Source organism: Peromyscus eremicus, chromosome 8a (assembly GCF_949786415.1).
Source record: "Peromyscus eremicus chromosome 8a, PerEre_H2_v1, whole genome shotgun sequence".
NCBI lineage: Eukaryota > Metazoa > Chordata > Mammalia > Rodentia > Cricetidae > Peromyscus > Peromyscus eremicus.
In genome coordinates this window covers 85,065,766-85,204,914 of record NC_081423.1, presented here as the reverse complement: position 1 = coordinate 85,204,914, position 139,149 = coordinate 85,065,766, and the positions used below count along the sequence as shown (strand labels likewise).

Genomic DNA, 139,149 nt, shown 5'->3' with positions numbered 1-139,149 from the left:
ATATAGTTTACAGTGTTGGGGATCAGATACATGGCCTGCTAAGGAAGCACTCTACCATTCAGCTACATGTTCAACCCTAAGCCTTAAAACCCTTGTGTTGTGTTTTGTTTCTTGAGACAGGGTGTATGTTATCCTGGCTATCTTGAAGCTCAATATGGAGACCAGGTTGGCCTCAAACGTATAGTGATCCTCCTGCCTCCTGAGTGCTGGGATTAAAATCATGTACCACTAGCCGGGCAGTGGTGGCGCATGCCTTTAATCCCAGCACTCGGGAGGCAGAGCCAGGTGGATCTCTGTGAGTTCGAGGCCAGCCTGGGCTGCCAAGTGAGTTCCAGGAAAAAGGCGCAAAGCTACACAGAGAAACCCTGTCTTGAAAAACCAAAAAAAAAAAAAAAAAAAAAAAATCATGTACCACCATGCCCAGTTAAAATTCTTTTTTTTTTTGGATGGGGTGTGGTTTGAGAGAGGGTTTCTCTGTGTAGTCCTGACTGTCCTGGAACTAGCTCTGTAGACTAGGCTGCCCTCAAACTCACAGAGAGAGATCCACCTGCCTCTCTGCCTTCCTGAGTGCTGGGATTAAAGGTATGCCCCACCATGCCCAACTGAAATTCTTTTTTTAAGGATTTTTTAAAAAATTATGTGTACATGTATTTGTCTGTGAGTGGGTATGTGCATGCATATGTAGATGATGCTTGCAGAGCCCAGAAGAGGGTGTCAGAGCCCCTGGAGCTGGAGTTAGAGGCAGTGGTGAGCCCTGCAAAATGAGTGCTCTGAACCCAACTCAGGTCCTCTAGAGGAGCAGGAAGTGTTCTTAACCACTGAACCATCTCTTCAGCCCCTAGGCCTTGAAATTCTTATTGGGCTAATTGTAGGTCAACTGATCTTCTTACCAAAAAAATTCTCTTATCTTGGCTTCTGAGATCCAAAGAAACAGACACTTTGCCAGACTATCCCCTCACCTCTCTTTGTACCTCAGCTAACATAGCCACCATTGCCCAGTATGTTTTTTTTTTTTTTTTTTTTTTTTTTCTCTGTGTAGCCTTTGCTGTCCTCATGTAGATCTCGCTCTGTAGACCAGGCTGGCCTCAAACTCACAGAGATCCACCTGGCTCTGCCTCCCGAGTGCTGGGATTAAAGGCGTGTACCACCACTGTCTGGCTGCCCAGCATGTTCTTTTTTTTTTTTTTTTTTTTTTTTAAAGATTTATTTATTTATTTATTTATTATGTATACAGTGTTCTGTCTGCATATACACCTGCAGGCCAGAAGAGGGCACCAGATTTCATTATAGATGGTTGTGAGCCACCATGTGGTTGCTGGGAATTGAACTCAGGACCTCTGGAAGAACAGCCAGTGCTCTTAACCGCTGAGCCATCCCTCAAGCCCATGTTCTTACTATAGCCTATATCATCCTACATTATTGTTAGCGCTTAATTCTCCTCTTCCCCACCTCTTTCTTCTTCTTCTTTCCCACCCCTTTCCAGGGGCTCACTCTATAGTTCAGGCTGGCCTAGCACTATGTATATGAAGCTGGCTTTGAACTTGTAACATTCCGCCTCTTCTGCCTTAGCATGGACCACAATCCCCACCCCTGATAAATATCTAATTTCCGCCTACAGATTGTGAGCTCCATGTTATCACTTATCTCTGTATTCTCTGAGCCTGGCTGTCATAACAAATCATTGAACGAATTTGAGAACACCTAGCACCATTTCACTGAACGTCTACAAGGTATGTTGCTCACATTATGTTTTTTTTAATTTTTTACTTATGGGGTTGGGGATTTAGCTCAGTGGTAGAGCAAAGGCCCTGAATTTGGTCCTCAGCTCCGGGGGTGGGAGGAATGAGGGGGAGTAAAAAAAAAAAAAAAAAATGCCAGACTTGGTGCTTGTTCTCTTAATGGCCTTGAAGGTCCTAAACCCTCCATGATACCCTCACACCTCTGTACAGACAAATCTGGTTAAGGGAGGACAATCCTTAACCAGAAAAAACTATCCTTAAACAACCTGCTCTTTTTTTTTTTGGTTTTTCGAGACAGGGTTTCTCTGTAGCTTTGGAGCCTGTCCTGGACTAGCTCTGTAGACAAGGCTGGCCTCCAACTCACAGAGATCCACCTGGCTCTGCCTCCCGAGTGCTGGGATTACAGGCACGGGCCACCACCGCCCGGCTACAACCGATTCCTTAGTGTTTGTGTTGCTGTGTAGTAATGGCACCTTCACTCGATTTTCTTGTTTTGTCCTCACTGAATTAAGTGCTGTTCTATCGTTTTGGGTCCAGTTAGGGGAATAAAGAGTTTGAGTCACGTCAACCAGTTATTAAATACTGATTCTACTAACCTGTGGACAGCTGTGGTGGAGGAAACTTTACCTTCCTTATATGTCCCAGACCTACACAAATGCCACAGGGAGGACAGACCAAGATTACTGAAAATAGAGAGCAAGTAGAGGTCTCATTTTTTAGCCCTGGCTGGCCTGGAACTTGCTATGTAGACCGGGCTGGCTTCGAACTCACACAGATCCTCCTACCTTTGCCCAGAAGTGATTAAAGGAACCGCCACTACAGATAGGAGGAAGCCCATTTAGGCCACAGCAGCAGATTAGAAATCCTGTCGAATCGCTGTAACCGATGCTGAGCTCGGCACACAGATGACAGAGACAGGGTCCCTCGTATTACAGCTAGGGACTGGTTTCTGGCGGTAACTCTGGTCAGTCCAGTCTCTGCCAAACAGCCTCCAGCAAGCAAGAGAACAAGTGCGCAGGCGCACCTCGGGCTGTCTTTGTTTCTTAGGAAACAGCCAATCAGCGAGCTCGGCGGTGACCAATGGGAAGCGCGGATGAGCGGACCGCCTAATTTGAACGCGCCGGAAGGAGGTTGGTTTGGTTGAAGAGGGTGCGGGGAAGCTCAATCCGTGGTCCGAGGGCTCCGGTCTGTGGCGGAGGGACGCATGAGGGACACCAGCGGCGGGAACCGACGAAAGGTAAGCTTTGACCCGCGGTGGGGACGGCCCCGTGGGCTCGGTGCGGAGGTCTCGGACGCGCGGGCCGGGCTGCCGCCGGCTGAACCGGCGCTGGTTTGGGAAGGTCAGGGACGAGTCGGAGGGCCCTTCCTGTACATCGGATGTACAGCAGATCGCGACCCCTGCGTCCACGACCTGGGACCCATACTGGGCCTGCTCATGTACACGGGTCCTTTGAAAGATGCACTCGGTTCTGTAGCAGCTACCCCTCCTCGAGCGCGAGGTGGGATTGGGTTTTCTGCCAGAACTGGGGAGCTCGGACGCCCTGCGGAAGAGAATGGGGTAGCCACGCTCCTCTCCACACGTCTTGTCAGAGTGAATTACACAGCCGTGTGCGCCGGGGGTGGGGGTGGGGTTGGGGGGGGGCGTGGAGCGGGAGTGGGGGTTTGCTGCAACTTGATTACGAGGCAACCAGTAAATACTGTTGTGAACCAGACAGGAAAGGAATGAAGGAAAACCAGGTCTGTGTTATACCAGGAAGATCGATTTTTTTTTTTTTTAAGCGTTAAACTACTGACGTGACATTTAAAAGGTAGAGAGCCTGGTCTGTGCCAAAGAACTTAAACTAGTTTATTGAACTTATTGGTTCTGTGCGTCATGGGGAGATGCTGTATCATATAATTTTACTAGCAATGCCTAATATTTGTTGGGCACGTAAATGAACTCAATTTCAGGTTGAAACGAACTCATTCAAGCCTAAGGATAACCTGGTGAGACAGATAATCTTACTTAACAATTTGCATATTGAGAAACCGAGGCATAGAGTAGTTAAGCCTGACTCGGAGAAGATCTATCATTTTTCTGAATGAGCTTTTCGGTGTTAACACCACTTCCTTCAATCAGTCTCCCATGCCATTTCTTCTCTGCCTATTTCATTATTGAACTCCACACTCCCCCCCACCCAATCACCCCAGACAGGTTTTTAAAGTGTCTCATTCTCAATTAGTTGGTTTTTTATATTATCTAATTTATCCATTTGTACTTTTTCTTTTCTCGGTCTAGGGATCAAACCCAAGACCACAAGCACTCTACCAAGGAGCTTCATTCCCAGCCCTAGTATAAATAAAGTATAGCATATTGTTAGAGACGTTTGTAAAGCTTTTCTCGATCTGGTGGCACAGCAACTGTGGATAATTATCATAATATTGTGTAAACTACATTCTCTCTCCACAATCGGTGAAATTATAAATACAAACTAGGCATAGTAAGACACTTCTGTAACCCCGGCACCTGTAATCCCAGCCCCTGAGATGCATAAGAGGAGGATCTCTTGAGTGTAAGGCCAGTTATAGTGAAACTCTTTCAAAACAACCCCCCCACCAAACACAAACAAATAAACACAAATTAAAAAAAAAGTAAGGGGCTGGAGAGATGGCTCAGAGGTTAAGAGCAGTGACTGTTCTTCCAGAGGTCCTGAGTTCAATTCCCAGCAACCACATGGTGGCTCACAACCACCTTTAATGAGATCTGGTGCCCTCTTCTGGCCTGCAGTCATACATGCTGTATACATAATAAATAAATAAATCTTTAAAAAAAAAAAAAAAAAAAAAAGTAAATTCACATTTGGGAATTTAAAAAATACACTGAACTCTAGAACATCACAATTATAATGAAAGGATATCTCGCATGTTGTCAGGGATGTGATTTAGTGGCAACTGCTTGCCTAGTGTGTCCTAAGGCCTGAGTTTAGTTCTCAGCACCCCCACCCCATTGCCTCCCAAATAGAAGTTGTAAAACTTCTTAATTGATCTAAGGCCAATGAGGAGATTGTATTAGTTTAAAATTCACCTTCACACAAATGAAAACCCCCACTGAATTCCCAGATATTTACAGTCAGTTAGAAAAGCAAACATTTTCATTCTGTCTTAAGATTCTGGACTTTATGTTGAACATGATTAAAATTACCAGTACATAAAAATAAGTGTAGTTGTTAAAACTTCAAATAAAACATCGGGAACCAGAAACCAGCATATTCAAGGTCCTAAGTTCAGTCCTCAGCACCGTCCACATCCAGTGTCTGTGTGTGTATGTGGAGGTAAACTGGAAATGGAGACAAATGCCTTTAAACTAACAAAGTATGAAATAATAAGAGCATTCCTTGTAAAACGAGGAAAGATGGAGAATGCTCACTATTGCTGCTTCCGTTCAATACTGTAATAGAGTTCCTAGCCAGAACTGTAAGACAAGAAGACTAAATCACAATTTGTAAGACAGGAAAGAACAAGCAAAGAGGCATGGTGGCATGCGCTTATAGTCCCAGCGCTTGGGAGGCTGAGGCAGGAGGATCTTAAGTTCCAGGCCAAACTGAGCAGAGTCTCTAGCCAGACCACAGAAAATGACAAGCTAAGAGAACAGATGGAACTATTAAACAGCTCAGCGCTAGAATGCTTGCTTGGTGTGTGCAACACCCGGCCCTGGATAGAAAAAGTATAGTCTATGATTTTCTATTTAAAAATCAAGCCATGCATAGGAAGAGTCCATTATTGTAGCACACTGTTCTATCGATACCAAGGTGAGGGACATACAAAGCCCAGAAGTGGGACAGAAAAACGTACTAAACTGATGGAAGGGCAGAAGTAGTGTGTAAAGATGGAGTAGTGCCTCTGAGTGAGCTTAGACTCTGGCCTTGCTTACCATCTGTTTAATGGGTTGTTTTCCTTCCATGTCACATGGAACAATCCTATTCACAGAATGAGATTGTTGAGAAAGCTAAAAGAAGCCATTTGTAAAGCATTTAGCCTAGAGTACTTAGCATACAGACACACTCAGCAAAGCACTCCGTAAATGTATCGACGATACTTATTTCTAGGCTTTTGGGTTCAGACTGGGTTCTCTGGCCCTTATTCATTCATAGGACGAGTATTATTCAGCATCTGCTGCATGCTGGGACAGGTCCCCAAATACCTGGGGTGTGTGGATGAGTTAACATAAGTGTGTGAGGAATGATAAAAATCAGTGAAGGGGCTGTAGCTGCGCCTGTAACAGTCATGTCTGAAGGATGTACCCCTTCATTCCCCTCCTTCTCAGCTCCCATTGTCTGCAGGGGGATCCCCTCAAGTCCTCAGAAATTCTCCTCCAGGGCCTTCAGAAGTTGATCTCATCTCTACAAGGGTGGGCAAAAGAAGCCACCCCTAAAACATCTGAATCCTGGTTTCCCAGCCCCAGATCAGCAGCAGCACACTCGCCTCTGGGTTTTAATGAGCTGCCTAGGGTTAGAAATAGGACTTGAGTGTGCCTGCCTGAGAACCCTGAAGATCTTATTAAAGAATCATCTCCCTTGTACTTTGGGCTGAAATGCTCTTTCCAAGCGAGGATCAAAGCAAACTTGACAAACGGTCTCTCATTAATCTCCCCATCCCCCTGGGGTGGGAGCAGATTGGTAGCTGTTCTCACTGGCTCTCAAAGCGGGCAGCTGATGTAACATTGACGGGTGGTGTGGCTCTTAGAAAGACCACCCCACCAGTCAGATGCAGCACACAGACCAGGACCCAGGTGTCCTTGGGGCACCCATGCCAAGTGTTACCCTACATTCTGCACCTGGTGCCCCCAGCACTGTCTTGGGAAGAAAGAAAACATCTCATTAGGCAAACAGACTGGCCCCTCTGGCCCTCAGGAGGCGGGAGGAGTGAGCTGTAAAGGTTATGCGCACTCTTTGCCAGTGCCCTTTTTAATTTCCTGCTTAGAATGTTAGGCTGCTCTGCGCCTCCTCCTCAGCCAGCACCCTCCCCATGGGCCTCTGAAACTGCCAGGGAGGCCGCCAGTGTAGACCTAGGCTTGCTCTGCCTTTACTTCTCCCACAGAGAAGCAGGTCTCCTGAGGGTGTGAATGTAAAAACAAGAAAAAGGAACTCTGGTGTTGAAAATTAGGTGTAGTCCATACATCTGCAAGTGCTTTCAGAGCACATAATCTAGTCCCAGAAAAGGGATTATAATTATTATACAAACATAAGGGACTATTAAAACCCTCTGATCATCAGAGCATAATATATAATATCATTATCAGACAGGATAGCAGGCTCTGTGGTCAGACTGCCTGGGTTGGAGCTAAGGGCTCCATCACTCACTCGTATTGGAACCTTGGGCAAGTAGCTTAACCCTCTCTGTCTCAATTCCTCACTGAAAAATGAGTGTAATAACACTATCCATCTTGTGGGATTGCAGTAGAGATAAAAGGAGATGATGTGTGCGGTGCTTTGAACAGACCTTGATAGAGTGTGCACTTTGCTAATATGTTTATTATGACAATCGGATTGCTGGGACGAAAACTGGATTATACACACATAAAAGGATTATTGTTGGTTGATATCTTTCCCTTGTTTGGTGCTGGGAAGAAGTTAAGTTTAGGGGTGAAGGAACAGGAGTTTCAAATCAGCTCACTTCTGCCTCATTCCCCAAGAAAACCCCGCGCTGTTGGCCAGAATACTCAGCAGAAGCCCTACTTTGCTGAATGGCCTTCATTATGACTGATCAGCAGATATAACCTTTATTGGGAAAGCATTCATCTGTTCATATCCCTCAGGAACAACCCCGTTACTTCCCCGTGTTAATACGTCCCGAGAGCTGGGCTAAACTGACTGGCTCCGGCCTGCATCGTCAAAACTCAAAGGCGAAATGAAGAGGCAGGCACAGAGGTGTGAAGGAACACCAAATGACTACAGGCTGGAAACCTCGGGAATTATTACCAGATGAACACTGGGGAATCTGTTGTATTACCGTCCACATCAACAGATTCAGAGAGAGACACCGTGAAATCATCTCACCAAGTACCCATCCCTACATCCCTACTGGGCAGTGGAGGGTAGGCAACCAAATAAAGACAGCTAAAAATAGAAAGCAACTGTCTTTATTTGCAAACTATATTATCATTTAATTGAAAGGCCTAAGAGAATCAATGGCAGTCTATTAGAACTAATAAGAACATTTGGTATTCTAGGCAGCTGCATGGTATGCATCCAGATATTCAAAACTTTCCTATATTCTGGCAAAATATGGTTTTGAAAATGCAATTTTAAAAGGCGTCTATTCACCATATAACAAAGACTGTGTAATAACTAGTAATAAACTGAATCAAGAATGTACGATACTCACGAGAGGAAAATTATGGAATTTTACTGAAGATTATAAAGTTGTGAACGCATGGAAAGAGACAGCAGTTCTAGGTGGGAAGCTTCCGTATCGTCAAGACACCAAGTCTTCTCATATTAACCTATAAATTAAAAATAACCCAAATTAAAATCTTAGCAGGATTTTCTTCATGGAGCTTCACAAGATAATTCTAAAATCATATGCAAGGCAAGACGTCCAAGAATAACCAAGAAAAAGTGCAAGAGGTGGTCCATTACAGGGGACTCCAACAGCGGTGTGCCAGGATGAAGAGTGAAACTCACAAATAAGCGCATGTCTCTATAAAAAATTAGTTGTGTGCCGGGCGGTGGTGGCGCATGCCTTTAATCCCAGCACTCGGGAGGCAAAGGCAGAAGGATCTCTATGAGTTTGAGGCCAGCCTGGTCTACAAAGAGAGTTCTAGGAAAGGTGCAAAGTTACACAGAGAAACCGTCTTGAAAAAAACAAAAACAAAAATAGTTGTATTAAACTTTGCATTTGAAATAGGTGGGAAAGAAATCTTCAATAAATGATCTTCAGATAATTGCTTGCCAGCTGGAAAAAAGAATATAAGGAAGGAAGATATTGGACAGGAGTGTAAAAAAAAAAACATTTGTTGCTTTGGAGAAGAAATGTCTTTTTTTGTTATTGCTGTTGTTGTTTTTTGTTTTGCGTTTTGTTTTTTTGAGACAGGGTCTCACGATGTAGCCCTGGCTGCCCTGGAACTCACTGTGTAGACCAAGCTGGCCTCCAACACACAGAGATTGACTCTCCTGCCTCTGCCTCCCCAGCCCAGCAAAAAAAGTCTTCTTAAACATGACATAGAAGTCATAAAAAAAAAAGAAAAGCCTGGGCATGGTGGTCCGCACCTGCAATTCCAGCATTGGGAAGTAGAGACAGGAGGATCAGAGTTCGGGATCATCCTGAACAAACTGAGTTCAGGGTCAGCATGGGTGACATGAGATACTCCTTCCCCCCCCTCAAAAAAAAAAGCCATAAAAGGAAAGAATAGACATATTTGACCATTCATTTAAATGTTGAAACTCTATCTCAAAAAAATAAAAGTAAGCCAGGAGTGGTGGCACATTCCTATAATCAATCCCAGCACTTGGGAAGTAGAGGCAGAAAGATCAAGAGTTCAAGGCTAGCCTCAGCTACATAGTTTAAAAAGTAAAAAATAACCAGCATGGGCTACATGGGACCCTACTCAAAAAAACATAATAAGTAAAAATCATTGCATAAATGAACAAAAAGCCACCTGAGAATTGCTGACTGCAGTTGTCGGCCCTTGTGAGTATAGGGGCACACAGCTGTAATCATAGCACTCGGGAGATACCTAGCAAGTTCAAAGCTACCCTGAGTACATGGGCCCCTGTCTCAACACAAACAAAAACGTTGCAAGTTTACTACATTTAAGGCAGGTTTTCCCCTAAGAATATGTGGTTGCTTTGATATCAGTAATAGCCAATGATGTACCCCAGGGAGAGAAGACACATAAACATTATCAGAAGGTGCTGAACTTCTATATCTTTCTAATAGCAACTCTTTAAAATAATAGAATGGGCTGGAGAGATGGCTTAGCCGGTAAAGGTACTTGCTGTACGAGTGGAGGCAATGTGTTCTCTGACCTCTACGCACATGCCTGTACTCACACATGTGAACACACACAAGCGCGCACTACACTACAGCCCAACTTCCAGTTTATTTCTTTTCTTTGCCGTTTGGTTCTAGGATGGAAGCCAGAGCTTCACGAACACTTGACTCCACCCTTCTCATTTACTTGTTATCTGAGACAGGACCTCGCTCTGCAGCCCAGGCAGGCCCCGACGCGGGGTCTAGCACCTCCTTCTTTCCTGTAGCTAGGGTTATAGTCGTGCATAACCAGGGCTAGTGCCAATAAAATTTCTTAGAAAGTCACAAATAGCATAACAAATGCCTAGGAATACTAAGATGTTACGAAAAAGTCCAGTGAGGGAGTCTTGCTACTAGATTTAAAGTGTGTTCTAACAGTAGGAAAAGTATGGTGGTGGTATGAGTATAGACAAATTGTTTATTACATTTTATTTATCAAAAGGGGCCATGCTACAAAGCATGTGTTGGAGTCAGAGGACAACTTGCAGGAGTCCTGGGGATTGAACTTACGTCATTAGGCTTAGCAGCAAGCACCTTTACCTGCTGAGCCATCTCACTGCCTCTGAAGCCAAAAGGCTTAGTGGAAAATATAGTAAGTCCATAGAAGACCTTTGGAAACATAGCCATTTGAGTATGACAAGTGTGGTATTTCACGTGAGAAAAATGTGTACTAATAATTGATGCTGTTGACAGGCAGTGGTGGGCACACCTTTAATCCCAGCACTGGGGAGGCAGTGCCAAGTGGATCTCTGTGAGTTTGAGGCCAGCCTAGTCCACAGAAAGAGTTCCAGGACAGCCAAGGCTACACAGAAAAACCCTGTCTTAAAAATAATAATGATAATAATAATAATAATAATAATTGATACTGCTGTCTTGCTCCCTTGGGGACTAAGTAAGTGGAGGTCAGCCACTTGGAAGTGGGGGAAGCCCTTCAATACTGACGCATACTCTTGAGTTGGCTTGGTCTTCATCTCAGTCATGTCTCTGCACAGGTGTTGCCATGGTGATGGCTGTGGAAGACAGCGTGGTTCGGGTGGTCGTGCGGGTGAGGCCTCCCACCCCGAGGGAGCTAGAGAGTCAGCGGCGGCCTGTGATTCAGGTGGTAGATGAGCGGGTGCTGGTGTTTGACCCTGAGGAGTATGATGGGGGATTTCCTGGCCTAAAATGGACTGGCTCCCACAATGGCCCCAAGAAGAAGGGCAAAGACCTGACATTTGTCTTTGACCGGGTCTTTGGCGAGGCGGCCACTCAACAGGATGTGTTCCAGCACACTACACACAGCATCCTTGACAGCTTCCTCCAGGGCTACAACTGCTCAGGTGAGAACTGCCTGCTGGGTAGTGGGCTTACCTATCTGTTTCTGTCTGAGAGGAGTTCCATGCATCTTCTGATCTCTCTGCTTGGGGTTCCATTCATTCACTTGACCATGCAATGCTTTCCTCTGGGTCCTAGTTTTGAACTCTTGATGTGTACAACACTCTAGAGGGAAGGGGTGTGTGTGTGTGTGTGTGTGTGTGTGTGTGTGTGTGTGTGTGTGTGTGTATGCACTATAAACCCAGGAGTGTGATGGCAAGAAAAAAAAAAAAAAACCGTGGACTTCCATCAGAAAGCATCCCCAGCCTGGAGAGGAAGGGAAAGTCCTCAACTCCAGTGCAGATCAAGATCCTATTGCTGCTGGGCGGTGGTGGCGCACGCCTTTAATCCCAGCACTCGGGAGGCAGAGGCAGGCAGATCTCTCTGAGTTCGAGGCCAGCCTGGGCTACAGAGTGAGTTCAATAAAGGCGCAAAGCTACACAGAGAAACCCAGTCTCAAAAAAAAAAAACAAAAAGGAAAAAAAGAAAAGAAAAAGATCCTATTGCCCTGGACTCCACAGACTATAGGGAGCCAGGACAGGTCCAGAGAGAACACCGGCTGGACTTGAGTACTGAGGGAATACCCGTGGTAGAAGCCTTGGGACTGTGGTCATGGACAGCAGGGGAAAGGGCCTTGAGAAGGCTGAGCCTGGTGGCAATATGCTGGGACAGCCCTAGGAGAGGTTTGGCCCAGCTGCCACCCTCTTCCCCATCTTGTCCCTTATAGTGTTTGCCTATGGAGCTACTGGGGCCGGGAAGACACACACCATGCTGGGAAGGGAGGGAGACCCTGGCATCATGTACCTCACCACCATGGAACTATACAGGCGTCTTGAAGCCCGTCAGGAAGAAAAACAATTCGAGGTCCTCATCAGTTACCTGGAGGTAGGGCTGCCACCTCTCTGGCCCACGTCATACTTCATTCTCGGAACACCTGAAGAGGTGGTGGAGTGGTACCTGGGGAAGAGGGTCCAGGGCACACAGATAGAGCCCAGTGAGAGACCACGTGAGGGAAACCTGTCCTCCCTGCCCTTGTCACCTGAAATAACCTGCAAAGTGCTGCTCTCAGGGCCACTGTCTCAGCACCTGTTCTAAGTCTGTCCCCTCCGAGTCCCCCAGTCTGTGCCCTGTTGCTATCCCGGGGCGATGCTCTTCCTCAGGTCTCTTCCTCTTCTTCTTTTTCCTAAGGTATATAATGAGCAGATCCATGACCTCCTGGAGCCCAAAGGACCCCTCACCATCCGTGAGGACCCTGATAAGGGAGTGGTGGTACCGGGGCTTTCTTTCCACCAGGTATGCACTGGGCCTCAGGTGTGGCCAGTCACTCACTGGTGCTCTGGGGTTCCCTCAAATGGCAGTTTGGGAGTCTCCTGGATGCTCTAGTGGTTGTGGTGGTGGTTATGGTGATGGCGGTGGTGGCGGAGTAGCAATAGAGGGTGACAGGTTCTGAAGAACAGTCTTTCCTGCCAGGAGAAAAGCCCTGGTGGTAAGACCACAGCCCCTCCCTGGGTATCTCCTCTGAGCCAGCCTCAGCTGCACAGCCCTAGAGATGCTGACCACAGCCCCTCCCTGGGTATCTCCTCTGTAGCCAGCCTCAGCTGCACAGCTGTTAGAGATGCTGACCAGGGGCAACTGCAGCCGCACACAGCACCCCACGGATGCCAACGCCACGTCTTCCCGCTCTCATGCCATCTTCCAGGTGAGCAGCAGCATGTGCTCAGCCTAAGACTGGGGGTCCTGATGTCTACACCCCTCACTTCTACCCTCTGCCCCCAGATCTTTGTGAAGCAGCGGGACCGGGTTCCAGGACTGACCCAGGCCCTTCAAGTAGCCAAGATGAGCCTGATTGACCTGGCTGGCTCAGAGCGGGCATCTAGCACCCATGCCAAAGGAGAGCGGCTACGGGAGGGTGCCAACATCAACCGCTCTCTGCTAGCCCTCATCAATGTCCTCAATGCCCTGGCCGATGCAAAGGTAATGCACAGCAGGCTCAGCACCTCCAGAACAGAGAATGAGCACCTGAACCAGTGGTCCCTTTCCCAGCTATCCACTTCCTTCCCCAGGGCCGCAAGTCTCATGTGCCCTACCGAGACAGCAAACTGACCCGCCTGCTCAAGGACTCCATTGGGGGCAACTGCCGCACTGTGATGATTGCTGCCGTCAGCCCTTCCAGCCTGACCTACGAGGATACTTACAACACCCTCAAATATGCTGACCGTGCCAAGGAGATCAGACTCACGGTACATGCCAGCAGGGATGTCCTGCATGTGGAGGGAGCCCCGACCTGAGAGGAGGTGGGGACAAGCCCTAGACAGCCCTTAGATTCCATTGTTCCCGGGCACAGGAAAGTTCCCTGGATTCCTGAATGGTCTTTGTGATAGAAGCAGTAATATTCTGTCCTGAGGAAGACCTCAGCTATACTGAGGCAGGATATCCAGACTTGCTACAGGCAACAGAACCCTATTTCCAATAAAGTAGTATCAATACTCATATACACTGACTCAGACAAAAGCAGAGGAATTCTGGTCTCCCCTGCCTGTCTCTGCAGTGAACCATGCTTATGTGGAGCTGCTACAGAGCAGGCCACTGCCTAGCTAATGTGAAGGTCAGAGTCAGGGTTCAGGCCCCATACAATCCTCTGCCCTTTGCTGTGGTCCCAGGCAGTACGTTACAGTAGACCTCTGGTCCGTTACCTGAGTTGAGAGAGTTAGTCACGGTAACATGAGTGAGGCTTCCCACACAGCCTGTGGTCATGGTGATCATTGTCATTTGTTTAAATAAACAAACAAATCTCTTCTGTGCGCCCCCACCTCAGCTGAAGAGCAACGTGATCAGCCTGGACCATCACATCAGCCAATATGCCACCATCTGCCAGCAGCTCCAGGCCGAGGTGAGGAGCAGTTCTGGAGGCAGACTTGGGGAGGGGACAAGACCCAGAAGCTTGGGGTCCTGCTGGCTTCTGTGCCCACCCCTGGTGCTTGTGGTCACCCGGGGCTCTGAGGACTGGGATGCTCTTGTTTCAGGTGGCTGCCCTGAGGGAGAAGCTCCAGGTGTATGAGGCAGGAGCCCAGGCCCAGCAACAGCACTCCCCACGGTCCCCCAAGTTGAGCATACCACAACAGTGAGTGTGGCTGCCCTTTCCTGCCTTACCCTTCAAATCAACTGCAGAGAGAATGAGCCCCATTCTTTTCTTGCCACTTGGTGGGCTACAAATCTTTGCCTGCGTTCTAGCACCTAAAACGAGGGGTTCCTAGCCAGGGCCAGCAACTAACAACTAAGAGTTACCTAGATGAAGCACTAACACCCAGCCATATAATCAAAGAGTGTCCCCTCATCAGGAGAAGGTCCACAGGGATTGGGTGTCCTTGTCTCTTGAACCAGAAAAGTCGCTGACACCTCCCACTTCCCCCAACGGCTACCATTGGTCACTCCAGAGTTGCAGATGGACTCTGCCACCACATACCACAACATTCCGCTCCCCCTACTTATTCTCCCTCTTAAACCTCTCAAAATTCACTTCCTCCTTAGCCTTCCGAGCTCCCCATTACAGCCTGGGAACTGCAGCCAGTCCTACACCCCAGGACTCCATGCAGAGTGTGGAACCCTTCAAGAGGAGAACCTGGAGACAGAGGCCCAGGAACAGAGGGTTGTGGAAGAAAATGCTTCAGAGCAGGAGCAGTCCCTACAGGACAAGCAGGTAGCACTTGTGAATGTGAAGCCTGGGCCTTGAGAAGACTTGGGCTGGTGGAATATCATTAAGGCAACTCCCCTTTCTCCGCCCACGTCTTGAATCTTCCAGGTGCTTTGTGTTTGAAAGTGGCTGTGAGAAGGGACAGAGGATTCTATTTCTTTATTTGTGAACATTTATTTATTTTTTTGTGTGTGTGTATCCATGCCACAGTGCATGTGTATAAGTCAGAGGACAATTTGTGACAGTTTAGTCTCCTTCTATCATGTGGATCCCAGGGATTGAACCCAGGTTTTCAGGCTTAGTGGCAAGCCCCCGTGTCTGCTGAGCCATGTCAGCAGCCCAGGGGAAGGATTTTAGGAGATCATCCTGGCTACACTACTAATGCCTCCTTCTCTAGTTTCCAACCCAGATGCCAGAGCCGGAGCTGCCAGGGTCGCCTAGTGTGACTTTGCAGCCGAAGCCGGTCATGAGCCGACGCTCGCCACAGAAACTGGACGGGGACCATTTTAAGCAGTAGGTGTCTTGTCGACAATTGAGTCCACGGTGGGGAGTGACAGGTTAGCCTCCTCGGATAGGAGCTGATGTTCAGAATGTCATGCCAGTCGGTTCTGAGCTGACAGTTAAGTCTCATTTTCTTTCTAATTTTGGTTTTTTGAGACACAGTTTCTCTGTATAGCCCTGGCTATCCTGAAACTCACTCTGTAGACCAGGCTGGCCTTGAACTCGGAGATCTACCTGCCTCTGCCTACCTAGTTCTGAGATTAAAGGCCTAAGGCACCATGCCTAGCTTCAAGTCCCCGTTCATCACCCTCACCCCGTGGCTCTGTTTTCCAGTCCTTGCTGTGATCCTGGACTCTGTCTTCTTACTGTCGTCACTCTTTATTCTGCCACTGTTGGCAACCTAACAGGCAAGGAAAGCAAAACAGTCACGTGTGCACGCACATGCATGCACATCCACCCTGACAGACAGCAAGAACTGAGCTAGGTCGGGCAGGCTGCTGGGGGTGCTGGCAGGCAGCTTCCCAGTGTCTTTGCAGAGCGGCTGTCCCTGTACAGCCAGGAGGAGCCAGGCCCCAGGCGGAAGGGGGGTGAACCATGAGTCAGGTTTTCCAGTGCATTCTCAACAACAGATTGTGGCTATTTCTTCTCCAGAAGTAAATAAGATCCTCCACCCTTAAGCCAAAGAGGGAAAGATTTGGACCATCTCTTCTGGGCCACACAGAGGGGCTTTTCTCTCGTTTTCCCATGGCCCCCAGTGCACCAATCCCCTGCCACTTAGCGTTGCCACTGTCAGCCCCACTCTCCCCTCCCCTGCACGGTTCACACTAGGCAGTGTATTTAAAGCTTCCGGACAGAAGGGCCTGCTTAATTTTATTTCTTGTCGGGGAGTGTCTGTTCCCGACTCAGCAAAAATGCTGCGGCCTGAATAATCAAAGGCTCATTATCTGTCTCCTGCTGCCAACTCCCTGGACCCTGAGTGAGGAGGCAGGGATATGTGGGTGGGGTGTCCCATTGGCCTCCCAATTACTGGCTCCCATGGATGACGCAGTGTCTTTCTGTTTGGTGTCCCCCATTATAAAGAGAGGCCACTTGGTCGTCACTTTTGCTCTGCCTGTGGTTTTGTGGCCTCTGACAAGTTACTTTATCTTGTGATTTGAAAATCATAATTCACCGGGCGGTGGTGGCGCATGCTTTTAATCCCAGCACTCGGGAGGCAGAGCCAGGTGGATCTTTGTGAGTTCGAGGCTAGCCTGAGCTACTGAGTGAGTTCCAGGAAAGGCACAAAGCTACATAGAGAGACCCTGTCTCGAAAAACTAAAAAAAAAAAAAAAAGAAAATCATAATTCTTTTTTTTTTTTTTTTTTTTTTTTTGGTTTTTTGAGACAGGGTTTCTCTGTGTAGCTTTTGTGTCTGTCCTGGATCTTGCTCTGTAGACCAGGCTGGCCTCGAACTCAGAGATCTGCCTGGCTCTGCCTCCCTAGTGCTGGGATCAAAGGCTTGTGCCACCACCACCCAGCTGAAAATCACAATTCTTACGCTAAGTTCCTTGAGATGAAATACTAATAAAATATGACAAAGGATCCCAAGTCTCAGTTGCTGCAGAGCATCGTGGTGTCCTGTGCATTTGGAAAAGCTCTGACAACCAGATAATAGTGATTTCCCTTGAACTTCATTAGAGCTCAGAGTCTTAGGCCACCAGGGCATGGACCAGATTGGAGAGTTTTTTCCAGTTCAGTTTTTCAAGACTTTTTTTTTTCCCCCTGTGGTAAAATCTTTCTTTTTTATTTTATTTATTTGTTTATTGGTTGGTTGGTTGGTGTTTTGAGGTTGGGTTTCTCTATATAACCCTGGCTGTGCTGGAACTTACTATGTAGACTAGACTGATTTCAACTCAGAGATCACCTGCTTCTACCTTCCACGCTGGAATTAAAGGCAGGCACCACCACCCCAGATGTAAAAGCCTTTTTTCACGTGAGGTCCGATGCCAAGGTCCTACACACAGGCCAGACAAAACAATTATTCTGTCTTACACGTGCTGGAAACCTCATTTGAAAGCCCAGCTGTCCATGTGTCAACTGGGGAGCTGTAGTCTTTGTTCAGGGCACAGAGCAAGGACAAGCCCAACCCAAGTCGTCTGACACCCAGGCCCATGTATTTCTCCCAATGCCCACTCTTTTTAAGAGTTCACATTGGTCTGGAGAGATGGCTCAGAGGTTAAGAGCACTGACTGTTCTTCTAGAGGTCCTGAGTTCAATTCCCAGCAACCATATGGCAGCTTACAACCGTCTATAATGAGCTCTGATGCCCTCTTCTGGCCTGCAGGCATGTGTGCAGACGGAATACTGTATACATAATAAATAAACATCTTAAAAAGAAATAAAAAAGAGTTCAGATCTTAGCCAGGCATGGTGGCACATGCTTTTAATCCCAGCACTTGGGAGGCAGAGGCAGGTGGATCTCTGAGTTTGAGGCCAGCCTGGTCCACAGAGCGAGTTGCAGGACAGCCAGAGATACACGGAGAAATCCTGTCTTGAAAAACAAAACAAATTCAGATCTTCCTCATAATAGAGGCTCAAAAAGATACCGAGTTTTCGCTGTGTCCTTGTTAATTAATGTCCTACCTGCTTTCACAAAGAAAGGCCTTGAGGCTGCTTTGGCAAATGAGTTTGTGTTTCCTGAGCACACACTGACTGCGGCCAGTGAAGAGGTTCAGAGTCCAGACAGGTGGTTACCTGGGGATAAATCATTTGCCATGAATAATCCTTACCAAGGTAATTGTGTTTATTTCTTTTATCACAGGCGTGCCTTAGAGGAAGAAATTTTGCTTTATGAGAATCTAAATTTACAATATCAATAATCACATTACCCTCAGAATTTCCTCTAAATAGTCCCCTGGTGCATGTGAAATGTGTGTTGATTTTCACACACTTTTTCAGGATCCCAACCATTAGCTAGAAAACACATCTCCAAATGCATTTCCAGGGTCTTCTCAAAGCCACAATCAACATAGCCTCTTATTTAGTCTCCCCTTATTCCAACAAGGTAGACACCATTTCACACAAGTAATAGTTTACCGTGTGCCAGGCATCCTTTAAATATTCTGCATGTAAAATGAGTCACTTAGGCCAGGTATGATGGCTCACACCTTTAGTCCTAGAATTAGGGAGTCTAGACAGGTGGATCTCTGAGTTCCAGGCCAACCAGAGTTATGCGTGAGATCCAGTCTCAAACCATAGTAACAAAGCTGGGCGTGGTGGTTTACCCCTTTAATTCCCTCCATTTGGAAGCAGACGTAGGTGAATCTTGGATTTCTAGGCCAGTCTGGTCCTAACAGGGCAAGTTCCAGGATAGCCAGGACTACACACAGAAACCCTGCCTTGAAGAACCAATAAATAAATCCGTAAATCAATACCTCAGTTAACGTTGCCAGCAGCCCTGTGATGTAGTGGTACTTGTTACCACCCCATCTTAAAGCTATTGAGACTGAAGTTGACAGGTGCAGTGAAGACCCTGCAGACGGGACGTGTGGAGCTGGGATTTGAACAGGACTAATTGGATCTGGGTTCTTTTAACTATTGTCTTACCCTGAGGGGAGAGATGATAGTTCTGTAATCCTAGCACTTGGGAGGTGGAGACTGGAGGGAAGATCAGGAGTTCAAGGACATCCTCAGCTATGTAGCGTGTTCAAGGCCACTCTAGGCTACATGAGACCAAAAAGACCACAGCACTATTAAGTGGCAGAGCTGAGGAGGAACTCAGCTCCCAAGTTCAAGGCCACTTGGCACCTTTTCTCTATTTCCCAGGTGACTGTCTTTGTCATAGGGCATGAATAATAGGTGACACTTCCCACCATTACCTGTGGAGGTGTTGGCCTTTGGTAAGGGTATGCCAAAACAGGATTCATGGCCAGGAGGAGGGTGAAGCAGGTAAACTGGTCTGGAGCAAGGCAGGAGGGAGCTGGCAGACTAGCCAGGTGTAGAGTAATGGACAGTGTATAACACAGACCTGCTCAACCTGGCTCTCAATAAGTTACATGCAGATTCTCTACCCTCTGTCCCAGGTTGGCCCTCCGGGTGTTGTGCCTGGCCCAGCAACAATACTCCCTGCTGCAGGCAGCCAACCTCCTGACTCCTGACGTGATCTCAGAATTTGAGACCCTGCAGCAGTTGGTGCATGAGGAGAACACTGAACTTGGGGCTCAGAGCCCCAGGGCTCCTGGTCGGGCGAGGGGGCACCCCCTAGCTCAGGAGTGTTCAGAGTCCAGTGAGTATCCTTTTGCCTGTCTCGCCTGCTGTTGAATCTCTAAGGCTCACCTATAGCCACGGGGTGGGCTGGGGCCTCAGCTGCTGGGGCATGCTGTGTGGGGGACTGGAACCTCAGACTGGCTTTCTATGCACAAACAGGCCAGAGAGAACTGAGGAGTTAAGGGCTCTCTCTGCCTCTGGGGTCCGCTCCCATGTCCTATATACTCCTCTCTGGCCAGCCCCAGGTCCCTTCTCAGCATGTTCCTTCCCTGTCCAGAATCTTCAGGGTACTGTGGTCCTGTCACCCGGACCATGGCAAAGCAACTGAATGGCCTCATGCACACCCTGGGAGTCCCACTCGGACCTGACTGCACCTCAGACAAGACATTCCAAAAGCCCGCCGAGGAGAGAAAGAAGAAGAGGAAACTGAGCCCCACAGAGCCGGGCAGTCCACCAGCCCCGACTCAGGAGACGAAGCGCCAGCGCCAGTCCTTCCTCCCCTGCCTGAGGAGGGGCTCTCTACCTAAGGCCCAGCCTGCCTCCGAGCCCAGAACCCCCAGAGGAGAAAGGGCCTCCTCCCCCTCCTCCCGGGTCTGCCCAGCTACAGTCATTAAAAGCCGGGTGCCCCTGGGCCCTTCTGCCTTACAGAACTGCTCCACTCCTCTCGCCCTACCCACTCGTGACCTCAACACCACCTTCACGGTCTCTGAGGAGTCCCCCTTCAAACCCAGCTTCCATGATCCTGTTGGCTGGGAGGAAGTCCCCCAGGAGCTGAACTGCACAGACCAGCCCTTCATTCCCAGGTGAGTCCCAGAAGGTGGAAGGCAGCTGGCTCTTGGAGCAGAGACATTTGCCACCTGCCTCCCCTTGGTCACTCGTCAGCCTGTGCCCAGGCCCAGGAAAGCAAAGCATGCAGTTGTGTGGCACCATGGCTGATCGTAGAGTACCCGGTGCCCGTGCCTCGTCCCGCCAACTCTGTGCTGGTTCATGGCATGCTCCCGAGTAGCTAATGGGATGCCAGCTTAGGAAGGGTCATCAGGGAAGCAGGAATTAACAAGCCCAGCTCTGTCTGTTCCTAGGCTTTGTTTTGGTTCCGGAACCCACAGACAGATACCTATTTCATCTACATGTATTCCAGATGTTTCTCTCTATCCCAGCATCTGGAATAGGGAAGGAAGGCTGAGTGTGGTATTGCACACCTTTAGTCCCAGTACTCAGGAGGCAGAAGCCGGCGGATCTCTGTCAGTTTGAGGCCAACCTAGTCTACGTAGTGAGTTCCAGGATAGTCAGGGCTCTGTAGAGAGACCCTGTCTCAAAAGACCAAAAAGAGATGTGGCACACTAAGAAAGGAAAACTTTTCTTCAGTATTTGCTAGTGCAAAGTTGAAGCCGTTACCTTTGCCCTTGAACTGCATGATAGGGGAAGGGAATGGCAACAGCTCAGGACTGAGCAAGCGGCAGGGCTATGAGGCCGAGGCCGGCAGACTGCCCACCCACAGCCCCACCCACACCTCCCATGCCCTCTGAGCCAGCTCGGTAACAAGCTCAGAGCTGGGCAGGTGGAAGGGTGAGATTGCTTGAACTCCAGCTCCCAGGACACACCAGAAACTGACATCTGGATGTTCTCCCAGAACGGGGCTGTCACTCAGCTGTCAGCCCAGGCTAGAGAGGCAGGGAGAGAGGCTACTTCTGAGCAGGAAGAAGCCTCAGGTCATTTGGTCCAACCTCCCTCCCTGCAAGCTCAGGGCTGGAGAGGAGACTGGTCAGTGGCATTTCTGGCTCCCTCCTGATCTGCCTCTCCCACCCCCACAGTGCACCTGTGCTCACGTTCACCATGAAGGGCCCCAAATCTTCTCTACCTACAACCACTGCCGGCAAGAAGAGGCGTACTGTGAGGTGAGGCTGGAGGTGGGAGAGAGAAGCCCTAACCAGATCAGTGGGCACCAACTAAGCCCAGACCCCCCGCCTGGTTTTCTCTAGACTCCTTGGAAAAAGCAGCCGAGGTCCTGTAAGCAGGCCCAGCATTTAGTTCTCTGGCTGGAATCATCTCTGGTTTTCCCAGAGAGGATATGGGCCTTAGACCCCTAGCCATGAGGGAGATAGGCATCGTTCATTGGCTGATGCACTGGTCGGACTGTTTCTCTGACCAAAGCTTCCTTGCATGCCCCTCATTCCACAAGCCTCTCCTCATTGCGTCTGCCATTCTCAGGTGGTTTTGAAAACTGCTGTTCAGCTTCTGCCCTTGAGGTTTAGTGTCCAGCTGCCTCCCTTCCATGTACACCCACAGTCCAGAACATGCCTGTGACCTTCCCACCTTCCTGCCTTCCCGCCTTCCCTTCTTCAGGTCTTCAGTTTCCCGAGGCCGCAGCTGCATTGCCCGCCTCCCCAGTAGCACTTTGAAGAAGCCAGACGGACCCTTCACAGTCCCAGGTAACTGGAACTAGGGACAAGTAGAGCTGAGCAGTGGTGGCGGACGAAAATGGAATGTAGGACAGGGTGAATGGAGACCCAGGTGGAAGAAGGACCTGAGATACTTCCAAGCATTTCAGGGACCCTGATGAGGGAGGAGGAGGATGGGATGAGAGGAAGGGGGTCTGGGACAGCCTCACTTTGTCCTTCTGTACCTCTCTGTGTCTCACTGGCCTGCAGAACCACCCTTGAGTCCCCACTGCCTTGGTGACCAGAGGACTCATAAGGGACTGATTGGTGTGACAGAGTGCTGTTAACTGGGTATCCTGACCACGAGGCCTCCAAGCTCATCCTGATCCGCCAACACCTCTAGGCTGACAGCATTCTCTGGTCTGGAGCTGCCAATACCATGAGCCCTGATCTGCCCTCCTGCCCTTGGAACAATTAACACCAACATGCCTTGCCTGTATTAACACCCCTCCCCAACCATCCATCTGCTCTTTGTCTTCTTTATTAATCTGTTACACTCAGCTTCTTGATATATATTCGTTTGTGAGTATTAAACACGTGGCTATATTAAAGGATCCTGTCATGCTTTCTCATTCCCAAAGCCTTCCACGCAAGCAAGGAACTCTTGTGCTCTGTTCTCTCCCCCAAACCTCATGCCTGACAACAGACTCCACAGTGAAGGTGGATGAGGACAAGTCCTGCTCAACTCTTCTGGTGTTTGAGATGGGCATCTTCAGCCCTGTGCCCACAGCCTGGGGTGGGAACGCCTCACCCCTTGATGATATAGCTCATGACAGGTGCTTTGGTTTATATTATTTTCACTCACTAAACACGGGCCATACACCCAGTGTATAAGAAGAGAGGGGAATGTAGCATTAATGTTACCACTTAGATATAAATGCTAGCTAGTTACATTGGTATTTAAGTGTCCTTGACTTTTCCATATATGTGTATTTATATGTAAATATTTATATGTATATACACACAGGTGTATGCCTATAGATCTATAGATTTTCCTCCTGTAATGATTATTAAATCATCTGCACCTCTGGAGTGTGTTCTTCCTTCTATACTCTCAGAGGTTAGTGCCACTTTCCTTTCGTAAGATCCTTTAAGATCTCAAGCTGAGCGTGGTGACACACGCCTGTAATCCCAGCACTTGGGAAGCTGAAGCAGGAGGATCGTGAGTTAGAGGGTAACTGTTCCTACATAATGTGAAAAAAATCAACAGGAAACTTCTAGGGCTGTGGCTCAGTGGTAGGCGCTTACTTGCCTGGCATGCTTGCAGTCTTGGGTTCAAGGAACTTAGGAGTCCAGGAAACAATACCTTCCTGGCCACCTGCAGCCTTCTGTTCTGGGGCCTGAACCTGGCTCCTCGGTACAGTGCGGATCCTCTCCGTGGGCCTGGGTGATGTCTCAGCAGGTAAAAGCACTTGTTTTGCAGGTCTGCACGACAGCCTCAGTCCAATCCCAGAACCCACTCCATAGCTGTCCTCTGACCACACACATGCTGTGACATACATGTTACCCACCCTCACACATGCACACACATGATATTTTCTTCCTTGCAGGATACTCGCTCCCAGTGTGCTTCAAAGGAATCTCACTTGGATGTCTATCACACCTTAGGGTGGGTCACTCTGCTGTCAGGAAGGCCTTTTTGGTCGGACCCAGGTCTGAGCTGAGGCTCCAAGTGAGTCCCAGCTAGAGTCCAGTGCAGCCTGCTCCTCTCCCCAGCCCTCCACCAGCTCTTGGGGGCCTTCCTTTCCACTCGCTGGATTGTATAGCAGTTCAACATGGTTATCTCTGTTCTCCCCATGAAGACATGGTTGGCTGAGTGAATTAATAGTGTAAACAAAATTACAGGAGCTTGTGTTGAACTTGCTCCTGAAAACAAACATTTTTAAGGGTATTTAGCACATTGTGAATAGTGTGTAAATAATGCTGCCAGGTTCAAAGAATGCCTGGACCCCTCCTGCTCATTTCTGTCCCTTATCAGGAGAGTGAGGAAAAGCAGGTGGATGAGCTTCCCTGTGCTGCCAGGCTGTGCCTCAGCTTACGCTGGCCCTATGAGATGGATGAGAGAAACAGAATCAAACACCTCTGGCCCAACTTGCACACAGTTGGACAGCAAGTATTTGGGACCCAGCCTACATCCTGGTTTTTTTTTTTGTTTGTTTGTTTGTTTTTTTGTTTTTTTGTTTTTTTTTGGTTTTTCGAGACAAGGTTTCTCTGTGTAGCTTTGCGCCTTTCCTGGAACTCACTTGGTAGCCCAGGCTGGCCTCGAACTCACAGAGATCCGCCTGGCTCTGCCTCCCAAGTGCTGGGATTAAAGGCGTGCGCCACCACCGCCCGGCTCATCCTGGTTTTTACATAACTCAGGACTGCTTCCTTTTTGAAGTGAACAGACATCATTTCTCTTCCCAGACATGGGGTTCCCGCCTCTCCAATTAGTCTTAATGAGTTTGTTCCCCTGTGTCCCGTGGCTCCCTCGAAGCCGTCACAGATTCATATCTGTATCCCCTGGCAGTTGGCACGGTACTTTCACTTGAGGAGGCCTCGCTGAGTGATGACTGGATTCAGATGGAATAACTTCTCCATTTCCTGGGGTCTTCACATATATTACCTCTTCTGATCATCACTATGGCCCTTCAAGGGCAGAGGCAGTCTGCGCATGGCAAGGCAGCCAGTAACGAGGGCCAGGAGGGCATGCTCTGCACAACGGGGTCCTTGCATGAGGCAGAGTTTGTCAGGCTGGGGGCAGCCTGACCATGGAAGAGGTCACTCTTGACAAGGATGTTCAGCAGCCAGCCATTCACTCCGCAAACATTTGCGGCTCTGTGGTACAAAGTGTGCTCTCGGGTGACCCATAAAATGTACAGAGACTCTGGGCTGATGGAGCTAAGCACGTGTGGCTCCTGCCCTCAATCACAGGAGGTCGGCCCGAGAGCTTGCTGTGTGGTGTCCTGCATGCCATAGGCAGTCGGGCTGGCGGGGGCTGCAGGGGGGCAGCCAGCTGAGACGCAGCTTCCATCTGACTTGCATGGGCGATGAGACTGAAATTGGATTGTTCTCTCATAGAGTTATCCACGAGACATGGTAATCAATGCCTCTCCATCCGCCACAGACCCAGCCTGGCCTAACACCCCCTCTTCCTGCATCATCCCAGCCCTGCTTCTGTGAATTTAGAAATCCTGTCACCCCACACCCCTCATAGGCACCCCCTTGCTCACACTGAAGCTTAGGTCTGAACCTGACGTTGGGGTACCCAGTTTGCAAAACCAGGCTTGTGGAAAAGAGCTGGAAACCTTTGTGATGGGAGAAGGGGTGGTACCCACCTAGCCCTGTAACTGAATACACAGCAAAATCTACCATCAGTGCTGAAACTGTCAAGGGGAGCGGCTAGTCTTTCTGTGTTCCCCTATATGCAGTCTTCCGCTTAACCCCTCTGGGGAGGCGGGCATCATCCCAACCTGGGGAATCTCCTTGGCAGCTAATTCATGAGATCTATCTGAGAGCCCCACTCACCTGTCTCCAGATTCTCCCTGGAATGACCCCGTGGCTCTCTCCTGTGCTTGAGGGATCCTGGTTCCAGGTAGCATGGCTGTCTTCTCTTCCATAGTTCTTTTGTGTTTGTTTGTTTGAGACAGGGTCTCTATGTAGTGTTGTCTGTCCTGGAACTCGCTATGTAGACCAGGCTACCCTGGAACTCACAGAGTGCCACCATGCCTGGCTTTCCATAGTTCTGTGAAGAGGCGACCAGGACAGTTGGGGATGAATGTTGCTGGAAGAGGAAGGGAACAGATTCACACCCAGAAGTCTGGGAACTGTTTCAACTAAGCCTCATGGCTCTCCTCTGCTCAACACAGCCCCGTCCATTGGCCCATCCTATCCACTTGGAGAGCTCCTAAGCTGGAAATAGTGGGTGATTGTCAGCCCTCTTCTCCCACCAGGGCCACATCTGGTCCCGCCTCACACCCTGAGGGGTCCAATCATGCAGGAACGGGAGGGGGAGTGCAGGGAGAAGGCGCAAAGCAGACTGGGAAAGCAATTAAAAAGCAGATCTCAGGGTTGGAGACTGGGAGGTAAAGGACAAACTGAAGTGGATCTGGCTGGGGCCAGGAGAGGCGAGGGAGAAAGGCCCAAGCTTATTAACCCTGCCACAGCAGCCTGGCCCCAGGACCCGTGAAAGAGAATGAGCTGCTGACTCCAACAGTAGGAAGAGGCGGGGCCCAAGGAGGAAGAAGGGACTCTGGGGTCCAGTCTGGGGTCATTCTGCAGCCACAGGGGCTGATTTCTGACCAGCAGAACCTGGCTGGGCATAGGCTAAAGGTGGGAGAATGAATGGCCCCTGGTCTAAGGCAGGTCCTCTCCAACTGAAGCCCCCACCTACAGAAGCTTCAATTGGTTTAGCTAGCCCTGTCCTGTGGCACCTTAATAGGGGAGGTGTAGACCTTGGTCTCAGGGGGAAGACAGATTCTAGCATCGGGAAATCTCCGCCTGCAGGGGAAGACATGGCTCCCCAGGAGGACTCAGGCAGAGGTGCACAGGAGACCCAGGCATGAAAGGTCAACACACCCGAAGTTTCTGGAACCTGTAGGAGTCATGAGCCTTAAGTCTAGGGATGGAGGAAGGCAAGTGAGAACAGAGCCCAGGAAGGGGATAAGGGAGGCAAGAATGTGGGTTAGAGGGTAACATCTACTTCAGTTGCCACACAGTTTCAAAAAAGTTACATGTTGGGCTGGACTGTGGTGTAGAGAAAGTGCTTGCCTAACATGTGTGATGCCCTGGGTTTGAACATCAAATAAACCAGGCGCGTTGGTGCACACATATAATCCCAGCACTCGGGAGGTGGAGGCAGGAGAATCAAGTTCAAGGTCATCCGTAGCTACATACATAGCAAGTTTGAGGCCAACCTGAGATATAATGAAACTGTTATCACAAAACAGTAAAAACAAAAACAAAGAAACAAGGAAAAACTAATTAGGTCCCCTTGTAGGACCTGAAGCCACCAACAGCTAGAGGTCTAGGAGAAAATGACATTGACTCCTACCCTCTTTACTCACTGCGGTTCCTTGGTCCTAGCCACACTGCCACATGACCTCCCCTAGAAAGTTCTCACATACTCCCAGTAGGTGCTGTTGGACGGACTTGGCAGCCCTTACTCAAGTTCCTGCCCGTCCTAGCTGAGCCATCACAGAAGCACGGGCATGCGGTAAGTGGCGCACACGGCAGGCATTATGAGATGGACGCTATGGTTTGACAACAATGCCTGCTGTGGATGTCTCTCACTGACAATGTTCTTGGAAGGTAAGTCCTCATTTCACCGATCTGGATTCGGTGACGGTTCCTGGGTCACCCAAGACTTCACAGCCACAGAGGAGCCAAAGTATTGCTTTCTTCTCAAGAGGGCACCGTCACAGCAGAGGTGAGTCTAGAAGAAAAAAACAAACAAAACAGAACGGCCAGCTGATGGATACAGAGGTGGACTGCAGAAAAACCACCAATCTCTAGGAAACCCTATTTCCCTCCACTGGTTTGATGGCCAGACCTGCCTGGGCAGCTGAGCACTGCCATCTAGTGGTCCTGGGGCTCACTTCCCTTCCTCCGGGCAGCACCATGGGATGGGGTCAGCCAGCCAGTCTTGATCTCTACTGGGCAGGGGCAGGTGTGCAAGCAAAGCCGGCAGATGACACTCGAATCGCATGACCACTTGAATTAGAGTCTGGCATCGGTAGGAAACACCAGGCACTGTGTATATGAGTTGAGACCAGAAGTGGGATTGTCCCGGAAGCCATTGAGGTTTTGCCCTGTAAGCAAAAGATCATCTGTCAGATTTTAATACAGGGAGAGGGACACAAGGACGCCATCTTATCCCCACTTTGGCTTGAAGCAGGGCTCAGTTTGGCTGTGGACTCTGTGGTGAGGTATCCAAGCATCTGTCTCCATGGTTGGCAGCACCCTGTGGTGGAGTCTGAAAGTCGGCTGGAGTTTGGCCTGAGTCTTTTGTTGTTGGAGACTTCTGCTTGGGAAAGTTGAAAAGGAGTAACCCACAGGATGAGGCATGCGCCAGGCTAGGAGGATGGGAATCCCTGTAGCAACTGGGAGGGCAGGGGGCCTGCCTATTTTCCTACCAAGTGCTTGTCTGGGGCAGGTATGTATGAATTTGGTGGGAAGTGGGCTGAGAAGCTGGCTAGTTAAACGAATGCATAAAATGGAAAACGATGCAGCTGTTAAAACGACGATGTAGGTAAATGTTTATTGATTCAGAAAGATGTTCACAGCATATTGTTGAAGGAAAAGCAAATTACAAAATAATTGGTACAGTCTGGGCCTGTTTTGAAAAAAAATGTATTCATATGTGAGGAAAAATCTGGCAGTGTTTATCTGCATGTGGCAAAATTACGGCTAATTAAATATTTATATTGCTTATGTGTCTTTTCTGATTTCTCTGCAGTGAGTGTATAATAAAAACACTAATAATGAAAGTTTATACATCAAGTGCAACCAAGAATGTCTTTCTTTTGTCTCTTTGTCTCTACGCACAAATACCCCTTGAGAGAGGGGCAAGGATCCGAAAGCGCCGTGGGGTGGAAATGGAACTTGGGCCTGCATCAGGGGCCCAGGGAGGGGCCTGAGGGGCAGATGCTGGGGGACTCCTTGGTTGGCATGGAAGCAAACTCACGTGGACAGGAGGAATTCTCCAGTTTTGCTGATGAACACCCTTGTCAAATCTGTCCCTCCGGAACCACTTTGTTTATACTAAGAAGGTAGGCCACTCCTACCCTGTGAGCTGTGTCCTGAGTTCAAGGCTGGTCTCTAGTAACGCTCTTCTTAAAGTCCCCTGTTTTTTAGCTTCCCAACTTATGAGCATCAAAAGTCACCAGGGCAGGAAGGAGTCCCGCCAGCCTTTAATCCCATAGGGACAATGGGACCACTGTGAGTTCCAGACCAGCCTGATCTATATAGTGAGTTCCAGGAGACATGATGAGATCCTGTCTGAAGTCACTGCAAACTTCTCTCAGGATCTACTTTACTATGCCATTGTCCAGGACGGGGGACGGTATGGCTAGATCCTAAGGGTGTCCTTCCTCCCCGTGCTGAGACTCGCCAGGGGAACCTTAGCAAGCAGGCCATCGCATGCTCAGATGAACACCATGTCCCTTGGAGTAAGGGATGTTGCTGTGACAGGCGCCCAGGCGTCTGAACCGGCTTGAGCGGGGGAGGGGGCAAGCAGCCAGGCGTTGTCTGTAAGCTGGAGACCTGGCAGTGCTGAGCTGGCCACCCCCCAGGACCTCCGTGTGCCCACTGAATGACTCACCTTGGCATAGACACAATGATCAGGGGTGGGCACACAGCCTGCTTCCCGCTGTACTCCAGGCCCCCTTCGACGCTTTCCGAGAAGTCCATTGAGCTGGGAGCTTGTACAGCACCCGGGGCTGACATCCTGGCATCTTGGGATAAAAGCAGCCCAGTCCCCTTGGGGCTGCCCTTGCCGTATGGCTCCCTCACTGGCGGCAGAGAACAAGGCTCTATTCAGCAAGTGCCCTGGAGTAGAGATCAGAAGCTCAAGCATGGACAGAGGAAGGCAGGGGTGGAGGGAGCTGAGCTGTCTGTTTTCCAGAAGCCCAAGGGCACAGATGGCTAAGGCGCCTGGGAGGGACCAGAGTGGAGGGGATGGATAGGCCTGAAGTCTCGTGGCAACAGCCTCCTCCCCACCATTGATGATGGTGAATTCTGGTTTCCCAGACCTACATATCCCCCAGAGGCCTGATGTGTGGGAACTTGAAGAAGATAAATCTCCTGGGAGAATGTGGGGTGGCCAGGGAGACCGGGTGTTACAGAAATAAAGATTCCGGCATGTACCGCCAACCCATTCATTACTACTCTGTGGAGCCCTCAGGGGCCAGGCTCTGGGAGGAGCAAAGGGAAGCTGGACCAGGAAGAAATGACCCAGCAGACCAGAGAAGATGCCAAAGAGGGGCTCAGGAAAGAGGCCTGCTGTCTTACCCTATGAGGATCCTCATCATTCCTCTGTCATCCCCCAGACACACGGCCAGAGGCCCAAGTCACAGAGTCAAAGGAAGGGTCCCAACCCCGGCCCTTCCCTCCTGAACTCCAGGAATGAGAAGACAGTGATGGTGGGTTCCAGGGAAGCACTCTGGACATCTGTTGGGAATGGGAGTCATCAGGAAACTAGTATAGGCTGATCCTGGAGTCAGGGCGCAGATTCTTCACGTTCCTAGCATTTCCCAGGCCCATAGAGAAGCGAGAGCATGCGGAGTGAGGACAGCCCTGGCTTATAGGCTCTAGGAGCTAGAGGCAGCTCACCCAACCCAGCTCGTGCATATTCTCTCTCTCTCTCCTCTCTCTCTCTCTCTCTCTCTCTCTCTCTCTCTCTCTCTCTCTCTCTGTGTGTGTGTGTGTGTGTATGTGTGTGTGTGTGTATGCATGTGCACCCACGCACAAGTGTTCGTTTACTGCATAGATGTTCATGTGTGTGCACATATGTGCTGAGGTCAGATGTCAACCTCAGGTGTTGTTCCTCGGGCACTGTTGCCTTGGGTTTTTGAGACAGCGTTTCTCCCTGGGACCTGGAACTCACTATTTAGTCAGTGAGACCCAAGGATCCTCCTGATTTTCATTCTCCAGCACTGGAGTTACAAGTATGCATTGTCAAACCTGGCCTTTTGTATTCATCCTGTGGCTAGAACTTGGATCTTCATGCTTGACAGGCAAGCAATTTATGGACTAAGCTGTTTTCTCAGCCGCTAGAGCCCTCTCTTGACCCATCTTACCAGAAAGGGGGGTTTTCTTGATCACTGGTGAAGCCAAGCTGGTGTACCCAGGGAAGCCTTGACTCTGATACAAAGACCTCAGTGGGGTGAGAGGCGCGCTCCCCATAGCTGGGCTAGGGCCCAGCTCCACCCCCTCAGGCTATTCAAGGGGGTGCTGCCAGGAAGTCAGGGTAGAGCCAGTCCAGCCCATTACCCCATAAAGCCCTTGACATCCCAGGAGCCAGCAGAGGCTGGGCAGGATGGAGCGAAGACGCATCACCTCCGCTCGTCGCTCCTATGCTGCCTCCGAGACGATGGTCAGGGGCCTGGGTCCCAGCCGCCACCTGAGTACCGTCCCGCGCTTCTCTCTGTCTCGCATGTCTCCTCCACTCCCTGCCAGGGTGGACTTCTCCCTGGCGGGGGCTCTCAATGCTGGCTTCAAGGAGACTCGGGCCAGTGAGCGCGCGGAGATGATGGAGCTCAATGACCGCTTTGCTAGCTACATCGAGAAGGTCCGCTTCCTGGAACAGCAAAACAAAGCGCTGGCAGCTGAGCTGAACCAGCTTCGTGCCAAGGAGCCCACCAAACTGGCTGACGTCTACCAGGCAGAGCTGCGGGAGCTGCGCCTGCGGCTGGACCAGCTTACGGCCAACAGTGCCCGGCTGGAGGTGGAGAGAGACAATCTGGCACAGGACCTCGGCACCCTGAGGCAGAAGTGAGGAGGGGGACAGGGAAAACGGCTAGTGAGCAGTGAGACTGAACCAACAGGGGTGCCTGTAAGGAAGGGCACCGACTGAGGGCCCGGCCTCTCAGCTGCTGCGTTTCCCCACGCCTGGGAAAGGGAGGGCTATCTTTGCTCCCTCATACGATGGGGATCTGATTCCCAAAGGTCAGCTGCCAGGGAGTTGGTCACTCTGGGCGCCTCCACACTGGGGAGGGCTGTGAGGGTAGCGAGGGCACCAGCCAGTATGTGCTCTGCTTTTCCATTCATTTGGCACTGTGAAGGGTCAGAGAGGAGGTTTGTGTCCACAAGGAAGCTCTGATCTCTGAAATATAGGAAATGCAAGAAAGAGCAGGCAGGCCTGAGTGTAGAACCCAGATGACTGTCTGCTACCGGCTTTTTTGTTTGTTTGTTTGTTTGAGACAGGGTTTCTCCGTGTAGCTTTGGAGCCTATCCTGGATCTTGCTCTGTAGACCAGGCTGGCCTCGAACTCACAGAGATCCGCCTGGCTCTGCCTCCCGAGTGCTGGGATTAAAGGCGTGCGCCACCACCGCCCGGCTTGCCACCAGCTTTTTTGACTGTGCTCAAGTCCTTTTGATTGTCATCGCTACGAAGCAGCGGTTATGATATAATCTGTCCTAAAAGATAGTGACCAGGGGGTCGAACTCTGGGGCATGGTGCTTTGCTGAGAGGCAGACAGACATCCGTGTGTCCCTCTGGTGCAGGAGGTACACTGGTGTCTGTACAGTGAGCGCATGGCGGTGGATGCGCCTCTGCAAGCCTTAGCAGGTGCACCAACCCCGATAAGGCACCTCAGTAATGAGTCAAAGCAGAAGCCCTTATCTGCTGCTTATTCTCTCAGCCAGGGCCTCTGTCTAGGAATCCTCTGCCGCTCTCTTCTCCTGCCACTCTATGGTCCTTGGGAGTGTTTTATGACAGTCACCTCCAAAGAGGTTGGGACAGGGATCCAAGAGTCCTCAGGAAAACCTAAAGTCCATACTGTGTCCCCTATCCCAGGCTCCAAGATGAAACCAACCTGAGGCTGGAGGCCGAGAACAACCTGGCTGCCTATAGACAGGTCAGAGAGATGGGCAGGGAGGTTGGTGGCAGTCCACCCAGACACAGCCCCTGAACTTAGCCCTCCACGGCAACTGCCTGCTTCCCAGATCCCCACAAGGAGGGGGGAGACAGAACTGGAGACTGTTGTGGGGAGGGACTCTGGGGTCCGAAAGGTCCTCTCCCTACTCCAGGAGGCAGATGAAGCTACCATGGCCCGTCTGGATCTGGAGAGGAAGATTGAATCACTGGAGGAGGAGATCCAGTTCTTGAGGAAGATCCACGAGGAGGTGAGGCCGGGCAGAAGGAGGGAGGCTCAGGAAACTGCAAGTGAGAGAGAAAGACAGACAGACAGACAGACAGACAGACAGAGAGATACTCAGAGAGGGAAACAGAGAAACCAACTGTCAGGATGAAGGAAAATGGAAGAATGAAGACAGAGAGACAAGGGAGGTGTTTTCCAGTATCTACTACCCCTGGAAAATGACCACAGATCCTCCCCTCCACCGTGTTCTGAGAAGCACGAGGCAGGTCTTTGATTTCTCCTCCACATCAGCTTGTGAGTCTCTCACAGTCTCCTTTCATAACGGGGAGGACGTTGAAACCCAGAGAAGTTTAAACACACACACACACACACACACACACACACACACACAGTCACACAGCCTCTCTGGTTTCACCGTCCCCCCCACCTGTCTCCAGTAAGATATGAAACAGTCACGAACCCCTCTGAAGACATGCCACGGTGGTGTACTCTCAGCACTTGGGAGGCAGTGATAGGAGGCTCAGTGTGTTTAAGACCAATTTCAACTACACAGAAAATCTGAGACTAGCCTGATCTACATGAGACTCTGTCTCAAACACACACACACACACACACACACACACACACGCACACGCACACGCACACGCACACGCACACGCACACGCACACACCTCTGTTCTCTGACCTCAGAGCCTGGATGAAAGGTATATTCATGCCTGGTTCCTGACTATGCAGCCCTGGGAGAAAGATGCTCTCAGACTCTCATCCCATACCCTTTAGGGTTTTTACTTTTTGACGGGGTCTCACTGTGTAGACTTGACTGGCCTGGAACATGCTATGTAGACTAGTCTGGCCTCAAAATCATAGAGACCTGCCTGCTTCAGCCTCCCACATCCTGGGGTTAAAGGTGTGTGCCAGTGAGCCTGGCACATGCCATTAGCTTAGGTCATGCACTTCTTCCAGTAAAGGCTGCCCCATTTCCCTGAGCCAATGCCACATCTGGGCAGGCAGAAGTGTGGTGCTGGGAGAGCCCCAGCTGTAGCCTGGGCCTGAGATTTGAGCCTCAATCCCACTTCTTTTACCCTATTAGGAAGTTCGAGAACTCCGGGAGCAGCTGGCCCAGCAGCAGGTCCATGTGGAGATGGATGTGGCCAAGCCAGACCTCACAGCGGCCCTCAGAGAGATTCGAACTCAATATGAGGCAGTGGCCACCAGTAACATGCAAGAGGCAGAGGAGTGGTATCGGTCCAAGGTACTTGTGGGCCAGCCCGCCTCTTCCAGGCAGCCCTTCCTGATCCATACTGGAGAATAAGGGAAGGAAGCTTGGAAAATAACCTATCGAGGTGACCAGCCTTGCTCAGAGAAGTGAGATGACTTGCCCAGGACCACACAGGCACCACTACTTCCCAAACTACTCATTGTTATCGTTACTACTACTTTTAACTAGCAAGTTAAAAGGTTAACTAGCTCGCCCAATGTCACATAGCTCCTAAGTGACAGAGGGGTAAAGCTTCCAGTCCTAACCTATCTCATTTGAGAGCCTGCCTTTTTGACGCCTCTGCCAGTCTGTGCCCCGTGCTCCTGAACATCTGCTGTGTGCCGGACACTCCCGAGATACAGGGAAACATTTGGTCAAGGTGATGTCAGAGTTTATATAGACTGTGGGAACAGGGAAGATGATAGGGTGGGGCTTGTGCTAGACAGGCAGCCTAGAGACTCAAAAGAAAAGGGAAGGGCATCTCAGGTAGAGAACAGGCGTCGTGAGGAGGCCCGAAAAAGCACAAACTGGAGATGCAGTCGGCCCAGGGCACCAAGTCCAGTGTGAGTTGCCGAAGCCAGTGACAGCCTGAGCAGGATGAAGGCATGATAAATCCTTCGGTTACAGTTGCGGCTCCTGGGGGGAGACCTGAGGTCGACTCCACTTTCCTGATTTTCCAGAGACCGTGTCTATCTCCCATCCCAGGCAGCTCCCGGGTCTGTGCACTGTGCCATAGGGAGACTCGAGTCCTCCCTTCAACTTCAGGTTCTCTCTCGGTTTAGTTTGCAGACCTCACAGACGCCGCCTCCCGCAACGCAGAGCTGCTCCGCCAGGCTAAGCACGAGGCTAATGACTATCGCCGCCAACTGCAGGCCTTGACCTGCGACCTGGAGTCCTTGCGCGGCACGGTGAGCGCGAGCAGGGACCACTGGTCGGATCGGGAGCAGCCGCCACCCAAGATGTTGCTGGAAGGGGACGGGGGTGGGGGGTGGGGGGCTGGGGATGAGGGATGGACGAAGGGAGGAAGGGTTCTGAAAAGTTGGAGGCGGGGTAGGGGGCCGGGGCCCGGCCCTCGAAGCCTCTTGGGATCGCCGGGTAAGCGATCAGTAGATCAGTGGCTCCATTCGGCAGAACGAGTCCCTGGAGAGGCAAATGCGTGAACAAGATGAGCGCCACGCGCGGGAGTCGGCGAGTTACCAGGAGGCGCTCGCCCGGCTGGAGGAGGACGGCCAAAGCCTCAAGGAGGAGATGGCCCGCCACCTGCAGGAGTACCAGGATCTACTCAACGTCAAGCTAGCCCTGGACATGGAGATTGCCACCTATAGGAAACTGCTGGAGGGCGAGGAAAACCGGTGAGCTCACCTCAGCGCTGGGGAACTGCTGCTGCTGTCTCTCCTCAGTAATTCCTGCTCTCTTCAGTCCTCCCGCTAGCCTTGTATCCCCTTCCGCCCCCAGAGTCCAGCCTAAGCACCATAGACGTTCAAGAAATCGATTCTGAAGAACAGATAGATGGATCCAACCAGTATTAAGTCCCAGGGCCGAGCACTTGAGTTATCCCCCAAACAAAGTGGCTGACCAGCAAGGCTGGCCAACCAAGACGGGACTTCCCATGGCCCCACTGATTTGTTCTGCTTCCTTGGACTTATTGTGACCATTATTTTTTTTTAATTCCTCTCATCTCCCAAACCTCCATTCTCCTTTCTGGAGGTATTCTGTGGGGGCAGATAACATACAAGCTCCCTGCAGACTTTTCCAGCTCCGGGAGAGTACTGGCTTCTGGGTTGAAAGTTAAGTGGTGGAGGCTGGAGAGGTCGCTCTGTAGTTAGAGGTTAGGTTCCCAGTAGCCATATGATGGCTTGCAATGTCCTGTAGTAACACTCCAGTTCCGGGGGATCCAACACCCACTTCTGCCCTCATATACACAGGCATGACAACTCACGGCTTTAATCCTGGCGCTTGAGAGGAAGAGGCAGGCAGATCTCTGAGTTTGAGGCCAGCCTGGTCTATATATTGAATTTTAGGCCAGCCAAGGCTGCATAGAGAGACCTTGTCTGAAAGAGCTGGAAGGAGAGAAAGAAAGAGGAGAGGGAGGGGAGAGGGAGGGGAGAGGGAGAGGGAGAGAGAGAGAGAGAGACAGAGAGAGACAGAGAGAGACAGAGAGGGAGAGGGAGAGGGAGAGAGAGGAGAGAGAGGGATAGGGAGTTAGGGGATTAGGGGATGTTGGCAATGCAGTCAGGCTGGCCTGGCAAAGGACTCTGAGATTTTCATGCTGTTCCTGGACCAGGACCTGGGGGTGTCCTCGGGTGGCCTCATCATCCCTACCCTATCCTCTGTCTTTCAGCATCACCATCCCTGTACAAACTTTCTCCAACCTGCAGATCCGAGGTCAGTATAATGGGGTCTTGTGGGAAAGGGTAGTGAGTTCCCACCCCTCCCCCCAGGACTGTGGCCTGCTCTTGGGGACTGGGGGCAAAGGGATCCAGGCTCTCCTTGGGAGCCTTTATGACCCTCTGCTGAGATCCTAGACAGAGCACAGCATCCTAGGGCCTGTCGCTGTCCCTGTCTCACTGCCCTGTGTCGACATCCCCTAGTCACACCCCTGCAGCACCGGTGAGGTCACCACTGATGCCAGGTCTGCTAGCCACGAACAAGTTCTGCCCTTCTGAATGTTTTACGTTTTGTTTTGTTTTGAACTGCTTGTCACTACAGGGGGCAAAGGCACCAAAGAAGGGGAAGGCCACAAAGTCACCAGACATCTCAAAAGGCTCACAATACAAGTTATACCCATACAGGCTCACCAGACTGTAAATGGAGCCCCGCCAGCGCTCGATTAGATAGATCTCTGCGTTTCAGTTATGCGTTTTCCCCAGCTTGACAGGCAGCGAGCCTCACCAAGCCTGTGTCCCCGTCCTCTCGGCCTCCCCTGGGACCTTCCCCCAGAAGCTTCCGGCCCCAGCCCAGGTCCTAGCGCGGTATAATTAGGTTATGCCAACAGAGCGAGCCTATGTTAAAGGGGGTTTGTCCCTGGGAGCTGAATGAGAAGTTCTGAAGCCTCTGAGCAAATGCCAGCCTCTGCCTCACCTCTTTCCTGTCACTAGGCGGCCCCCTTGGGTCTTGCAGCGCTCTCTGGGCAGGCTCTGTTTGATTCATGGGTCCCCAAGGCTCTGTTGCTTCTCTCAGTGCTGATTCAGCCCAGAGGATTAGTTCCCTCTGGACTGCTGCTCTTGTAGTGAATAAAGTTTTATGTTCCCTGCTCTTCATTTTAAATATTAGTGAGTGTGACATGTTATATTTTTCTCTCTAAGGGGGGTGGACCAAATTACTTTTTACTGGCATGTGGTCCTGAAATGATCCTTAGATACAGGGGAAAATTCCATTTAGGAATAGTGGCCATACATATTTCAGAATGTAATTCAGCCTTAGAAAGTTAATTATGCTGACCAGGTAGAGGTGCCAAATGCTAGACAGTCAAGGGTCACTAGAGTCCAGAAAAGTGACAGAAAAAGGCAGGGATGGGGAAGGCCCACACATATTAATCACTAACGTGTGCCACATGTTAACGTATATTAGTTACTCGCCCCCTCACTATCTCCTGGGGAAGTAGGTACTGTGAGCACTTTTTATAAAAGAGGAAACTGAAGTTCCTTTCTGGGTGCAGCCCTTGGTTGCCAGGAAACCAGGTGCCTGAACAGAAGGTCAAGCAGGCTACGGGACAGCGGCAGGATGTGCCCCCCCCCGGGGGGGGCCAGTTGGGAGTCCCTAGCCACTTTGGACAAGGCGAGGTTCTCTCTGCCTACTTAGATAGCCCTGTATTCATGACCCTGGGTACATGATGGGCAAGTCGGGAACAGGACAGGATGTTTAGTATCCCAAGAGCCCACGGAGGCCTCCTCTCCTCACACCTGCAGAAACCAGCTTGGACACCAAGTCCATATCAGAAGGACACCTCAAGAGGAACATCGTGGTAAGGACAGTGGAGACGCGGGATGGCGAGGTGAGGAGAGGGTCTGGCTGCCCTCAGGGGTTCTTGAAGCTAGACTGGAGAAAGCCTGGGACTAGCTCACGGAAGGTCCTTAGTAATAACTCCCGGGGGCTCCCAATGGAGCTCTGGAAGAAGGGACTGACCTTGAATGTGATTCTCCTTCTCCAGCCCTTCCACAGGGAGTGTGTTCAGGGCAACCTGTGTATCAAGGCCACCTGATGGTCCAGCTCTGACTGGGACAGTTAGGGAAAGAAAGGGCCTTCAAATTTACTCAGAGGAGCTTTCTGGAGAAGAATGGGAATAGGAGATAAATACAGCACAGCCTTCTCTACACGGGGTGGTGGCAGCAGCTATGGTTACTCCTACGCCGTAGTGTCAGGCACGCTGCTGAATGCTTTACTGGTGGCATTTCACCCTCCAGTTTGAGCTCAGCGTGATGTAATTCAACGACAGTCAAGGGAAGACAGATCCAGGAAAGTTGGGGACTTGCCTCAGGATGCACGGCCTAGCACGGTGGGTCTGGGAGTTGTGTCGGTCCCTAACTGTGCACTGTACACCTTCCCTGTCCCCTGCAGGTCATTAAGGAGTCCAAGCAGGAACACAAGGATGTGATGTGAGGTGTGCCCACCTGGTGGCCCCTGCCACACAGTGTCAAGGGCCCAAAGCTCCTCCTCAGATAGCCCTGTTCCCATCCACACCAGCACTTCCCTTCAGTTTTTATGCCTGTCTGCTGCCTGAGGCTCAGTCCTTACTGAGCCTGACAGAGGGCACATACTCTGCGCCTCCAACTAACAGGATACTCACCCCAAAGGGGCAGTCGGGAGGGGAGGGGCCAGCAGCTGAGGTAGAATTGCAAGGAAGGAGGAAAGTTGGGCAGAGCAGGGAGCCTTAACGGATCGTTTCCTTCATCCTTGTTGGTATGGAAACTGTTGCCAGAGCTGAGGTCTCTGGGAACTGGACTTTGAGTTTCCATAGGCTGCTGGAGGAAGACAGAAAGTCAGAGAGAAAGGGGAGGTCCCACGGCAAAGTAGCTCTAGCCAGAGACTTATGCTTCCAGAATAGCCCTGACGGATCTAGGAGTGGGTAGGGCAGACTCGCTACCTGGAATGGCCACTAAGGCAGTCCTAAGGGCCCTCCACAGTGATGACTCGTGTCTCAGCCCCTCTGAGTTGCCACACAGCTTAGCAGCCTGTGAGCGTGTGGAGACTTGGTTCTCAGCACTTGGAGGGATCTATAGCATAAGTGGAGAGGGAAGTAGTATTGGGAGGGAGTAGAGGTGGGGTACCCGGCCCCTAAGTGTGGATGCTGAGAGGTCAAGCCCAGGAAGGCTCCCCTACTCAGGCTGGAGGAGCGCCAGTGGTGGCAGCACCGGTGGAGATGATTTAGACACTGGAGTTGGAAGTTGTAGGCAACCAGTTACACTTGGCTCTGAATCCTGGGAATCAAGGAAATGCCCCATTCTCCTGAAGACCGTGAAACAGGAGAGAGGGACTTCTGTCCGTTGTCTCGGTTGTGAAGGTCTATTCCTGGCTGCATAGTCCCCATCCACTCAGCTCTTTGCACCCTGTGACTGCTGCTTCTCAACCCTGATGAAACCACAACCATCCTTTTGAGGTTCTCCATTCCGTAATTACTAGCTCTTCTTCTCCAAGCCGAGGGCCCATCTCCTTTCTTATGCATATAGATAATAATACCTACATTTTCGGCATCATCCTGTTTGACAATTTGGGAAACTGAGGCATGAACCTAGTAGACTGGTTTGTGTTCAAGCCACCTGGAGGCAACGTGGGACTGCCCTTCCACACCAGAGCACCCTCTCTCGGGCTGGTTGGTGGGCAGCTGATGGGGAACTGTGCCCAGAAATGGGGCTGGAAGTGTCCACTCCATTATCCTTTCCTCCCCTCTAAGGTCAAAAAAGGAAAGTGGGGCCCCTCCCTCTTCCCAGGACATTGTACCCTCCCCCACCCACTCCTTACCACTCTGCTAACCTTCAGAACAGTGCTGCTGCCTTTACTCACTAAGAAGAAATAAAGACGTGCCATAGCCTTCCACAGAGTGGGTCTGATTTGTTCAGAAGGCGGGGTAAAGACCAAGACAGGACTCAACTTGCTCATGACCACAGATAGTCTTGAGATCCTGAACTGCCATTGCGGCAGCTGCCTGTCAAATCCCACCTCTTACAGAGCCCTGGTGCCGTGGCCTTTGCTCCAGACCCTCTTCTCATCCCCAATCCCTAGCCTAGGTGCCACCATTCAAGAAAGTCCTGTGTTGGATGTCACTCTCTTCACCCATTCCTGGTCCCCGTCTTTACCTTCGTCTTCACACCTGCTGCTCTGCTATTCCCAGGACAATTGGAGGCCGAGGAAGACACAGCAGTTCCCTCTACTTTTCTTTCTTCTCCATCCCACCCAATCCAGGTCAACTAGGGCCCAGCAGCAGAGCTCAAGGGCAAAGCACCTCCAGGTCAACAACACTGATAGGTGACCTGATGGGTATCCGTTCACTTCCTCCAGCAATCTGAGTGTGAAGTGAGAAGACATGTGTGCCTGTCCGTGTACCCTCCTGACCAGTCTCTGACCTCTGACCTCCCCTCAGGCTTCTCCACTTTCCAGATTAGACCCAGGCCCCTCCCGTGAAACTGGGGAGCGTGTTGTAAACAATAGGCTTGTACATCACCGTGTCACATGTCCCAGCCCAAGGTGCCCATCAGAAGCATCTGGTATCACTCAACAAACATATTAGAACACAACTGGCTTTCACAGCTGGAGAAGGGTATGGGTGGAGAAGTTGGGACAACAGCGAAATGAGTAGCAGCAGCAATAACAGAAGTGAATGTTGATGAAGACCGCCGTGATGAGCAGATAGCCCAGCAGGGTGAGTTCCACAGCGGTGCGAGTCTCAGGATCTGAGAGCGAGGCTGGGTAGCGTCCTCGAGATGTTACTCCCAACCGGAAGCCAGCGATTCTCAGCCCTTGCCGCCAGCAGTAATAGATGCCTCGGTCACTCAACCGGGTGAAGCGGATGTGGAGATGGTTGCCATGGTCGATGAACACTCTCATGGATCTGTTGACACCTTTTAGGTACTGTGTGCGGTAGAGGGGCTGATGGTCTTTGTCCCAGGCCACAGCATGCTCTGGCCTGGCCCCGGGACAGGAGATGATGAGGCCGTGGCCTAGTCTTTGCTGATGGAATTGAATGGGTACCTGAGGCAGCCAGGGTCGGCTGCCCACTTTGGACACATAGTTGTAGATTGTCAGCATACCCTTCCGGATCTGATGCCTCTTCTCACAGGACACTAGGCAGCTCTGAATCAGTAGCTCAGGTGTGTGGTCCCTGGTCTTGATGTGCAGTTTCCTGGGCACAGCCCGAGAGCCACAGGACACTACATCGGGCATTGTCTTAAGGTACCGAGGGGAGAGGTCAGGGTTCTGCAGGTAGCAGAGTCCAAGGCGCCACTGTTCCCCACGCACCCCACAGCGGTCACAGGGGGTCCACTCCCAGAAGGTAGTAAAGACATGGAGGCTCCCATAGTATTCATCCGGCAACGGCTCCTGGCCCCTGTCCTTGAAGGTGGCTACCATTCCCTCATTGCTTTGGATGTCCACATCATAGGCATAAAAATAGTCCCCCTTACGGCTGCCACAAAAATATAGGCCTGAGTCTTCTGGCTGGGCCCGGAAAACCAACAGGCTGAACATGCGGATGCTGAAGCGGACCAGCATGCTGCTGCCTACTCGAACATGAGCCGCCTCTGTGAGCAAGCGCCCACCGAAGTCTGTCAGCACTGTGGTGTGGCTGCTTCCCAGGTGCTTTTGGTAATACCAGACCACAGCCGAAACATCCTCAGGTTTGCAGTGGCAGGGGAGCTCGAAGCTCATGTCAGCCAGATAGGCCGCGTTATCAAACATCAGGAAAGCCGGGCAGGGCGTCCTCTGAAAGATGTTCTCCTTCTCCACGATCTCAAAGGCCTGGAGACTACCCCAGGCCCACAAGAGCACGGTAGTGTGGGCCAGCCTCATGCTTGTAGGAAGGAGGATCTTGAGGGGGCAGGGCAAAACCCAAGGCACCAAAGACCTATGGCTTTTTCGAAACGACTGCCGAGAGGGGGCTGCTATATAAAGAGAGGTTCAAACATCCAGTGAACGAGGCCCGAAACTGCAGAGGAAAGAGCCGTGGCAAGGCATTTATTCCCAGCTGATGCACAAGATGCTGTTCTAATGCACCAGGGCCGATCTCCAGGGAAAATCATTCTAGAACCTGGCACTCTCTCACCTTTCTAGAACACTGGCATGCGCCCAAGAATGGGTCAAGGGAAACCAGAGTGAGCTGTAAGCGCCCTCCGCCCCGCCTGCCCGGGACAGCATCCTTTCCTCAACCTGAGGGATAACACAAACCCTCTCTTGCACAGCTGGTCATCTGGGATGCTGGCCAGACCTGAGCCAATAGATTGGGAATTTCCCAGGCTCAACCTGTGGAAAGAACTAGGTCTCTGGGGGAAAACTCTGCATCTCAAATGAAGGAGTCTTTGCTTGTTATTGATTGGCTGTTCATTCACTGGCTTTGGGTTATAAATATTCTGGTTAAGAGTTATGATCAGTGCTTATCTTTCATTAGTGGTCAGTGAGTTTACTTTTTTTTTTTTTGTTTTTTTGTTTTTCTAGACAGGGTTTCTCTGTCTAGCTTTCGTGCCTGTCCTGGATCTCACTCTGTAGACCAGGCTGGCCTCAAACTCACAGAGATCCGCCTGGCTCTGCCTCCCGAGTGCTGGGATTAAAGGCGTGCGCCACCACCGCCTGGCTGAGTTTACTTTTTTTTTTTTTTCCTCTAGGAGGAAGCTCTGTGTGGCCAGAATTTAGATGAAAACACACCCACCTCTCAAGGATAGGGACATAGCAAACTCAAAAGGTAGGTAGCAAAACACCCTCAACCGATTGGGTCCTTGGTATCCTGGGGATCCACATAGATAAGATTATGACTTGGAGAAGTGGGCAAGCCCACTACCTGAAAAGGGAAGTGGGTGTGGGTTTCTCCCAACACTTCTTTCAATACTTCTATGAAACCCCAAGACAACCACCACAAAATGCGTTCCTAGGGGGCTGGTGAGATGGCTCAGTGGTGAAGAGAACTGGTTTCTCTTCCCGAGGACTGGGGTTGGTTTGATTCTGGCACTCATACGGCAGCTTACAACCATCTGTAACTGCACCCTCTCTGACCTCCTCAGGCACTGGGCACGCACACGGTGGACAGACATACAGGTAGGCAAAACACTCATACACGTAAAATGAAACCAGTCTTTTTTAAAAACGCTTTCTGAGACCCCGGGGGAACGCTGAGGGCAGCCAGTCCCATCAGTGGACCCCATACAGCCCTAACAGCCTCTGTAGGAGCTCCTCCTCTCCCGGTAGGCCAGCAGATGGCTCCTCCACGCTGAGCGCCCCCTGCGTGGGCCCGGTGGTGCCCATGGCCTGCAACTTCTCAAACAAGCGCTGGCAGCCCTCTCGCTCGGCAGGGCTCAGCAGGCTCAGGTTCAAGGTGAACCGTCCAGTGCTGGCCAAGCTGTGCAGAATCCCTAGCACTGCCGCCCGGTCACTTAGCTTCACATGCTCAGCCAGTGCCACCAGCAGCTCCCCGAGAAGTCCAAAGCCCACATCATTCTGGAAGAGGTGGCCCAGCTCGGGACCACCAAGCTGAAGCAGGGCTTGGTAGCGCTCTGGCCCACTTCTTAAGTGTCGCCGCCAATCACGGTAAAACTCGGCAGAGGTTGCAGGCTGGAAGGGTGATTTCTCCTGCATTACAAAGGGAAGCAGGTCCAGAGCTCATCTGGCCGCTCTGCAACTGTGATGGGAGGGGGGTTATGGGTTTTCATCTTAGTGCTGCAACTATTCTCTGAGCTCTGGGAAGGCTGGCCTCTGCGGCCTCATTTTCAGATGAGGGAGCTGGGGATGAAAGGAGGGAGGGCGGGCCCAAGGAATCCAGGCTATGATTTGAAGGTCTCATTTGTACTTGGATTTTCCTCCTGAGACAGGAAACATAGTTCTTGGCCTTTTACAGTTAAGTCAGAGATTGCTCTGAGAAAATTGGGGAGTTTACTGTAAATCTCTGGCAGAGAAAAAGGAACTCAAAGTAAGAGTCAAGGGTCTGACAGGCTGGGTCCCTCTCTAATAACGCCACAGGGTCATTCTACTATTTACCACTGACCTGAGACGGAATGTTAAAGGACTGCTGAGCCCAATTCAACTCAGTCCCACCATCTGATTGCTGTTCTGGGATTAGAGGGGAAAAGTCTGTTTCTGTTGGCTTCCATGAGACATAAGGAAGTGATATGTGTTGTAAGCAGACAAGGTCAAAGCTTTAGCACAGAGAAATCCTGCTGGGCTAGAGAGGCTGGCCCACACCTACCTGGGGTATTTCAGTGGCCACATCCTGAAAAGTCCTTTCCCTAGTACTGTGACAGTTCCACGGCACAGTTCTTTTTCCTCTCACCTTGTCCTTCTGTTCCAGAGGTTTCAGGTGTGATGCAAGGACAATACCTCTGGGCCAAAGATAGAGATTGAAACTTAATGTTTCTCTGAGTGTGAGGAAGCTACTCGGCCAGGCTTGTTGACAGGAAATAGGGCGGCCACTACAACAACAACGGTAGCCTGGATAACTAAAAGTCCTCATACACCTCGAACGGGCTAGATATTGTGCTCGGAGTCTTACATGCAATCACTCCCAGAGTTGTAACAGCCATTTCTCTCTTTTACAGACAGAACTGGGTCTCAGCTAGGGTAAGGAGCTTGGGTGAGATCACCGAGTAGTAGAGGGTGGGGGCAGGACAGAAGCCCAGAATGATCTGAATCTAGACTGCTTGCTTTTAACTTCTGTAGCCCACCATGACAGAAGGGCCTGCTGAAAACCGCTGCAAGCCAACCTGAACTCCTCGTAGGAAGGCACTCTTTGTTCGACGGCCCGTAACTTGGCAGCATTCTCTCTTTTATACTTCTCGTCAGCAGCAAGTGCAGCCTGCAGCTCTTTCTCCAAAGTCTTGAAGTTGATTGCATCATTCTTTTCCATGGCTAAGGCCTGGGAAGGCAAGAGGAATGAGCATCAGCAGAGGTTCAGTATCAGGGTAAACACGATGCCTTGGGATTCTTAGCCAGAAAGGTGAAACAACCCAAAGCAATCCGATACGTATCCTGGAGTGCTACAAAAGCCTAGTTTCCTCCTTTACAGATCAAATGGAATTGCATGATGAAGACGTATTCAAGGCTTCTCACGGAAAACAGAACAGAAAGCTTCCAGTTTGAAGTCTTCATTTTGTTCTCTCCTTCTAACAGTATTTTAGACGCTAAGGGCTAGCACAGCGGTAGAAGTTTGCCTAGTGAATGCAAGACCTTGGGTTTGATGTCCAGCACCACCACAAAGCAATTAATTGGGGGGGGGTGTTTCAGCTGAGAAAGCATTTAGATCTCAGAATTCTGAACCTTCATTCTTTCACATAGGATTTCTCTATGGCAGGTTGGTGCCACAAAGGAAAACAGAGAGAGAGAGAGAGAGAGAGAGAGAGAGAGAGAGAGAGAGAGAGACTCTTATTAGTTACTCTTGAGCTCAAGGGCAAAATTTCACACTTCACTAAGTATTTTTAATGGAGGAAAAAAATACTTTCACCTAAACCAAAATCAATGACTAAGCAGGGGGTCGAGGAAATGCGGCAGAAGAGAAAAAGCTCAGTAGCTTCCATCCTCAGGGGGGAAAAGGTCAATGCTCTACATTCCCAAATCCCTGACCAATGGAGGGCTGCAGGCACTGGTTGTGTGGTGTGTGGGCATTATCTCCAGCTCCACCACTGAAGCCTCCCGGTATGAGTCTGACCCGCTATTTTCAAGGGAATCTATGTGCTCCAGTCTGGGCTCTGACATTTACTTATGAGATTCCTCTCCACCTCAGAAGCCTGGTGAGCCCGAACTAGATATCGTAGTTCACTCATGATCAGCCCCAAGGCAGGAAATGAGCTGGTCCGCAAGCAACTCCACAACCACCCCCGCCGACCCCAACGATGGGAAGTGGAGTGCGGAGTGGGCTGTTAGCAGCCCAGCAACTGGACTCAAGTGTCTCAGATCCTAGCCAATCATTTTTTTGGAGGGTGGTGGTGGTGTCTAGCTATGTAGTCCAGACTGTTCTCTCCAAAACATCTGAGCTCATGATCTTTCCTCTAGGCTCAGCTTCAGGAGCAGCTGAGACTCCCACCACCCGTCCACCTCCCTGACGAGTTCTAAGCCTTCTCCAATCATAAAATGACTAGAATTATCCCCTTTACACTGTCCCTAGACCCTCACCCAGCAGCCCTTGTTTTCTTTGGGAGGAAAATTCCCGATCTGTTAGAACGCCTGTGTATCGCCCTCCCAACAGCGGTTGTCGCCTAGCAACAGCTCCACTAGCCTGCCCACGTGGCCCGCCCGAAGGCCCTTCCCTTTCAGGGTGTCCCAAGGCGCCTGATCAGAATCGTGAATCCTCCGGCCTTGCTTTTCTTTGGAGCAGTTTACGCTTTGTTTTGAGGAGCAACAAGTCGGTCTGTCCCGTTTCTCTCTCCGAAGCCAGCATTTCTCGAAGCTGTTTTTCAGGCAGAGGGCTGTCCTCCGAGGAGCAGCGGGCCGGCGACGCGCTCGGGGTCCTTCCTGGCGCCGGGCGCCGGCGTTGTCGCGGCGTGCAGCGGAAGCGCGGGCTCAGGCGGCGGACTCGGAGCGCTCGAATGAGCAGGCGGCGGGTGAGCTGGCCGGGGAAGGGTGCTGTGGGAGGTTGGGAGAACATGAGCTTGGGAAGAGGCGATTTATATAGTATTTATCCCTTTCGCTTCATACAGGGGTAAATTGGAGCCTGGAGTGGGAAAGGGAGTGAAAGACACCCCCCCCCCCCCAACCACACGCGCTCACTGATGATTCCGGGGTTTCCTCGTTACCCTGCACGGTTTAAATCCTGTCCATGGGTAGGGGCGGCGCTCTAACGACCCAGACCCCTGCCATTCCCCCTCCCATCGGTGTCTCCGTCACCGCCAAGTTTTCCCGACCTTCAAAATAATAGGCATCCGAGCTGACTGTGATGGCTAACGCCTGTTTCTCCTGCTCTGGAGATCGAGGCAGTAAGATTGTTGCAGGTTCAAGGCCAGCCTAGGCTAAGCAATGAGTCTGGTTCAAAAAACCCAAACAGAAAAGATTCAGTATTCCTTTGAGAATCTGCGTTGTAGCGGGAAAATGCAGGTTTAGTACTTAGAGACTAGCCTTGCTTAACTATGTCATTAATTCCCATTAACCACCCCCCCACCCCACCCCCAAATAACCCCAACAAATCTTGTTGAGGGCCCATTAGGGGTCTGTTTTGTGCTTTGCACTGATTTTGGGTTTTGGCTCCGATTTTATTATTAACGTCTATCAGTAGCAAATATACACACCTGTTCCCCAAGTACTATTCAAGCAAAGGCTTTATTTGCTTAGGCTGGGGATATAACCCAGTGGTGGAATGTTTAGTAGAGTGTGAGGCCCAGGATTTGATCCTAAGCACCCTAACACACACATACATTAGTGTAAGGGGGAATTTTTAGAGTGACAAGCAGGTGATATTAAAGGAGAAATGAGTTAACAAGGTATAAATAGCCGGAGGATGATGGGAATGACAGGTACAGTGGTTCTGAGGCAGAAATGAGCCTGGCTTGTTTAGTAAACAACTTTCTGTAAAAGTTTGTGCCATCGCTTGATGGGAGTTTTGGGAGAATGAAATGAATATAAATATGGTAGCATCTTAGAAATAAAAACAATACATATGTCAGAGTTTCTATTAATGATTTACATTTAATTACCAGATTACTAGATTAGCACTCTAAATTTGTATTTTATTTACAGTCAGTACTCAGCATATTTCCTTAAGGTATTCATTCCACTACAAGAAATATCAGAATTTCAAACTTAAAAATTCCATTCAGTTGACATTATTAAATTACTGTTTGCGCATGGTGCTGTCTGGGGTGTTGGCAGGTGAGCACAAAGAAGCACAGGGATTCTCATACTCAGGAATGGTCACATTGTATGCTCACCAACATTTTGTTTGTTGGGTTGGGTTTTGTTTTTTTTTTTTTTTTTTTTTTTTTTTTTGGTTTGGTTTGGTTTGTTTGTTTGTTTGTTTGTTTTGGCTTTTGGAGACAGGGTTTCTCTATGTAGCCATGGTCATCCTGGAACTTGCTCTGTAGACCAGATTGGCCTTGAACTTAGAATTTAGAGATCCGTCTGCCTCTGCCTCAACCTGCCTCTGCCTCCCAAGTGCTGAGATTAAAGTCCTGCACCACCACTGCCTGCCTGGCTGTTGTGTTTTGAGACAGGGTCTCTCATATATCTCAGGGTGGCCTCTAGCTCACTATGTAGGATTACAGGTGTAAGGCTCCATGCCCAACTAATCATACTGTGTGTGTGTGTGTGTGTGCGCGCGCGCGCACGCACATATTTTTGTGTAGTGAGTAAGGGTGCAAGTGTGCTGTAGTATACAGGTGGAGGTCCGAGGCCAGCCATTGGAATTTGGTGCTCATCTTTTGACCTATTTTGAGATAGGGTCTCCTTATCACTGCCAGAACCAGGCTAGCTGGCTCTTGAGCTTCAGAAGAATCTCTGCTTCCCATTTCCTGTAGGCCTTCTATAATTACAGATACTTGTGCAACTGCATCTGGCTTTGTGAACTTTTACCCACTGACATCTCCTTGGCGCCTTTAAAAGTTTTTTTTTTTTTTTTTTTTTTTTTTTTTTTTTTTTTTTAAAATATGGAACGCTTCACGAATTTGCGTGTCATCCTTGCGCAGGGGCCATGTTAATCTTCTCTGTATCGTTCCAATTTTAGTATATGTGCTGCCGAAGCGAGCACTTAAAAGTTTTTATGCCTTGACTATTCACTCCATTTTTCTACTTGAAGAAATATAGAGAGAGGTAAAGTGACTGCTCTGAGCTATGTCATTGTTAGAGATGAGGTTAAGATGTGACGAATCAGTCTTTAACCCCCAGGCTGATGCTTTGCGAACTGTAGAGTTGTTGGTGAGAGTAAGAAATAGTTAACTAGCATTTGGGATAGAAAATACTGATGAAAGTGCAAAAGGTTAGAGCATCACAGAGAAATGAGACACTGGAGGTCTGGGAAAACTTGAAGGAAATGAGATTTAAACTGTTCCTTTGAACAGAATTTCAGTAATTGAAGTGAGAAAAAAATCCACAATTCTTATTCATTACATAGGAAAATGAGTAATTTTATAATGAAAAGCCTGTCAGCTGCCACCTTAATTGAGGGATCAAAGTTAGCATCAATAAGGACAAGTTGGAATTGTGTACCGAAAAGAGCACAGCATCCCTCTGTGATATCCCAGCTCCGGATGCGCAACCTGAGTGTAATATAGGCAAGCAAATGCACATGAAGGGATATTCTACAAAATCATTGGTTTGTAATCTCCAAAAGTGGCATAAAAATCAAGACTAAAAAACTGTTGTAGATTAAAAGAATGTAGTACCTCAGTGCAAGCATATGATCCTGGTTTGCATCCTTGACTGTGTAGTTCATTTTTGAAACAGTTTGTCAGACCTGTGTATTAGGTAGAATAGTCTGCCAGTATTAATTTTCTGATTTTGATGATTGTATTGTGATGTTTTGAGAATGTTAGTATTAAAAAAAGAAGTGATCAGCACGGGAGTTTTGACCTGCTCTGTTTCCAACCTGGGCCGGTTCACCCCTCCTTAGGCAACCTGGTGGTCCCCTGCTCCCGGTAGGTCACGATATTGATGCCAAACTTAGTGCGGACACCCGATCGGCATAGCGCCTTTAATCCCAGCACTTGGGAGGCAGAGGCAGGTGGATCTTTGTGAGTTCGAGGCCAGCCTGGTCTACAGAACGAGATCCAGGAAAGGTGCAAAGCTACACAGAGAAACCTTGTCTCGAAAAACCAAAATAAATAAATAATAAAAAAAGAAGTGAGAGGCTAGAGAAATGGCTCAGCAGTTAAGAGCACTTGCTAGGCAGTCATGAAGACTGGCGATCAGATCCTAGTACCCATGTGACAATCCTTGTGTTCCCCAAAGGATCCAATGCTGTCTTTGATACATGTGCATACAGTCACACATAGACACACACAGACATGTACACACATACAAATAAATTTAATTGAGTAAATACATTTAGAAAAGGGGAGGGTGGACTGGGCACAAGTTACCTGTTATGTCAGCTTGGGAGGCAGAGGGAGAAGATCTAGAGTTCAAGGCCAGTTTGGGTAGCAGTGACCCTGTCTTTAAAATTAAAAATAAAGCCAGGTGGGAATGGGGAGATGGCTCAGTGGTTAAGAGTACTAGCTACTCTTTCAAAGGACCCAGGTTCGATTCTCACTACCTACATGTTAGCTTACACCTGGTGTAGAATTTCAATTCAGGGCATCTGACTTCCTCTCCTGGTTTTGTGGGCATCATGTCTAGGAACATGGTACACAGACATATATGCAGGCAAAACACCTATACACAGAAAATAAAAATAAATAAAAAATTGTAAATAAATAAAGCCAGGCACGGGGCATATGTTTGTTATCCCAGCACTTAAAGAGACTAAGGCAGGAGGATCAGGAGTTCAAGACCAGTGTGGGCTACATAGAGTTTGAGACCAGCTTGGGCAACAAGAAGCCCTGTCCCTAAATAAAGTCAAGAAGGTGAGGGGTATGTAAATAGGTAAAATTAGAGGACAGAGAAGTGGAGAAAGTCCTGGGCTCTGGGGAGAGTCTTCAGTAGATTGGTCAGTCACAAGTTAACTCCTGAGGGAAAGGTGTGTAAAGGAGACAGGGTGTGATACAGGCTTTCAGGACTTGCCAGATCCTGACTCTTCTCTTCTTGACTTGTAGCATCATGGATACTGACTTGTATGATGAATTTGGGAATTACATTGGACCAGAGCTTGATTCTGATGAAGATGATGATGAACTGGGAAGAGAGACAAAAGATCTTGATGAGGTAAAACATTGTTTTTTCTTTTTGGGGGTTGGGTTTTTGTTTTCTTTTGTTTTTTTCCAGGTAAGGTTTCTCAGTGTAACAGTTCTGGCTGTCCTGGAACTCACTCTGTAGACCAGGCTGGCCTGAAACTCAGAGAGAACTGCCTGCCTCTGCCTCCCGAGTGCTAGAATTAAAGGTGTGAGCCACCACTGCCCAGCTAAACATTGTTTTCGTTATCCCCCTCCCCTTTTAAACAATACTCCTGTAATAACCTACATGTATTTCTAATGTTGCCTTTTTTATAACATGCCTTTTATTGGAATTTTATATTGGCCCCTAAAAGTTCAGAAGGGAATATAAGAGTTTCGTTCATGAGGTAGTTTTAGAATCTGAGCTCTAGTAGTAGTTCTGGAATAAGTCTTCTAGCTCCCTGCAGTATCTTTTGACAATCAGGAGTAATCCCAGTTTAGGAGCCGGCAGTCATCTGTGCCAGTACATCTGCACGTGGAACTCCCTTGTAAGCCCAGATTTTAAAAGAGGCATACAAAGCCCGGTGGTGTGGTGGCACACAGATGTAATCCCAGCACTCGGGAGGCAGAGGCAGGAGGATCTCTGTGAATTCGAGGCCAGCCTGGTCTATAGAGTTCCAGGGCATCCAGGGCTACACAGAGAAACGCAATCTCAGAAAAAAAAGAGGCATACAAAAGGAGGGTGCAGATTTCTATTACTCCAGTTTAGGAATGGGAGACCAAGTTCAAAATAGTTTGAGGCTTGCAAAAGGCACTTTATTATAAAGCCAGGAATGTTATGTAGTCCCAGCACTTGGAAATGGAGGCAGGAAATAAGGAGTTCAAAGTTAGCTTTAGTTTCATAATGAGTTTGAGGTAAGCCTGGACTATGATCCTGTCTCCAAAATATAGCTCTAAAGAAATAGTAAAAACTAGAGTTACAGGCAGTTGTGAGCTGCCATGTGGGTGCTGGGGACCAAACCCAGGTTCTCTGCAAGGGCAGCAAATGCTCAACATTGAGCCATTTCTCCTTTATGAACCTTTTAAATTATTTTATATGCATGTGTAGAGTGTTCATGTGTGTGCAATTGCACCTATGTGCTTGTGTGGAGGCCTGGGGACAACCTCTGGTGTCATTTTTCAGGAATGTTGTCCAACCTCCTTTGAGACAAGATTTCTCATTGGAGCTCATCACTTCGTCTAGACTCGCTGGCCAGTTAGCCCCGGAGAGCCTCCTGTTGCCACACAAAAACATCTCTGCTTTGTTCTGTCCTTTCTAATTGGAGCTGTTAAACTTGCACAGCACATTAAAGCTAACATATTAGATAACAGAATCAAAATTCAAAATGATCCCAGCAAATCTGGAGTCCAGACTAAGTAAAGCCAATATTTCATTCGGTCAGTGTTTGTAGAGCTCTTTACTCTGCAAAGATTCATGATGCCAAGAGAGCAGGGCATAGCTTTGCCTTCCTGGAGGAGATGAAGTACAGAAATATTTATAGTAGGAGACAAGTGCTAGTTAGGTGATAAAGTTCAGTCCCATAGTGAAAGTCTGTGAGGAGCGTTCCTGATCCGTGTCACCAAGAGCCGCATCTAAGGAAGCAGCCTTCGATGTGGACCCAGAGAACGGGTGGGCAGCTGTAGAGACACAGCAGCTGACCAGAGGGTGCCCAGGTTGGAAGGCGAGAACTCCAGACAGAGTTCCTTCGGGGGATAAAGGTGTCCAGAGTTGATTGTGCAGTTGTGCAGGTGGACTGAAAACACTGACTGCTGACTGCGTTTAAGGTGGTGAGTTACAGCCCTTTAAATCTGCTGACACACACACAGAAAAATGAATGGGGAGGGCCATATGAGTGATGCTCACACCTGAGCTGCTCAGTGTCCGCTGTCTAAGTCTCTGCTCTTGTTTAATTTATTAGTTAGTCTTATTCCCATACTGCCACCTTAGTAGTCATTCTAATGACGTATGTATGTTTTGTTGGTGTGAGTTGCTAAATATGTAGAGTCTATACTTGGTGCATAAATCTTTTTTTTTTTTTTCTTGGTTTTTCGAGACAGGGTTTCTCTGTGTAGCTTTTGCGCCTTTCCTGGAACTCACTTGGTAGCCCAGGCTGGCCTCAAACTCACAGAGATCCGCCTGGCTCTGCTTCCCGAGTGCTGGGATTAAAGGCGTGTGCCACCACCGCCCGGCAGGTGCATAAATCTTAAACTTAAGTGCATGGTGGTATGTTATCGCTCCATTCTCTTTCATGCTGTCTCCCTCTGCTGTGTGATGAGTGGAACGTTTGTGATTCTTCCAGTTGCTGATCAGCATCTGATGGCTGCTGCTCACTTCTCCCCTTTTTTTTTTTTGGTGCTGGGATTTCAACCCAAGGCCTTGCATTTGGTATGTGAGTGCTCTTCTACTGAGGTTTACACCAGCTATTTTAAAATACTTTTAAAAAATACTTTACTTTAAAAAGGGGGGGGGCAGAGACTAGCTATATAGGCAAGAGTGCCCTGGAATTCACTATGCAGCCAAGCTGGCCTTGAACTAATGATCCCTCTGCCTCAGTCTCCCAGGTGCTGATATTATAGGAGTATATACCGTGCCTGGACAACAAGGCTTTTGTGATTTTTTTTTTTTTTTAAAGTTAGAAACAGGGTCTCTCATTGTCCTCCAAACTGGCTTACAAGTCATTAAGTAGCCCAGGATGGCAGTGAACTCATGATTTTTGTGTCTTGGGATTATAGGATGACTCTTTCAATTCTGTATTGAAGTGTCTAGCAGTAAAGAGATGCATGTGATTTTGCTAATGAAGATGTGCGTAGGATTTGGGAGCTTGTTGCCCATGGTAGTACATGCCTGTAATCCTAGCAGTTGAAAAGTGGAAGCAGGAAGATCACAAGTTCAAGGCCAGCTTGAACTGCAGAGTGAAACCCTGTCTTAAAAAAACAAAAAGAAGCTGGGTGCACACCTTTAATCCCAGCATGCGGAGGCAGAGACAGGCAGATCTCTGAGTTCGAGGGCAGCCTGGTCTACAGAGTGGGTTCCAGGACAGCCAAGGCTACGTAGAGAAATCCTGTCTCAGAAAACCAGAAACCAAACCCAAACAAGCTATTTGAGCTCAAATGCATGAAAGTTTGCAAGAAGGGTGCTTATTCTGAGGGAAGGAGTACAGCGAGAAGGGTCCACAGGTAGCAGGAACCAGTAAACCATTCTTCTCCAGATCACCAGAGTCTAGTCCTTAGAGGACTGCTGTGGGTGTGAAGCACAGGAGGTGGCTAGAGAGTTGAAAGCCTTGCATGGAAAACTGGGAGTAAGAGCCAGATGAGGTGGTGCACACTTTTAACTCCAGCAGAGGCCAAAGCTGGCAGATTTCTATGGGTTCATAGCCAGTCTGGTCCATATAGCGAGTTCCAAGACAGCCAGGGCTGCACAGTGAGACCCTGTTTCAGAAGTAAAAGAAAACTGAGAGCAAGGGATGACACAGTCAGAGCAAAATGCTGGAGTCCTTCCTTCAGTGAGGGGAGGGCTGGAGGCCTGACAACCAGCCAGGGGTCCATCCCAGAGCTACCAGCATTCATGTGAAGATGTGGGGTCGGGCCACTGCTTGAGTATGAGCGAAGCGAGCGAGGTACCTAGAGGGGTGCTCCTTGTCAACAGACAGAGGGAGTGCTGGAAGGCTGCTTGTTTGCTCTTTTTGAGGCTAGTTTGAGCTACTGCATGATGCTCAGGTGGAGACGTGATTGAGAGTCGAAGTTGTTACAGAAAGCCCACAGTTCCATTCCTAACACATCAGCCGTGTGGGCAGAGGACGGGCTTGGTGGCTGTTGGGAGCCACCGTCAGTAGGCTATGTCTGGCTGCCGAAAGAACTGATGTAATCTCAGGCCGCGTTATCAGAAGTAGAACATACAGATGCAGGAGGTAGCCAGGCAGCCCACTCACCACTGGAGGGATTTGCATTCTTTTTTTTTTTTTTTTTTTTCGAGACAGGGTTTCTCTGTGTAGCTTTCCGCCTTTCCTGGATCTCACTTGGTAGCCCAGGCTGGCCTCGAACTCACAGAGATCCACCTGGCTCTGCCTCCCGAGTGCTGGGATTAAAGGCGTGCGCCACCACCGCCCGGCTCTGCATTTAAAAAAAAAAAAAAAAAAAAAAAACCAAACTGGTTGACATTTTGGAGTTTATGTGAAGGAAAGCAAACGCCCACCACTGTATCTACCCACCTTTCTGCACACGATGCCTTCCGCTCTGTTCTGGTGGATGAATTGTTTGTTTTCAGTCAACTAGCCCCCACCCCCACCCCCACCCTGTCCTTCCCCCCACTCAAGCACTTCTCTCCTCCCTCTCCTGCACCATCAGTTTTCCCTCACTAGTGGGGAGACTTGGTACTCCACCTTAAAACCTTCTCGGTGTACACCTTTAATCCCAGCACGCAGAGGCACAGGCCAGAACTACGTAATAGAATCTGTACTGGTCATCTTATCCAGTCTCAGGTGACTTCTGTGTCCAGAGACTCTGGGGTTTCTGTCTTCAAAAGCCTTTTTTCTCTTGAGCCTCAGCTTTATGTGTCCTGCATCTGACTTGGCTTCTCTCCTCGATGCCTGATGGAGAGGCGCAGATGTAGCGTATCTGCCAAATTCTGAGTGCCTCCCCATACTGCTCTTAAAGTCTTCCTCACCCCTGTAGACCAGTGCCCTGCTCCAGTTGCTCATGTCAGAGGCCTCCTCCCCCTCTCCTTAAGCGTACTTTCATTTACTAGAAAACACTTGATTCTGCGAAGTGTTTCTAGGCTTCAGCCTCTTCTCATCACCTTCACAGCCACCATGGTGCAAGTCACTGTCTCTACTAAATTCCTGCAGTAGGCTCCTAACCAACCTCCTTTCAGGATGTTCTCAGGCTGGGAAACACAATGGGTCGTCCCCATCCTCCCCCAGCACACACAGTGCTGAGGTTTGAGTCCAAGGCACTGAGCTATAACTGCTGCTGCGGATTACCCTAGTTCAAACTAGTATTCTAGAAAAGAGTGAAGTCAGGACCGAGGATACTGGCTCAGTTGCCGTACAAGCATAAGGGCCTAAGTTCGGTCCCTAGAACCCATAAAGATACCAGGTGTGGTAGTGTGCTCTCGCTGGGGAGGTAGACGCGGCTGGGGCTGGGGCAGGGGGGCCAACCTGTTTCAGCTAATCCACAAGCCCCGGGTCACAGTGAGAGACCGTCTCAAAAGACAGCACCTTGCCAGCATACATATGTGTACACACACACACACACACACACACACACACACACACACACACACAAAACCACTGGAGGTGGGAGGGGGTGGGGAGTCAGATTACTTAATGATCTGGAAGGTCCTCTGTGGTTCCTCCTGTGTTACTTCAGTTTACTCTTCCATTGTTCCCTCTACTCCTAAACATGTTGGCTTCCTGGCTAACCCTCACGGTCTCCACATTTGCTTGGATGGAGTCTTTTCATTTGCTGTTTCAACTAAATAGAATGTACTCCCCGCCCCCACCCCAAGACTCTTTTAGCTGATGAGGAATAGTTTTTGCTCAGGGTTGCTCATAACCAGGAGTTGATATGTAAGGACTTAACATTTGGGGCCAATTAATTGTCAGGCACTTAATCCAGTTGTTTTTAGGATATTCACAAAGTCATAGCACCATCACCGTTACCAGCTTTAGAATGTTTTCATCATCCCAGGAAGACTCTATACCTGCTAACCTTCGCCTTTCCTCCGCCCTGTTTTCTTTCCCTTTGTATTTGCATGTAAATGAGATGATACACCATGGAGCCTTTATGTCTGGCTACCTTCACTGTGCATCATGTTTTAGAGTTGCACCTGTGTGTATCTGTGTTGTAGCAGTATGCACACAGATGATATGTGCATTTCATTTCCTTTTATTGCCAAATATTGTTTTGTATGAAAGCAGTATATTTCACTACCCAGTCATAAGTTGGTCTATTTTTGGGTTTCTAGTTTTGTTTTTGCTATTATGAATAACACTACCAAGAATAATTATTTACGACAGGCTGTGATGGTGCACACCTTTAATCCCAGCACTCAGGAGGCAGAGGCAAGCAGATCTCTGTGAGTTTAAGGCCAGCCTGGTCTACAGAGTGAGTTCCAAGACAGACTCAGAAATCCTGTCTTGAAAAAGCCAAATAATAATCATAATAATAATAATAGTTATTATTATTATTATGATTATTATTTACAAGTCTTTGTGCATTCGTAATTTTGTATATTTGAGGTTTATACTTGTACCAGCTAGTTTTTTGTCAACTTGACACAAGCTAGAGTCCTCTTAAAAGAGAAAACCACCTGTGAGTTCTAGGTCAACCTGGACTACAGAGTGAGTTCCAGGAAAGGCGCAAAGCTACACAAAGAAACCCTGTCTCAAAAAACAGAGGGGGGAGGAACCTCAATTGAGAAAAATGCCCCCACCAGACTGGCCTGTGGGTAAGCCTGTCAGAAGGTGTAGTCAGTAGTCAAGCAGGAAGAGGAACCCCTTCTGTCCTCCCTCTCCCTCTTGCCTTTAGATGGATGAGGATGAGGATGAGGATGACGTGGGAGAGCACGATGATGACCACCCTGGCATGGAGGTGGTGCTGCACGAGGACAAGAAGTACTACCCCACAGCTGAGGAGGTGTATGGCCCTGAGGTGGAGACCATAGTTCAGGAGGAAGACACTCAACCTCTCACAGGTATGGCTGGAGGAAACCTTGCCTAGCTGTCTATCTTCAAAGTTCAGTCAATAAATTGGGTGATTTTTTTCCCTTTAATTTCCAGTGTTATTGATGGATTAACATTCAGTTAACTTTGTTTTTTAATATTCAACAAAACTCAGCTTGTTAGTAAACGAAGAGTTAGTACTTTTGACCTGTAGCAATGGCTTAGCAGTTAAGAGGCTGTTCTTGCAGAGGACCAGGGATCAATTCCAAGTACCCACATGACAGCTCACACAGCTCACAACCATCTGTAACTCAGCCATCTGTCACAAAAGAAGATCCAGTGCCCTCTTCTGACTCCTGAGAGCATCGGGCATATACATGGTATACAAACATACACACAGGCAAAACACCCATAACGATGAAATAAAATAATTAAATATATACATATGTTTTAAAAGGAGATAATGCTTTATCTACTTCTCAGTGCTTAAAAACTGCTAAGTTCTCTCTTTGGTCTGATATTTTTCCATGCAAATTCCAGCCCTTCTTAGCAGTCCTTGTGTTTATTGTCCAGCTCTTTAATAGTGGTTCTGGAAAGCAATTCCATTTTAAAATGTAAAGAGACTTGGGGATTTTTGTATCCATTATTTCACCATATCACACCAAATAAGCTTCATGCTCTTCAGTGCGCAGTTCAAGTCTCTTTGCTGTCTCATGCTGAAATAGCATTCCCCCACTGTCAACCTGACTGACAGATTCTTGAGAATAAAACAAATTGATGTTATATATCATGTGCTCTGAGGCCCAATCCAGTGGAATCGAGCTCTGTATTTTTGGTTTATACTTAACTACATGTCACTACTTTTCTTTTTCCCCCCTAGAGCCCATTATAAAGCCAGTGAAAACCAAGAAATTCACTCTGATGGAGCAGACATTACCTGTCACGGTGTATGAGATGGAGTAAGTTATAAGGCCTCTCTCAGTTCTCTGAAGAAATAGTGCAGCCATCTTTTCTTAAGGCAGGAAAATGGGGTTTATGATTGAAGGAGCCAGAGAATTATGACAGCGATTTTTTTATGATCCACCAGAACTATGGCTGCTGGAATGTTTCAGTTCAGTCTTTTCTGCCATCTCTCATCCGGATGTCAGCTGTTTCCTCTTCCTCTGTCCTAGCACCGCCTCCAACCCCAGGTAGTCCTGGGAGCCAGCCTTTGAGATGACTAGGGTGTTACAATTATCAGTGTTGAGGTCACCACAGCTGTGATTAGCAGCTGAAAAATGGCTCCAGGAAGCCCCTGCTGATAACCTTTTATTGTTGACTGTCTGTCTGTCTCTGTCTCTCTCTATATATATTTTGATGGTGGTGGGGTTTTTTGTTTTTGTTTTTGCACAGGGGGTGGGTGGGTTGTTGTTTTGGTTTTTTGAGACAAGGTTTCTTGGAGTATCCCTGGCTGCCTTGGAACTCACTCTGTAGACCAGGCTGGCCTCGAATTCAGAGATCCATCTGCTTCTGCCTCCTGAGTCTGGGATCAATGGGGTGTGCCACCACCGCCCAGCCTGATTTTTGTTCCTTTGTTTTTAAGACAAAAATTCCCTAGATAGCCAAGGATGAAATTAAATTCCTGCTCCCCTGCCTCACCTACTAGGTATTGAGATTATAAACCTGTACCACTATGTCCAGCTGTTCTGTGCATCCGTCTTGTCTCTCCCCTGTCTAGGGTCTCATGCATCCCTGGCTGGTCTTCATTCTGTTGCCCTTACCACCTAAGCAGTGAGATTACAGGCGTGATCCACCATGCCTGCCTTTTCTTCATTCAGCCTTTCTTTTTCAATCATTTTACTGTTGAAATCTCTGTAAGGGTGAGCATGATGGCCCAGTGGAATAGATAGGTCTCCCAACCGAAGTTTATTCCTGAGACTCACATGGCAGGAGAGAACCAGTTCCCAAAAGTTGTCCTCCAATCTCCCCACCGCACCCTGTGACCCATGCACGCACCCTTTCATCTGAAGGGCACTGGTCCATTTCCAGCTTGTGTTGTCTCATGGGCACCCCCAGCCAGGGCCACGTAGATCCAGATACTCTTCTCTGGGTATTCTGCAGTTGGACTAACAGTTGTCCTGGCTGAAAAATAGCTGAAACACCTTTGTGCCACCCTGTTGGGGTGGGGCGGCTTCTGTTATAGTTCCTTTTCTCTTTGCCTTTCTCCTTCCAGTTTCTTAGCAGATCTGATGGACAACTCAGAGCTCATCCGAAATGTGACCCTTTGTGGCCATCTCCACCACGGCAAGGTGAGACTGTTCTGCTTCTTGGAACAGGATTTCTCTTTGTACCTGCTCATCTTCTGAGCCCGTAGGGTCATAGTGATGGAAGTTTGAAGTCCTAAGGCAGAGTGGGTGGTTTGGGGACATAAGACAACACTCCCTGCATGCTCTTTTGGAACTGTTGTGAAATTCCAGCATTTCTGGAGCCTGTTCCTAAGCCAATAACATGCCTGAGCGGTGTGTTTACATCTGGACAGAAAGTGGAAATTGAGCCTTACTTTGATTTTTATAACTTTTTATTTCCTGAGGGAGGTCTTTCCAAGAAAGCTTTCATCTTTCATTGAAAAATAATCTTATGGCTTCTGTGTTAATCCTTTGCTGTCCCATAATCCTCTTTGTTTTCCTCTTCCTCCCTTCATGCCTGAATTACGTGGTGGATTGGGAGCTTGAGGAAAGGGGCACAGATTTTCCTCTATAATTGGCAAGTCTTACCCGTCTCTTCCCTTTCAGACGTGTTTTGTAGATTGCTTAATAGAGCAGACGCATCCGGAAATCAGAAAACGCTATGACCAAGATGTGAGTAGAACTTGGGCCGAGCTGTTTGGAATGGAGAGGGATGCCTCGCTCCTTCCCTTCCTTCTCCCTGCACTCATAATCAGTGGTGTCTACAGACTGCTGCTGTGTGATTGTACTTTATTAATAGGTGTAAGCAAATAATTTCAGCTTTCTCAGGAGCATGGATGGAGAATATTAACCTGTAGTAATTTTAGATGATCTGTTCTGCATTTTGGGATCTCTCCTCAGTGATGTATCCTGACTTTTATAGTCTCCTCTTTCCTGTCATTTTATTAATAGTCTGTTCTATAAATATCATACAGTTGGACCTTGTTGTTTTCACGGTAAATTTAAATGCCTGAACAAGGCCAACAGTGGCAGCTAGTCTCAGTGCAATAAATGTTCAGACTCTGCCAGATTGACTGTTGTGACATGTGAGACTTAAAAGGCTGGCTCGTGTCCCCCTCTACCACTCTTTAAGATCCAGTGCCGTGTGTACAGCTTAGCTCTCCAGCCATGGTATGGTCTTTAAGGACTGCTCACCCCCACCACCACCCCCACCACCACCACCCCCACCACCCCCACCCTGCACACTCAGCCTTTTCCACACTTGCAGGACATTCTCCATGTCGGGGGAGGGGGGGAGATGGGGGATGGTCTCATTGTCTGGAATTGCTGTGGGAACAGCCCGCTTTCTTGGGTGTAGTTTCCTCCTGGGGGAAGCCCCTTGAGATGGGAGGAGGTGAGGGAGGATGATTGATGGTGTGCATACGGGAGAGAAGTCTGAATTCAGGTGGTAACATCACTGAATTTTTTCCAGCTGTGCTATACCGACATCCTCTTCACAGAGCAAGAGGTAAGTGTGTCTTGGGAAATTAGAATTTGCTCACACAGGCCCACCAGCCATAGTTTTGTAGAGAGCCTTTGCCATAGCACTTCCATTTAGCCTTGCCCTACGCTCTGCTCTCTCAGTCATCCCATAATGAGAGCTGAGAAGGCAAGCTGGAGCACGGTGTGGAGCCTTCCAGTCCTTGAGTAGATTTAATGCTACCCAATAAGACAGATACTGAGAGGTGATGTTCAGATTTGTAAAACTCTACGTCTTTACAAGATCCTGACAATCCCTAAGATGCCTGCTGTGTGCATCTCCTTCTAGGAGGGGCTTCTCTGTGGATGGCTTGTTGGACCATTATGATTCTTTTATCGTTCCATCTAGATCTTTCTTCTTCCCCTATCACCTCTTCTCTTCGCTACTTTATTATCTGTCCCCTTTTCTCTCAAGAACTACATGGAAGGCTCACATCCATACACAGGGTTAACTAAAGTAATTTAGGACAGTGCTCACAGGATAAGCCATCATAGCAACATTATTGCTATGCTGAGGCATGCCCATCAGAAGTTCAAAGCCAGCTGAGTGTAGTGGCCCATGTTTAATCCCAGCACTTGGGAGACAGAGGCAGGTAGATGGATCTCTTGAGTTCGAGGCCAGCCTGAGAGCAACATAGTGAGACCCTGTCTCAAAAAACCAAAAAAGAAGTTCAAAGCATACTGGGGTGACAGAGTGAGGATGAGGCCAGCCTGAATAACTTAGTGAGATTCTGTCTCAAAATAAAAACTTAGAGCTGAGCATATTGCTCAGCCAGCGTGTAAGAGACCTCTGTGTTTGATTTCTAATACTCTCTGAGACAAAAAGGAAATTGTCTTTGGAGCTGGAGATGTAATTCTATGGTAGAATTCTTGCTTAGCGTGCATAAGGCTCTGAGTTTATCCCCAGCACCGTTGGAAAAAAAAAAAAAAGAGTGTGTGTGTGTGTGTGTGTGTGTGTGTGTGTGTGTGTGTTTCATCTACAAGATCATGCCACACAGAGGCCTAGATAAAAAGAATTACATCTGCTACAAGGAGAGACATCAGTGTAATTAAGCCAGCAACTGACAAACCTCAAGAGCTAGGTGAGTTCCCCTGACACGGGAAGAAGTCTTGATCACTGTGTCTGAATTTCAGAGAGGTGTTGGCATCAAGAGCACTCCGGTGACAGTGGTGCTGCCGGACACCAAAGGGAAGTCGTACCTCTTCAACATCATGGACACACCAGGTGGGACAGCCCTCACACTGTACTGTCACAGCCTGTCTCTTCTCCGTTGGTGTCCATTCCCCAAAGCAGTACGGAGCGGCGCATCCTGGAGTTTACTCCCTTCTCCTTGGTCGAGTGTTCTTTTTCAAGAGCTCCCTTTACTTTGACGAACTATCCGACACGGTCTCCTGGCCTTTGATTTTACTTCCATTCTTACTTTCCTATGGAATTTTAAATTTTGGGGACCCTCTGTGTTTACTGATTTCAGTTTATGTCAGGCCACATGTGTAGCCACTGCTGAAATCACAGTGAGTCGGACATGCCCCCAGGCCTCCAGCATGCTCAGTCTTCTCCAGAAGTGGACAGGGGTGCAGTGAGTATTGCTGTCAGCTCGCTCTTTTATGGAAAGGGCTGAATTAACACAGAATTGTTTTTGTTCAATGTCTGGGGGTTTGGCAAATTTGCCCTCAGTGCACCATCAAGTCCCAGGGCCTGACTCCTAAGCCCATCTCGTCCCCCAGCAGCGCCTTGTCTGTGACTTGTTTTCTTGGGGCAGCTAATCGTGCTCTGGGTCACCTTTGCCTTTTCCCTGCCTCCAGATAGTCATGGCTCTTACAGAACTCTGTTGATTGCCGATCACACTAAGCTGGAATGTCAGCTGCTTTACCTTCTCTGTGTGGAGACCTTCTGTGTGAAACCTTCATCCCAGGGTGGGACTCTAGTGGGAGGAATTTATACACTGCCAGGTGCTGTGGGAAGGAAGAGGAATATTTGGGGTTCTCAGACTTTGCAATGCTCCTCAGGTCATTCTGCAAGGTAACTGCCACATCCACCAAAGGATGACTTGGGGTTCTCAGACTTTGCAATGCTCCTCAGGTCATTCTGCAAGGTAACTGCCTCATCCACCAAGGGATGACTGATGACTGGGTATTTACTTTTCAGGACATGTAAATTTTTCTGATGAGGTCACAGCTGGCTTGCGCATCTCGGATGGAGTGGTCCTTTTCATTGATGCTGCTGAGGGGGTAAGTTAGTCTGGTCTCTTAGAAGCTAGTCCCCTGTTACTGTGCCCCTACACATTACTCAAAATGGCATGTGAGCTAGGAGCCAGGGAACATGAAAGTCTGTGTGATTAAGGCTTGGGGTTGCTCTAAATTTAGGGAAGCAAGTGATGTTCAAAGTTAGAGACTGGAGCTGAAATTCTTTTATATTTCTAAACTGAAAAATGGGGTAATGCTACTAACTTTATTCATATGATCACTAGTGTAATACCAGCAGGGGGAGCCAGAGGTACCTTATTTAAAAGTTCAAACTCTGTCAAGCATTGTAGAAGGAGCTTAGTCTCATCTCTTTATGATTTCTCTGTACCCAGAGACACACTCTCTCATGTGTCCTCTCCCACGAGTTACATAAAACTATTTACAAATCATTGTTTGTCTTTGTCTTGTGTAATGAGATGGGTATTGTCTTTTAAAAATGGCAGGAAGGAGTCACCATACAACAGGGCCCACATAGGTTTATTAAGGGGAGAGAGAAGGGGCAGAGAAGGGGGCAGGGACCGGTCCCTGGGGATGAGGAAGGGAAAGAGAAAGGAGGGAGGGAGGAAGAGAGAAAGAGAGACAGACAGACGGACAGGAGGTATACAGGGCCCGCCTTTTATACAAAATGTAGCGAATATGCACAGGGGTGCTCTTAGTGGCTGCAGCTGAGGTACATCCTGTCAGGACCCTAAGGGCCGGCCAGTACAGATGCCTAATGCTAACAATGAGATCTTACTCAGGCGGGCTCAGTTTGTTAAGGCATTTGCTGCCAAGCCTGGTGACATGAGGTCAGTCTTTAACCTACACGTGGTAGAAGCTGAGAACTGGCTCCTGAAAGTTGTCCTCTGACCTCCACGCCACGCCATTACATGAAAACATCCCCATACATAAAAATAAATAACTAGTTTTAAAAGTTAAAAAGAGCCAGGCAGGGGTGGCGCATGCCTCTAATCCCAGCTGAGGCAGGCGATTCTCTGAGTTCAAAGCCAGCCTGGTCTACAGAGCGAGTTCCAGGACAGTAGGAAGTACACATAGAAACCCTGTCTCAAGAAGAAAATAAGAGGAAAAGGAAATCTCACTTCATAGCCCAGGTTGGTCTGGAGCTCACTGTCTAGCCTAGGCTGGCCATGAATTCACAGAGATCTGCCTGCTTCTGCCTCCCAAATACTGGGGTTAAAGGTGTACATCACCACACCCAGCATATCCTCATACATCTTGATGGTCTCGTTGACTCATCTTTGACTAGCCAGAGTTCCTTGTAACAGGCTCTTTCATCCTTTTGACCTACCTCATCGTGTTTTGAGCACTTGCTTCTTTTCTTACACTTGTCCCTGCCCCAGTCCTAAAACCAGCCATTGCTCCAACGGGCTCTGGCTCCCTGTGTAGTGGAGACCACTCTTTAGAAACAAAGATCTGGGGTGCTCATTGCTACTATGAGCACAGCTAAGAAATACCCACCCACACATCTGTCACTCATCTGCACACAGGTGTAGCTTTGTGTGTCTGTGATCACAGCACATGGGAAGTAAGAGGGTTGCTACAAGTTTGAGACAGGCGTGGCTACAGAGTAAGACCTTGCCTCAAAGAAATAAATAATAGTAACAGCAAACAAAGTGGCTTGTTCAGCCAGGCATGGTGGCACATACCTGTCATCCTAACTACTCTGGAGGCCCAGGTAGGAAGACAGCAAATTTTAGACTAGCTTGAGCAACTTAGTGACACCCTGTCTCAGAATAGACTAAAACAGAGTTGGGGATGTAGCTCAGAGGCAACATTTCTCAAATATACCAGACTCCGGGTTTAATCCTTAGGATCACTGAAAAAGATGGAGCCAGGGGCAGAAAGTATATCATTCATCCTAGTACTTCTGAATCCATTAAGTTCTTCCTAGCATTCTAAGTGCTGAGGAGCCTGGGTCTCAGCATTGTCATTGTGTTTACTTACTTCTTAGTCGTGCTGGGTAGGTACCCTTTTACGTTTCCATACCTGCCTTGAGGATGATGCTTCCAGCTGACATCCCCGCCCCAGGCGATTTCCCCCTTGTGCTAAATGCGTTGAGAGTGTCCTCTTTGGCTCTGCTGTAGATGTGCCCTCTGCTCTTGGTTCCGCCTTCAGAGCCCTGTGTTTCTCAGGTGATGCTGAACACAGAACGACTGATCAAGCACGCAGTGCAGGAACGGTTAGCAGTCACCGTGTGCATCAACAAAATCGACCGGCTGATCTTGGAGCTGAAGCTGCCTCCAACAGATGCTTATTACAAACTTCGACACATTGTGGATGAGGTCAATGGATTAATAAGGTATAAGACACCTGGGAGTGGATTTCCTGTTATTAGGAGAGTCTGGCTTATATAAATCTTAATTTTACCCTTGAAGACTTCTGGCATGTGTTGGTGAGTCTGTCACATCTAACAGCACGTGTCAGGTCTCTACAGGACTGCCTCCAAGCCTAACCTCATCAGCTGAGTGTCTTAACCAGCCGTGCAGTAACAACATCTCTGGTTTTGTGATCAATAGACTCTAAGCAGTCTCCCCTTTACCACACACCAACCATGTAAAGTTGGGCAGGTTATGAAAGCTCATTATTTATTTGTTTATTTAGGTATCTAAGTGTTTTGCGTGATGCCTACAGAGGTTTTTTTTTGTTTGTTTGTTTTGTTTTTGTTTTTTTTTTAAAGCTTTAGATTCCTTAAGCTAAAGTTACGGAGAGTTGTGGGTCTCCATTTGAGTGCAGGGAACAACCTAGGTCCTGTGCAAGAGCAATATGCTAGTCTACCTGCTGAGCCATCTCTTCAGCCCCCAAAAGCTCATTTTTGCTTCTATTAAAAAAAGAAGAAACTAGATGCAGTGTGGTAGCATATGCCGATGGTCCCAGCACTTGAGAGGCCAAAGGCAGGAGGATTAGGAGTTGAAGCTAGCTTGGAGTACACAGCAAGTTCTAGGTCGGCCTGTGTAACATGGAGGATGGACCCTATCTCAGAAACTCAAATTAGGGCTGGGGAGATGGCTCAGTGAGTAAAGTGCTTGCTTCATGAAGACCTGAGTTCAGATCCTTAACATCTGTGGAACGAGCTAGGGTGGTACCTCACACCTGGGACCCAGCATGGTGAGGTGGAGACCAGGAAACCCCGTGGCTAGCCAGTAAGGCCAGTTAATGAGCCCCGGGTTCAGTGAGAGACCCTGGCTTCAAAATCAAAGTGGAGAATAATAGAGAATGACACTCAATGGCAACCTCTGGTCTCTGGGTGTACACACCCACATACACAAAATAAATTAATTTAATTTAAAAAATAGGGTTGGGGATTTAGCTCAGTGGTAGAGCACTTGCCTAGCAAGCACAAGGCCCTGAGTTTGATCCTCAACTAAAAAAAAAAAAAAAAAAAAAAGAGAGAGAGAGAGAGGGGCATAATGGTCTCCATCTATAATTCTGGCACTTGGGAGGCTGAGGCAGGGGAATTGCTATGAGTTTGAGGTCCACCTGGGCTACAGAATGAGATACTATCTCAAAAAACAAAAAGAAGGCCAACAAGATGGCTGAGCAGATAAAGGACTTGCACAAGCCTAACTACCTATATTCAATCCCCAGAACCCACGTAAAGATGGACGGAGGAACAGATACCACAAAAGTGTTCTCTGACCTCTACACACATGCCATACACCCACACGGTGAAATTAAATGAGTCGGTAAATTTATAACTAAGTAAATGAAGAATCACCTATGGGGATGTTTAAAGAAATTAAGTAGCTAGTTGGTGTAGCTCCCTTGCCATATGGCACCTTCTGCTGAGTGATGTGGCCTGCACTGTCTTACTGTTAACACAGGCCGTGTAAATGAAGAAATTGCTGTGCGTTCTGCATGAATTAGCTTCTTAAGAAGGTGGAAGGTTTAGGCTCACATCGATAAATATGGGAGATGGCATAGAATTATACATCTAAGTTACTTGGAGGCCCATGTTAGCACAGTCTGGCTGTAGGATACGGTACTGGGTGCATCAGGAGAACACAGCCCATCTTACTCCTTGAGCCCCTGAGCCTCCTGCCGCAGCCTCCCAAATGCTGGGATTACAGGCCTGCATCCTGGCTTCCTGAATGGCTGGCTCTCAAGTTGTTTGAAAAGTTTAGGGGTGGAGTTTAGCTCCATCCTAGAACACTTGCCTACTGTGTGCGGTGCCAGGCTCTACATTCTACAGAATAGTGAGATGAAAGTTTCAGCATGAATTTGTGAAACGAGGCCAAAAAGAATAAGGAGAGTGACGTGGAGAGGAGCAACACTGCTGTTTCTCTCTTTTTTCCTGGTGGTGCTTGTCTGTCCTGTCTTGTCCCTGCCTGGAACTTCCTATAGAGCCAAGGATGACCTTGAACTTCTGATCTCCCCCTCCACACCCCGAGTGCTGGGATAAAAGGCTAAGCTGTCACAACTAGTTTAATGGGTACTGGGGCTCAAACCCAGGGCCTTGAGAGTGCTAGGCAAGCATGGCCCATCCCTTTATGTGACCATTTGTATTGGAATTGAGATGTCTCCTAAATGTATCCCTCTCTGATCACATTAGCTTCATTTGTTCCGAGGTTTTTATCTGTCCTACAGGTTTCCCCCAGTCTGTCCTGTGTGGTTAGCTTTTTCAAGACTGCAGGACGTCCCAGCTCTGGGACATCAGTTTGTTACTGGGAATAAGGGAACAGCTTCATCACGTCATGTTCTTGACCAGGCTTTGGCAGTTTTAAGAATCTTACGCAGCACCTCCTGAGACTGGAGAATGACGACTGTGATGGGGAGCTACCACCCTTCCTTTTGGCAGCACGTTAATGATGCAGCAGAGTCTGGCATGGGGCTCCCTCGAGGCCTGACCCTGGCTCACAGCAGTGTCTGTTTCAGCATGTATTCCACCGATGAGAACCTGATCCTGTCCCCACTCCTGGGCAACGTCTGCTTCTCCAGCTCCCAGTACAGCATCTGCTTCACACTGGGCTCCTTTGCCAAGATCTATGCTGACACCTTTGGTAAGCTCTGCCTGCTGCCGTCTCGCCAGCTCCCCACTCATGTGTCCCCTGTCCTGCAGAATGGCTCAGAAATTGGCTTCCTGTCATACCCTGTGCTTGGGGTGGGGGGAATACTTCATCACTTGTTACTGTCACATTTGGGGCTTCTTTTGGCCTCAAATCCTTTCTTCAGGCTAAGTTGTTTCTAGACAATATTTTTTTTTAAGATAAAAAAATTTATTTTTGGTGTGTGTTTGTGTGTGTGTGTGTGTGTGTGTGTGTGTGTGTGTGTGTGTGCACGCGCGCGCACTCTCACAACATGTATATGCTGTGCCCACAGAGGCCAGAAGAGAGTGTTGGGATCCCGTGTGGAACTGGAGTTACAGATGGTTGTGAGCTGCCATGTGGGTGCTGGGAACCAGCTTGGTTCCAGAGGTGAAAGATCAAGTATTTTCAACTTCTGGATCATCTTTCCAGCCTCCTTTTAAGATGAGAGAGAGAGAGAGAGAATGTTTAGGTTAGAAGCTATAACAGGACGTGGATTCCTTGCAACCAGAAGATGGGTGGGTGTGAGCCGTCTTATATGGGTGCTGGTAACTCACCCCAGGTCCTCTACAAGACCAGTGAGCTCTGTGCAACTGAGCCATCTTTCTACCCTCTATATAACAACAATTTTTGAATAATTAGGAAGAAAATAGGTGTGATGGTGCCAGCCTTTAATCCCAGCACTCAGAAGGAGAGGCAGACAGATCTCTGAGTTTATGGCCAGCCAGGGCTACACAGGAATACCCTGTCTGAAAAAGAGAGCTCATTTTAGAAATAAACATCCCTCCTAGAGTAAGACCTCCTAGAGATTTGTAGAGGAGGAATTCCCTGTGCCCACAAAGCACTGTCAGTTCTTCTCCAGGGTGGACTGACTTTCACTGCTGGTGCTTCTTGCTAGCTTTCCAGCCACCTCTAGGCACATAGAAATGGGATAGGCCTCATTGAGAACGCATATTGGATTTGCAGTTAGCCTTTACAAGCCTCCCTGGCAGGCACTAGTAAATGAATTTATGGATTCCTAGAGCCTCAACACCATATCCCTGGGACCAGTTTCCCTACCCAGTGGACTCTCTGGCTTCCATCTCTGCCTCGCTGATTAACTCTCATTCTCATAGGAGCTGTGAGAGTCCTGTGTGTCAATGTGAGATTTCTATAGAGGGTTGTTGTTACCCTGACGTTAGAGCTGGGGAGATGAGCCATGTCAGAGGTCTCAAAACTGATAGATGGGTCTAGAGAGATGACTCAGTGGTTAAGAGCACTGGCCACTCTTTCAGAGGTCCTGAGTTCAATTCCCAGCAACCACATGGTGCCTCACAACCATCTGTAATGAGATCTGGTGCCGTCTTCTGGCATAAAGGCATACATGCAGATAGAGCACTCATACATAAAGTAAATAAATATTTTTTAAAAATTTAAAGAAAAAAAAACACAAAAACGAGATTAAAAAAAAAGAAGAAGAAAAAAAAAAAAAAACAACCTGGTGGACAGTAGTCCACCACAGCTCTTCTCGCCTGCCTGTTTCGGGGCGCTGCTTTTGTTATCTTGTACTGTTTGGGTTTGTTTTTTTGTTTTGTTTTCTTTTTGCAGTGCCTAGAATTGAATTCAAAAGCTAGGCAAACATTCTATTGTACCCTAAGGATAGATTAGATAGACTAGATAGATTATAGATTAGATAGACAGATTTGCCTTTGGCTTTTTTTTTTCTTTTTTTTTTTCTTTTTGGTTTTTTTCAAGACAGAGTTTCTCTGTGAAACAGTACTGGCTGTCCTGGAACTCATTCTGTAGTCCAGGCTGGCCTTGAACTCACCAAGATCCACCTGCTTCTGCCTCCCAAGTGCTGGGATTAAAGATGTGCACCACCACCGCCCGGTTTTGCCTATGACTTTTTTGCCATAACCATTGTTACAGTTTTGTTATGGTCCCTGCTTTGCTGTTTACTATTATTCATGAAGGAGATACTGGCTGGGTCCTGGGTCCAGTTCATAGTGCCCACTTGACAACTGTCTGTAACTCTAGTTACAGGGAATATGATGCCCTCTTCTGGCCTCCATGGACATTGCATATACATGGTGCACATACATACTTGCAGACAAACACTCATACACATACAATAAAAATAAATCTGTTTTTAAAACAGTATTACATACTTCTGCTTTTCAACTCATCATTGGAACCGTGAGCACATTATTGCTGTTAGACAGTGCTGTTGGTTATTTTTCAGCTGTAAACAAACCATGGGTGGATGGAACTAAGCGTGGAGTCTGAGGTAGCATGTACTAAATGCGCAAGAGGCTCTGGGCTTTATCTCTAGCACCTAAATAAATAAATGGATGGATGGCTGAATGAGTAGAGGGACAATGGATAAAACTGAAATGAGCAGAATTCCAAGAGAAGTTTGTGTGTTTCAATGTCCTTTGTATCAGCATGAAAAACAAAATCAAAGGTTTCTTGAATCATAAGGTAGACATGCTTCAGTTTCTTTATGTTTTTGTGGGTTTTTTTTTTCTTTAGTTTCACTTTGTATTCCAGGTTGACCTAGAACTCAGCATGTTTCCCAGCCTGGCCTCAAACTTGTACCTCACCATAGCTGGCTGAGATGGCATAATTTCTTATTTGCAGAAGGCCCTGAGCCTTGTGAGAAATGGTTACTTGTGTGATGTGATGTCTTAATCCCATTCTAACAAAGTTTGCTTTGAGTCAGAGGGCAGAGCTAGCCACTAGATGACCAAAATTAGCCATAGAGGTCTTTAAGGACTGAGGACAGATAGGAGACAGGACGTAGTAAGGCGAGGCTGAGAGAAGATCTCGGCCCCTTTGGATTGAGGAATGGAAGAGAAAGGAGGTCACTGGTAGCTTCTCTGCTTCCGTGATCATTCAGGTTCTTACCCTGATACCTGACTCCCAACTTTTTATTGATAAATAATAGATAAATGCTTCACCTGGCACCCAACTTGGAGCTCGAATTCACGACCCTGAGATGAAGGGTCTTATACTCTACTGACAGTATCCTTGAATCTAATCTCCTTTGTTCAGCTTTTTTCTGACCATTACCAATAACAGCTTGTAACCAACCCCCCTTAAATGGTAACAAATATCCATAACCAATATTTTGGGAATGTGGGCGTTGTTCTCTAGACTACTTTTTGTTGTCTGGGGGTGCTGGTATCTTTGGGAGAACCTTGAGAAAATTAGAATAAAAATGAAGTCCCAGCTGGAGTAGTCCGGGAGGTTGGACCATCTCAGCCAGCTGCCTTGAAGCTGTTTTGGATGTAGAATTTTGAAAAGACTGTAACAGGCATTTTGAAACATTGGATCACCTGGGCCATCTGTTTTTATTGGTATTTGATCGATCCCCTTGTTCTGAAAATACATAAACTTTTAAAGGTAATGTCTATAGCCAGGATTTCAGGGGGTCTTTTCTGATCAAACCTGATTTTTTTAAAAAACCTGGAATGAATCCACGGCTTCTCATTTCCTGTGGAAATAAAAGCGTAACCTCTCCCCCAAAGTGATATACCTTTTGACTTAAATTTTGAAGTCAAGATATTTTTAAAATATATAGGTTGGTTTAATCTTGCAGCTTTTACAATCCAGTGTCTCTTAGCAGTCAAAAAATTTAAAGACAGTACAATAACATATAGGATCTAGACTGTATTTCCCATATTTATGTAGTTTTTTTATATTACTTTACTCTCTTTTTAAGGACTTTATTATTTAAAACTTTATCTTTTTCATCTATGACTGTATATACTCTTTCATTCTTCTCCCACTCCTATGTGTATTTTTAAACACACTATAACCCGTTTAGAGGCTTTTTTCTGTCTGGATCTGTTTTTACCAAGCATCTGTATTGTTTTTTGATGGTATGAGACAAATCTTAAATCTGGTATGTCAGCTACTGCCAGGTGTGGCTTAGCTTAGTGTATGCTGGTAGTGTATGGCAGCTGGATCTTCCTGCAGGCAGCTTCCAGGAGACGCCTCTGTACCACGGCCTGTGTGAGAGACTGGGAACCCACCAAGGGGCCTAGCTTATGGCTGAGTGTTGTCAGGGCTCAGGCTGGCGGCTCAAGTCCCAAGGCAACAGCTGGGAGAAGTGTCTCTGCATTGAGGCTGGATTAAGAGACATGAGACTAGGAAGTTGTGCCTGGCTCTGTTTCTGTGTGTCTAGAACCGTTTTCTAAGCTCTCTCAGGTTTTATGTGGATGTAGGTGCCCCACGTTGGGCACCATTTGTAGCCAGAGTTTTTCGTCAGGACAGCCGATCAGCTCTGTCCTGCCAGCCGCTCCCAAATCAGAGGCTTAATATTATTTATGAATATTCAGCCGATAGTTTAGGCTTGTTACTAATTAGTTCTTACAACTTAAATTAACCCATATTTCTTATATAATTTCTACCACATGACTCAACTCATGGATATCTCATTTCATACACATCCTGCTTTCCTCTGTGTCTGGCTGGTGACTCCCAAGTCCCAGCATCCTCCTAGTCTGGCTCTCCTACCCAATCTCTTCCTGCCCAGCTGTAGGCCAGTCAGCTCTTTATTAGCAAATGAGAGTAATACGTATTTACAGTGTACAAAGACTGTTCCATAGCAGTTACTCATCCTCTGGCCCCTCCATCAGTGTATGGAGCACTAGCCCTGGGCTCTCGTGTAATCCCAACAGTGTTAGGAAAAGCCACATAGGAACATGTGGAAAGGCTGCACTAAAGGGAATATTCAAGATCATGGGCTCCTGGGCCCTCACTTTTCATATGTGATGTGTAATTATTTTACATAATTACTTACATGTATCACAGAACTTTCTGCTGGAGTTGGGACCCTGGAATCCCACCATGGTGAACAACACCATAAGGTTGTAGTGGAAGCTGGATGCTGAGTAGCTGTTACTGTTAGGTGTAGCTGAAGGAAGGAGGGGAGGGCAGTACCTGTGACCTTCAGCAGGACAGGCTACAGGAAAAAAAGGGCTGACAGGTAGATAGTAGAGAGCCAAGCACATCGGGCTTACAGGATTGGAAGAGGGCCAGTGGAGGCAGGTGTCGTTGTTCCTGGCCTGTGCAGACAACGGTGCACTGTGCCACCAAGGGGAAAAGGTCTATTGGAAACTACTGGAAGACCATTTTCAGGGTGGTGCTCTACACCTGCCATCCCAGCAACCAAGGAAGGCAAGAGGATTGTGAGTTCAAGGTCAGTCTGAGCGACACGAGACCCTTTCTCAAAAAAACACAGAAGTTGAGTGTATATGTCGTTGGCAGGGTGCTTACAAACCTGACAGATAATGTCGGGGCCTGATGGAGGAGGGCTTGAGATCCAGGTACTTGCTTCTGTTGGCATTTAGGAGCTGCTATTAAAGATTGTGTGGTTTTGCCGAGCTGATGAAAGAAGGCCTTCAGGAAGCAACGCCTGTTTGGTATTTTGTCAGTATTCAGAAGCAGGATGATGAATATGGATTATTGTTCTCTGAGATTGGAAAGGAGAGGGATAGGAAGGGTATCTGCTCACTCTTTGATTAAGCACGTATTGAACTTTGAAATGGTAGGTCCTTTATTACAGGTGTTGAGAATTTGTCCCATTTGGGAGATAGTCTTTTTAGGTTTCCTGCCCTGACCTTGACCTTGGAATCCTCCTGCCTCAGTCTGCTGAAGAAGATTACAAACCTGCATCACATTGCGTAGTCGTCTTACAAGTATTTAAGAAGCCGTTGAAGCTGAGAGGGTAGTTTAGTGGTGGACCACTTGCCTGGCAAGTGTGAGGCCCTGGATTTAGTCTCCTGCACTCCCAAGTTCAGTCCAGTGGTGATTGTACCACACTGTAAGAGCAGCTCTAAAGGGCATGGCCAGGTGGGACAATTCATGGGGGAAGGAAAGTTTGGGTATTGGTAAAGTAGGAAAGAAGGAGCAGGGATGGGACTCAGTTGGCAGAGTATATAGCATGCAAGAGGCCTGGATTTGATCCTCAGTAAAACCGGACATGGTGGTACACACATAGTCTCTTGAGAGGAGAGGCAGGAGGATCCAAAATTCAAGGTCATCGTTGGCTACCCAGTGAGTTCAAGCCAGCTTGAGCTACATGAGACTCTTTAAAAAGTTAAAATGAAAAATACAATGTCTGAAGAGTCGGAAGGAGAACTTCATAACTGGCAGGAGGGAAGAAGTAGGTTTGGCCTCATTTGAAATGCAGCAATAGCTGCAATGAGAAAGAAAAGTCTGGAGGAAATGTGGCCTTTGGGAAAGGAGAGTGCCTTTCCTTTGCTGTCCGAGGTAAGGGGACAGCCTGACATAAGAACAGAACAATCTAGGAGTTGGTGTTCTCAGTTCTCTAACTGAATGCTTCAGGAGCTCTGTGCTCAGAGGAGTTTGTTGTTTTGTAAAACTAGGGATGAACCCTAATTAGGGGCTCATACATGCTGGGCAAGCACTCTGTCACTGCGTTATATTCCCCACCCCAGACTCAGAAGTGCATGAATTTTAAAAGTCACGGCTGCTTGCTTCAGTCTGATCGATTTTCACATTGCAGTTAAACTGAAAATACTAATTGGTAAAAGATGAGGCGGGTAGTTGTGTTGCATGCCAGTAAGGTATGCTGAAGAGGTAAGGGTAGGCAGATCTCTGAGTTTGGGGACAGCCTGGTCTACCTGTGAGTTTCAGGCCAGACAGGGTTACACAGTGAGACTTTTCCTTAAAAAAAAAAAAAAAAAAAAAAGGCTGGGCGGTGGTGGCGCACGCCTTTAATCCCAGCACTCGGGAGGCAGAGCCAGGCGGATCTCTGTGAGTTCGAGGCCAGCCTGGGCTACCAAGTGAGTTCCAGGAGAGGCGCAAAGCTACACAGAGAAACCCTGTCTCGAAAAACCAAAAAAAAAAAATAATAATAATAATAATAATAATAATAATACTTTTTTTAAAAGAGTGGCTCCAGTGTTTCCTCTCCAGGACTGGAGACTCCCGGGGATTAGGGCTCCATTCAGTGGCACCTCATGTTGACACTGCAGCTAGATGGCACATGGGTTGCAAAAAGGATGGGTGTCACTGCAGACAGGGCTGTAGATGTCCCTCAGGAGGACACAGGCCATGCTCCTAGGCCCAGGACCTTGCACTTGGGAAGATGCCTCTGCTGCAGCCTTGTCCTCTGTGGACCAGTCCTGTCCCCCTCTGTGCCTCAGTGTCTGGCTGCCTGATTAGGAGTGTCTGGACCTTGGGAGGAGGGAGCTTTAACAACATGCAGCACCTAAAACAGAATTTTGCACTACACTGTTCCAGGAAAATTGTAATTGTGTGCCTTCTCCTATAGGTGACATTAATTACCAGGAATTTGCTAAAAGACTCTGGGGTGACATCTACTTCAATCCCAAGACGTAAGTGTCATGTGGGGCATTACCCTTGTGGACTGGTGATTTGTTTTCCTGATAATGACAAGAGTTTCTGAGACTAAAATCTACTTTTATCTTATGCATGAACCGCCATCTCTCTGCAACTCTGAATGCTTGGCATCATGAGCTGTAGTGGAGGAAGACACCTCCCACCCTAGCCCCCTAGGTCTTCAAGGTCAGGTCAGACGTTCAGGACAGCCATAGCCATAAATCCTCTCAGGAATCCCTTTGGAAACTGTGATCACACAGTGTCCTCCGTCTGCTTGGCTTCTACTCAGATGCAGAATTTAGGCAATGTACCCTTGGGATAAGTCACATTCTCCCTCCTTGGTCACTCACACTTCTTTTTCTCTTTAGGAGAAAGTTCACAAAAAAGGCTCCAACCAGCAGCTCCCAGAGGAGCTTTGTGGAGTTTATCTTGGAGCCTCTTTATAAGATCCTTGCTCAGGTGAGTGTTGGGCCACCTGCTTTAAATCTGCTAGGTCATCATTTGTTTGTTTGTAGTTTGTGTTGACAGGTCCCAGGGGTCTCTGTGTGGTGTGCGTGTTCATGGGCAGCTGCTGATGCTTGTGCATGCATGTGCTTAGGCCAAAGTTTGGTGTCCGGTGTCTTCCTCTTTAGCAGCTGACCTAGTTTTTTTGAAGCAGGGTCATTCACTAAATCTGGAGCTCACCAGTTGATGAACTGCTTGGCCAGTGAGCCTCTACAATCCCTGTCTCCACCTCTCAATGCTGGGATTAGACTTGTATGCAGGCATGCCCAGTTCTTTATGTGGGTATTGATCCCAGCTCAGGTCCTCGTGCCTGTACAGCTTGCATTTTACCCATTCCCCAGCTCCATCATCAACTGTTTATTAAAAATCTTTGAGCCATGCAGTGGTGGCACACACCTTTAATTCCAGCACTCAGGAAGCAGAGGCAAGTGGATCTCTGGTCTAGAAAGTGAGTTCCAGGATAGCCAGAACTATTACACAGAGAAACTGTGTCTCAAAAACAAACAAACAAACAAAAAACTGTCTTCCAAGACTAATAAAATATGGAGGTGTTTAATCAGTGCTGTATCCAGTGGACACACGTATGATAACATGCACACAATGTGTGTGGCCGTTTCCACCCACAAAAGAGAAAAACAGCAATAGAATAAAATAATGACTAAAATTTATCAGTGCTAAAAAAACACTTAGTATCTTGTGTCAGGCTGGAATGGATTAATAAAAGAAATTTACAGAATCTGCCTCTGGAGAGAGACCTTGAGTCTGCAGAGGATGATTTAGTTTGGCCCTGTCCTGACAGGTGGCCTTTTTTGGTTTCTTCCAGTATGAGCCTCTAAATCTGGGCAGTCTTTAAGTAGGAGGAGTAAGAGATTCTTGAGTGGGCTCGATGCTGCTTGTCAGACACCAGGGGGCAGCACTGACGGTAATCAAGTTGAATGCTTAGTTTGTGGGGGATGTGGACTTCGCCGGGTCAGCTTCAGTCCTGAAGGCTAGGTAGCATAGACTCATCCTCCCAATCACACTGTTCTTACCAGGCGCCCTCCCTGTAGAAGACTGCTCGTAAGATTTCTCTTGGGCCTTCCCTCTCGCTCTCGGTGTAATGCCTCACTAGGGCTGTCATTACAGAGCTGACCCAGTGCCTTCTATCTCACAGGTGGTGGGTGATGTGGACACTAGCCTGCCAAGGACCCTGGACGAACTTGGCATCCACCTTACCAAGGAGGAGCTAAAGCTGAACATCCGCCCTCTGCTCAGGCTGGTCTGTAAAAAGTTCTTTGGCGAGTTCACAGGTAATAAATAGCTCAAGGCCCTTAACATTACTCTCCTCATCTGGCAGTCATGGTTCACACCTGCAGTCCTACAACTTGGCAGTTAGATCAGGAGTTCACAGGACACTCTGTGCCACATGATGCCTCAGAAAACATACAACAACAACAGCAGCCTCTTGTGTTCTCCCACAGCTTGCCTTGGAAGCTCCCCTGCAGACAGCGGAGTTGTGAGGGCGTGTGAACTAGCTACAGCAGCCTTTCCCAGCTGTTTTCTGTAGTTGTTTCTGATGTTGGAAAAAGGGATTAGACTTCCCCTATCAAGAGGGTCCTGCAGGTGAAGGAGATGGGTGGCAGGCCCTGGGCTCTGGTGGGTTTACCGAGTCAAGCAGGGAAGACACAGGTGAGGCCTCAGGAGATGTTTGCTTTTCTCCCTCACAGTGACAGATACCTGACAGGAACAGCTGGTTTGGGCTTGTGCTTTAATAGGGTGCAGTATCGTGGAGGGGAAGGCATGGTGGGGTTCGTGTGATGAGAGTGGGAGCCAGACCTTCTTACATCTTCACAGACCAGGAAACGGAGCCAGGCTGTAACTCAAAAACCTGTTTCCCACTTAGCTACTTCTTCCAGCTAGGCCCACCTCCTCAAGATTCTGCAGCCCCCCCCCCCCCCAAACAGAACCCCTACCTGGAGACCAAGAGTTCAAACGGGAGCCTGTGGGAGCATTTCATAGTGTCCTAACAGGGGCTTGGATTCACCCCCTTCCGTCTGCTGAGCTGCTTTCCTCTCTGGTCCGTGGAAGCCGATACCAGCGCAGCAGGAGCACTGAGCTAGCTGAGGAGAGACCTGAGCTTATTTCTGTGTGTTTGAAGCCAGGACCTCGCTATCCAGGCCTGGCTGTCCTGGAACTCACTCTGTAGACCAGGCTGGCCTCAAACCCACATATCCTCCTGCCTCTGCCTCCCAAGTACTGCGATCAAAGATGTGCACCTCCACACATGCCAAGACCTGAGTTTTGATTCTATGACCTGCAGCTTTCAGGGGGACCAGGGGAGACTTCCTGTTTCTTCTGTGACTGATTTTTGTCTATAAATAATGCCAGAAATGGTGGCTCAGCACCTGGTAGACTAATGCAAGATTGTCATGGGTTTGAGACCAGCATGGGCTACATAGCACTTCCAGGTAGGCTGAGTTTCAGAGCAAAGTGCTGTCTTTAAAAATAGCTGTGAAACGGCATGATGGTGCATGTCTAAGCCCAGTGCTCGGGAGGCAGAGGCAGGCAGCTCTCAGCCAAGTCTGCACAGGGACTTCCAGTCCAGCGGGGTTATAGAGTGAGAACTGATCTCAAAGTATGAGTAATAGAGGGCCAAGGCAGAGGGCCTCAGCAACCGTTGATTCTAAGTCTGATGGGAGTTAGGTGTCTGCATCTTTAAAGGTGATAATAGCTCTGGACTGGCCATCAGTCCGAAGATACTGGACACCCATCAAAAGCAGATACACTTGAAGTTAGGACTGTGGCTCATGGGTAGACATCTGGGTTTGATTTTCAGACTGAAGAAGGAAAAAGATTTTACCAATCCCGGTGTCTGAATGAGCAGTCTGTTTCGTGGTTTACTAATCTGTTAGGGAAACAGTAACTTACTGAGTAGAAACATGCAGTTTCTCAAAGGGCGGGCTAATCAGCTGAGGCCTGTCCTAAGTAAACATAGGCTCAGTGTCAGCACTCAGTAAATACTTGGGTTCAGTAAAAGCCTGGATCTCTGTGGCCATGGATTGTTTGAGTCTCTAAACTTTTGTCAGCTGGGTTTTAAGGAATTATGTCCCACTGAAATCTTCTTAAATTTCTGTGACATCAGTGTGACTCCAAAAGTGTGTAGTTTCTTCTCCTAGGAAACTGACTTCCCTAGAAGTGTTAGCTTCCATGTTGAGTTCATACTTCCGTCCACTTCCTCTGTAAGAATGTGGCAGTAATGGCTTCCTCTTTTCCCTCCATAGGCTTTGTGGACATGTGTGTACAGCACATTCCATCTCCAAAAGTGGGTGCCAAACCCAAGATTGAGCATACCTACACTGGCGGCGTGGACTCCGACCTTGGCGAGGCCATGAGTGACTGTGACCCAGATGTAAGGGAACATATTTTTTTTTCTTTTTCCTCCGCCTCCTGGCCGGGAGCATGTTTTATGGCATAGGTTTTCACTCTACCTGAGACTGGCATTACACTCTTGGGAGCCCTCATGCCTCAGCCTCCCTTCTGCTGGGATTGCCAGCCTGTACCACCTGTCTGGCTTGGTTGTCTCATTTGTATTTTTGTTGTGTCCGAATCTCCTGTAGGCCCTTCACAGAGGGAGGGGTAACACACAGTTTGGAGTTTTTCCAGGAGTCCATTTCCTCCTTCGTCCGGCCTTTCTCCTCACAGCTGCTGTCGGGAGGTGCACTACCTTCAGGCTGTGTGTGGTTAGAGCTGTCCTCTGTCCCTCCGCCAGGGTCCCCTGATGTGCCACACTACTAAGATGTACAGCACGGACGATGGAGTTCAATTCCATGCCTTTGGCCGGGTGCTGAGCGGCACCATCCATGCTGGACAGCCTGTGAAGGTGCTGGGGGAGAACTACACTCTGGAAGATGAGGAAGACTCCCAGATATGTACTGTGGGCCGCCTTTGGATCTCCGTCGCCAGGTACTGCACTCTTGACCACAGCCTACAAGGACATATGTAGGCTTCTATCCTGGGACTGTCGCAAGGTGTTAAAAGGAATCCTAGGAAACTCAGCTCCCTGGTTGGTAAAGTGCAGAGTAAGATGTCCCTCCTTGCAATCCTGAGACTGCCCTTCTTCTCCCAGCATTCTATTAGTGTGGTTCACCCGCCTAACCTTACCTGCCTAGCCATAGAACAGTCAGCTTCTTTATTAAACCAGTCATAATGACATATATTCACACAGTGTAAAGGAATATTCCACAATCCCCCTCCTGGCAGATCTGTGGACATCTAGTTCTTAAGGTTGCCAGAGCTGAAGGGCAACTCCTGTTGGAATGTTGGAATCTTTCCTTTTGAGTTTTGAGTGTCTGGATTGAAGCTTTTTTGAGTAGGATTTCTATTTTTACTTTCTTTCCTTTTTAATGTGTGTGAGTGTTTTGCCTGCATGTATGTCTGTGCACCATCCGCATGCTTGGTGCCCAAGGAGGCCATAAGAGGCCTTTGGATCCCCTATAACAGGAGTTATAGACAGTTGTGAGCCTCCATGTAGGTGCTGGGAATCAAACTGAGGTCCTGTGGAAAAGCAGCCAAATGCTCTCAGCTGCTGGGTCATCTCTCCTCTTACCCACTTTTCATCTCTTCTCTGTCCCTTAACTTACTGCTTCAGCTTTCTTCCCAAAAGCAGTTGTTTCTGTACGTCCACCGTCTGTTCTTTGGCTGAGTCCCTGGGACATCCCTGTCTGTTGAATCAGACTTAGCTTGGGCCTCTGGGCGATTTGTCTTCAGGTAACAAGCAGAACCAGAGCAATCCTGCTGGTAATAATGTGGCTGCTATGCCTCAGCGATGGCCCCTTTCCGTTCTCCAAATCCACCCTTCTCTCTAGAAGGCAGAAGAAAATTGAAGAGCTCAGAAATGAAAGGATCTATGTTTTGGCAGTCCCTTACATTGGATAAATCTTAGGCCATAGCTATTTTTATTTTTTTATTTTTTGTTTTGTGATACAGGGTCTCACTAATGTAGCCCTGGCTTTCCTGGAACTCACTGTGTAGACCAGGCTAGCCTCTAATGCACAGAGGTCCACCAGGCAGTGGCATTTTGCCAGGAGTCTCTACTGGGAATTAAGCTTTCCCATTACATCCTCATACACTACACGCTGCATAGCACTTGTCCTGTGAGCTTATGTGATTGTTCATCACATCTCTCCCCGCTAGAGTGGATCTGTGTTACTCACCTCTGCTCCTGGATCTGCGCCTGGCGTGTAGCAGATGCTTGGTACATTTTTATGGAGTGAATGCTCTGATTAAGTTCTATGCCCGTTTATTGGATGTTCCTCCAGGTACCACATTGAGGTGAATCGTGTTCCTGCTGGCAACTGGGTTCTGATTGAAGGTGTCGATCAGCCGATTGTGAAGACAGCGACTATAACTGAACCCCGAGGCAATGAGGAGGTAGTGTTTCTGAAAGGGAGCACATTGAGCTAGAAGGGCACAGGGAGCCGTAGCCACGTGAGCCAACAAGCTTTGAAACACAAAAGGTCCTAATCCACAGTCACTGCTACTTCTTGGCTAGGCCCTAGCATGCGTCCTCACCCTGCCACATTCTAGGAATTAGGAGACATGCTTCTTGTTCTTCCCAGTGCTGTGCCAAAATGCCTGGAGCAAATGGCCCTTTAAATTGGGCCCCAGCTGTACCATGGTTCTCGGTTGAGGAATCAAGACTTCAGCTTCTCCCTTAGGCCTGGGCCTTCTTGCCTACCCCTGAGGCCTCACTCTTCTGTATTTTGGTTCTCAGGCTCAGATTTTCCGGCCCTTGAAATTCAATACCACATCTGTTATCAAGATTGCTGTGGAGCCGGTCAACCCCTCAGAGCTACCCAAAATGCTTGACGGCCTGCGCAAGGTCAACAAGAGCTATCCATCACTCACCACCAAGGTATGTGCAAGGCCTGCAGTAGCTGCCAAGCCATACCCGCCCCAGCTAACTGCTGTGTGGCACTGTGTGGCACTCAGAAGGTGTTCCTGATCTGTTGTTTCCCACAGCCTGGTTCGTGGACAGTGCTCACCTGTTGCCATTTAAGGGCTAGACAAAACTGGAGTGTGTGTGTTTCCTCAGGCGACTTTAGATAGACTATTCCTTAAGAGGCACCCAGTTTGAATTGGTTTTCTAGAAAAATGAGAACCAGGTGTGGTGGTAGACCCCTGCAATCCCAGCATGTACAAGGTGGAGTCAGGAGGGTGCAGAAAGCTCAGGGTCAACCTCAGCTACATAGGGAGTCGGATGCCACTGTGGGCTACAGACAGGGCTGGAGAGATGGTTCAGCGGTTGAGAGCATTGGCTGCTTATCACCGTCCGTAACTCCATTTCCAAGGGATCTGAAGCTCTTTCCGGCCACCCAGGTGCCAGGCATGCATGTGGTGCACACATACAAATGCAGGCAAAACACCCCCACGCATCATAACAGAAAATTAAAACAAACAAAAGTGGCTGATCTTGTACACTCTTGAACCTGCCACCATACTATTTCTGAGAGGCAGGAAGGGAGAGTTAAAGGGCTAGCTTATATTTTTGGATATAAGGTTGGGGTTTAACCTGGATGGCCAAGGTAGGAATCAAGTCAGTGACAACATACTCAGCAGCACTATGCTAAATGTTCCCAGTGTCTTAGGGACGGTATTGTCCTCTGCATTCTTATTTTGGGGACAGACTTTGGTTTTTCGAGACAGGGTTTCTCTGTGAAGCTTTGCGCCTTTCCTGGAACTCACTCTTTAGACCAGGCTGGCCTCAAACTCACAGAGATCCGCCTGCCTCTGCCTCTCGAGTGCTCGGATTAAAGATGTGTACCACCACCACCTGGCGGGGACAGACTCTTACTGTGCAGTATAGGTTGACCTAGAACTAGCTATACAAATCAAATTGACCTCAGGGTAAATCTCCTGCCTCTGCCACCTGAATACTGGGGTTACAGGCATACCACCACACCCAGCTTTTTTTCTTCCCTTTTTTGGGGGAATGTGGGGTGGGATGTAGATGGTGCTAAGGATTGAATCTAAGGTCTCAGTCATGCAGAAAAAATGCTTGACCACTGAACTAGCCCTAGCTGTCCACTGATTTGTTGTTGTTTCAAGACAGGGTTTCTTTGTGTAGATTTTTTTTTAAAATAATTATTTTTTTAAGTTTATTTCATGTGCATTGTGTGAAGGTGTCAGGTCCCTGGAACTGAAGTTATAGAGAGTCATGTGCTGCCATGTGGGTGCTGGGAATTGAACCCCAGTCCTCTGGAAGAGCAGTCAGTGCTCTTAACCACTGAGCCATCTCTCCAGCCCCTTCTTTGTCTAGCTTTTGGAACCTATCCTGGAGCTCACTCTATAGACCATACTGGTCTTGAACTCACAGAGATCCACCTGCTTCTGCCTCCCAAGTGCTATGGTTAAAGGTATGCGCCACCACTGCCCAGCTACAGTGAACTTGTTAAGGAGCTGAAACAGGCTGGGCAGTGGTGGTGCACACCTTTAATCCCAGCACTTGGGAAGCAGAAGCAGGCAGATCTCTGTGAGCTCGAGGCCAGCCTGGTCTACAGAGCAAGTTCCAGGACAGCCAGAGCAACACAGAGAAACCCTGTCTCGAAAACAAAAAAAATCTGAAACGGTCACTGCTTCTGGTAACGAGTTATAGTATCTTCATCTCTCGTGCCTCGGTTTTTGTTTACATCTGCTGTGTCCAAGACAGGAGGGTGAGGGCCATGACTGCTGCGGCCACTGTGTTTCAGGTAGAAGAGTCTGGTGAGCATGTGATCCTGGGCACTGGGGAGCTCTACCTGGACTGTGTGATGCACGATCTGCGGAAGATGTACTCAGAGATCGACATCAAGGTGCCCCTTCCCTTAGCCTGGCTTCTAGTTCCAGAGGGATGGCCTAAGTAGCCAGACCCTCAGCCCCTGGATGCCCACTGGACCCTTTTGTAGAAAGCACTTCCTGCTGCTCTTTGTCAGGAAGATTCTAGAGAATGGGTTTACCCTGTTTACTAAGTCATTTTCAATGTCATGTGTTTAAAGTCAAGGCTCCCAAGCCAGAGTTATTCTTGTCCCTTCATTAGGAAAAGAACTACCTAATGATTGACTCAGAGTGGGTAGTGTCATGGAAAGGGGGAGCTGACTCTCAGGGCTTATCACCAAGTCTTGACCTAGCATCTTGAACCACACATGGCATGGCACTGTCTCCCAGTCAAGACATACTCTCTCCGAGGTCCTGTCCCTCTAAGACACTTTTACTCCTAGGGCTGTGGCTTGAGGATGGAGCAGGTACTCAAGGGTCTCTAGCACTGTTTCTGTCATACCCCCAGGGGTTATTCAGTGACTAGCAGGTATCAGGAACTTCCTTGGACCATAATTATAGCCCTAGTTTTAGAGCTTAGTTTGAGCCCCCATTTACTCCTGACTTGGAAGTAGTTTCTCTACTCCCTAGCTCTTTGGTAGTAGTGTGGTAGTTTAGCCTACTGTTTGCAGAGCCGCTTAGGGGTTTTATGCAGAGGAAGAGCAAGGGTGCTTCAGAATTCCCTAGGTAGAACTCTGTCCTTCCAACAAAACTCAATTTTACCTCGATTTTTTTTTTCTCATTGCCTAGGTGGCTGACCCAGTTGTGACATTCTGTGAGACAGTGGTAGAAACATCCTCCCTCAAATGCTTTGCTGAAACACCCAATAAGAAGTAAGCAGGAGGTGGAGGCAAGGGGGAGCACTAGGAAACAGACATGAACAGATACAACGATGTGTGTATGGAAAAAAGGCCACGAAAAAACCCATTACTCTGTACACTTTTCTTGTCTTTTTAAGACAGAGGCTCACACTGCAGCTCAGGCTGACCTGGAACTCATTGTGTTTATCTCAAGAAAAAAAAAAAAAGGTGGAGAGTATGTGGAAAGGAAGACACCCAACAACATCAGCCTGTACACACATACATGTAAACACACACACACAAATCCTCAAAGGAAGAGGCTAGGTGTGGTGGCAAATGCCTGCAAATCCCATCACTTGGGAGGTAGCGGTGGGAGGATCAGGAGTTCTAGGCCAGCCTCAACCATATAACAAATTTGAGGGCAGCCTGGGCCATGTGAGATTCTTTATATAAAAGGGGGAGGGGCATGGTGGTATACACACCTTTAAACAGATGTGGTAAGATCTCTCCATACAGAACTCCAGGGTCAGAGCTACATAGTGAGGCTCTGTCTCAAAACAAACAACACCAACAAAAACCCAGGCATGGTGGTTTAAATCTAGGAGAATTGCTGCAAGTTCAAGGCCAGCTCCATCTATATAGTAAGTTCGAAGCCATCTGGGGCTAAACGTATGACCTTGTCTTGGGGAGAAGAAAAAAAAGAAAGAAAATGATGGGAACTGGGAACGCTGTACTTGGTACTTGGAACTAACAATCTCATCCTCTCCCACACTCACTTCACCCTACCCCAACCACAGCTTTTGTAGCAGTAGAGACTTCTGAGATGGGTGGGGGCTGCTTAGATACACAACTTTATTCCAGACTGCATCCCTTTCTGCTCTGACATTCCTTCCTGAGAATTTCCTAGGTGCCACGTCAGCTTTGGGAAATCTGCCCTACGTATTAACTGTTTTTGCTTGTTTGTTTATATTTTGGGTGTTTGTTTTGTTTTGTTTTTTGAGACAGAGTTTCTCTGTGTAGTTTTGGAGCCTGTCCTGGATCTCACTCTGTAGACCAGGCTGGCCTCAAACTCACAGAGATCCACCTGCCTCTGCCTCCGAGTGCTGGGATTAAAGGCATGTGCCACCGCCACCTGGCTGCTTTTTCTTTTTTAGTGGGTCTGGAAGTGGAGCCTAGCTCCTCATACATGCTAAAAACATGCTGTCCTGCCAGGCTACACTCTCCGTCCCCAGCCTTACTTTTCAAGAAAGAGCAGACAGAGGGGCTGGTGACACGGCTCAGTGGTTAAGTACTTGTTGCTCTTGCAGAGGCACCAAAGTGTTCTTTCCAGCACACACATGGTGGCTCACAGTCCCAGGCCAGGGCATCTAGCACCCTGTCTGGCTCCTTTGAACACTGCACACATGTGGTGCCTGTGCATAAATGCAAGCAAAACTTCTCATACACATTTAAACACAAAACAAATGAAAGAAGACAGGGCACCCTTTGCTGCCCCCTGCCTCTAAGTCTCCCATTTCTGGAACTCTCAGAGGGCTGTGTTGTCGCCCTGCTCATCCTATGACCCCTTCTCACTGCTCCTGTCCTTTCTGACCAGGAACAAGATCACCATGATTGCTGAGCCTCTTGAGAAGGGCCTGGCTGAGGACATAGAGAACGAAGTGGTCCAGATCACCTGGAACAGGTTAGACAGGGCGCCACTTCCAGGGCTCACACTACGGCTTCCTTGCCTGGTCCCTTGACGCCATCCATCCTTCTTTGCTGTTCTGGATATGATGGGCAGAGTGGGTTACTATATTCCAGAAAGGAAGGATCTATGGCCTCAGGAGCCACTTTCTCCTCTTTCCTCCAGGAAAAAGCTGGGAGAGTTCTTCCAAACAAAGTATGACTGGGATTTGCTGGCTGCCCGTTCCATCTGGGCCTTTGGTCCTGATGCTACAGGACCAAACATCCTAGTGGACGACACATTGCCCTCAGAGGTAGAGTAAACTGGTGGAAGGCTGGGAGGCCTGCAAAGTGTTCATCCTTGATTGAAGAAACTGTAGTGTCCTCTTCCCTGTTCAAAGAGTGGCTTCTCACAGCCATACTTTTCTCCTCCTTCTGAACTCGGTGCCTGTTGTCAGTGGACTGCTAAGGAGGCCTGATATTTCTGTGCAGGTGGACAAGGCACTCCTCGGCTCAGTGAAGGACAGCATTGTTCAAGGTTTCCAGTGGGGAACTAGGGAGGGACCGCTCTGCGATGAACGTAAGTCCTCCGGCGACCTCCTGACTCCATTCCCAGGACACTTGCTCTAGCCAAATGAGGTGATGAGCTAGGGATGGGCTTCCCATCTTTGGGACCCAGTAGGAAGAGCAATTTTGCTCTTAATTCCTGAGTAGAACCTGTCTTTGGTATGTTGAGAAGAGATACACGAGGGTAATCAGGTTGGAGTGGTTTGTGATGCTAGACTGCGTGGGACCAAATACAATTTCTAGAACATAGTCTGTGTGCAGGAAACAGCTGTTCAGAACCAGCACATAAACTTGTAAGGAAGCTCCATTGTCATAGCGCGGCCTAAATCAAATGCTAAGTCCGTGTTCAACTGCTGACCTGTTTGCTGCTGGCCTTGCCAATGTGATGTGATATTTGTATCATATCTTTGGGCAGCTGCACTGTGGCCTCAGTATAGCAAGTTACCCTGCTGTTCTGCCATGTCCCTGTGACTAGCCCCAGCTCTCCCATCTCCTTTCAGTGATTCGGAATGTCAAGTTTAAGATCCTGGATGCAGTGGTTGCCCAGGAACCCCTCCATCGGGGTGGAGGCCAGATCATCCCTACAGCCAGGCGGGTAGTCTACTCTGCCTTCCTCATGGTGAGTGGAGCTGTAGGGAACTGGACAGAAAATTAAGTGGAGGTCCAGGCAGAGGCCACAGAAGGATCCAGAAGGTCTGGAGACCCTTTATGTCCTCACTCTGTCTTCCTCAGACTGAGCCCTGTCTTGCTCTGTTGCAGGCCACTCCTCGTCTGATGGAGCCTTACTACTTTGTAGAGGTCCAGGCCCCTGCAGACTGTGTGTCCGCTGTTTACACAGTCCTGGCCAGGCGCAGGTGAGCAGCCTGTTGTTAGGGAGGGTATTTGAGAGCAAGAAGTCCCTTGGCTGCTGAGGGCGGGGAAGGAGGAGATGGCCCCAGCCATTGCTCTCCTCACCTTTCCACTCCAGAAGACCACGAGCTTGTTTTCCACAAGGAAGTAGGAGAACCGAGGCAGGCCCTAGCTTTACCATAGGCAGTGCCTGGGATTTCTTCTTCCCCTCCCCCACTCCTGTGAGAGTTCTAAAATGAAGAAGTGATGGGGTTGTCCATAGGATCCCATCTCTTCAGTATCCTTTCCCTTTCCTCCTCTCCAGAGGTAGCTGCTCCTGTGGCTTCTGCTAAGAGCCCCAAGCCAGTCCCCTCTGCAGAGCATGTTTTATCCATCTTTGATGGTGCTGGGCTAAGATACGCAGAGGGGCGAGAAGACCCATTGCCCCTTGCCTTGTTGGCTGTGTACAACTAAGGCCTTATCTTTTGTCTTTCTCTCTCAGGGGGCATGTGACTCAGGACGCACCCATCCCAGGCTCCCCTCTCTACACGATCAAAGCTTTCATCCCAGCCATCGACTCTTTCGGCTTTGAGACTGATCTCCGCACTCATACCCAGGGGCAGGCCTTTTCCCTGTCTGTCTTCCACCATTGGCAGGTGAGGAAACCTGGCCAACTTGGGCTCCCAGGTCAGCAGACTGCCCTCCTTGCCAGTTCCTCTTCTGTCCTTTCTCAGCCCTGGAGAAGATTTCTGCTTCTGGGTCTGAATCCTCTGGGAAGCTGCCTTGACTACCTGAATCTCTTTGCGTCCTAGATTGTGCCTGGTGATCCTCTGGACAAGAGCATTGTCATCCGCCCTCTGGAGCCCCAGCCAGCTCCTCACCTGGCCCGGGAGTTCATGATCAAAACCCGTCGTAGGAAGGTATGTGTTCTTTAAACCATTGCCATCCCTCACCCCCCAGGGCCTCCATGGGAGTTATGTGTGGTCTTTCTTCCTCTTGGAGGGTAGTGTACTGCTGTTTGGAAAGGTCAGTCCCTCGGGGAAGCAGACCTAGGACCCAAAGGAAACAGGAGCTGTCACAGTACCTTAAAGGCACAAGTTCTCAGACAGTCTTGACCAGCCTTCTTCCCCGTCAAGCACGGGTCTGGATGCCCCTATGCTCGGTTACCCCTCCTGAGGAGCTCACCCTAGTGTCTGACTCCATTCTCCACAGGGCCTGAGTGAAGATGTGAGCATCAGCAAGTTCTTCGACGATCCTATGTTGCTAGAGCTCGCCAAACAAGACGTTGTACTCAATTACCCCATGTGAGTGCCGGGGCTGGCGCTCCTGCTCCCTGCAATGCCTACGGCTCTGGACTCAAGCTGAGACCTGTGTAATTGGGCCTTCATGCTGTGAGCATCTGGGAACTGCTATGGGCCCCTCTGAACAACCCAGAAACCTCCATGCCAGTGTCCCAGGGAGGAAGGGGCATCTGGCCTCCTGGATCCTTCTATGGCCTCTGCCTGGCTCCATTCCCAAGGAACAGAGGAGCTTGGGCCCAGAGAAGAAGAACGAGAACAGGATGAAAGTGTTTAACCCCAGGGGCCTGTCTTCAGGATTTACATGGAATTTTTATTTCTTACAAGTCCATCCTTAGCCATGGTTTGTAAATGAACAGAACATTCTGACCTCTGCCTTGGTTGCTGCTTTCGTTCACCCTTACCCCAGCCTCTGCCTGTCTAATCTGAGCACTTACATTCTGGGTATGTGATTTCCCATGGGCATCACTGCCTCTGCTCCCAGCTGCAGCTGCCTTCCCGACTGGGTCCCTAGGGAAGCAGCCCGTGGTGGAAGGAATGCCTGTGTCTGATTCAGTGTTCCCATGAGCCTCGGGGCCCCCTTCCCAGCCCCCACTTTCCCATTCCCGTTCCAGCCTGCTTCTGACTGGACATGAGGTGGTACAGGAATGGCTGGGACCCTGGGAACTGAGGGCTGTCCTCCTAGGAGACTGCTGCACCTTGAGTCTCTCCCCCTTGAGTTGGGGCCAGAGCCCTTTGGTCCCCACCCTTTGTACTGGCCATCCTCCAGCCTCCACAGTTCTTGCTCTGCTCTGCTCTACTCACGAGTAAGACACTTCACTTTCTTCACCATGGCTTTATTAGGCACATACAGAGACCGCTGGGGAATTGGGCCATCCTGCCATCTCAGGAGTCCTACTTGTCAGGATCCTCTGACACCCTCTTGATATAATCTCTGTACATTGTGTACATGGCACCTGTGTGGGGAAGGAAGAGAAGAAGTACATTAAATTCTCCCCACTCTTCCAGCTCAGTGGCTCTACTTTAGCTTTGCCCTTGAGACTCAGCTTCCCTGCTCATCTGTGTGCCACAGGCCCCAACAGCTGCCAGACATCCAGGCACTTGATGTCTGTTCTGCACAAAGCACTGCTGAGTGGACTAGCCAGAGGTGGTTCTTATGCATGGGGAAACTGAGGCCCAGTGAAAGGGAGTAGCCCACAGTCATAGTTCACAAGTAGCTGTTGCTTCTTCCTGGTTCTCACCTCTGGGAAATTTCTCATGAAGCAGGCTGTCTTCGTACCGTCCCATTGCCCAGCAACAGTGACCAATGGGGAACCCTGAAAAGGCCTCAGCATAGGGATTCATCAAGGATTTTAGTGTGGGCAGCAGGGACTTGAACTTTGAACGAGCTGACTGAGGACACTCTGTCCCTCTTCTCCCTCTGACCCCCACCACGCTGCTTACCGAGCATGATCGCACCCACAGCACATGCCTGCGCTGCCACTCGGGTGTGAATCAGATGTATGGACAGCTTGGTGGAACCTCGAGCCTTCAGCCGGTAAATCCTGTACGCTGCTACCACCAGGCAGCCTCCTAGGCCTGTGGGCAGACAGTGGAATCACGGGGCCTGTGTCCAAGTCCAGGGTCCCTTAGCCCCTTCTGGGCCTGCAGGTTGAGAGCTAAGTAGACTTTTTTTTTCCTTTTTTCTTTTTTTTTTTTTTTCTTTTTCTTTTTTTTTTTTGGTTTAAGGTTTTCAAGACAGGGTTTCTCTTTGTAGCCCTGGCTGTCCTGAAACTTGCTCTGTAGACCAGGCTGACCTCGAACTCACAGAGATTCTCCTGCCTCTGCCTTCCAAGTGCTAGGATCAAAGGTGTGCGCCACCACCACCCAGCAGCAGATTATTTCGTGCATCTGAGTTTGGAATATTGAGTTTCCTCTCTGGCATTTTTTTAAGTGCCTGTGACCCTCATGATGCCCCTTCTCCATATGCAGACAGTTTGTTGTCATGACTACACCCCCGCCTGAGCTGCTCCACCCACTCCTGGGTCGAACCTCTTTGTACAGGTTCTCATATTCTAGAGCCTGGAAGGGAAACCTTGGGACAATCCCAGATCCCAGTACAGACCCCTATCCTGCTGTTAGCACCCTGTGTACTTTGCATTCAGTCAGCTGCCACCTCCACCTGTCAGACACATTCATTGTATTATAAGAGTTTGTTCCTTGTGCAGTGGGTGGGCCTCTTGAGTTTCTGACCATTGCCTCGTTCTTTAAAGGGACGGAGAGACATGAAGTCCCACAGAGGAGACATCCACCCCAACCCTGTTCTTCCCCAACTCACCTATTGGCACCAGTGGAGACTCCCTGGTCTTCCTTAGAAACTTCTCAGACAGGTTGTCCTCACCCTCAGGTGGCACCCACCAGCCCTTGTTGGCAGACATGATCCCAGGTCCAGATGTTAGCCGCTGTGTGCCTAGGCTTCAGCCCAGCCCTAGAAGGAGGTAGTCCACAATAAGGATTCTGATTGTTAGTCTCCAGGGGAAAGGAGGATTACCTGCTAGGACCTTACCATGCCCAGCACAGCCTGCACTTGAAAAGATGCCCCTCTGGGTGTTCTCTGTCCGGTGTTTGGGCTGCTGGTGGCTGTTTTCATGTCCTCCTTAACATCTGATCTGCCTCCTCTCCACTTCATCTGACTTCACTGTTCTGCTTCCTGCTCCCTGCTCCCTATCTGCATCCCAATGGGTGTAATCCTCTGGCCAAGAAAAACAGCTGGAAACCCCAGAGTAGACTGGAGCAGTCCTTGAGTCTTGGGGCCCCTTTAGTCTCGGATCTGTTGACAGTTGCTCCTGAGGGAGCTACAGTGCAAGAGCTGACTCTGGGGAGCCCGAGCTCTTCCCAACAGACGAACACTGGTTAACTAAGCCACTGGACCAGATGTCAAGGATGGGACACTGATGTATTTTACACCTCAAAACTAAAGGAACAAATTCTGGTCCTCAAACTGTTCACCAACCTATTGCTACCTCATCCTGATCTCCTTGTAAACTCCTAAAAAATGTCTGCTCTGATCATAGCTGAAGTCCCAGTCCTCAGAGGAGGGGTTCAACCAGTAGGCTGCCCTCTGAATCCAACCACAAGACAGACTGCCTGAGCTAGCTCTTCCTGGTAGCCCCCGAGTCTCCAGCATGCCCGTGCTTACCCTAAGAGATAGATGGCTAGAATGTGGAGAACGAACAGCCAGACCAGCGCTCAGTATCTGCTGCTTTGAATCAGCCCAAAGCCGATGCCAGAGTTGTCACTATGGGGTCAGGGAAGCAGTGTCTTTGAAGTCATGAAAGCGGGGAGGAGAGAACAGGGCATCAGTCTTACACACACACACCATCTATCTGCTGAGCTCCAGATGCAGCAAAGTGAGGTTAGACCTGATGTGAGCCCGTTTGCACACGTGTGAACGCTGCTGTGGAGAACTGGGGAATCAACAGTGGACGAGGCTCCTGGGTCCTGCCCCAGGGTGGATTATTTCAAATATTCGTACAAGCAATGTGAAGTAAGAGACCAGTTGTAGGATTTTTCTAGTCCTGGCCTTGGTCTCCTTTTGAACCAAGCCTGTAACCTCAGCTGGTTAGGAGACTGAGGATTGCACACTCAAAGCCAGCCTGGGCTACAGAGGTGAGTTCATGACTAGCCTGGACAACTTAGTGAGACTTTGTCTCAAGACAAATAAGTGTGTTGGTGCACACCTTAATACCTGCTCTCAGGAGGCAGAAGCAAGTGAACTGCTGTGAGTTCTATGCCAGCCAGGGCAACATAGACCCTGTATCAAAAAAGTAAAACAGAAGGGCAGTGGTAGCTAGCACACATCTTTAATCCCAGCACTCAGGAAGCAGAGGCAAGCTGATCTCTGAGTTCGGGGCCAGCCTGGTCTACAGAGCGAGATCCAGGACAGGCACCAAAAACTACACACAGAAACCCTGTCTCGAAAAACCAAAAAAAAAAAAAAATGAGTAGAACTTAAGAGTATAGCTCAGCAGTAAACACTTGTTTACCAAGTGGGAAGCCCTAGGTTCAGTCAGCTCCAGTTGTGAGGGGCTGGGGGATCAAGGAGTCTTTTTGTTGTTGTCCAAGACAGGGTCTCACTATATAGCCTTGGCTGGCGTGGGACTGATAATGTATACCGGGGTGGTCTCCAACTCAGATTCACCTGCCTCTGCCTCCCAAGTGCTGGGATCAAAGACAAGTGCCACCACACCTAGCCAGAGTCAAGGACTTTTCTCAGGAGTGTGGAACAGCTGGAGCGATGCTCACTCTGGTCTCATGGCAGTCACCTGACTTGACATGAGTATGACTCTGTCTATACAAGGTGTTTGTGTTTCAGGCCTGTCACAGAGGAAGGAACTCAGCTTCTGAGACATCAAATTCCTTGTCCAAAGATACACAGCTAATAAATAGTGGTGTCGTGGTCTGTCGTCCCATGGCTGGCTGCCTCCAGGGGGCTGGCTAATCTGAAACCCTTTCTTGATGGTCCATCCTGGCATCCCTGACTACGAAGAAGCAGCTGTTTTTAAGCCCAGTGGGGACAAGTCAGGATGCACTGTGGAGGGTCCCCCTCCCTCCCAGGCCTTCCTTCCTTCCGTACATCACTCTCGGCCTCTGTGCCTGCAAGCTTTTGTGTGTTCCCCAGAGGAGTCTTTCCAGCACTGGAAATGTGTCCAGCAGCTGATGTCCCTCTTTTCTCTCCCTGACACTCACTGCTCTATGAACAGGCTCAAGGTCACAGCAAATCCCCAGGGTCTTCACATATCCCCCGTGTCCATGAGAACGTTCCTCGCAGTCATTCACACACTTCTTGCTGCCTCTCCATGTCCCCATGCTGGCCTGAGTTCTCAAGAGATGCGTGGTATACTCTTCCCCTCATGTAGGAAATGCCTGGATAAGACAAGACAGGGATCGTCATCAAATTCTAATCTTTTTAAAAATGGGAACAAAGGGCTAGAGACATGGCTCATTGGTTAAGATAACTTGCTTTTGCAGAAAACCCACATGGCGGTTCACAACTGCCTGTAACTCCAGTTTCAGGGGCCCCTGTACCTCCTGACCTCCACAGACACAAGGTTTATATGTGATGCACAGACAAACACGTAGCCCCTCACATACACATGTACCTAAAAATAAATTATTTTGCTGGAGAATGGTCAAGATTTTGAGTTTGGATCTCAGCAACCATGTCTGGTAGCTGAAGACTGCCTGAAACTCCAACTCTGGGAGATCCAATGCCATTGGCATACACTCATTTATATACATGTGTGCACACACAACTAAAAGATTTTTTAAGTGGTCTTACTATGGCACCCTAGCTGGCCTGGAATTTGCTATGTCCAGGCTGGCCTTGAACTCAGAGTGCTCCAACTGCCTCTGCTGAATTAAAGTGCTAGAATTAAAGGCATGTACCAGCACACTGCTGTGACCTTAAAAATCATTACTATTATGTGAGTGAGTATGTGATGCATGTGTGCGGGCATGTACATGCCATGGCACATATGTGGTGGCCAGAGAATCTTTCCCTGCAGTTTTTACATGGGTTCTGGGGATCAAACTCTGTCAGGCTTGGTGGCAAGCATGTTTACTCACTGAGTCTTATCTTTTTTTTTTTTTTTTTTTGAGTCATATCTTAAAAGGAGTTTTGTTTGTTTGGTTGGGTTTTTTGTTTGTTTTTTGGGTTTGTTTTTTGTTTTTTCGAGACAGGTTTCTCTATGTAGCTTTGTGCCTTTCCTGGAACTCACTCTGTAGCCCAGGCTGGCCTCGAACTCACAGAGATCCACCTGCCTCTGCCTCCTGATTGCTGGGATTAAAGGCGTGTGCCACCACCCACCTGGCTTGAGTTTTGGGGTTTTGAGACAGGATGTCACTATGTAGCCCAGGCTGGCCTAGAATTTGTCATGTAGATCAGGTTGGCCTTGAACTCGGAGATCTCTGTCTTCCTGAGTGCTGGGATTAAAGTGTGAACTACAAAGCCAGCTAATGAAAGGAGATATTTAGTTCAGAGTTCAGCTCCACCAATATCTGGGATACCTGACATCAACTTCTGGCCTCTACATACACCTGTGCACAGTGGCAAGTGTGCACCCACACACATTCTAACACACATGCACACAGTGGCAAGTGTGCACACACACACTAACACATGCACACAGTGGCAAGTGTGCACCCACACATTCTAACACACATGCACACAGTGGCAAGTGTGCACCCACACACACTAACACATGCACACAGTGGCAAGTGTGCACCCACAGACACTAACACACACATGCACACAGTGGCAAGTGTGCACACACACACACTAACACACATGCACACAGTGGTAAGTGTGTACCCACACACACTAACACACACACATGCACACAGTGGCAAGTGTGCACCCACACACACTCTAACACACACATGCACAAGCAGAAGGGCTGCTCCCTTTGCAATTGAACTACTGAAACAATGGACTCCAAAGAATTAAGATTTCTCAGGAGTCCCACGGTGGAGGAAGGGAAAGTCTAAAGCCCTGGTCTGGATAGAGGAGGAACTTACCTGCGGAAGAGATGTTATCCAGTCGGACAGCATGTCTTGCAGGACAGACATGAGCTAAACAAGGAGGATGGATGACATGCTGGACCACCACACCTTCACCAGGACCGATGCAGCCTTCTTCCCCTCCATCCAGACTGGAGGTTCATTTCAATGCACAAACATGGCTGTAGGGGTCACTGGACCACTTTATAGTCCCTTTTCTCAGCATGACCATGTTGAGTAAGTTTCCTTTCTCGTCTTTTCTCTATTCCTCTCTCGTTTGTTTTTAGATGGGATCTCACTGGCCTTGAACTTGCTGTTAGATCAGGCTGGCCTCAGATCCACAGATCTGCCTGCCTCTGCCTCTCCAGTGCTGGTATTAAAGGCGTGTGCCACCATGCCTAGCCATTATTCATCTCTTTAATTGGCATAGCAGAGCAAGTGGCTGAAGCTAGCTTGTTGGGGCTTCAGGAGCCCAGGCTGTTAGCCAAAAAACTCTGAGACAGAGACTATTACTATTCCCATTTCACAAATTAAAAACTGAGGGTCTGAGCCAGGCATGGTGGTACACACCTTTAACCCCAGCATTTGGGAGGCAAAGGCAGGCAGATCTTAGAGTTCAAGGCCAGCTGGTCTTCAGAATGAGTTCCAGGACAGCCAGGGCTATATAGAGAAACCTTGTCTCGAAAAACCAAAAAAAAGAAAAGAAAAACTGAGGCTCCATTGAATGACTTATGCAAAGTCACAGTATGCAATAGAGAAAACCAAACTTGTAACCATCCCTCACATCAAATTTCACTGCCCAGGACTAACTTCAGTATACTGCAGGAGAAGTCTTGAGATGGAAGAAATAAAGTTGCCTTTTTATTTCAAAAACTTGTGAGAAGGGCTATGAAACAACTTTTGAACAGCACTTGTCTAGCATCCAAGGCCCTGGGTTTGGTCCCCAGCACTAAAGGGTTAGGGGACCTGAGGACATACAGTAAAACTTCAACTAACAAGTTTTTGTAGTGTCCTGTTTTAGTAAACAGATAAGATAAAATTATGACAGCATCATTTTTGTTAATATGCCAAGTGTTTAATAATTGTTTCCATGTAAGCATTTCTATGTTAGTAATTTGCTTACTGAACCTTCTTTTTCTTCCAAATCAGGTCATATTAATAAAATCTGCCTTAGAGGGGCCTAAATTAAATATACAGACAGGTAGACTAAGTGTACAGGTCAGTGTCTATAGGCCGGCATCGGATGCAGAATCAACCTGCCCATATACTACATGGATCACTCTGAATATTTTGTTAAGCCCCTTGATCTGAGACTCCACCCTCCTCTGTGGAAACAGCCTCCATCCAGAGGTTAGCACTCCTGGGGCACTGCCTGTTCCTCTTCCTCCAGGACGAGCAAGTGGCAGGAAATGGGTCGCAGACTGAAAAGTTCCTGACAACAGATAGGAAGGTTGTCACGGGCTGTGTGAACCCTTCTGTCCCATTCACACTGTTGGGCTACCTCTTCCTAACTGGAAGCTTCATGGGTGTTGTCCCTGCTATGTTGAAGTGGAGCTGGTTGGGGGAAGGGGGTGATGTCTTGAAACTCTGCACATAATCTAAGGACGGCTGGGCTATATATAGCCCAAGAGAGTTGAGTGGCCGCACAGGGCAAGGGAACGACATGTAGCTTCTGCCTTGAGCTAATAAGAGCTGTGAGTGAGGGGAAGATGAGAATGGACTAGACAAGGAATGGGATGGAACAGGAAAGAACAGAATAGAAGAGCCGAGGGGGCATCTTAGGAGAAAAAACCCAAACGTTTAGGTCATAGAGAAGTACTTGGGATTTGAGAAGCAAAAAGCAGAGAAAAGGACTGGGGGTGGTGATGCACACCCTTAATCCCGGCACTTGGGAGGCAGAGGCAGGCGGATCTCTGTGAGTCGGAGGCCAGCCTGGTCTATATGATGAGACCCTGTTTCTAACAAAACAAAACAAAAAACAAACCAAGTTCTAGATCAGCTTAGGGCAACAGAGTGAGACCTGCCATAAAATTAAAAGGAAAAAGGGAAGGAAGGAAGGAAGGAAGGAAGGAAGGAAGGAAGGAAGGAAGGAAGGAAGGAAAGATAAAAGTAACAGAACCAGGTGGTGGTGGCGCATGCCGTTAATCCCAGCACTCGGGAGGCAGAGGCAGGCGGATCTCTGTGAGTTTGAGGCCAGCCTGGTCTACAGAGTGAGATCCAGGACAGGCTCCAAAGCTACAAAGAGAAACCCTGTCTCAAAAAAAACTTGAAAAAAGTAATAGAAAGCTAGGCCATTGGAGTCTCCAGATGAAGCCTGCAGGTGCAGGTGCAGGTGGTCCTTGGGAAGTGGCTGGGCCTGGGAAGCTGTAATACCCCATCCCCTTTTAGAAACTGGAACAAGGTTCTAAGGACCTTGCAGCATCTGTCCAAGGACATCCCCAAGAGCCACAGGCATGGAGCCAGGAAAGTGCCTTTGATATGTTCCAGAGGAGACTGTTCACAGATTGTACGGGGACATGGGTAGAGCTGGGCACGGTGGTATGGACCTGTAGTCTCAGGAACTGAGACAGGATCATTTGAGGCAACATAGTGTGTGGATAATGGTGACAGGGAGACAGATCTGGCTGTAGTAATGCTACTGTTACAGAATCCTGTTTGTGAAGGAACAGTTCTGGCCTGTAGAACATCCTGGCAGAGACTCTTGACTCAGACAGGAAATGGGTGCACCAGAAGCTGAAATCTTTTGCTAAGGTCCTTGCGTTGGGTGTTTTTGGAATTCCTATATCTATCACCCAGCTTCCTCTAAAATACTCTGTAGGCGGGATGATACCCAAGATCTTCAAAAGCCTAAAAACATTGGGCACCTTACATATTACATTTAATCCTTCGTACTGGTCTAGCAGGTATGAGTCACACTGGTTTAAAAAAAAAAAAAAAAACAAGAAACAGGCTGGAAAGATGGCTTAGTGACTAAGAGCATTGGCTGCTCTTCTAGAGGTCCTGGGTTGGATTTCTAGCAGCCACTTGATGGCTCACAAATGTTGCAACTCCAGTTCCAGGGGATCTGATTCCCTCTTCTGGCCTCCTCGGGCGATATATGCATGTGGCTTACAGAGATACATGCAGGCAAAACACTTATACACATAAAATACAAATAATTTTTTTTTAAGTTTTAAAAAACACCAGGCAGTGGTGACACACGCCTTTAATCCCAGCACTCAGGAGGCAGATGCAGGTGGATCTCTGTGAGTTTGAGGCCAGACTGGTCTACAAAGTGAGTTCCAGGACAGTCAAGACTACACAGAGAAACCCTGCCTCAATGTCTCAAAAAACTAAAAAAGAAAAGGAGAAGAAGGAGGAGGAGGAGAAGGAGGAGGAGGAGGAGGAGGAGGAGGAGGAGGAGGAGGAGAAGGAGGAGGAAATGGCTCAGCAGCTAAAAGTCCTTGCTATGCAAGCCTGATGAACTGAGCCTGGATCTCTAGAACCTCACGGCACAATTCTGCAATTTCAACACTCCTGTAGAGCCATGAGACAAGCTAACCCTGGAAACTCGAGAGCCAGGTAGCCTGGAGTTCACAGCATAGCAGCAGACAAGAGAGACCCTGCCTCAAACAAGATAGAAAGTGAGGGCAGGGCTGGAGAGATGGCTCAGAGGTTAAGAGCACCGATTGCTCTTCCAGAGGTCCTGAGTTCAATTCCCAGCAACCACATGGTGGCTCTCAACCATCTGTAATGAGATCTGGCGCCCTCTTCTGTGTATGTAATAAATAAATAAATCTTAAAAAAAAAAAAAAAGAAAAGAAAAGAAAAGAAAGTGAGGGCAGACACCTGGCATTCTCTCTCTCTCTCTCTCTCTCTCTTTCTCTCTCTCTCTCTCTCTCACACACACACACACACACACATACGCACAAACGGCTTGGGGTGTAGCTCAAGGGTGGAGGGTGTGCCGAACACCTAACACGCAAAGATTCCTTGGTTCTTCAATCCCCAGCAGCAGGAGGAAGAGAGAGGCTTCTGGGATGGCACTTACCTCTAACCCCGGAGTTTAGGAGGTGGACATAGGACAATCAGTAATTCAAGGTCTTCATTGGCTACCAGGTGAGCTCAGGGCCAGAGTGGGCTCCATGAGAACTTCTTTTTTCTTTTTTTCTTTTATTTTATGTGTATGAATGAGTGATTGCATGTATGTGTAACACATGCATGCCTGGTGCCCTTGGAGGCCAGAAGAAGACATTATATCTCTCTAATAATGAGCTGCCATGTGGGTGTTGGGAACCAAGCTGGGATTCTCTGCAAGAATAGCAAGTGCTTTCAACTGATGAGCTATCTTCCCAGCCCCTGAGAACTTTTTGGAGCCTGTCCTGGAACTTGCTCTGTAGCCCAGGCTGGCCTCAAACTCACAGAGATCGACATGCTTCTGCCCCCCTCCCCCCCCAGGTGCTGGGATTAAAAGCGTGCACTACCACTGCCTGGCTGAGAACTTACGGTTTTGTATGAAAAAAAACTTTTAAATTATTATTAGGTGCTGGTGAAATGGCTTGGCAGTTACGAGCAATTTTTTAAATTATTTTATTATATGTATGGGTGTTTTGCTTGTATTATGTCTGTGCACTGAGTACCTGCCTGATGCCATGGAGGCCAGAGAGAGGATTTGGTCCCCTGGGACTAGAGTTAGAGGGTTGTGAAGCACCAGGTGGGTGCTGGAAATCAGTCTGGAGTAACTGGAAGAGCAGCTGGTGCTCTCAAGTGAAGAGCCATCTCTCCATCCCTGAGAATCTATCTTTAAAAAGCCAAAGGTTCGGGGCTGGAAACAAGAGCGCACACACAGCTGACAGGGTAGCCTACTAGACCCAGGCCTTCCAGGCATTCAGGGACTTTACCCAAAGTTGGGGCAGGCCTGGGTCAGAGCCCTGTGTTCCGGGTCTGTCCAGAGTCTGTCTGGCCTGTGACACCAGGACAGGTGTCTTTAGGTCCTGCCCAGCTAAGCATCTGACCATATTGCATCTAGCTGTTACTCTCCCAAGGAAACTGATCTTTCATTTAAAATCCAACATCAATACACAAGAATCTACAAACAGGGCCCTGGGACCCAGCTGGTGGGAGTCGGCTTACCCTTCCTGCTATACTATATGACTTGTGTTACCTACTCAAAAAGTTTCCCACAACCAAGACCGGACTCAGCTAACATCCTTGTAGGCAAAGGCAGGAAGAAACGATTCAGTATATCCCGCAGATGAACTGAAACCGCCCGGATTAGCAGGGAGGGCGGGAGGTTTGTGCCACTAATACGCATCTCCCAGGGAACCGAGGACTCCTGAGCAGTCCACCTTCCCACCTAGGCTGGGCCAGGCAGGACTCAGCCACTCACTGCCAACGCTGAGTACTCTTTACATGCCACCCCTCCAGGCCCCTGTGCCATGCTGCAAGACAGAGGAATCTGCGCTGAGTTTACCAGCCAAGTGGGGACCCTGCAAAGTATGTAATGGAAAGAGTGACACAGTGCAGCCTTCAAGCTGACCTTACTGTTCCCAAACCACAGAGCCCCAGGGTGACTCTCAAGTTCTCAAACTGAGTTTTGATCTTTTCCTGCCTGAGCCCCATGTGAATAAAATGCAACGTGGTTCTCACAGCACAGGCCCCCAGCCGCTCCCTGCCAGAGCCTGGAAACCAGACCTGCTTCCCTGCTTGAAACGTGGTGTTTTGCTGCTGTTGTTGCTTTGTTTTGCTTCCTTTTTTTTTTTTTTTTTTTTTTTTTCTCCTCAGTAGGCTGTCCCTTTGGGTCTAAGGAGGGTGGTAAGCGTTTATTCACATATTCAGCACATTTCCCAAGCACCTGCAATGCACCAACCTAGGATCCACAAGCTGGGACTCAGTGTTCCTGTCTCCTCGGCCTTTGCTCTCATTCATTCACTCATTCTTTCTTCTCAGCGACAGGTCTCTTTGTGTAGCACTGGCTGTCCTAGAACTCACTTTGTAAACCAGGCCAGTCTCCAACTGAGAGAGCCACCTGCCTCTGCCTTTCAAGTGCTGACATTAAGGATGTGCACAATGTCTGGCTGCCTCTCTTTTCTTTTCTTTCTTTCTTTTTCTTTTCTTTCTTCTTCTTTTTGTTATTGTTTGTTTTTTGAGACAGGGTTTCTCTGTGTGTAACTCTGGCTGTCCTGGAACACACTTTGTAGATCAGGCTGGCCTCAAATTCACAAAGGTCCTCCTGACTCTGCCTCCCAAGTGCTGGGATTAAGGGCCGGCGCCAACATCACCTGACCTGGTTATTTCTGTGCCAGGTGTGTGTGTGTGCCCTCGGAGGCCAGAAGAGGGTGTCAGACCCCCTGGAATTAGGATTACAGATGTTTGTGTGCTGCCACGGTGTGTGTGTGTGTGTGTGTGTGTGTGTGTGTGTGTGTGTGTGTGTGTGTGTGCTTGGAATCCAACCCAGGTCCTCTGGAAGAGTATCAATGCTCTTAACCACAAGCCAACTCTCCAGCCCCACCCCACCCCTCTTTTTGAGATAAGGTCTCTCTACAGAGTCCTAGCTGTCCTAGAACTCACTATGTAGATCAATCTGGCCTTGAAATCATAAAGATCCGCCTGCCTCTGCCTCTGCCTCTGCCTCCGCCTCCTGAGTGCTGGGATTAAAGGCATGCACCACTGCCACTTGGCTTTAGCCCCTTTCTTTTTAAAAAATAGTTTAATTTTTAGAAATTTATTCTTCTCTCATATAGTAGTTTAATTTAGTTTAATTTTTGTTGTTGTTTGTCAAGACTGAGTTTCTTTGTGTAGCCTTGGCTGTCCTGGAGCTCACTTTGTAGACCAGGCTGGCCTTGAACTCACAGAGATCCACCTGCATCGGCCTCCTGATTTTGGTTGTAAGCCTAGTTTTTAACGGCTGAGCCATCTCTCCAGCCCTTGAGTGCTGGGATCAAAGGTGTGCGCCACCATGCCCGGCCTAGTTTAATATTTTTAAAGCCACTGAGTTTCTAGGGTTTATTTTTAAATTTTGTTTATGTGTATAAGTGTTTTGCCTGCCTGTGTGTTTGTGTACCTCCTTGTGTGCCTGATGCAAAGGAGGCCAGAAGAGGGAGTTGGCTCCTCTAGCACTAGAGTTACAGACAGATGTGGGTGCTGGGAACCTAGCCCAGATCTTCTGCAAGAGCACTAAGTATTTTTAGCTGCTGAGCCATCTCTTCAGACTTCGGGGAATGCCTACGCACAAGAGCTTCCAGCCTAGCTTCCCATCTGTGATGGAGTTAAAGACGTTATAGCCAGCAAGATGATTGAGGAGTGGACAAAGAGTCCCGACTACAAGACAGAAACCTTATTTTAGGTCATAGATCTGGTTTATAAAACTATCTACCATAAAACAAGCTACCTTATTCGAGTCTCATTTTTACTGTCTTTACAAGGTTGCTCTGAGCTGGGCATGGTATTCCTGAAATTCCTGTACTTAGGAGGCTGAGGCTGAGGATTATAACTTCAAGGCTAGCCTGAGCTACATAGTGAGGCCTTTTCTCAAAAACTAAGGGCTGGGCTGGGAACGTAGATGAGTTAGTAGAATGTATGCACAAGCCTCGGTTTAATACCCAGCCATAAACCTGAGTTAGAGGCAGGAGGATCAGAATTCAAGGCTATCCTTGGCTACATACTGAGCTCAAAGCTAATCTTCCATACATGAAACACTGTGCTGTGGGATGTCTTTCTGTATGCTGTGAATATGTGTGGCTCCCGGTGGATAATAAATAAAGCTGCATTGGCCTATGGCAGGGCAGGATAAGGTTAGGTGACAGAGAAGGGTGGAGTCGGGAGAGATGCCAGCTGCTGCCCAAGGAGCCACACAAGGTGCCAGCAGACCAGTAATGCCATGGCCACGTGGCAACATATAGATGAATAGGAATGGGTTAATTTAAGATGAAAGAGCGAGCTAGCAAGAAACTGAGGCCATAGGCCATACAGTTTATAATTAATATAAGCCTTTGAGTGATTATTTTATAAGCAGCTGCAGGACCAAGGGGCCGGGCGGGACGGAGAAAATTCCAGCTACAACCCTGTTTAAACAAAACAAAACATATCAGGGGGCCAGTAAGATGGCTCAGCTGGTAAAGGTACTTGCTGGGGGGCCTGATTGCCTGAGTGTGATCCCTGGAAACCTCCCGGTAGAAGGAGAGACCCAGCTCCCAAAAGTTGTCCTCTGACTTTCACATTCATGTGTATACAAACACAGACATGGATGGGGCTGGGGAGATGGCTCAGTAGTTAAGAGCACTAACTGCTCATCCAGGGGACCCGGGTTCAATTCCCAGCACCTACATGGCAGCTCAAGACTCCAGTTCCAGGAGATTCAACACCCTCACACAGACATACATGCAGGCAAAACACCAATGCACATAAAAAATAAATACATAAATAAATGAAAAAAGGAAAACCACAGATACAGGAATACACAACAACATGTATCTATTTAAATAGATAATAAATGTAATGATGAAAAGAGCCTAAAGAACAACATTAACACCAAGTGCTGTAGACTTGGGGATGCTGCTTGTCTACCGTGTGCAGGGTTCCAGGTTCAGTCCTTAGCACTGCTGGGACACGCTGGGACACGCGTGCACATCGAACTGAACCCTCTGCAAGAGCAGCAGGTGCTCCCAACCTCTGAGCCATCTCTCCAGTGCCTCCTCTGTGGGTTTTTTTTTCGTTTGTTTGTTTGTTTGTTTTTGTTTTTTCGAGACAGGGTTTCTCTGTGTAGTTTTGGTGCCTGTCCTGGATCTCACTCTGTAGACCAGGCTGGCCTCGAACTCACAGAGAACTGCCTGGCTCTGCCTTCGAAGTGCTGGGATTAAAGGCAAGCACCACCGCTGCCCGGCTTCTTCTATGATTTTTGTTTTTGTTTTTTGTTTTTAATTTATTTTATGTTCATTGGTGTGAAAGGTGTCAGATCCCCTGGAACTGGAGTTACAGACAGTTGTGAGCTGCCATGTGGTTGCTGGGAATTGAACTCAGGACCTTTGGAAGAGCAGCCAGTGCTCTTAACCTCTGAGCCATCTCTCCAGATAATGACTGATAACAAGATAACTGTTTAGAAGGAACTGTTCCCAGTCTCCATAGGAAATGGACCAAGATAAAGGATGGCTTCCCTGGCAGGCTTATTCATCAATTTATAGGAGGATGATCCTAGGGAGTATTTGATTCTACTTGTATATCTTTAATTATGTAAAATGTATAATTCTATGCAATCAACCTTTTGGAATAGGAAGTAAGATTTATTAGTTATAATGATGGGGTAGCACAGTGGAAGCTCTGTGTGGTGTAGTACCCACTACTTGGCCAAGGGACCGTAATTGGGAAAATATATATGACACCACATCCACCCAGGATGAGCAGCTTATCAGCTACCATGCCTTTACAATCATCTGCTGCTGTGTGGTGTGCACACCTTTAATCCCAGTACTCAGGAGGCAAAGGGAAGCATATTTCTCTGAGTTTTGAGTCTAGCCTGGTCTATATATCGAGTTACAGGACAACCAGAGTTACATAGAGAGACCTTGTCTCAATAGATAAACAAGTAAATAAATAAAGCATTAAACCTGATGAAGTCAAGCTGCCTGAAATGGCTAATGTCTAGAATCCTGGCACTTAGGAAAACAGAGGAAGGAGGATCATGACAAGTTTGAGGCTAGCCTGGGATACAGTGTAAATCTCTGTCCCCAAACAACAAAAACCTTAGTAAAAACCCACTTCTATTTTTCTTTCCTTCTGCACCTACGTGCACGACATCCAGGAGGCCAGAGCACAACGTGAACGAGTCAGCTCTCTCCTTCTATCCTGTGGCACAAACTCAGATCATCAGGCATGGTAGCAAAGCACCTTTAACTCACTTTGTCACAAGCAACTCAAACCCAGGCCCTCGCATATTAAGCACATTTCTAGACCTCAAAGTTTTATTGATGTATTTTTCTCAATTTCATTTTATTTCACGTGCTTCTGTGAACACTCCGCTATAAGCATTTTTCTGAACATCTGTAGGAATTTCTGTAGAATTCTCATGGAATTTCTAAAGCCTATGTGTGGTTTGCCCGCACATATGTCTGTGTATCATATGCATGCCTGGTGGCAGTGGAGGCCGGAAGAGGGCTTCAGATCTTAGGGTACTGGAGTTACAGATGATTGTGAACTGCTATGTGGGCGCTGAGAATCGAACCCCAGTCCTCTGCTGGATGAACAGCATCCAGTGCTCTTAACCACCGAGCCATCTCTCCAGTCCACATTAAAGTGGCACACTCTTAAAATTGTACAGGGCTGGGAAGAGGATGGTCAGTAAAGTGCTTGTCAGGAAACAAGAGAACCCGAGTTTGGATCTCCAGCACCTACACAAAAAATGGGATGTGACTCTGTGTGTGTGTGTGTGTGTGTGTGTGTGTGTGTGTGTGTGTGTGTGTGTTTTCAGACAGGGTCTCTCCATGGAGTCCTCAATGTCATGAAGGTCACTATGTAAACCAGACTGGCCTCAGACTCACAGAGACCCACCCAGGAGGCAGAGAGAAGATCCCCGGAGATTCTGGTGGCTGGCCAGTCTAGCTGAATCAATGAGCTCCAGGTTAAGTGAGAAATTCTGTCTCAAAAAATAAAGTGGAGAGTAGTCAAGACATCTGACATTGACTTCTGGCCTCTACACACATGAGCAAACACTAGACACAAACACACACACACACACACACACACACACACACACACACACACACACACCACACACGCACGCACGCACGCACGCACACACACACAATATACAGCTTCGAGTCTGGGGTATAGTTCAGTTGTAGAGAGTAACCTAGCATGCAGGAGCCCCTGAGTTTGATTCTTATCACCAAGAAAGAAAGAAAAAGAAAACCTGTCTACAGCTCAATGTACCGACTGAACACACCTGTGTATTCAGCATCCAGATCAAGCACAGAACTAGCTGCCCAAAGTCCCATCATGCTCCTTTCCAGGCACTGTCCTGTCTCACTTAGCAGCACCAATTCCTTTTGCCTGTTTTCAAACTATATATACATGGAAACTTTTAACGAGATGATATAATTCGGTGTTGTCTATTCTCATTGAGGCACGTTGTACCAATGGATGACTATAGTAGCATTTACCTATCCTGTGGTTGATGGGCATTGAGCGGTTTCCTATTTTTTGTTTGTTGGCTGTTGGGAATAGTGCTTCTGTGAACACTCTGTCACAAGTATTTTGGTGACCGTCTGTAGGCGTTTCTGTAGAAGTCCCATGGAGTTTCTAAAGTTGTAGTGTGTTCATATGTTGACACTTTAGTGGATATGTGCTCTCCAAAGTGATTTGTACCAGTTTACATGTGTGTCCAGGCTGTGGCTTTAACGTTCTAGTCCTCATGTTCGGATGTCCTCTATTTAGTTTCCTTTTCCCCCTAGAAGAGGGATCTGTGATAAACCCAAGCGCATATTAGACCTAGGTAAGAGCTCTAGTGCTACACCTCATCCTCAACATGTTTTTTTTTTTAATTAATATTTACATGTATTTAAAAGCTCTTCACATTTACCACTGACATATATCTCTAGAGGGGTAATATGATGGCGAAGGCCCACTGGGGAGAACTTTGGTACTGAGGCCACGCCAGTTAAGGAACTAAAGAGACCCAAGCAGCTGAGGGGCCAGTGTTGGCTCTCAGTACACCAAATGTGGATCAGAAGTAGCCACCACGTAAGCCGGACAGGGTGGGCAGAGGCTGCAGGATCTCTGTGATTTGAAGACCAGCCTGTCTCCACAGCAAGCTCCAGAACACTAAAACTACACAGAGAGACCCTGTCTTAAAAACAAAAACAGAGGTTCAAAGCACTGGTGTGGTGAGGCCATGCCTCAAATCCCACCGCTCAAAAGATGGAAGCCGGCGTCAGGAGTTCAAGGCCAGTTCTCAGCCATATACTGAGTTTGAGACCAGCCTGGGCTACATGTGACTTGGTTTCAGAAACAAAATAACAACAAAAATGAAAATTGAGGCTCAAGTGAGCACATTGTTTGATTTTTAGAGAGAAGCCAGAAACCAGGATGTAAAATTTTGGGCAATTTACATTTTTGGAAAACATGGAGGTCAAATAAAACCCCGGGAAGGAGGGCAGCCCTTTTAAGTTCTTACACCTGTGAACTAGCCCGCAGGGCTTGGCTTCAGGTGAAATTTGATCCGAAAGTTACAGCTTAATTTCTTTCCTGGCCAGGGGCAAAACAAAAAGCTTGTTCCTCTGTAATTCTAGAGTCCAGGAATGGTCAGCCCTTGACTGCACAGAGCCGCCTCCTCTCCCTACCTTGGTAAGCTGTCTTTTGTCACCCAGTCTCACTCTATTTAAAGTATTTAGGGGAATTTTCCGTTTCTTTTTTTTCTTAGAGATTATTTTGAATTGTTTGTCTCTGTGTCTGTATGCAGGTCTGTGCACATCAGTATAGGCAGAGGAGTCGGATCCCCAGGGGTTGGCGTTACAGGTGGTTGTGAACCCGATGTGGGTGTTGGGTTCAGTACAAACAGCAGTACAAACTCTTAACCGCTGAGCCATCTCTCCAGCCCCAGTTTTCCTTTCACTAACTGGCAGCTTCGCTCAGGGGGAATTCCAGTTCACGCGCATTTTTAAGAAGTCTTGTCATTGGGATCTTGCTGGGATGCAAGGAGTTAAGAGGAAATGGCCTATTAGGGTTTTGCTAATCCGAGAAACCCAGGACCTCAAAACTATGTAGCCCGCCTGCAAAAGCCACCAGGCGGGGATGGTTGGCCGAGAGGCCCCGGAGGTTCTGCGAGCAACTGCAGAGCAGAACCTAGAACGGCCATGAGCAGCATCCCGAGATCCGCTGGACCAAGGCCCTGACCCAGCGCACGAGATAACGGCGGCGGAGCTCTCGGGCCTGACCCGGGAAACTCAGGTGAGGCGTGTCTCCATCACGCCGTTAGTGGCCGAGCGGCTCCTCCGAGAATCCCGCCGGAGGACACGAGCCCGCAGCGCGCCAAGTCAGCCAGCAGCCCACCCGGGCTCCCGGCTCCGCGCGCAGGGGTTCTCCCGCCACCGCCGCGCCCACCGCGCACGGGACCGCCCGGGAGCGCGCGCAGCCGGCCACGGAAAGTTGGCGCCGGCGCGGGGCCGCGCGCTCCGGGCGCCCCCCTCCCACCCGAGGCGCACGTGCCGCCGCGCCCCCGCTCCCAGGCCCAGACGGGACGCCCCCACCCCCACCGCGGCACGCAGTGCGCAGGCGCCTCCCCGCGGGGTCCCGGCGGCGGGAGGGAGCGGGAGCGAGAGAGGGAGGCGGCGGGCACGGCGGCAGCGGCTCCAGCCTCGGCTGAGGGCTCAGGCGGAGAAGGCGGTGGCGGCGGCGGCGGCGGTGGCGGCGAGGCGGCGAAGGTGATGGCGACGCGGGGCCCATGAGGCGGCGGCCGGCGGGACGGGCCGAGGCCCGGCGGAGGAGGAGGCTTCGGGGACGCCCACCGCCGGGTGAGCGGCGGCTTTGAGGGGGACCCGGGCCGGGCGCGGCCGGGCGAACTCTGAGGCACCTCGAAAGCGGCGGCGGCGGCGGGCCGGGCTCCCGGGAGTGGCCGGGCGGGAAAGGTGGCCGCCGAAGGCTTCCCGCCGAGCCCCGAGGGGCGTCGCCACCCGCGTCCCGCCGCCGTCCCCGGCGCGCCCGCCCTCTTTGTCCCCAGGCGCGCGGTCCCCAAATTGGGAGGGAAACGGCTCGGGCGGGCCGGGGGCGGGCGGCGGCGCTCCCGCAACTCCTCAGGCGGTTGGGGGCCCGGCCCGGCCGGCGCTGGGCGGCTGGTCTTTGTCTGGCGACCGCGGCCGCTCCTCCGCGGCGTGCTGCGGGGTCCGGCGGGTCCTCCGTCTCCCTCGGAGGTTTTGACCCGAGGTTTGGTGCGAGCGCTGCGGAGCGGGAGAGGGGCTGGCGGGAGGACCCGGCTCGTCGCCCCTTGCTGGACGCCTTTTCTTCACTTGAGATGACTTTATCCTCACTTGGTAAAACTTTGGAGCTCTGCTGGGTTTTTTTTTCCCCTGTGTGTGTGTGTGTGTGTGTGTGTGTGTGTGTGTGTGTGTGTGTTAATTGTTCTTCGTGGAGTCTCCAGATTGAAAGCAGAGCGGAGGCGCTAATGCTGTGATTGGGCTGGCTGCTGCGGTTGGAGTTTTTGAGTTGAAGAGATTTATGTGACTTGTGTTTAGAATTTGGGGTCTCCCGCCCCCCACCCCTTTGCGATTGTTTGGGATTGCTTTTCTTTTGCCAAGTTGAGTTCAGGTTTTATCATTTGAAGACATTTTCGGTCCTCGAGAATTGGCCGTGCTACAGATTTCAGTGTGCTCCGGCTTTTATTTTGTCCTCATCAACACTAAGTGAAATCGAGGAAATCAAGGTAGACCAAGTCTCGATAAGATATCTTATCTGTGTCTTAAGTCCAAAGGTGTCCGGTTTTTGTTGTGCACTCTTACAAGTGGATATATGTGAAAGCCCTGTAAAAGCTATGCAAACGAAAGATTTTAATTCTCTGTTAAGCAGAAATCAAGTTTGTTTGTAGTACATGAGTATCTGTAAGAAGAGAATTAATATGGTAATTTTGGAATCAAATCCTTCGCCCTGTGAACAGTTTGTGGGTATTTTTCAGATCAAGAATAAAAGCAAAGAGAAACAAAAAAGTCCTACAAACTTAATTGTTTAGCTCCTAACTAAATTAGTTGTGAATTTGTGTTAAATTTGCAGGTTTCTTTTGGTGTGAGCAGGGGTTTCTTTGCAGTTACTTTGCGTTTCTGAAGGTCTGTGTAATGGCAGGATGCTAGGAACTAGAACAGACTCTTCTGGGTAAAGGGTGAAAAGCTTTTTTAAACCAATCCGTTACACCAGCTCTTCGGTGCAGAGGACTGTAGGCAAAGGGCATTTCGGAGAGAAAACAGGCAGTAGACGGTTTATAAACGTGTCTTGATTTGTCATAGTCTCAAACCGTTGGTTTCGTTCTACCAATTCTGTTCCTTTGGAGAACCCTGACTATACAGCTGAAGAATAGAAGACCAGGTACTCAGAGTTTACATACAGCAGTAAATTCTTGTTTTACAAAGTCTGGAGTTGTCAGCACACCTTGGCAAAGGTTTTATCTTTCAGACCTGTGGAATGTGTTTACCCAGGAGGGTTTTCCTAGGTACAAGGATGAGATGATCTCATTAAAGATAACATTTTACTTTTTATGTGATACGATTGGAACTGGTGATCTGGAACTTGGTATTCATCCCAGGCTGGCTTTGAACTCTAGTTCCTACTGCCTGACCCTCCAGATTGATGGGGTTACAGGTGTGTACCACCACAGGTGGCTCATTCAACAAACTTTTTTGTGATGCTGGAGACTGTACTTGGGCTTGACATATGCTAAGCATGTGCTCTGTCACCGAGCCCTCAGCCCCAGCAGACTTTTTCCCCATTAAGTACTTGTGTGGCACAGAACTCGAAACTGAATAAACAAAGATGAGTACCATTTGCTCAGTGAGTTTTGTTGTTGTGTTTTGTTTTTCAAGACCAGGTTTCTCTGTGTAGCCTTGGCTGTCCTGGAACTTGCTCTGAAGACCAGGCTGCCCTTGAACTCAGAGATCCACCTGCCTCTGCTTTCCAAGTGCTGGGATTAAAGGTGTACGCCACCACTGCCTGGCTCCTCAGTGTTTTTAACGTGCAAAAAAAGTTTAGCAGTCTGGTAATTATCTAAAATCCTTGAAAACATGTACAAACTTTTGGAATAAGTTTGCTTTTCCTCTATGGAAGTGGAATAAATTTCACATACTATTCTTATCCTCTAACCTCTAAACAATGTTTAACTTTCATAGTTATATGGCTTGTTTTATCCACGCTTTTTTGTGGGAGCTAACTGGTTTTGACTGAAATAATTGTAACCTCATGATGACTTGTAACGTACTCCTTTTGAGGAGTTAAGTGGAGTTAGACTCTATTTTTAGGGGATTCCTTTTGACTCATTCTTGGAGCTGGGATTCCTAATTGCCTATCCAGGGTAGGTTTTTATGTGGACTTAGATTCCATCCTGAAGTACTGCCTCCTCTCGGGTTCTGATTCTGCTCCAGCTCTTCCTCAGGTCCCTCTCTGGTGGTGGCCGTGTCTTTACCTGATAATCTTGGTCTTAGTCCTTATTCTTTCTCTCCTTTCACTCTGAACTCTACCCATTCTTGGTCTTCAGTTACTAGGTATATTTTGAATTTTGTTGTGTTTTTGAGACAGAGTCTCATTCTAGTCCAGGTTGACTATGAACTCATGGCAGTCCTGTCTCAATCTCTCCATGTGCTTGTAGAGTTGGAATTACTGATGTGTGCCGCTGTGCTCCATTGGTGTATACAGAGCTGGAGAGTGAGCCTACAACATCTTGGATGCTAGGGAAACACTCTGCCAACTAAGCTACACCTCCAGCTTGCTTTTATAGCTCCATTTTCTTTTCCTTCCTTTCTGTACTAGGGATTGAACTCACAGCATGGTAGACAAACACTGCCACTGAACTACATCCCTAGTCCTGCTTATATAGTTTTTCTTATTCTGTGTATCCTTGTCATGCTTATGTCTTTTTCCTGCTTCTTGAAAGTTCAAAGCTCACCCAAAGAGTCTTTGCACACACTCCATCTATTTCCTTTACCCCAGAGGCAAGTCTTTATCCTTACTCCTATCAAGAAACCTTTCAGGACTAGAGAGATGGCTCAGCAGTTAAGAACACTTGTTCTCACAGAGGACATGGGTTCGATACCCAGCACTAACATGGCAGCCAACCATCTATAACTCCAGTTCCAGGGTATCCTAACACTGTCTTCTGACCTTGCAAGCACCAAGCACACAAATGGTGCACAGATACACATATGAGCAAAATACTCATACACATAAAATTAAATTAAAAAGAAAGAAGCCTATCTTTCTAGTTTAGCCTAGGGACCTCTAAAATACAGTACTCTTCTAGGAATCTATGCCTATCTGGAAGCTTTGCTATTACATATTGTATATTCTTTTTCTTTGTATGTGTGTGGTCCCCCCCACCTTGGTGGTGGTGGTTGTTTGGAGATAAGAGTCTCCCCCTATATAGCCCAAGTTGACCTCAATTGGTCTGTGTGGCTTAACCTCAAGTACTAGGATTATAGGTGTGTACACCTGGTTTAAATATTGTGTTTGTATGTTTACAGTCTTACATATGGATATAGTTAGTGATGTTTTGTTGTGGTTGGTTTGTTTAAAGGTTTATTTTTAATTGGCACCTAGAAGGCAGAGGCAAGTGGATCTGTCAGTTCGAGGACAGATGGGACTGTACAGTGAGACCCTGTCTCAAACAAAACAGAGCTAGAGGGATGACTCGGGTTAAGAACACCAGCTACTCTTCCAGAGGACCTTAATTTGATTCCTAGCACCCACATGGAGGCTCTTAACCTTCTTAACTCCAGCCCAGGGGATCCAGTGTTCTCATCTGGCCTCTGCAGGCACATACATATATGCAGGCAAACACTCTTACACATAAAATGAGTTTAAACAAACAAAAATATTTATTTTTATTTTTTGTATATATGTGTGTGCCTGATAACCAAGGAGACCAGAAGAAGGCATTATATCCTCTAGGTGCTTGTGAGCCACCCATGGTGGGTGCTGGGAATCGAACCCAGGTCCTCTGGAAGAGCAGCCAGTGCTCTTACTGCTGGGCCACCTCTCTTGTTCCTGATATTTTGTTTTTAAATCTGTTTTTCTAACTTGTTAAACTTCAGTGATGATGTCTCAGCCTTCCCTGTGCTGATGTTGGTGTGTAGTGGTGGTGTATCTGAGTGCTATAACACTCACTAATGATGCTCAAGGGCCCAGGTTTGATTCCAGCATCAAAAACAAAACAAAAAATACCATGTCCCACCTCTCCCCCAAACAACTAGTTCACATAAACAAAGGTACTATATTACCTGTAATATAATATGCATAACATCGAGGAATCATATTTTCAGCAAGATCTTTGCTAAACTTGAGCAGACTGTCAAGTGAAATAAAGATTTTTTTCCCTTTTGACACATTGCATCTAGTTTTTAAATCTTGCCTTATTTTGTTGTATGTTTTTGAGACAGAATAACTTAAACTCTACAGTCCAGGCTGGCCTCATACTCATAATCGTGCTGCATCAGCCTCCCAAGTATAGGCTCATGCATTATTGATTTTATCCTATTTTCTGATGTATATTTAGTAACCCATACTAGCCTCAAACTTAGACTATTATGTCTCAGACTCCTAGTACTGGGATTACAGGTGTGAATCACAAAGCCTGGCCTAGAACATCTTAGTTTGAGTTTGGAAAAATGGTTAGGAATTGTGGTTTGAATAAGAGTGCCCCCCATAGGCTCATGTATTTGAATGCTTACTCATCAGGGAATGACACTACTTGAGAAGATTAGAAGGTATGGCCTTGTTGGAAGAAGTGTGTAACTGGGGATGTTTTAAGGTTTCAAAAGCCCAAGCAAGGCCCAGTGTTTTTTTCTTCCTGCTGAAGAACCCTCAGCTATTCCAGCAAAATGTCTGTCTGCACACCACCATGCTCCCCACCATAATGACAGTGGACTAAATCTCTGAAACTGTAAGCAAGCCCCAATTAAATGCTTTCTCTTGTAAGAGTTGCTGTGGTCATGGTGTCTCTTTACAGCAATAGAACACTAAGATGGAAATGGTAGAGATAAATTTAGAAAAAAATGAATTGTGATTCTGAAGCCATTGCATCCTATTGTACTTAAACCTAGAATATAAAAGTGGAAAATATGTGTATGATTTGAGATCTTGTCTAAGAAAAATTATTTATGTATGATTTATGGTTTGCATCTTAGGTGTTTCCCTAAAGCATGAGTTGAAGGCTTTGGTCTCTAGCTGATGATGCTGTTGGGAAGTTTTGGGAGCTTTAGGAGGTGACAGTGTGCCTTTGGAGGGTGTGTTTTGGTTTGACCCTCTGTCTTTGTACTTCCTGGCTGCCATGTGAGCAGTCCTGTCCTTCCCCACACTCCTCTGATGATTCTGTACGTCCAAAGTAATGGTGCCAAATGACCCTGGACTGAGACTGATTCCACAAGCAAATCCGTCCTTCCTCCTTTTTTGGTTTATCATTGTTATTCTTTGTCATTGGAAGCTGATGGATGCTCAGTGGTTACAAAGCGTTTTCTTTTCTCTCTTTGTTTTGGGTGTTTTGAGACAGGGTTTCATGTAGTCCTGACTGACCTCAAACTTACCATGTAGCTGAACATAGCCCTGAATTCTTGATCCTCCTGTCTCTACCTTCCAGGTGCTGGGATTCCAGGTATGTACCACATCCTGTTAGAATAAGTAGCTTTATTATTTGGACCACACCAGAGCTCTCAACAGCTAGGAGCTTTGTTTCCAGCTGCTTTTTATATGTTTTTCACAGGGAAACTGTCCCCTCACTCTGGAGGTTTGAAATTGCATATATATGAGCATAATTTCTTAAGACAGGAAAAATAAAAAGGAGATCTGTGCTCAGAATAGTGTTCTTAAATTCTAATAGCTAATCTTAAAGCCTTAATATAACATTTTGGTTTTTAAAAAGTGTGTCTTGGACTATATGTTAATACTACAAGATAGGTCCATTGAGCTTGTACTGAATCTCATGGCATGTTGTTATTCCAACAAAAGAACCTTTGATATGAAAGAAAGTGATTAGAAGATGAAAATTGTATAACATTCACATTGCAAATAAACATTTAATGGAACTTGTAATTGAAACTGAATTTTTTTTCCTACTATATTTATGCAGGGGGATTAAGCCCTGAACCTCCTGTGTGCTAAGCAAGTGCTCTACTCTCTTGATCAAAATCCTTAACCTCTGGTGGCTATTTTAATCAGTCTTTCAAATAAAAGTAAATTTTTTCCAATACTCAGTAGTGGATGAAAATCAACAAAGAATAATGGCAGGGACTGTGGGTTTTCAGGGACTCTTGGGCTGAACCTGGTAGCACAGACTGTGATATCAGCAGGAGAGGCAAAGGCAAGGAGATGAGGAAGACTGCGGAGGAAGTTCGTGCCAGTCTGGACTACGTGAAACACTGTACACAAAAACTGGCCATTTAAAAATAAAGGGCTGGAGAGATGGATGGCTCAGTGGTTAAGAGCACTGACTGCTCTTCCAGAGGTCCTGAGTTCAATTCCCAGCAACCACATGGTGGCTCACAAACCACTTGCAATTAGATCTGGTGCCCTCTTCTGGCCTGCAAGGAACACTGTATACATAATAAATAAGTAAACCTTAAAAAGAAAAAAAAAAAGGAGCCAGGCTGTGGTATCGCAGGCCTTTAATCCACAGTGCTCGGGAGGCAGAGGCAGGATCTCTGTGAGTTCGAGGCCACTGTGGTCTACAGAGTAAGTTCCAGGACAGCCAAAGCTACACATATAAACCCCATCTTGAGAAATCATTGAAAAAAGATGGTTGTGTGGAATATTAGGTGTGATAATTCCTTTTTTTTTTTTTTTTTTGTTAAATTGTTTATTTGCGTGTATGTGTACAGGAATCACAGATGAAGGTCAGAGGACAGTTTTTTTGTTTTTGTTTTTTTTTTTACTTTTTGGGATCAGAGAGTTACAGATAGTTGTGAGCTACCATGTGGGTGCTGGGAATTGAACCCAGGACCTCTGGAAGAGCAGCCAGTGCTCTTAACTGCTGGGCCAGCTGTCCAGCCCCAGTTTTTGTTTTGTTTTGTTTTTAATAATTTTTTAAGGATTTATTTTATGTGTATGGTGTTCTATCTGCATGTACACCTACATGCCAGAAGAGGGCACCAGATCCCATTATAGATGGTTGTGTGCCACCATGTGGTTGCTGGGAATTGAACTCAGGACTTTTGGAGGAGCTGCCAATAAGTGCTGAGCCACCTCTCTAGCCCCCAGAGAACAACTTTGGGGAGTTGGTTGGTTCTTAACCCTGTTGAGACAGGGTCTTTCTTGGTGTTCTGCTATGCTACATACCTCAGGCTCACTGCCTTTGAACTTAGGGGCTCTTCTTTCCACTTCCCATCTCCATGCAGGCATGCTGAGATTGCAGATATATGGTATCAGGAGTTCCCTAAGGATTGAATTACGTTGTCACGCCTGTGCTGCTCACTGAACCATCTTACTGGCTTCCTGGTAATGTTTCATGCTTTATCTCCATGTTGGTCACATGAGTGTTTAATCTGTGAAGATTCATGAAGGAGTGTGCTTGTTTTTGTGCTGGAGTTAAACACAGGGCCTTGTGCATGCTAGGCAAGTGCTCTACCGCTGAGCTAGCTGTACCTCAGCCCTGTTAATTCATCTTACCATATTCTTTAGGAAGTTTACCAAAAAATCAAGATTGTGTATAAAAATTCAGGTTGAAGAATTCTTTTGAAAATACACCAGCCTCTCACAGCTGGAGCTAAGCTAGTCCTCTTTAGGGGTACCTGTGTTCTCCATTTGTTGTAGGCCTCTTCTGTTTAGTTAGTTACTTGTATTACCTTATTGTTATCCAAAGAGTTAGAATGTTAAAAAGAGTTTTATTGAGAAATAATTGAAATCTTACATGTCACTCATTTTCTTTTAAGATTTATTTTTATCTTATGTATAATCTGAAGTTCCAGCTCATTTATTTAAAGCATCCAAAAGGGGCTGGAGAGAGAGTTCCACAGTTAAAAGCACTGGATGCTCTTCCAGAGGACCTGGGTTCAACCCCAGAAACCACACGGTGACTTACAACTGTCTGTAACTTCAGTTTCACGGGATCTGTTGCCCCTTTTTTGGGCCTCTGCAGGCACCAGGCACACATATGGTACACCGACATACAGGCAGGCAAAACATTCATACACATTAAAAAGAAGAAAATAAACTACCAAAGACGATTTCTAGTGTGTGCACAAGGATATACAAGCATCACCACAGTTAATTAAGAGTACTTGGTTCCTCTAAGAGGACTGGTTAATATCCTAAAGTGATATCGCCACCCCTCAGACTTAGACAGCCACTAATCTACTTTCAGTGTAATAAATCACAGGTGCTTGAATTTGTCTAGATAATTTTGAATTTTATCTAGGTAATTGTAGATATTTGAATTTTGTGTTCTGTGTTATAAAAAATTAGAAGAGAGGCTTGGTAGCACATGCTTATAATCCCAGAACTTGGGCAGCTGGGGTAGAAGGGTTGTAACGTTTAGGCTATGGCGTGCCTAGCAGGGCTCTGTCTCAATATTTCTTGGGTGGGTGGTATTTCATTTTATATTTCCACGTACCACTGAGAAAAGTCGTGGCAAGAAGAAGTCAGGGAAGGAACCTGGAGGCAGGAACTGAAGCAGAAGCTATGGAGGAGTGCTGTTTACTGGCTTACAAATCTGTATTTTAAAAGATTTTTTTTTCTATTTTATGTATGTATGCCTGAGTGTGTGCTTTGTGTACCACATGTGTGCAGGAGTTCTCAAAGGTCAGAAGAGGGCATTGGATCCCTTGGAACTGGAGTTACAGGTGGTTGTGAACTGCCATGTGGGTGCTGGGAACTAAACCGATGTCCTCTGCAAGAGGAGCAAACACTTAACTACTGAGCCATTTTTAGCCCCTCAAAAAATAATAAAAAAATAATAATTGTAGATAAGGTTTGACACACACCTGTAATCCTAGCGTTTGGGAAGTAGAGGCAGAGGATCAAGGCTAGCCAGGGCTACACAGTGACATAGTGAGACCCTTTCTCAATCTCCCCTCATCCCTCCCCCTTCAAAGTCATTGTATATTATTTTATTACAGAGGCTTATAACATTATATATATATATATATATATATATATATATATATATATATATATATATATTGGTTTTTCGAGACAGGGTTTCTCTGTGTAGTTTTGTGCCTTTCCTGGAACTTACTCTATAGACCAGGCTGGTCTCGAACTCACAGAGATCCGCCTGCCTCTGCCTCCCGAGTGCTGGGATTAAAGGCGCGCACACCACCACCACCCGGCTTTAATATAAAATATTCTTATAGCCAGTATTCTGTATTTATTTAGGAATAATTGCAAATGTAGTATTACTGATCAAAAGACAGTATTTTAGAGTTTTTTCTTGGTGAAGAGTGGCATTTGAGAGAAGGTCTCTGTTTAGACCAAGTGTCCTTAATTGAACTGTGGCTGTCTGCCTCTGCCTCAGATGTGCCACTGTGCACGGCAGTATTTCAGTTCTTGATAAATATTGCTCAGATGTCTTCGAGAAGTATGCCAGATCACACTTGCCATTGCTGTATGATATTAGAACGTCCACAAATCTAGTAATATTGGAAATACATTTATTTGACAATGTTTACTTTCCAAGACTGAATAGTATTTAGAATTCTCAATTTGATCTAAGCTTAGGCTGTTTTAGACGTGGATACCAGTACTGTCCTTTTTGAATGAAGACAGCCCCACTTACGAGGCATTGTGGATGAATGTGGTATCCCATACTTTTCCAGCTGGTTCCTGAATGTTCTTGAATTCAAACAGAATGGCTCTTTGCCAGTGTAAATTGGCACTTCAGCCCACAATGGTGTGTTTTATTTCCTTGTTGGTTGTTAGAGCCAACATTTCAGATGCCTCTCTTTTCAGTTAGTTTTATAATTTGATTCATGATAAATTATATTTTGTGTTTCTCAAATGTTGTTCATAGCCAGGAACACTTTTGAAAACAAGTTGTTTTCATGTTTATGCCACATAGATTACTGTTTGCCTGTTAGCTGCCATAATTCTTTTTCTTAGAAATTGTCACTAGCTAGTTATTAAGCATCTATTATCACTGATGTGGAATTAACTTCCACTTAAAACGTTCCAGTTAAACAAAACTTCATTGTAAACCCCTTAATTGATTCCTTGTCTGCACTATAAAGCATACTCATTCAGGGATGTGAGTCACTAGCGCAGTTCTTAATGGATTGCTCAGCTCTTGATCTGGGATGCCCAGATAGTGAGTTCATAACTTGGTGAGCCTGTCTTCAATTTTTTTAGTTTAGTCCAGGTTTTCTGGAATGACTGTTTGGGAAATACCTTTTTTTAGGGGGTGAAGTTGAGACAGGGTTTTTCTGTGTAACAGTCTTAGCTGTTCTGGAACTTGCTCTGTAGACCAGGCTGGCCTCGAACTCACAGAGATCTGCCTGCCCCTGCCTCCCGAGTGCTGAGATTAAGGCGTGCACCTCCACCTCCCAGCTGGGAAATATCTTTATGAAAATTTGACATCTTATTATTGTTAATGTCACTGCTGTTACTTTGCTTCCTTCCTTACCCTGGAGTGCTGAATTCTTTGTAATTTTTCAGTTGTTCTATGAATTTTATTGTGCCAGAGATAATATTAAGCAATGTGAACCTTAGAAATTAGCTAGTTTGATATTCTCCATTTAATGTCACAGTTGGAAATATGGAAAGGGGATGGAGAGATGGTTCAGTGGTAAAGAGCACGTACTACTCTTGCAGAGGACCTCAGTTCAGTTCTTAGACACCTGTAACTCAGCTCCAGGGAATTTGAGATGCCTCTGGCATTAGTGGGTACCTGCATTCATATGCATGTGTGTGTGTGAAAAGAAATATGGAAAATAAGACCTGATTCTTGAAGCACGTGAATCACGTTCTGAAATCACTGTCCTTGGTTCCTAGTCCATTCTGCTCAGTTTCACAAAATTTAGGGTTAAGAATCAATCTTTAGTTCATCTATAGATTTTGTTTGTTTTTTGAAGCAGGGTTTCTCGGTTATAACCTTGGCTGTCTCCTCAACTCAGTGAGTCTACTATGCTTTGTTTGTTTTTCCTCTTTGCTCTGAAAACCCTCCAGTGAGCTCAGATAATTAAAGGTTTCATGTTGTTCCCTCCTCTCAGGCATTTCTGTAGTGTATTGTCTATTATTTAAGGAGTGAGTAACTACTGCTTTATAGATTTCCCCCTTAGTGTTAATTAAGGTATACAGACATACATTCAAGATCATGTTATATTCCAGAATGGCCTCGAACTAATGATCTCTTGCTTTAGCATCCTGAGTGCTGCGATTATAAACTTGCTACCATGCCTAGTCTGTCTGACTTAAAAAATTTTTTTTTTATTTTACTTTTAAATTCTGTGTATATGTGTGTATCTGTGTGTGGGTTTGTACATGTGAGTGTCAGATCTGGAGGTGGAGTTACAGGTGGAAATGAAATGGCTGATGTGGGTGCTGGAGATTGAACTCAGGTCCTCTATAAGAGCAGTATATGCTGTTAACTGCTGAACCATCTTTCAGGCCTCTATCTGGCTTTTATTTTATTTTAAAATTGATTTTATTTATTTTATGTGTATGGATGTGTTGCCTACATGTATGTCTATGTACTATATGCATGTCTGCCTACAGAAGCCAGAAGGCATTGAATCTCCTGGAGTAACAGGTGGTTATGAGTCACCATGTGGCTGTTGGAGATTGAATCTGGGTCCTCTAAAAGAGCAGCTAGTAGATACGTGTACACACACACACACACACACACACACACACACACGGATCAGGATGTAGTGGCTCACACTTGTGTTCTCAGGATACTGAGTCAGTAGGATTCCGGAGAGCTCAAGGCAAGACTACAAAGTAAGACTCTTTCTTACAAAAAGAAAAAAGAAAGAAAGAAAAGAAAAAAAGAAACTGCTCAGCCCACTGGTCCCTTGCACTGTTCCCAGTTAGCTTTTTTATTTTAAGGGTAGGGAGAAGAAGCTAAACTTGGTAGTACTTGCCCATGTAGTCTTAGCACTCAGGAGGCAGAGGCAGGAGGATTGCCACGAATTCTATAACAGCTTGATCTAGATAGTAAGTTCTCGGCTAGCCAGGGCCAACTCAGAGATGCTGTCTTGAAAACCCAAAAACCAAGTGTGTAGATAGATGGATGGATGGATAGATTGATGGATTGATTAGAGGAGGTTGATCACATTTCTATGTGTTGGCTTTTGTTTTCCTCAAAAAAATATGAGAGCCTTTGAGAATCTGGGATTGGCCTGGGACTACATGATTTAAGGTGCAAGTTTAAAGAGCCATAGCCAGAATGAAACATCTCTGGAAAACAAGCAGATTGTTTTCTGAAAAATGTTGGACAAAGGTGAGAAACTGAAACTTGAAGGAAAAATGGTTAACTTCAGCCCGACATCTGGGCTGACGCTGGATTCTGCACAACATCCTGTCTCTGCGTAAGCCATCCACAGACGGACTGATGAAACGGGATCAAGAAGAAAAGTATGAAGGGCTGTCACAGGCTGTACAGTAGCAGGTACTAGAGAAACACACAGTCCGTTTGTTGACCAGGTGTTTATTTAGCACTTAAAATCTATCTTTCCCTAGTCGAGATGCTGAAGTAAGGGTCTGGCCTTTGTCTTTTAGGGGGGCTCCCAGTCAAGTTGAGGTGACAAGATAAAAAGTTGAGGCACTCGTAATAATCATGATAATGTGTTTGGTTTGCCTTGAGTCCAGACACAGCTCTCAGGACTTGGTATGTACACAGTCTGCATATCTCCCCCTTTAACAGTTGTCTCGGGCTTGCTGTTCCCAAACTGAATGTACTAACTTCTCAATGTCCAGGCATTACCCCATCCAGCCATCCCACCCCTCCTGGTTGAAAGGACCCTTGCAGAATTTTTGTTTTGTTTTTAAGCTTTAATTGATTTATTCTACATTTAAGATGTAGAATAAACTCAAATTTCCTGGTCTTACCAAGTTTTTTGTATGTATGTTTGCTTGCTTTTCAGGGAAGCCAGTATCCTTTTTTTCTTCATATTTATTTTATTGTATGTGTATTAGTGTTATGCCTGAATATCTGTGCACCATTTGCATGCCTGGTGCCCAGCGAGGTCAAAAGTTGTCAGACCTCCCTGGAACTGGAGTTAAGGATGGTTGTGAACTACCATGTGGTGCTGGGAACTGAACCTGCATCTTCTGCAAGAGCAGTACATGCTCTTAACCACTGAGTCATCTCTCCAGCCCCAAGAGTTTCCTTTATAAATCAGATCCCAAGGATTGGGATAAAGTCCTTTTCACATGAAAACTGTATGCAGTCCCCTTTGCAGTGGGTGTGTGAGTGATGCTGGGAGTCCAACAAAGGCCCTTCAGCATGCTAAGTGAGCACCGTACCACTGAGCTACAACCTAGCTGTACAGCAAAATTCATCACTAATAAGTGCCAGAACTCTAGAGCAAGACTGGCTAACTTCATATTCCGGTTTTACAATATTTAGTAATTAGATGATCATAGACAAATTATATACATTATCTGAATCTCACTTTCTCCTGTTTATGATGATCCCAATAATAGACTCTACCACCCGAGATAGTCCAGACAATGTGATTTATACTTAATTTTTAAAAATTCTATGAACTTCACTTAACAGAAAAATGCAGTAAGTTTTTACTTGATTCAAATAGTGTATAACTAAGAAAATTATGAATTTTGGGTCTAATGTAATTCAGTGATAGAATTCTTCTAGTGCAAGACAAGGTAGATTTATATCTTAAGTTACTTGGAAAATAGACTAAAAATAACATATTTGGTTTCTGTCCAATAACCATTATATAAGCAAACATGATTTTCTTTAGTGTGTGTGTGGGTGTGTCATTCGTTTTGAATTATGGACCACCATGGGCTGTAGTATTCTTTTTTAAAAAATTAGCCGGACGGTGGTGGCGCACGCCTTTAATCCCAGCACTCGGGAGGCAGAGCCAGGCGGATCTCTGTGAGTTCGAGGCCAGCCTGGACTACCAAGTGAGTTCCAGGAAAGACGCAAAGCTACACAGAGAAACCCTGTCTCGAAAAACCAAAAAAAAAATATTGTTGGTTTTGCTGTTCCTTTGGAAGCCCATGCTTTTTTATTTTAGAAAAAAATTACCTGTCACCCATTTTATGTGATGTTAGAATGAGTAAAACACATCATTTACATAGAAAGATACAGTAAAATGCTGAAACAGGCTTTTTTTTTTCCCCCTTTTTCTTTGAGATAGGGTTTCTCTGTGTAGTTTTGGTGCCTGTCCTGAATCTCGTTCTGTAGACCAGGCTGACCTCGAACTCACAAAGATCCGCTTGGCTCTGTCTCCTGAGTGCTGGGACTAAAGGTGTGCACCACCACTGCCCGGTGTTCAGGCTGCTTTTTAAAATCAGCTTTATAAGCAGGGCAGTTGTGGCACACGCCTTTAATCCCAGCACTTGGGAGGCAGAGGCAGTGGATCTCCGAGTTCAAGGCCAGCCTGGTCTACAGAATGAGTTCCAGGAGATCAAGGCTACACAGAGAAACCCTGTCTCAAAAAAAAAAAATCATCGTAGGAAGAGTGCAGCGCGGCGGCCCCGGGGCCGAGGAGGGACCCAGACATGGAGCTGCGGGAAGAAGCTTGGTTTTCAGGGCTGCTGGATTCTGAGGACCAGCAGATGGCCAGTCATGAGAACCCAGGTTACAGTCCATCATGCCGTGAAGTCACGGGCAGGAGCTTGAAACAGCTAGTCACAGCACATCCAGTCAACAGCAGAGAGAAATAAACGCATGTTTGCTTGCTTGGGAAAAAAAAAAATCGTATTTAGCAGAGTTTGGGGCTTCAAGGACATGGTGCTAGCTTCTGGTTAGTTCTGGTGAAAGTCTGATGGTAGGGCACCTAGGCAGCAGGAGACTGTGGTAGCAGATCACCTCACCAGACAGGAAGTAGGAGAGACTCAGGGCTCAGGATCAGACTTTTATACACAGAATTCAGTGGAGGAGACCAGCATTTCCTCCTGAAGTCAACATCCCAATGGCCTAGAGACCTTCCATTAGGTCTTTTTAAAAAAATTTATTTTGTTGGGTTGGGGATTTAGCTCAGGGGTAGAGAGCTTGCTAGGCCTTGGGTTGGATCCTCAGCTCAAAAAAAAATTTTATTTTGGTTTGGTTTGGTTTTTTGGTTTTTTGTTTTTTTGTTTTTCTCTTCAAGACAAGGTTTCTCTCTATAGCCTGACTGTCCTGGAACTCGCTCTGTAGACCAGGCTGGCCTCAAACTCAGAAATCCGCCTTCCGGGGTTGGGAATTTAGCTCAGTGGTAGAGCGCTTGCCTAGCAAGCACAAGGCCCTGGGTTCGATCCTCAGCTCAAAAAAAAAAAAAAACAAAAAAAAAACAAGAAATCCGCCTTCCTCGGCCTCCCAAGTACTGGGATCAAAGATGTGCACCACCGCCACCTCACTTGGCCATTCTAAGGAGTAAAACTCCAATATGTGAGGTTTAGGGGGAGAGACATTCAATATAGCAAAGAGAAAACAAAAACAAAACAAAATCATTTATTCCTAAGCTCCCTTGTAAGAGGCCATTTTTTTAATGTAGAAAAAGGTATTTTTTAAGATTTTTGGTTTGGTTTGGTTTGGTTTTTTGAGACAGGGTTTCTCTGTGTAGCTTTACGCCTTTCCTAGAACTCACTCTGTAGCCCAGGCTGGCCTTGAACTCATAAAGATCCGCCTGGCTCTGCCTCCCGAGTGCTGGGATTAAAGGCGTGTGCCACCACCACCCGGCCTGTTTTTATTTTATAAGTATATTTTGCCTACATGTGTACATGTGTGTAGTGTGTGTGCCTAGTACACCCAGGCCTTGGATTCCCTGAAATTGGAGTTGGAGTAAACAGCTAGTGGTGAGGCGCCGTGTGGTGCTGGACACCAGCCTGGGTCTTAGGGAAGAGCAGCAATGCTCTTAACCATGGAGCCATCTCTCCAGCCCTAGAAATCTACTTCGTTTTTAGTTTTTTTTTTTTTTTTTTTTTTTCAGATTTATTAATTTTATTTATGAGTGTTTTGCTATATGTATGCACATCATGTATATGCCTGAGGTCAGAAGGCATTGAACCCACTAGAACTGGAGTTCCAGGTCGTTATAACTATGTGGGTGCTGGGAGCTGAGCCACAAGAGCAGCAATTAGGCCTAGCCACTGAGTCATTTCTCCAGCTCAGTTAATGTTGTTTTATACTGGGAAGTCCACATTGATAAAGACTGGAGGAAACAGCCAGGTGGTGGTGGCGCATGCCTTTAATCCCAGCACTCAGAAGGCAGAGGCAGGTGGATCTCTGAGTTCAAGGCCAGCCTGGTCTAGAGTTCCAGGACAGCCAGGGCTGTTACACAGAGAAGCCCTGTCTTGAAAAAAAAAAGGAAAAAAAAGTTTTATGTTATATATATGGATGCTTTGCATGTATGTCTGTGTTCCATGTGTGTGACCGGTGCCCAGTGACCACAGAGGCCAGAAGAGGACACCAGATCTCCTGAGACTGGAACTTTGCATGGTTGTGTACCACCATGTGGGTGCTGGGGATTGGAACTGTGGAAATGTTCTTAACCTCTGAGTTGTCTCTCCAGACCACTTGTGGGATAGTTTCTCTTAATGGTGTTGGTTTATCTTGCCTCCACAAAATTAAGAAAAAGGATGAAATAATTTGTGCATTCTGTCTATAGAGGACAAAGTACCAAGATTCTCTTCTCTCAGACATTTTGTAGTCAAGAGCATAAATTATAGGGAGACCTGCACTAGAAACTTCAGGATGTGGATATAGGATGCTATGATTCTATAAAAAGCCCATGGAAAGTAAGGCTGGAATGAGGTTCTCCCTTTCTCTCAACCCCCCTTCCCAGAGGCCTTATGTATCCCAGGCTGTCCTTGAACTTGAACTTACTCCCTGATTCTCTTGCTTCCACATCCTAAATGCTGAGTTATAGGTGTGTGCCACCATGCCCCATTTATGGGCATTGGAGATCAGATCAGGGCTTTGTATGCACTAGGCCAGCACTCTACCAACTGAGCCACAACCTCAGCATTTGGCTTGGTTCAGCATATCTCCCCCCCCAACCCCCCCAGTCCCCGGGGTTTCTCTGTGTAGTTTTGGTGCCTGTCCTCGCTCTGTAGACCAGGCTGGCCTCAAACTCACAGAGATCCACCAGCATCTGCCTCCCAAGTGCTGAGATTAAAGGTGTGTGCGCCACCACCACCCGGCATTTTTATATAATTTTTTTTATTAAAAAAGTTTTTCTTTCCTTTTACATACCAACCCCTCTTCCCCCTCGGGATTTGTGTTTTTGAGACAGCATCTCACTTTGCAGTCAATGCTACACTGTATAAACCAAGCTCTGCCTCCTGAGTGCTGAGATTAAAGGTTATGGGCCACTAGGCCCAGTCTCAGCAATTGTTGTAAATTTATGTTAATAAAATGATAGTAATGAAGGAAGTTGGTGCCATATGGATGATGTTTGACCCTAGCTTTTCAGAGTTACACAGCTTGATAATGGATACTGAATCCTCCTACACTGGTTTGCTTTGTTGTTGATAGTTTTGTTGTCTTGAGAGAGCTCACTGTGTAGCCAGCTAGCCTAGAGCTGGCTATGGAGAGCCTTCTGGCCTCCAATTCACATTGTTTTGTTTTCCAAGCTCACTTTATTTTGTTTTTAATCACAGTGCAGGTGTTTTCTTTCTCCGACTTTGTGAGCCATTGGATCTGTAAATCACCTCCTGTGGAGACTGGTGTTCAGTGACTGAGCCAGCTGTTGGGTGTTTCAGCTGAACAGCTTGCTCCTACTTGGCTGCTCAAATCCTAGTGAGAAGTATTGGCTGCCACAGAGCCAGGGCTGTTGGTAGCCTGCTTTAACCTTGCAGTGCTGAGGCTTCGCTCTTTGCTGTAGTTGTCAAACTTCATCAGTGACTGGCGTTTGTTTGTTTGTTTGTTCGTTTTAGCCGCTGTCTCACTTTTAACCCTGGCTGGCCTGGAATTCTGAGAGATCTGCCTGTCTCTGCCTCCCTCTTCCAAATGCGATTAAATACTCCACCATGCCCAGCGATTTTGAATTTTCACAAATTATCCATTTCCCTATTAGGTTTTCTTATTTTTTAATTAATTTTATTTACTTTGCCTGCATCTATGTATGTGTACTATGTACACTTCTGGTGCCTGCAAAGGCCAAAAATGGACATTGGCTCCTCTGGAACTGGAGTTGGAGACAGTTGTGAACCGCCACGTGGGTGCTGAGAGTTGAACCCAGGTCTCTGAAAGAGCAGCCAGTGCTCTTAACTGCTGAGTCATCTCTCCAGCCCCCTATCATGTTTTCATAGAGCCTGATGAGCTAAAAACTTTGAGGTCACTGTTAATTTCTTCTGTCATTTATTTTGGGAGGAGAGTCAAGCCTATTTCCTTCTCATTCTGAGTGACCCCCCGTAGCACACAGAAAACTTTGTTTCTTCCCGAAAATGACACGTTAGTGATTCATTGTTTTCTGTGGGAGGAAGCTGATGACCTGCTCTTTTCTTTTTCCCTTCCAGAGAGACTTTGGGAAAGTAACCAACAAAATACCATTTCTGAAAGAAGGTTTTGGGTAACAAGTTCTGGATAACAGGTAAGTTTGGAGTTACTTGGTGGTGGTGATTTACCGTAATCTTTGTAGTGCGGTGGGAGAGGAGGAGTTGAAAATGTAGGTGGCCTTTGTGTCAAATGTTGTATTAGGAGTTTAACATGTGACACGGATTCTAGGCATAGATGTGAGTGTCTTGGAATAAAATTATCCTCTAACATGCTGTTTTTAAAGATGGGTATGGTGACAGACACCTATAATCCCAGCATTCCAAGACCAAGGTGGGAATAGCTTGAGTTCAAAGGTCAGCCTAGGTAACATTTGACCCTCTGAAAAACAAAAACAAAAAATCAAAAATAAGACCTGGGCATGGTGGTGGACGCCTTTAACCCCAACAGTCAGGAAGTAGATCTCTGTGAGTTTGAGGCTAGCCTGATCTACGTAGCGATTTCCAGGACAGCCAGAGCTTCATAGTGAGACTTTGTCTCAAAAAACAAAAACAAAAATATGCTAATTTTTAGTGGATTTGCCTACCAGTTGGATTTGCTGCTCTCATGGATCAGTTTAGCATACATTTCTTTTTATATCTATCATTAAAATTTTTTTTTGTTGTAAGAGCTTCCATTGTGGGCTTTTAAAAATAAAACCAGGGTTTGCTCTGCTGTGTGGCCTAGCAGGGACCACTCCCTGGTTCCTCTCTCTATTAGTGCTCATCATTACCAGTTATTGACAGCTGTGGTTCCTTAATTACTTACGAAAAATTTTGAGACAGGGTCTCACTGTGTATCTCTGGCTGGCCTGGAACTCACAAAGATCCGCTTGCCTCTGCCTCTCAAGTGTTGGGATTAAAGATGTGTGTCACTACTCTTGGCTTCTTTAATTACTTCAACATTTTGTTAGCTGGTCTAAAACTTAAGCTTTCTAGTAAACTGCCTCTTCACAATGGAATCCATCCCATTTTATGTTCTCAGTGGTAAATGTGACTGGACCAGAAAGCTGCTCCAGTGCATTATTTTGTTATGTGTAGTGCACAGTGTCTAGGTGTCCCATAACATACTAATATATGTAAAAATACAGTGTGCTGCATCTGAGAGAGAAACCAGGAAAGCACACAAGACCTTCTGTGTCTAGACATGAGTAAGGTTGCTGTCTTTCCTAAAGCTGTTAGAGCGAGATGTGAGTATAGTCCAACGTTTGTTCTACTATGAGTCCTGAAGTGAGTTCTGTTTCAGGGTTACAAAGTCCCTAGAAATACTAGGAATTAAAATTTACATTGCTAAGGTTTGATTATTTGTTGGGCACCAAAAATAGAAAGCTACTTTTAGCATTTGTTGATTTCCCTCCCCCACTCTGCTTGGTACTTTTCCACATACCAGGGCAAACCAATTCCATCACCATGAGTTGGAGCTTCCTGACTCGCCTGCTAGAGGAGATCCACAACCATTCAACATTTGTAGGGAAGATCTGGCTCACCGTGCTGATTGTCTTTCGAATTGTCCTGACTGCTGTAGGAGGAGAGTCCATCTACTATGACGAGCAAAGCAAATTTGTGTGCAACACAGAGCAGCCAGGCTGTGAGAACGTCTGCTATGATGCCTTTGCACCGCTTTCCCACGTGCGCTTCTGGGTGTTCCAGATCATCCTGGTTGCAACTCCCTCTGTGATGTACCTGGGATATGCTATTCATAAGATTGCCAAAATGGAGCATGGTGAGGCAGACAAGAAGGCGGCTCGGAGCAAACCCTATGCCATGCGTTGGAAACAGCACCGGGCTCTGGAAGAAACGGAAGAGGACCATGAAGAGGATCCTATGATGTATCCAGAAATGGAGCTAGAAAGTGAAAAAGAAAATAAAGAGCAGAGCCAACCAAAACCGAAGCATGATGGCCGGAGACGAATTCGGGAGGATGGGCTCATGAAAATCTATGTGTTGCAGCTACTGGCCAGGACTGTGTTTGAAGTGGGCTTTCTAATAGGACAGTATTTCCTGTATGGTTTTCAAGTCCACCCATTTTATGTGTGCAGCAGACTTCCTTGTCCTCATAAGATAGACTGCTTTATTTCTAGACCCACTGAAAAGACCATCTTCCTTCTGATAATGTATGGTGTTACAGGCCTCTGCCTATTGCTTAACATTTGGGAGATGCTCCATTTAGGGTTTGGGACCATTCGAGACTCACTGAACAGTAAAAGGAGGGAGCTTGACGATCCGGGTGCTTATAATTATCCTTTCACTTGGAATACACCATCTGCTCCCCCTGGCTATAACATTGCTGTCAAACCAGATCAAATCCAGTACACCGAGTTGTCCAATGCTAAGATTGCCTACAAGCAAAACAAAGCCAATATCGCCCAGGAGCAGCAGTACGGCAGCCACGAGGAGCACCTCCCGGCTGATCTGGAGACTCTGCAGCGGGAGATCAGGACGGCTCAGGAACGCTTGGATCTAGCCATCCAAGCCTACCATCACCAGAACAACCCCCATGGTCCTCGGGAAAAGAAGGCCAAAGTGGGGTCCAAATCTGGCTCCAACAAAAGCAGTGTTAGTAGCAAATCAGGGGATGGGAAGACCTCCGTCTGGATTTAATCTTGGTTGGGCTTAAAACTTGGGTTTTCATAGTTTATGATAAGCAGCGGCTCGCTGAATAATGACTTCCATTGAGTAAACATTTGGCTCTGGTTATCTTCAGGGATGCTGTTGGCTCATGATCCAAACTCAGGGGACTCTGAAGGTGGAGCTGGGATGAGTGGGGAAAGGGAAACACAGTGTTCCCAGGCACATGTTCTCAGCAATAATACAGTTGCAGAACTTTACATTGTGTCTTCCAGATCCAGAGAAGAACAGATCTATTTAAATCATTCTGTTGAACAGTTTTTGTATGTACAGTATTATGGTACATTTTTTTAGTATGATAACTTTTTTTTTTTGTATTTGTACATTGGACTGCTGTAGTTATACTTTTTTATATTAAAGGAAAAATCCTTGTAAATAATGCCTGTTAAAAGCTAGCGTTATTGCTTTGTTTAGCAAACGTTACCTTGTGATTAGAATTGTAGTAGATGCTACACTTAATAAAAGTGCCTCTCGTGTTTTGGGAAAGCTTTAAGATTCATAAGGAAACTGAGGGAGAAATACCAGTTTTCAAGTTGTTGGAAGAAGATCCCTATTAGAAAGAGGTTGAGATCTTTCTTCTGCCTGGGAGATCTTGGAACATCCTTCCTGTGACCAGAGTTGTAGCTGTTCTTGGAATGTGTTTCCAAAGGAAGTAAATTTTTACTACAGGTTTCCTTTAAACGCCCAGCATGGCTGTGTGCTTTGGTGGTGTGTCTGACCCACGGTCTTCTAAAGACTGAGAAGTGAGGATGCTCCTGTGTAGCAGTGCGTAAGCGGCTCCTCAGTGTGCAAAGACACGCCTGGAGAGCAAACCTAACAGTGAGTGAAGTTGTAAAGCTCTTCCACTTGCCCAGAGTCTCTGTCCAGAATCGCGACTCTCTGGTTTCTGAAGAAGCTGGTCATGAGTATTTTCTATATTTGTTTAGCATTAGAAATAGAAACAAAAATTCTCTTAGATTAAGAGTACCCTAAGCTACTTGTATTGAAAATGAAAATGGCAAAAGGCCTAAATCCAGATGCTTTATTTTAATAGTTGGGTGTGAAGTGTTCACCCATGTCTGCCAATACGGTTTCTATGTGAGTGGCCGTTCTTCAATTGAGGTCAGTATTTATTCCCTGTTAGCGTGTGTGTGTGTGTGTGTGTGTGTGTGTGTGTGTGTGTGTGTGTGTGTTAATAGCAAGGATTAACACTCATAAACTTGTAATCTGCAGTGTTTTGCCGTCTTCAGTCTCACACCGGGTTTGTCTTGAAGTGCAGAGTCTCTGCACACAGCTTTTAAAGTAAGCCAAGCTTGTGGTCCAGCAGCGAACATCTCATGGGGTGTCTTGCTCTTTCTAGTAGAAAGTCTCTGCAGGCCACCTCTCGTTTGAAATTGTGCTGACGTTTGAAACGCATCCCCTGTTATTTAGAGCACTGGACAGTGCCCTGTGTGCTCACTGGCCTTTGCTGTTGCCCGACCCTTCCCCAAGCCCACTTTATCTTTTGGGTATTTATTTACTTACATTTGCTTTTTAAAAGATCTTTAAACTTTAGCCTAGAGTAGATCCTCATCGTCTCTAACCTTTTAGGCAGTTAAAGGGGACTTTTCAGAAAATTATTTATTTATTTATTTATTTATTTATTTATTTTTTGGTTTTTTGAGACAGGGTTTCTCTGTGTAGCTTTGCGCCTACCTGGATCTTGGTTTGTAGACCAGGCTGGCCTCGAACTCACAAAGATCCGCCTGCCTCTGCCTCCCAAGTGCTGGGATTAAAGGCGTGCGCCACCACCGCCCGGCGAAAATAATTTATTTTTATGTATCATGAGCAATTAATAGATACACAGTCCTTCCAAACCAGTTCATTAATAGGGAAATGAATATAATTCTAACAAGACAGGCAAGATTTTAACCACTGAGGTCTAGCTAGGATAACCCAGTTCTCACATTGCTAGTACATTCAGCAGATTTCTTAATTGAAGGACAGAAAATGCACATGTACTCCCAGCTTCTACCCAGAGCCTAAGGGGGAACAGAGTGGCCTGCCAGAGGAAAGGTTGAGAATTGGAGCGATGTGGGAAGGAGTCAAGCAGAAATGCCAGAAAGAACCAGGCAAAGGCACTTGGTGCCAGGAGCGTCCACTGGTTCCTCACAGTGCCCCCGGTGCTTCGTCCTGACCCGTTATGATGAGAATCTTATCTTTTCTGTCGAGCTAATTCTTCAGCTCCTCAGAGTCTACAGGAAGTTACTCTGGGTCACCTCCTTGTGCATACACTGTAAAGTTTATTTTTAACCTTTTGCTAAAGTTTTAATCATGACAAGGATTTCCCAGCTCCTGTTGCCTTCTTAGCATATTTCTTCCAGCTTTTGAGCATAGACTTTTCCAAAATATAACATTTTCCCCTCATGATATTTTATGGACCTACATTAAGAAAAATCCTGGGGCTGCAGAGATGGGTCAGCAGTTAGGTGCACTGGCTGCTCTTCCAGAGGATGGGTTCAAAGCCCAGTATCCACATGGTGGCTAACAACTCATTGTAACTTCAGTTCCAGGGCATCCAATGCTGCCTTTTCGGCTCTGCAGACACTACATGGGTGTGGTGCACAGGCATGCATGTAGGCAAAATACTCATACACATAAAATAATAATAATATACCTTTAAAAATAAATGATTTAAAAAAGAAGTTATGCTTTTAAAAAAGGAAGAATGAAATGATCTGCTTAGCCTGTTGAAATCTGTAAAACGTGTTTTTATCAAAAGGCAGTTGAAAACTCAATCCTTCATGCACCAGCATCAGGGTGGGAGTCCTGATGAGCTTGTTTCTACACACCTGCTTCTGCTAAAAGCTTGTAGTCAGAAGGGATGTATAGAAGAGCAGGCTATGCCAGGCAGTGGTGCCGCACACCTTTAATCCAGCACTCAGGAGGAAGAGCCAGGTGGATCTCTGAGTTTGAGGCCAGCCTGGTCTACAGAGCAAGTTCCAGGACAGCCAGGGCTAAACAGAGAAAACCCCCTTTTGTTTTTTGTTTTTCCGAGATAGGGTTTCTCTGTGTAACAACCCTGGTTGTCCAGGAACTCACTCTGTAGACCAGGCTGGCCTTGAACTCATAGAGACCCACCTGCCTCTGCCTTCTGAGTGCTGGGATTAAAGGCACATGCCACCACGACCCTCTTTTGAAAAACAAACAACAACCAAAAGCAGGCTGGCTTTTCTCAGTACAGGTAGGAGGGTGGGTGAGTTCCCATCTGCCTTAAAGTGATGTCCCTGTCCCCTTGCCCACTTCGTCTTTGCTTATGATTTGCTTTGCCTATTTTCTTTCCTTCTCTCGTTCCCTTTCTGTCCCTTCGTCATCTGGTCCCCCCCACACACACACACACTCCCAGTTTTGATTTTTGAGACAGGGTCTTGCTTTTGTAGCCCTGGCTGGCCTCAAATGCAGCAGCAGTTGTCATGCCTCAGCCTCTCAAGTGCTTGGATACAGGCATACACCATCAAGACTGCCACACTTGTTAATTTAAAACCACAAGTATTTATTTCAGCTGAAACCTTTTTTTAAAAATGGTTTTGTTTTTCTTACCTATAAAATGTTTTACTCTTGGGGTTGAGGATTTAACTCAGTGGTAGAGCGCTTGCCTAGCAAGCACAAGGCCCTGGGTTCGGTCTTCAGCTCCAGAAGAAAAAAAAAATGTTTTCCTCTTGATAAACATGAGCTTTGGAACTTGAGGATGTGTTAAGGTCAGTGACAGCACCTGTTTAGTATGCCTAGGTTTGAGCCCAGTGCCAAAATCTGATCTTGGACCTTCAGCACCATGGTCAAACTACGTGATGTTGAGGCGCTTTGGTGCTCTTCATGTCTTGGCGTGTACGAGGGTTTGGAAGACTGTCATTTAAACCAAGAATGGTTTACTCCCGTTAGACCTCTGATTCACATGTCCGATTCCTGTGTGTGCGTGTTTTATGCTTCTGTCTTTTGAGGAGGGATAGTCTACTTCTAAAAATTACATGTATGGGTGCTGATATATATTTTGGGCCAGCCAGCTTTCAGTAAAAGGCAAATATGTTACATCCTTTAATGCCCTTTTGTAAATCAAAAGTCTTTTCCAGTTAGGAAGAAGAAAACTTTTTAAGATTTATTTTATGTATGCAGTGCTCTATCTGCATCTACTTGTGCACACCAGAAGAGGGTATCCATCTCACTACAGGTGGTTGTGAGCCACCATGTGGTTGCTGGGAATTGAACTCAGGACCTCTGGAAGTGCAGCCAGTGCTTTTAACCTCTGAGCCGTCTCTCTAGCCCCCAAGGACTTTGTGTTTTTAAGATAGCTTAAGTGTGAAGTCAGCTGTTAGTGAGCATCTCACGTCATGTGGGGTGAAGCTTGGATGTTGCATGAACAACTAAGGAGGAGCCTGTGTTAGTGCCAACCATCACCAATTGCCGATTTGTTCTGGAGAGTCTGTCCATGTCAGAGACAAGTGCTGTGCCTGCAGGTCTCAGTCTCTGGGGCAGTTTTGTCAGTTCCAAATACACCATGGAAGATTCCTCTGTGACCTGCTCATCCTTCTCGGAAAGCAAATCTATTGACAGCTGGGGTGTCAGGAGATGCCACTCAATTGTCTCCCCCATGTTTTGTAGAAAATTGTACCCAGAGAGCTTAATGGCTAACTCAGAAAACTTGATGTAAGAAAAGAATCTCTTTCTCTGATCTCCAAGTGTAGAAATAGATGAGTGGAGAGATTTTTTACTACACAGTTGGACTCCAAGGAGGCCCTTTTTCATGGCAGGGCCAGAGCTCCTCTGGGACTCTTAAGTGAATCGGTGTATTTGTATCACAAACTGGGAGGAATAGGTCACCTTGTGTGAAATAGGGTGAGGCTGTGCTCTAAGCTCAGGAGCTGTGGACAGACTCCATCTTTGGATCCCTTTGATTCACGGACATCTTTGTAAGAGGAGGAGGCAGAGCGCTAATCTTCCTGTGGAGGGGAGGGTGAGAGGGGAGCATCAATCTCCAATACTCTTGGTTTCCTGAAAGCGGACACAGGAGAGTTGACTGGTCGTACAGGGCCCCGACCTCAGCAGCACAGACTGTAAACTAGTCAGCCGACCATATATGGTAGTAAACTTGTGAGCCATTGAAAGCTGTTGGAGCACTCCTTTGAAAGTGCATCTTGGGTAGATTTGCTGTCAGATGAGAGATGGACACCTAGAGAAGGTAGTGGTGTCACAGTGAACCTGAGTTTAAAACCGTTTTCAAGATTTAAAAGGTTTACATATGAGAATGCACTTTGTGTATGAGCATGCTGTGTTCATATGCATGTATGTGACCCTACATGTAGAGGTTATTGGTCAATGTCAAATGTCTTTCTCAATTACTTCTCTGTTACTTTTTGTGACGGGGTCTCTTACTGAACCTGGATTTTTAGTTTTGACTGGACAGGCCAGTGAGTCCCCAGGATCTACCTGTCTCTGTCATCCAACACTGAGGTCACAGATACGAGCCGCACCCAGCTTTTTGGGGGTGTGTTGGGATCTATACACAAGTCCTGCTCACCCAGCAAGCCCTTCACCCGCTGAGCCATCTCCCTCTTCCCGGTATTTTTCGTGTTTATGGGTGCAGGAGGAAGGTGGAACTGGAGGCAGCTGAGAACAGAATCCACACCCCTGGGAGAGTTGCCCGGTGCCTCATCTGGTGTTCTTTGCTCTTTTCCAAGGAGGGGAGGTGGTTCTGAGGGACAGCTTTAGCAGACCTTGTGTCCGTGGTGTTTTGTGTCCCCACCCCCAGCAAAAATGTAGCTATTCGATCACCTGTTAAATACAGATTTCTTAGGCCTATTTCAGTCCTCTACAGTCAGAATAATCAGTTCTCTGGATGGTTGGTTTTGTTTTAAAGTAAGTGGTTTGTTCTTAGTGCTGAGGCTAGAACTCAGGGTTGTAGTCATGCTAGGATGCATTTTGTCCCCAGGTTTACCTCCCCCCCCCCCCAGTGTTTCTAAAAAAGATTGAACCCAGGGCCTCAAACATGGTAAGTTTTTCACCACTGACTTTCACACCTATCCCTGTGTATTTATTTAATTTTGAGACACATTCTCACTTAGTTGCCCACAGTGCCTGGCCTCAAACTTGAAGTTACCCTGCCTCAGCCTGCTGAGTAGCTGGGATTATAGGTGCATGTCATCATGCTTAGTCTAAACCTTTTTAATTCTAGTATAATTTACATGCAATAAGTAAGTCCATACCACCACCAAAATTCTCTAGCAGATTATTACGTTATGGCTTGAGAGCTATAAGTAATGGGACAAAGTACTTTGCAGCGTGGGCCATAGTGAAAGGGGGAGAGAGATGCTCAAAATCTCCGTTGCAGAGGTTTGGACCTGCCATAATGAGATTCATCTGAGCTGAGAGTGATCCATGGGTGCCTGAAGGGGAGGACTTTACAGGGCTCAGACTGGTCTGGGTGAAAGTAAAGAAACACAAAGTGACTTTGGAAACCGGGTAGAGGGTACACGGAAGAGTGCCATCCCCAATTAATTAAGCCTAAATTTTCAGACCAAGTGTAGATTCAGGACTTCATGGTTTGTGACCATGATGAGACCCATGAGAAAAATCTCACCCCTTGGTGAGTCAGTGTTATTACCTAGAAATTTCTCCAGCCTGGACTGAACAGTGTCTTAGAAGTGAGACGTAGGAAGCAACATGGTTGGAAAGCCAGGGAAGAGATCCTGGGAAGGTCCATCGTCAGGTGACTTCCTCTGGTCCCTCGGTCCTGAGGAAATGGGACAGCCTTTCCTTGCCCTGCCCTTGACACACTACGCCAACTTTAAACTAGATTAAGGAGCTGTGAAAGAAAACCGCAGGAAGCCAGCCCACTGCTAGTGTCTGGAGGAAAAACTGACTGGATTCCCTCATTGAACCTCGGGCAAACAAGTGTCTTGATCTGCTCTGCTGTCCCCGGGGGCCCAGGGAGGCTGGCAGTCCTGAACCCGAGGCAAGGCAGAACCAAGCAACTGTTCATAACGAGTCAGCGCATGGCCAGTGACCTGAATGAGACCTGACCATGGGGGGAAATGATACAGAACTGGATAGCTTTTAAAATTTGTTATTTTTAGCATGTGAAGTCTTGTGAAAGTGAGATGTTATCTTTGTGCCAGGAACGTTAAAGCACACTGACAAGGAGCAGCTCTGGCCTGGCCCATCTTTCTGAGGCACGTTGCAGCTGTGGCCTCTCTCCAGCAGGCAGGGGCCACCTTAGATCCTGTACCCAGGTGCTCTTAGAGCAGTGGCAGGTCTTGGCCTCTGTGGAGAGGCCAGTGTCAGGACTGGAGTGCCTGAAGTCACTCCGCCTGAGAAGGCCTGGACACAGTAAGTGCAGGCTGTCCAGACTGTCTGCACATTCCTGCTAGGAAGTGAAAGTAAGCAAGACTCCCGAAATAGACCTGGATTTACAGCGTCTGGGCCAGTTAGAGCCTTTGGTTCCAGGGGTCTGCTTAGGGGTGGGTGTTGTGTTGGATTTTTGTTTATTTGTTTTTAATTGTGTGTAGTGTGTGTACATGTGTACTTGCATGCACACGTGAAGGCCAGAGTGGATGCCTAATGTCTTCCTCAGTTGTTCACATCTTATGTATTAAGGTAGGTTCTCTAACTTGAACCCAGAACTCACTAGTCCTAGCTGTCTAGCTCCTTTCGGAGATCTTGCCTGCCTCCAGAGCACCGGGGGTTACCGTTGAGCTGCCATAGGTTCTCTTGTATTTACCTGCAGGCTGGGGTCTGCACTCGGGACCTCACGTCGCATGGGCAGCACTATCCACGGAACATCTCCAGCCTACCTTTCCTGTTTTATCTTTATTAGCTTTATTTGGTTTTTTCAGCAGGGAGGGTGCTGTGTGTATGTCCATGGGTGTACACAGCACATGCGAAGGTCATGGACCAGGGAACAACACAGTTCATCAGGCTTGGGGCAAATGCCTTTACCTGCTAAGCCGTCACTTTTTGTTTTTGTTTGTTTTTTTTATGTAATTTGTTTTTGAAACAGGGTTTCTCTCTCTAGCCCTGGCTATCCTGGAACTAGCTCTATAGACCAGGCTGGCCTCAAACTCTACCTGCCTCTACCTCCTGAGTTCTGGGATTAAAGGAGTGAGCCACCACTGCTCAGCCTGTTCTTTAATTTTAATTTTTTTGAAGATTTATGTGTATGGCCAGGCAGTGGTGGCTCACGCCTTTAATTCCAGCACTTGGGAAGCAGAGACAGGCAGATCTCTGTGAGTTTGA

General features: G+C 47.5%; 7 protein-coding genes, 1 long non-coding RNA gene and 1 other non-coding gene across 16 annotated transcripts; 5 read left to right on the top strand and 4 right to left on the bottom strand.

Annotated features, from left to right (window-relative positions):
- The first annotated feature begins 2,850 nt into the window (after positions 1–2,850).
- Kif18b (kinesin family member 18B) lies at positions 2,851–22,502 on the top strand. The gene is made up of 16 exons (XM_059271884.1): positions 2,851–2,976; positions 10,742–11,068; positions 11,830–11,987; positions 12,291–12,395; positions 12,691–12,801; positions 12,879–13,076; positions 13,166–13,342; positions 13,918–13,992; positions 14,126–14,223; positions 14,631–14,799; positions 15,191–15,306; positions 19,355–19,557; positions 19,816–20,341; positions 21,350–21,433; positions 21,882–21,967; positions 22,187–22,502. The coding sequence occupies exons 2-16, from the start codon at positions 10,750–10,752 to the stop codon at positions 22,261–22,263; spliced, it is 2,502 nt and encodes an 833-aa protein (XP_059127867.1). The 5' UTR covers positions 2,851–2,976; positions 10,742–10,749; the 3' UTR covers positions 22,264–22,502.
- An 8,490-nt stretch (positions 22,503–30,992) lies between these two features.
- On the top strand, positions 30,993–39,074 carry Gfap (glial fibrillary acidic protein). Of its 2 annotated transcripts, XM_059271891.1 has the most exons (11): positions 30,993–31,447; positions 32,471–32,531; positions 32,704–32,799; positions 33,865–34,026; positions 34,815–34,940; positions 35,164–35,384; positions 36,374–36,417; positions 36,742–36,856; positions 37,810–37,814; positions 37,941–38,026; positions 38,590–39,074. In XM_059271891.1, exons 1-11 carry the CDS (start codon positions 30,993–30,995, stop codon positions 38,629–38,631), a joined length of 1,413 nt encoding a protein of 470 aa, XP_059127874.1. In that variant the 3' UTR covers positions 38,632–39,074. The 2 variants fall into 2 exon arrangements, with proteins under 2 accessions (XP_059127874.1, XP_059127873.1); XM_059271890.1 differs by lacking the exons at positions 36,742–36,856; positions 37,810–37,814.
- A 1,660-nt stretch (positions 39,075–40,734) lies between these two features.
- Positions 40,735–42,620, bottom strand: Fam187a (family with sequence similarity 187 member A). The gene has a single exon (XM_059271889.1). The coding sequence runs from the start codon at positions 42,031–42,033 to the stop codon at positions 40,771–40,773; it is 1,263 nt and encodes a 420-aa protein (XP_059127872.1). The 5' UTR covers positions 42,034–42,620; the 3' UTR covers positions 40,735–40,770.
- A 225-nt stretch (positions 42,621–42,845) lies between these two features.
- Positions 42,846–46,427, bottom strand: Ccdc103 (coiled-coil domain containing 103). Of its 2 annotated transcripts, none has more exons than XM_059271902.1 (4): positions 46,333–46,427; positions 44,928–45,079; positions 44,414–44,546; positions 42,846–43,800 (listed from the first exon to the last, which is right to left on the bottom strand). In XM_059271902.1, the coding sequence occupies exons 2-4, from the start codon at positions 45,068–45,070 to the stop codon at positions 43,363–43,365; spliced, it is 714 nt and encodes a 237-aa protein (XP_059127885.1). In that variant the 5' UTR covers positions 45,071–45,079; positions 46,333–46,427; the 3' UTR covers positions 42,846–43,362. The 2 variants fall into 2 exon arrangements, with proteins under 2 accessions (XP_059127885.1, XP_059127886.1); XM_059271903.1 differs by having other exon boundaries at positions 44,498–44,546.
- On the top strand, positions 43,130–45,297 carry LOC131917809 (uncharacterized). Its single transcript, XR_009380738.1, has 3 exons — positions 43,130–43,269; positions 44,884–45,125; positions 45,230–45,297. It is a non-coding gene; the product is annotated as an uncharacterized LOC131917809 (long non-coding RNA).
- On the top strand, positions 45,849–89,814 carry Eftud2 (elongation factor Tu GTP binding domain containing 2). Of its 2 annotated transcripts, none has more exons than XM_059271879.1 (28): positions 45,849–46,760; positions 50,898–51,006; positions 57,522–57,687; positions 58,536–58,614; positions 59,868–59,943; positions 60,427–60,492; positions 61,292–61,327; positions 62,473–62,563; positions 63,485–63,567; positions 65,715–65,881; positions 68,455–68,579; positions 75,889–75,952; positions 76,325–76,415; positions 77,614–77,749; positions 79,721–79,848; positions 80,209–80,402; positions 81,758–81,869; positions 82,213–82,353; positions 84,188–84,289; positions 85,041–85,123; positions 86,685–86,771; positions 86,940–87,066; positions 87,245–87,332; positions 87,820–87,938; positions 88,079–88,173; positions 88,650–88,803; positions 88,960–89,067; positions 89,360–89,814. In XM_059271879.1, exons 2-28 carry the CDS (start codon positions 50,902–50,904, stop codon positions 89,453–89,455), a joined length of 2,919 nt encoding a protein of 972 aa, XP_059127862.1. In that variant the 5' UTR covers positions 45,849–46,760; positions 50,898–50,901; the 3' UTR covers positions 89,456–89,814. The 2 variants fall into 2 exon arrangements, with proteins under 2 accessions (XP_059127862.1, XP_059127864.1); XM_059271881.1 differs by having other exon boundaries at positions 50,898–51,007; positions 57,526–57,687.
- On the bottom strand, positions 48,789–48,895 carry LOC131918200 (U6 spliceosomal RNA). The gene has a single exon (XR_009380925.1). It is a non-coding gene; the product is annotated as a U6 spliceosomal RNA (small nuclear RNA).
- Positions 89,815–90,265: 451 nt separating the features above from the next.
- Higd1b (HIG1 hypoxia inducible domain family member 1B) lies at positions 90,266–92,266 on the bottom strand. Its single transcript, XM_059271904.1, has 4 exons — positions 91,991–92,266; positions 91,763–91,912; positions 90,889–91,023; positions 90,266–90,401 (listed from the first exon to the last, which is right to left on the bottom strand). The coding sequence occupies exons 2-4, from the start codon at positions 91,860–91,862 to the stop codon at positions 90,340–90,342; spliced, it is 297 nt and encodes a 98-aa protein (XP_059127887.1). The 5' UTR covers positions 91,863–91,912; positions 91,991–92,266; the 3' UTR covers positions 90,266–90,339.
- A 16,467-nt stretch (positions 92,267–108,733) lies between these two features.
- On the top strand, positions 108,734–131,391 carry Gjc1 (gap junction protein gamma 1). Of its 5 annotated transcripts, XM_059271894.1 has the most exons (5): positions 109,360–109,466; positions 117,033–117,132; positions 122,350–122,458; positions 128,263–128,336; positions 129,668–131,391. In XM_059271894.1, the coding sequence occupies exon 5, from the start codon at positions 129,688–129,690 to the stop codon at positions 130,876–130,878; it is 1,191 nt and encodes a 396-aa protein (XP_059127877.1). In that variant the 5' UTR covers positions 109,360–109,466; positions 117,033–117,132; positions 122,350–122,458; positions 128,263–128,336; positions 129,668–129,687; the 3' UTR covers positions 130,879–131,391. The 5 variants fall into 5 exon arrangements, with proteins under 5 accessions (XP_059127879.1, XP_059127875.1, XP_059127877.1 ...); XM_059271893.1 differs by lacking the exon at positions 122,350–122,458; XM_059271896.1 differs by lacking the exons at positions 109,360–109,466; positions 117,033–117,132; positions 122,350–122,458 and adding an exon at positions 108,734–108,903.
- The last annotated feature ends 7,758 nt before the right edge of the window (positions 131,392–139,149 follow it).

Bases quoted from the DNA above. Each gene is read 5' to 3' on its own strand.
- Kif18b (XM_059271884.1), top strand. From the start codon at position 10,750: ATGGTGATGGCTGTGGAAGACAGCGTGGTTCGGGTGGTCGTGCGGGTG. The intron at 21,434-21,881 runs GTGAGGCTGGAG...TCCCTTCTTCAG, and splicing joins AAGAAGAGGCGTACTGTGAG to GTCTTCAGTTTCCCGAGGCC. The intron at 21,968-22,186 runs GTAACTGGAACT...ACTGGCCTGCAG, and splicing joins CGGACCCTTCACAGTCCCAG to AACCACCCTTGAGTCCCCAC.
- Gfap (XM_059271891.1), top strand. From the start codon at position 30,993: ATGGAGCGAAGACGCATCACCTCCGCTCGTCGCTCCTATGCTGCCTCC. The intron at 32,800-33,864 runs GTGAGGCCGGGC...TTACCCTATTAG, and splicing joins TGAGGAAGATCCACGAGGAG to GAAGTTCGAGAACTCCGGGA. The intron at 34,941-35,163 runs GTGAGCGCGAGC...TCCATTCGGCAG, and splicing joins TGGAGTCCTTGCGCGGCACG to AACGAGTCCCTGGAGAGGCA.
- Fam187a (XM_059271889.1), bottom strand. From the start codon at position 42,033: ATGAGGCTGGCCCACACTACCGTGCTCTTGTGGGCCTGGGGTAGTCTC.
- Ccdc103 (XM_059271902.1), bottom strand. From the start codon at position 45,070: ATGGAAAAGAATGATGCAATCAACTTCAAGACTTTGGAGAAAGAGCTG. The intron at 44,547-44,927 runs GTTGGCTTGCAG...TCTTTGGCCCAG, and splicing joins CCTTCCTACGAGGAGTTCAG to AGGTATTGTCCTTGCATCAC. The intron at 43,801-44,413 runs GTAGGTGTGGGC...TTTGTAATGCAG, and splicing joins TGGCCACTGAAATACCCCAG to GAGAAATCACCCTTCCAGCC.
- Eftud2 (XM_059271879.1), top strand. From the start codon at position 50,902: ATGGATACTGACTTGTATGATGAATTTGGGAATTACATTGGACCAGAG. The intron at 75,953-76,324 runs GTAAGTGTCATG...TTTTCTCTTTAG, and splicing joins ATCTACTTCAATCCCAAGAC to GAGAAAGTTCACAAAAAAGG. The intron at 87,067-87,244 runs GTAGAGTAAACT...ATTTCTGTGCAG, and splicing joins ACGACACATTGCCCTCAGAG to GTGGACAAGGCACTCCTCGG.
- Higd1b (XM_059271904.1), bottom strand. From the start codon at position 91,862: ATGTCTGCCAACAAGGGCTGGTGGGTGCCACCTGAGGGTGAGGACAAC. The intron at 91,024-91,762 runs GTGAGTTGGGGA...GTCTGCCCACAG, and splicing joins GTCTCCACTGGTGCCAATAG to GCCTAGGAGGCTGCCTGGTG. The intron at 90,402-90,888 runs GTAAGCAGCGTG...TTCCCCACACAG, and splicing joins TGTGGGTGCGATCATGCTCG to GTGCCATGTACACAATGTAC.
- Gjc1 (XM_059271896.1), top strand. From the start codon at position 129,688: ATGAGTTGGAGCTTCCTGACTCGCCTGCTAGAGGAGATCCACAACCAT.